Consider the following 144,179-nt stretch of genomic DNA (forward strand, 5'->3'; position numbering starts at 1 on the left):
GGGCCACCCCCTTTCTCCCTCTACACACACCCAAAACTGAAAACGAAAACAGAACTGCCCCATGCAGACGCACTTACCAGAACTCCCTCCTACTGTCTTTGTACGTTCTCCCTACCTACCAATTAGACTGTAAGCTCCTCGGAGCAGGGACTCCTCTTCCTTAATGTTACTTTTATGTCTGAAGCACATATTCCCATGATCTGTTATTTATATTATCTGTTATTTATTTGATTACCACGTGTATTACTACTGTGAAGCGCTATGTACATTAATGGCGCTATATAAATAAAGACATACAATACAATACATGGCAGAGGCATCAGCTACAGAAACCACTGCCGCATTCAGAGCACCAGACTATGATCCCACAGCGACAAACAAATGGGGCGACAAATCCTGTGTGGGCTTCCATGTTTGTCAACTCTGGCAGGTTTAGTGTCAGTGCCAATAACCTGTTGAGTTACAGTCTGTGAAAGTTGTGCATTAAAATTACTGTATGTGTCTTTTAATAATTTTTAGGCAGATTCCGGAAAACATTTTTATTTTACCAAATGTTTTGCAATATGAATTAAGTATAGAGTACTCACAGATACAGCACAATAATGTACCTACAGGTATAGAGAGTTTACTGAGTTACTGCTTCATATAGTAGTACATACAAAATGCTGGAGAGTGAGTATTTAATTACTTTTTTTTTAAACAGCAGCCTCTGACATGAGATAGTACTGGATAGTGCTAGACCCTAGTTTTACTGCCTTTTGGATACTTTGATGGACAATACTGGCATATTGAGCTTGCAGTAGGTGTGGTTTAGTTGAATGCTGGCCTAACACACCTGATTAGTGTGTCTGTCTTTAAAACAGAGGCTTTTAACAAATCCTGAGCTTGCGAGAGCTGATCTGTGTAACTGAAATTACAATTGTGTTTGAAGTATGGAATTAGAACAGGAATGAGTTGAATCAAAGAAGGAATGAAAGAAGGAATATTGAAGCACAGTAACTTTTTAGCACTTTATACTCCATAGTGCAACAATGAGCAGGATTAAGAATGCCACTCAATGCACATCTTGTCATATGTATGTGCACTTGGAGCTATGTTCCAGGGAGCATAGCACTTTGGGAAGTGTGAGCAGATAGTCACTTTAGAGTCTCAGATTGCAGGTCTGAAGAGGCATTTTGCAGGAACATGGATTTCTTAGAAGAAGTATAGTGCCCACTGAGCAGGCCCTGGCTGGGACAAGTGGTGCAGAGAATGGAACTGTGACTGAGGACCAGGATCTGATAGGTAACAGTTAGAAGGGGAAGGATGGGGAATAGGAAGAGGGAGGCCAGTTCTGGGCTAATCAATCACAAAAGATTTGCCAGATTGAGTGAACATATTGGGGGCATCGCGGCAGGAATGGCAAGACTGGGAGATACTGATTATTCTAGAAGCCAAGGGAATAGTTCCTCTAGCAGTCAGGTGACTCTGGATACTCAGACAACAAGAAAGATTTTGGTGGTAGGGGACTCCATTATTAGGAGGGTAGCAAGGGAAATCTGTTACCATGACCACATGAAACAAACAGTTTGCTGTCACACTGAGGCTCGTATTTGGCACATTGCGGGTTGGGTAGACAGGTTTTTGGGATGGGATGGGATAGGACTGACCCGGCAGTCTTGGTACATGTTTGAACCAAGGATAAAGTTAGAGAAAGATGAAGGGTCTTAAAAAATGAATTCAGGCCTCAACCTTAATGCAAGAATCTCCAAGGTAGTATTTTCTGAAATATTATTAGTGTCATGACCTATCCCAAGGAGACAGTTGGTGGTTAGGGAGGTTAATGCATTGCTATGAGAGTGGTATATGAAGGAGGATTTGTGGTTTTTATAGCACTGCAAGTCTTTTTATGCGAGGTGTTATCTTTATGGTAGGGATGGATTGCACCTCAATGAAGAGGAATCTTCTGTGGAAAGAGGGAGAATGTTAAAAAGGTTGGAGGAGATTTTAAACTAGGAAGGATGGGAGGGACAAAAACCTATTATAGACTAGACAGAATAGATAGAAATTGGGAAATGGCTAGGGGTCATAGAGAGGGAATGGAGGGAAGTGGGAGTTTGGCAGGCAGGGAGGCACCCATCTTTTATACAGATAATATGTATGTACAGTATGTATGTCTTTATTTATATAGCGCCATTAATATACATAGCAATTCACAGTAGTAATACATGTGACAATCATATACAGTAAATAACAAATAATACAAATAACAGATCATGGGAATAAGTGCTTGTAACAGGGACTTATCCCTGTTGAAGAAACTACAGTATCTCTAAAATTCAGAAAGGATCTTGTTAAGTGCAGCAGGCAATTAACCAGACTCCACCTGGCCAATTAAGTCTGTAAGAAAAGCCTCGTGTGAGATACAGGAGAGAGATTTTTTTAGCCCACAGTTGGGCTGACAGAGGGAGAGCAGAGAAGCCTGCACACAGACACTGTCTTGAGCACAAAGGTTGTGCTGAAATCAAGACATCCAGACATCCAGAAGCCTAGATTTCCTGGACACCTAGGACACAGGAACCTACCTGTGACTGATATGGAGGTCCACCAACTTATGGTACTTCCTGAGACTTTGGGGTGATAGGCTAGTAATGGGAAAATCCCTCCAGCCTTGCAGATAGGGTCTGGGGAAGAAAGATAGCCCTTACAAATGGATAGGGTTTTGTTATTTTGTTGTTTTAGTATGTTTTGTCTGGATAAAGGAACAGGCTTAATAAAGCCAAGATATAATTCCACCCAAATCAGTCTCCATTACATGTACCTCGGCACACATCTCTTACAGTGCTTCAGACATAAAAATTAACATTTAGGAAGAGGACCCCCTGCTCTGAAGAGCTTACAATCGAATTACTAGTAAACTTCTAAATACAAAATTCAATTGGAGTGGAAAGGCAGGAGCAGATAAGATAACACTTGTACAGATGGGAAAAAAACGTAAATGCATGCTTGCCAATGCAAGAAGGCTAAGAGATAAAATTGGAGAGCATTAATTAATAGCTATTTGTGAGCAATATGATATTACAGACACTACTGATAAATGGTGGAATGAAACTCATGACTAGGCAGTCAATTTATATTATTGTTATTCCCTTTTTCGGAAGGATAGAACAAATAGAAGAGGTGGTGAAGTTTGTTTATATTTTAGACCGGATCTAAAACCTATTATAAGAGAAGATGTTTAGGAAGGGAATTATGAAAAATGTAGAGACCTTGTGGATAGAAATTAGCAGTGGAGGTAAAAGTTCAAACAAAATGTCTGTAGGGATAAGCTATAAACCACTAAATATCTGTAAGATTAAGGAAGCCAACATATATTTGCATATGGACATGCGTATTTTCCAGGCAGGGATTGAAGCATTTTATTCCCGCTGGCTGCAATACTGCACAGTATATATATATATACTGCATTACAATTCATGAATTTATGCCATCTGGTAGACACGCGAAGCATTGCAGCCTATTAAATCCTAATCATTATCATTTAACAGATCAGCCGCCCGTCAGCCAGGCATGAACCCAGGCTGGGAAGGCAAACACAACGGGGCTTGTCAGAGGTGAGGAGCGGCGCATTCCAGGTATCTGCCAGGTACATACTGGGTATTTACTTGAATAAAGTGTGTCGGTGCAGTAAATATCAAATAATATGTAAAGTAGACCTGGTGCACGGGGAAATAACATATGAAACCAACAGAAAAAAGTGACAGAGGTCACAACAGTCCCCTATTAGTTGCACTCAAGGAAATAATCAAAGTTAATAACATAAGGATATTAATATCCACAGTATGAACTTAAGAGTCCTAATAGATGTATAAACAGATAACCTAAGGATACAATGTCCACTAGAAGACTGATATGTCTGAAATAATAATGTATAGTCCAAGTACAAAGACCATATATGTCCACAGTTAAATGTCTGATAGCCCAAAATATGGCAATAACATCCACTGGTAAAATACAAAAAATAAAAAACTTTAATAAACTATGATTACACCGAGAAAAAAGTGACAAAATTATAACAAATGTGTAAAATGATAAAATGCCTAATGATGGTAGGGAAATGATCAGATGGTATCAGGTAAGTGGAATGTTGGTATAAGGATCCACCATTCAATTGCATAAATGGCCACAAACCCCAATTAGCATCCCGTGATGTGCCCAGATGAATTGGCACCATCAATAGCAAACAACCAAGTATGTATATATAAAGGTAGACATTGCATATATGACCATGCTCCTATGCTCCTATGCTCAAACTGGACTGTAGATACTCCCGACACAGCTGCTCGACTCCACGAGGATACCCGCTCACGGACGCCCACACATTTGTTATAATTTTGTCCCTTGTTTCTTGGCGTAATCATTGTTTATTAAAGTTTTTTATTTTTTGTATTTTACCAATGGAAGTTATTGCCATATTTTGGGCTATCAGACATTTAACTGTGGACATTTATGCTTTGTACTTGGACTATACGTTATTATTCCAGACATATCAGTCTTCTAGTGGATATTGTATCCTTAGGTTATCTGTTTATACATTTATTGGGACTCTTAAGTTCATACTGTGGATATTAATATCTTTATGTTATTAACTTTGATTATTTCCTTGAGTGCAACTAATAGGGGACTGTTGTGACCTCTGTCACTTTTTTTCTGTTGGTTTCACATGTTTGCATAATGGCTGATTTTAATTATCCAGACAAAGGCTTGGGCAATGAGATTACAATTACAACAAAAGGAAACATGTTTTTGTGTGAGTTCTTAAAGACAATTATAGATGCAGCAACCAATATCCGATCATTTCGGATGTATTCCTTTGCACACCCCATGTTGGTTTGAGATTTCTTGAAATGTTCCCGCGTTAAGACACGAGTTTACTAGTGTTTTGATCGAGTGCAGAAAATTGCATTTTAGTGTTGTCTGCAATACTGCCGTGAAACTGAACTAGACGATCGCGTGTTGTGTAATTGTAATTTGAAGATTAAAAATATGAGTTCATACTGTATACAGTATAGTACATGGGAAAGAAGTTTTTTCTGAGGCTCCTTAGCTTTTAGCCATACAAAAATTCTCGAACTATAGAATTTTTAAAATATGAACACACACAACAAAAATATTTTTAACGAATTACATGTTCTATTTGTACAGGATAATAAAGTTAAAATGAATAATACAAAAATACAACCTTCAGAATGTAAAATATTTAATCCACACACGCGTTTATGTTAAATTGGAACCTTGTTGAAACGCATATGCGTGTCATCACATTTCTGCGCATGTGTGTATGTCAAATTGAAACTTGTTGAAACGCACGAGTTTCAGAACTTGCCGATAAGTGGCTTATCGCCGCTCACTCTGCATTTTTTTTTTTAATGCTGACATTTTTGGCAATTCATTATTTTATCGCCTACTTATCGACGCATACAGAATCATAGTTGACATTTTGGGCGATAAGTGGCTTATGAACTCTTAGTGCATATCTCTTACAGATAGGTGCAGCCCGGTAGGATTCACACAGCGTGAGACCCATTCAAACACATGGAGCCCCACTTTGTTAATCCGATGTGCCATTTCATCCTGCTAAGCACTGTGCAGCGGAAGGTCTCCAATTTGCTCTAAAATTTCACATGGGCGCTGAGCCATAAGGAAAGATTCCATCTGTTCTTTCTTTCACCCCAGAGTAAGTTATTTGTTGCTTTTATTGTCTATGTATTTTTTATGTACTAGTATGTATTTTGTGTAATTAATGACAATAATTTGTCTTAATACTTATTGATCCTCTTATTTGAACCCCATCAAAGTGTTCTTCAATGCTTTAAATCACCACTTGTGAAAACATTTGAAGCTGGCTAAGAAAAATGAACAAGTGAAGGTCATAAATACATACTGGGAAGAATGTCTAAGTATTGAAAACATGCAACAATCTAAGAAATGTGTTCCTGGTAGTTATAGAAAGACATGTGATGGAAATAGGGATGGTAAAGAAGCAATGCATGTTAAGTCTTGATACTGTTTTATGTTTTAGTGTCCAGAAAAAAAGTACAGTACTGTATTCAATTCTGGTGTACCGCATCTATATTAAGTAAAGGGAAGGTGGTGTGTTGAATATTGAGCTCCCAGTTTGTTTGCTTATGGAACTCGCTGTGGTCTGTTTTGTTTGCTTGACACCTACAGTATGCCTTCGGGAATTGTTGACTCATGTCTATAACTGATAAGGTATATGTGGTCTATTAAGATTTTATATTTTCCTATCAAAAGACATGAAAAAGGAATATGGTGTAAATGAGTAGTCTAAAGTTTATACACACGTGATACTAAGCATAAAATCCACAAGCAGAGAGCTCACAGACTCTTAAGATATTGACTTAAAGTCCATTTTCCATTAAGAAATTGAGGTTTTCACAAGTGACAGTATTACAGATGCTTTACAGTGTCGGATTGGAGCAATAAGATTTTTGGGATGGTTTTCTGGCAAAAAATTAAAAATGGCATGTACAGTACTGCTTTTTTTTCAACGAAGAACAGTTTTAATGAAATTTGCAATGAATCACAAAAAAGAAAGACCTGATTTACATCAGTGAAATTGTTACATATGATTAGTATTGCTGTTTTTTTGCACTTGGCCATAAAGCCCCATGCCTATGTACAAACAGGTAATAATAAATTGTGCATAGTAGCACATATGGTATATGTAGCAGATGTACAGATACACTATTTAAAAAGTGTCTTTAACCCCCTCACTAAACACATTTGGCTTGTGAAGCAAAACTGATAAAAACCTCGAGTTTCGAGCCTACCAGACTGAAGAGCTGAGAAAAAACCTCACAATTGGAAAATGTCAAGGATAATTATTTCCACAAGAAAAGGAACAGGAAAAGACAATTCAAGATGCAGTACCCATTCCAGTGAATCTGAAATAAAGCTTGCTAGAAAATGCTTGAATTGAATATAGATTCAAAACATCAAGAAAATGCACCTGCACAAAGATAGATGTACTGTATATGGTAATGCCCTTTTACACTGAATAGAGTATATTAAAGTATCTATCTATCTATCTATCTATCTATCTATCTATCTATCTATCTATCTATCTATCTATCTATCTATCTATCTATCTATCTATCTATCTATCTATCTATCTATCTATCTATCTATCTATCTATCTATCTATCTATCTATCATCACATTATTTAAGTTATGGTGAAAAAGACAACAAAAAACCTCCATGTTAGCATGTTGCTAATACAGAATATCACTTGTGAGCACATTCATATGTCTTAGGCCTGGGACATGGAGGAGCAAACAGCACTGAGTCGCGCTCCTGCTCTGCCTCGCCTGGTCCAAAATAGAGCTTTTTCCTGTCCTTGCAGGCGAGGCAGTGAGTGCGCTCAGGGGGCGAAGGCGGGGCGGAGGGGAGGCGGAGCGGGAGACAAGGCTAGTCCCTCGCTCCCATTGGATGTGAGCAGTCACGTCCCCGCTCACATCGCTTCCCCGAGCGGCAAATTTGAAACCTGCCTGCCTCGGCAAAGTTTCTCAGCCTCCGCACGCATCAGCGCGCATGCGGAGGGAGAAACTATAGACGCGCTGATGACAGATGCAGGGGCTTTGTGCATCTGCTCAGCGGGCTCAGCCCGCCTCAGCGAGCTTAAAACTCACTATGTCCCAGGACTTAGACAGGTCTGCAACCCTACCATTCACCATTATCACCTACTGTAGCATACAGTGCCCAAAAGGTCAATACATCTGTCTGTGAGTGGTTTCACTGGCTTTGCATCTAATCACATGCCGTGCTTAAACGCCGTGTGAACAGCGAAACATTTGCTTATAAGGATTCCATGTAAAAATGGATTTCAGGAAAAGGTGACACATTGTGTGCCCATTTGCATGTCATTTTCCAGAATCCCTTGCTAAAGTGGAAGCATTGTATGCTGGGTGATAATGGTGAAAGGCAGGGCTGCAGGCCTGTCTAAGACATGAATGTGCTCACAAGTGGTATTCTTTATTGGCTATATATTTATCAAAGATCTTTGATAAAGCACCAGCTACGGCGGGAAACGCATCAGAGTGTTGCTTTAGTTTCTTCACGGGCACTATGTGCTAATAAATGTTTATTTTTTTGACATGTGATCCTGCCTCTAGTTCTCTTTGTTTTTGCTGTGCTCCATGTTATACTCTTTTTACTGTTCCTGGTTTGTTTTTACTTATTAGATATAGATATTTTTTATTTCCACATATGTGGTTCTTCATTATTATTATTTTTAGTTTTTTTCTTATGTCAGTTAGAATACTTTTTTGTTATATTACATGGTACTGTATATGCTTTTAGTGTTACAGATGCAGCAGCCATTATTCAAACAAATCACAGAGCTGTTTTCGTGTGCTCTGCTGTATTCCACGCGGCATTAATGTGGCTAATCACCCCAGGCACTCGTGTTTATCGTAGTTGCTTTCTTTGAATTTCATGTGGCAGAAATGAATGAATTGTAATGTGTACAGTACTGTGCAACTGTGTCAATTTCAGTGTTTAACAACACTAAAATGCCATTTTCTGCACTCGCGTCTTAAGGTGGGAAGGGGAGGGAAGGTTGGAAGAAATCACACGCCATGACATGGGTATTCTGAGGTATACAACGCGTGGTGTTCAAATAACGGTCACTGCACCTGTATATGTATTATTTTCTTTTTTTCAGTGTATAACATTCATATTTGTTACAGGAGCGCACCAACGTAAGAACAATTGTAATGGTAAGTACAAATAGCAAACAAATAGTAACTTACATATAAGTAAAAATCAGTCCATATGTAGGTCACTCGAGCTCCTCAATGCATTGGCATACAGTGGAATAGATGGGGGAAATGCTGGTGTGATGGGTATCAGTCCCGCGCGCTGGGGCTGAGATTGTCGCACTCTGTACTAATTCACTTCCGGGTTCGTGCAAGTTCATGCGCCGTTGGAATACCCATATGAGAAAGGACCCCTTATCCTCATCACTGTTAGCCGTCTTGTATAGGGAGCGAAGACGAATAATTGGAATAGTACACTAGAGGATAGGGTAACCGAGTGGTATATAACCTGGTTCCTCACTCTTAATCCTCTTTCTGCACCCTGCACCGCCATGGGAGGCTCACCCAACAACCTCGGGATAGTCGACTCACCCTCCCGGTCGTCGGACACAGTTGATACCGGTTCTAGTCCTGGAACCATCAGCAATGGGAACATTGGGGTCATCTCTGGCACCAGACCACGGCTGCATCCGGACACATTGGTTAGGGCCCAAGGGCCTACGACATCCTCTGTGGCGTAAAGATCAGGGTACACCGGAGTAGATGAAGCAGCAGTCCCAATGACAGGGACTGCAGTTGGACGTACCGTAGGGGCCACACCGGCCAGTGTCGAGACCCAATCATTTGGCACAAGCAGGGCAGGAGCCTCAGGGCTGGCAGGCAGCATGAAGAAGGTACCACAGTGTTGGCACCATGCATCAAGGCTTACATGGCCCCCGGGTAGACGGCAGTGCAGACAAATGCACTGCAGGTGGGTCTGGCCATTCACCCGGACAACAAGGTAACCTCCAGGGAGATTGTAATTGGAAATCTCCAAATCATCCATAGTTGAGCTGTTAGCCATTCAGGTAGCATACAGATAGTTGTGCATGGGCTCCTTTTGGCTTTTGTAGATTTTCAATGTTCACTCAGGGTGTCAGCGCCTCCAGCTCCAGTGGGCTCCAGGATTTCCAGAGTCAGTCCCCTACTAGAGCAGAGTCCATCCATAGCCCTACCCAATAGACTGAGAGCTATAAAAAGGGATGATTTATTGGTAGCAGCCACCGCTAGCAGTACAGCGTATGCATGAGGATTGATCTAGGTCCCCAGACCTCTGGATGGTGCCTTGGCTCTCTAGTAGACTTGAGGCATATAATCTCTCTTGCTTAGTCAGCCCATGAGGGACTGACTGCATGTCTCACTCCCAGCTTGGAGGAGCTGAGCTTCTTGCTTCCTCACCCAAGGAGGGTGGGAGATGAACTCCTTATAATTTTACACTTCCTCTCTGAGGGGTCTATGCAGTAAGTGGCGAAAAAGCACTTTCAGCAGGGGTTTGAACTCGCAATGTTTTTGGCGAGTTGCTCTCACGGTATGCATGAAGGCCCGAATTCCTGTGAGAGTGTAATGCGTAGCTCACCACAAACGAAGCGCGACCGCGATGCTGAGGTAGGGAATTGAGTAACGCCAACCCCCAGCAACGCAGGCGCGACTAGAATGTAGATTGGTGCAAGCCAGGTCAGGAGTATAGATGTGAGAGTAGTACAGCGTACTTGCCAGATCAGGATTGGAGAGTAGCGGATCGTCGTGTACGTAGCCAATTTCAGGATTAGAGAGTAGCGGATTGTCATGGTGCGTAGTCAGGTTCAGGAGTAGAGAGGTGCGGAGTCCAAGGAATGTAGCAGGATCAACAGACAATGCAGGAGATACAGAAACCAAATGCAGCAAGGCACGGCATCACACAAGACTATGCTCAGCAATCATTGTCTGGAGAAGAGGGTATATAAGGAGAGATCCTCCAATGGGGAGCAAGGGCGGAACCAGGAAACCGAATCCTATAGGCTGCTGGTGCACATAGGTGTGCCCTATGATGCAGCCGAATCAGGAATAGAAGCGGTACCGAGCGCACGCCGACCCGCGCGCGTCACAGAGGCCAGGGGGCGGAGACTGGAGCACACGTCCCTCCCACACCGGTCCTGTCCACCACCAGGGCGGGGGTGGAGACTGGGGCGTGAATCAGAGGGGAGACTGGATGAGCGCATCCTTCACGCGCTGATACAGGGGACGGAGATTGAGTCCGCGAGCGGGCAGACTGGCAAGATCCACGCATGCGTAACAGGGCCATGAAACTGTGCCTGCTGGATATCCTTTGCAGTAGGAGCTTTGGGGTGATGAGATGGTCTCCAGCCGCCAGGATGGCGAATCCTCACAGAGAGCAACATTTCCAAACATGGCGAGAAGCCGGTGGCGAGAAGGTCTGCCTGCCGAGAAGAGCGCAACTGGCGAGATCTGTCTGCAGCAGAGAGAGATTCGCCTCGGATGATAGTGCATTTGCCCATTTAAAATACAAGAAGCAGCAGAAATAAAATAAATACATCTTGAACTCACCCTTGCCAGGCTGCCACGATGAAGGCCGTCCTCATCCTCCACCTTAGCAGTTATTAACCGCTAAAGTAATTAAGAGGCTAACCCACCCTCCCCCACAACTCACCCGGGAGGCCTAACCACCCTACCCCACTACCCACCTGTCAGGTCTAACCACCCTGACACACTACCCACCAGGGAGGCCTACCCACCACCCTTGGGGACAATACCCCTCCCCCCCCTCTACCCACAATAAAAAAAAACTACACAGAACAACCCCACTCCCATCTCCTAGGCCCCACAATAAACAATACCATATTTAATAAACAATACATAACCCACACACCCCCTATGCCCCTCCCCCATAAAAAACATGATTTATTTTTTTAAATACAGGCTTAATACCCAAGGCCTATGGTAGTCCCTGGTGGTCCCGACGGGTGTTCGCAGGCCCCACAGTGCACCCTGGGGGATGCCAACGGGTATCTGGGGGTCTCCGGGTGGTCCCCGCTAGGTGCTGTGGGCCTCCAGGTGGTCCCTGCAGGTTACTGTGGGCCCCAAGGGGGTCCATGGGTGGGCCTGCGGGTTTCTGGGGGTCCCTGGGTCATCCCCATAGGTTTCTGGGGGCCCACTGGTGGTTCCCTCAGGGATCTGGGGCCCCCGGTTCTTGCAGGTCCACGGGCCCCCACAGCTTTAGGGCCCCCAGTTCTTCCCCGCAAGTGTCCCCTGTGGGTCTGCAGGTGGTACCCGTTGTCGTCCGGGGGGTCCTCACGTGATCTCCATAGGTACCCGCAGACCTAAGGTACCAATCCTGTATGTAAAAAAATAAAACATGGCCTACATTTAAATAAATCAATACCCCCAGGCCCCTCACCACCAAATACATACAGTACAGTAATTGGCAAAATAACTATTATCCAGTTATGGATAATAGATTATTTGCCCATTATTAAACACATAAACCAGCATAATTAAAGTAAATAAATACAGTTCTATTTACCACAGCAATATGATGGGTGTCCTCATCAGGATAAAGCAAGCTCCCTGTCCTCTGTTGCCAGAAAAATACATTGCAAATACATTCTAATGTCCCCTAATCCCTTAATCACCTTAGCGGTTAATAACCGTGACAGTAATTAAGGGTTTAACCCACACTGCCCCGATACCCACCCAGGAGGCCTAACATCCTCCCTAGGCAACTCCACCCATTCACCATATTATATATACTCAGCTGAGTGTTAGGCAGAGAGTAGATGCTAGGAATATGCTAGAGCAGTATAGGGTTCTGTTCACGGACAAACTGGGCAGAACCCATATCACAGATCATCCTGTACTCACAGGTGATCTGCGTCCTCTGCATAAGCATGCCTATCGCGTATCAGCAGAGGTTAAGGGCAGTATAGAGAGGGAAGTGTAAGAAATGCTGGCTCTAGGGGTAATTGTACCATACCAGAGCCCTTGGGCTTGTCTGGTAGTCCTGGTACCTAAGAAGGATGGAACCACCCGGTTCTGTGTGGACTACCGGCAGCTCAATGCAGGGACGATGCCAGATGCTTATCCCATGCCCTGTATGGACGAGTCATTAGATGAACTCGCGGGGCAAAGTATCTGACCACGATTGATCTCAGTAAGGTGTACGGGCAGATCCCGTTGACCCCAAAGGCGAGAGAGAAGTCAGCCTTCATCACCCCAAGTGGCCTCTATGAGTTCTTAGTGATGCCATTCGGGATGAGGAATGCCCCGGCTACCTTTCAGCACCTGGTCAACCGATTACTGGAAGGGATGCAGGGGTTTGCAAGGGCATACCTGGACGACATTGCGGTCTTCAGTAACTCCTTGGACACTCAGTGCATGTAGCTAGCTAGGATTAGGGAAGCAGGGCTCACTTTAAAACCCACCAAGTGTCTCGTGGGGATGGCAGAAGTCTTTTACCTGGGGCACAGAGTGGGGGGCGGGCACCTTAAACCGGAGCCGGACAAAGTGGAAGCCATAGGGCAGTGGCCCATTCCCAAAACTAAAAAGCAAGTCATGGCATTTCTAGGCACCGCAGGCTACTATCGCAAGTTCATCCCCCAGTAGAGCGCCATGGCCAAACCCTCGACAGACTTAACTCTGAAGCTACTGTCTGCACTGGTTGTCTGGTCTCCCGCCTGTGAGGTTGCGTTCCAGGTTCTAAAGACTGCACTTGCCCGTGGCCCAATACTGGCTGCCCCAGACTATGCCAAGATGTTCTTGTTGCAGACCGATGCCTCTGACTATGGCATCGGTGCAGTAATCTGCCAGGTCGGGGAGGATGGCAGTGAACACCCTGTGGTATTTCGGAGTCGCAAACTATTACCCAGAGAAGTGGCTTATGCCACCATTGAAAAAAAATGTCTGGCGATGGTGTGGGCCCTATGCAAGCTACAGCCCTACCTATACGGTCGCCCATTCACCGTGGTCAAGAACCACAACCCCTTCAGTTGACTGCAGAGGGTGGCGGGTGAGAATGCCAAACTGCTACGTTGGAGTCTAACTTTGCAAGAGTTTGATTTCACTATACAGATTAAAAATGGCAGTGAACACGGCAATGCCGATGGCCTAACCCGGCAGGACAGTCCATGTGTACTTTTTACCTCAAGAGCTGACAGGTTAGCCCAACCACCGGATGAGGTGGCCAGGGCACAATCTGCACTCTGAGGTGTGAGAAGAGAAAGGGTTAATGTATAATGTCTACCGTGACACCCACCAAGGGCCAAATACCCCCTTCACCCACAGTAAGCCTGGCACAGGTGGTTCCCCCCTTCCTTGCCTTAGCGGTTAGCCGCTAAGGTAATGAAGTGCCTGTAAATGCCTTTTTCCTGCATCGGATGCATGCCGGGGTCTCCGGTGCTGGTATTAATGGGTATCAGCTCAGGAGACCCCCGGCATCAATCCAAGGCAGGAAAAGGGCCTGATTTTTTATGTGCCCTGTCTCGCCGCTCACCCACCGCTTCTCCCCACCTTCTTGCCAACTTTTTGTGGCGGGGCGTTTTTGAGAGAAATTCTCAATTCTATAGCAGCGAGAAGCTGTGAAAAGCTGATCGGGGCTACTAGAAATCAGCGAGTTTGAAAAAGTGGCGAACAGTGCCTAAAAGTGGCTTTTCGCCACGCGTCTGCCGTAAAAAAAAATTCAGCAAAAAAAAGGCTAGTTTTGCTCTTCTCGTCAGCTTCTCGGGCTTACTGAATTGCAGCAGGCATTTTTTGCGAGAAACTGTTGAAAAGTGCCTTTTCACCGCTTACTGCATAGACCCCTGAGACTCCAGAAGGGAGGGCACAAGGTCTGTACCATAGTTGGCTGTACACACACCACTTGTTACTCAGAGAGTCAGCATGGGGGGGGGAGGGGGATCAATGCCCCTAGGATAGCCTGCCAAAGACTGTTGCTTTCAGCACTTACATGACACAAGACAGAAAGGCAGTCTGGACCAACCATGGCTACACATACTTTCAATATTTATCTTACCTTTAGCTGTCTTCACCCGGCAAATCCTGGCATATCAGGAAGCTCTCGACCCACAACCACCGCAATCCACTTCCATCCTCCGCGAAGATCAGAATCAGGTAAAAAAATCTTCATTCTTCACTTTTCATTCATCTATTGTAATTATTTTCTTCTTTTCTTCCATCTTCTTTCTTTGTAATCAAAACCCCATGTGAAATCCAAAACGGATGTTGACTCGTCAGCATTATCAACTAAAATGAGATGGAAAAGGCCTGTTATGTCACATTTTAGGGTCAGATTGTCCATGTCCAATCCAATTGGGATCTGTACCATTTGACTGGCTTTAAAAAAAAATTTTTAAGGATGTGACGTCATCTCCAAGGGACGGATGTCACATCCTTAAAACCACATGTTGATTGTGACAGTAGGGGGTAACCAGGCTCTCAAATAAATGTTAAGCCCGTTTTGGTTACCCCTGATCCGTGTATAAGGGTCCAATAGAGTTGGCTCTTGGGCCCAGTAACATTGTACCATTTCAATGTGTTGCCTGTAATAAAAGTATTTTTTGTGTTTTTCCCTTTCCGGGCATACCAGCAAGCAAGGATTGCTAGGGTATGAATTTCACATTTTTTTTTTCAGAGGAACTGTTGACAGAATGTGCCTAAGAGGTTGGGGTCGGGAGTTGTCAGTTCCCCATAAATGTACCAGGGAATCATGCTTGATTCTTGGATACTGTACATGTAAGCACATTGTCCTGCAATACTGCCACTTGAAAATGCAAGCGTGACTCACCACTAGGGTACCCTTCTTCAGCACAGCCCAGAAAGGAGAATGGGGCACAGGGATAAAACATCTATTCCTGTAGCTGAGGGAATCCCTAGGTTAAGGGGGTACCCCAGCTAGTGCCCAGGTGACCCAAAACCAGTATAGAGTTTGTGGGTGCCCTAACTGTATCTAAGGTTGAGGGGGTACTCTGAGAGTCCACACTGAGTCTTGGAGAAAGAGAGTATGAGGATTAAGGGAGATAGAAATAAAACTACACATTTTTTCCTGTTCTGTTCCCCATACCCAGAGACTCAGGGAAGTGTATTAAAATATACTTTATTTAATGTAGTGTTTTTACATTCGGAACTGATGTCCAAACAGGCTGCCCGAGCAAACCCATGGCACTGGTAAGTCTGCTTGACATCGGAGTTCAAAGCAGTCAGAGGATGCCAGAGGTGAGAATAGCATTTGGTCAGCGGGGAAAGGTGGAGTACTGGGTCCGGAGTTTAATGGCATCCAGGCTGCCACTTGCTCTGCCAGACCTGGTGGATCATGTTCGCTTGGCTATTTCGAATTTCCTTCTGACCAGGCTTTTTTAGCCAGCTTGGTGAAAGTAGCGGACGTGGTTGGGATTTTATGCTGATTTGAGTTCCTGAAGATTTGAGGTAACTCGCGGTCAGGAGTGACCAAGTTCTCAGAAGAGAACGTACCTGTGGTGTGTGGAACTTCATGACAATTTGAGTTCCAGGGATTCCGGGCTAAGTCCCAGTCAGGGTAAAACTCTCCCAAAGAGTTCCCTGCAACTAGGAAAGTCTACTTTTTGGCCCCAGTCCCAAAGTAAGTGTGTATTTTTGTATATATTTTGTGTATCATTGTGGGTAAGCGAATTTATGCTGAATAAATTACAATTTATTTCATTAACTTGTTTTGCTCAATGAACGATCCTGGTAAAAAGGTGTAAATAACCTTGTCTCCCGTGACAGGCTTATTTACTGGTTTCAGAGGTGGGATCATAGGATTTATGCTATAAGTCCTGCAGGGATTTATAGCATAACGAGCAACTCGTAGATTGTGAGCTCTCAAAGCAAGTAGTGACTTACACACGTTACACAAAGCAGGAAAAGCGCAGGTTCCCTCTGTCACTTTAAGTGTAATGCCACCAGATGAAGATGGACAGACGGTTCGTTTGTTATCGGACCTGGGACTGTCCCATAATCATAACCCGGTGTGAGGGATATGGACTACCGACAGCCGGTCGGGCAAAGACTCTGCTGGAGGAGGATCTCAGGCGACATAAAGTGGGCATAGCTTCAACTGCTGAAGGTGCAGGGGGCACCATTTGGACCAGAGTCCAGGAGGACATTCCAGCCCTGGAGAAAGTGGAGGCAGAGGAAGAGGAGGAGACAAATGGGGAACAAGAGGATCCCGAGGGTGAGCTTGAACCATGGAGTGCAGCTTTGTAACCCCAATTGCTACCGGTCTCCCTACCACAGGACTTACCTCTCTCCTCTCCTCTTGGAGAGAGGAGTTCACCTACGAACAGAGGTTGCAGATGATTGCAACTCAAGGTGTGCAGCCCCCAAACCCCTGATGGGACCCTGACCATTCTCCACTGTCAAAGGTGTCACACTACAGCTTCAGCAAATTTGTAGATGGCACGGATGACATTGATAGATTTCTCAAAGTGTTTGAGGATCAGTGTCACCTGTTCTGTGTGCTAGGTTTTGCGTTTATCACCGCTATTGACTGTGATAGCCCTGAGGACTTTCCAGGGGATCCCATTAATGGACTGTGGTGAGGAAGGGGTTAACCAGGCTTATAATAAAGGTCAAGCCCACTTGGTTACCCCTGACCTGTGTTTTGGGGTCCTAGAGTGTCCACACTTGGGCCCGGGCTTTGTGTATGCATTACTGTGACTGTGTGCAAAATATGAGAAAACTGCCATTTTTGTGTTTTACCCTTTTCCAGAGGTGCTGGGACCGGGGGATTTTCAGGAGGTAAGTTTCAGGGTGGGTTTGCCAGTGAAAGTCATTACAGATTGTGGCTATGTAACAGGGTTCTCAAGTTATGAGTCACCCCAGAAATGTATCTGGGAATCAAGAGAGATTCTCGGATACATACTGTCGAAGCCCAGGGATCCGGGCAGACCCCATCCTAAAAATGTTCTTGTGACTCACCACTAGGACGTCCTGCTTCAGCACAAAGCAGGAAAAGGTAAAAATGAGGCACAGAGTTTCCAGGTATAGAGGAAGTTTGTTTTATTAACATGGGGACACAAGATGTTAATGAATCCCCACACTCTGAATCCAGGATAGGAGTTCAGGGGGAAATCATATCATGTGTTAAAGGTAGGCATTATGGTAGCTCCCGCTCAAGATAAAGCGGAGAGTCTATTGGTGGTAAGTAAAATGTTTAATTCATGTTAGAATAAAACTGTGTTAGGTAGTTTTTAAAGTATAGGTTATTTAAACCAGTATCGTTTTAAGCAACAGTGTTTTAAGATATGGTTAATCTTTAAGCATTAAATTAGGCAGAATCTTTAGTCTGCAAAGTCTTTTCGGAGGCTTATGACTAATAGTTCAAAGAGACATTTGTCCTAGAAGTGCGATCTGTTTATCAGCAGGAAAGGATAAGTGGGCCCCAGTATTCACAGCTTCAAAAGGTCCCTTCAAACGCTAGGAACTAGAGATGTTAAACCATTTGTTCACAGGCAGGAGTGTGGTAGACTGAATGGCATTCATTAAGGAAGCAGGATGCTATGTAGATATGGCCAGGGGCATGGCTACAGAAGGGATCAATCTGAGTGACCTTATTAAATGAGAATATCATGAGACCTCCTCTGCGGAACATTTAGATATGAAAAGCCATTTAAAACGTCCTTTGGGGGAGGAGTTTTACTCTGAGGTAAGACTGTCAATCTCACCACTGATTTACGACAGGGAGGCATTATATCTCCAGGGAAGTAGGCTTGGCTAGATATGCTAATCGGCTGAAATGCAAAGTTGGCACATGCTCTGTCACTTTTCTGAAGCCAGTAAGCTAGGGGTTATCCACCTGGCAAAGCGTGTGAGTGGCCAGGGATAAAATTCCCAAGCAGTGATTCGCTGCAGACTGACAAGATAGACTTTTGGGAGTTTTTAAAAGGTCATGCAGTCTGTTCGAAAGTTAGTTCCATCTAAGATTTATCTCAGATTATACCAAGAAGCGCCCAAGTACAGCGTCAGCGGTTCCGGAGTGTGAGGGGTTAACTACACCGTAACGAAAATTGCACCCCTCATCCAGAATTCGTTTGAGCTAAGGATTCCCGAACGAATCCTGTAAGGACATTACGAAAGACTTCCTTTTGGCGGAGATATAGGGCTGACAAGTTGCGCCCCTAGCCAAGGACTGTCGCACGGCTTACATCGCGCACCCACTTGCATGCGGGCAGGGGTGCCCAGAGACTTTGTTTAATTCCGTGGACATTTTATTTCATTTCCCCATCCCAGTAATTGTATATTGACTGTAATTGTGAAGTATTGTGTGTTTGTCTTAAAAGGAAATAAATTACAATTTATTTTACCCATCTTGTATGCTCAGTCCAGCATCCCGGTATTAATTTGTTGGTAAGCCCTGGTCTACCGTGACATGGACATTGATGACTACCAACATGTGAAGATTTTGTTGGTCTGCCAGTATGCCCTCACTCGAGAGGCATACCGGGGCATGTTCAGGTCTGGGGACAAGACCAGTCGGGAAACTCAAATGCTATTTGCTGCCCGTCTCATTCATTGTGGCACTCAGTGGGTGGAAGGATGTAAAGCCATCAAGTACCAGTGCTTACTGGACTTAATGTTCAAGGAGCAGTTTTTACAGCAGTGCCAGCCTGAGGTGAGGAATTGGGTGTTTGACCAAAAGCCATCCACTTGCCAGGATGAAGCCAGCCTGGCTGATGAGTATGTCACCAGCTGTGCACTGTCGGGCAGGAAAGTGTCTGCCCCAAATGGAGCCACTCCGGCTCGGGCACCCAAGGGAGCCAAGTTCAATTCCAGTACTCTCCAGGGGAAGCCCAACACATCTGCAGAGGAGAGTACATCCAAGTCTGCAGAATTCAGGCATGAGAGGCAGTGTCATCAGTGAAATCGGACTGGGCACATCAGAGCAGATTGTCCTGAGAGGTCCCACTACAGAAATCCTCCTCAGGGGCAATGCCCTCTAGCTGCCAACCCAGTCACCTTTGTAGGACTGGTACTCACAGTGGAGCAGCATGTAGCCATCCAGACAATACAGCAATGGACTCAGGCGGCAATCTTTACCCCTTCCACAAGTGGCACTGCAAAAGTGGCATACGGGCATCAGATTGCCACTGTCGGGTTACAGTCAAATGATGTCAAGAGAAAGCATTTGAGGCCAGTGAACATTGGAGCTCATCAGGCAGCTGGCCTTATTGACTCTGGTGCCACTGTCACTTTGGTGAGAACAGATATGGTCAATCCAGAGGATCTGCTCTCGGGCTCAGGGATGTGGGTAACTATGCCAGATGGGGGACCTAGGTCAATCCAGGTTGCCCGGGTGTTCCTTGACTGGGGTGCCGATCGAGGTATGAGAGATGTGGGTGTTTTGCCTATGTTAGATGCTGAGGTGATACTTGTTATCGACCTGGGGCACCTCATCTGCTCGTTTGCAGAGGATGCTGCTCCAATAGCAGCCATAACCATTAGTGAAAGCAGGGCACTTGCCAATGCAGGGGAACCGTCCCCCTGCATTTGGGACCAACAGATCAAGCGGCACCTGCGGAGTCCAGTAACTCCAGTCTGGGGCAACGCTTCCCAGCTCCAGGATGGACATCTTTCATGAGGCTGTATCCAAAGGTGAAGCAGACTGCAGCCGTGCAGCAGTTTCTGGCAAAGAGACAGCTAGTGGCCCCAAAGATTTATGTTTGCACCCAGGGTCCCACACAATCGTCAGGCAGTTGGCCTGGGGGTCCCCTGAAACAAGGTACTCCTGAGGCAGCCTGATAGAATCTGCCCCGGGCACCAATACCAATGGACGGGGATGCCGGTGAAGGTACATGGAGAGGATGCTCTTGTGACACCAGTCACAGAGAGCCACAGTTGAGCAGTTGCCCTGGCAGAGGTGCAGTCAGCACCAATGCCCACCAAGGTAGTTTATGCTCCCCAGCTTTTGAAGCCAAACCCACAAATCATCACTCCTTAACCTTTGGAGCCCCCACATGCAGAGGACCTCGAAGGGATCAGGCAGTGTCCCCATGTATGTGATGTTCCCCATTATGACTACTGTTCAGACTATGTGACAGACAGGAGACTACCGAAGCTCTGTGAAGGGTACCAGGAGATGGTGCAGGCAGATTCCGATCTACCTGTGGACAATAATAGGCATTTTGCCTGGGTACCAGCCACAGGAGCTCAGGTTAGTGTAGAGGCAGCAAGAGACCAGGTAGTGGTTCCTTGGAAGTATAGGAAAGGCTCTGTGGAGCAAGGGGAGACAGCTCCCCAGCTTGCAACTCCTCTGTGGGAGTGGAAACAAGAAACGTTATGGAGACAGAGGGTCCCTGCTATGGGTGAGCAAAGCAGAACCCAGTTGACTGATCGCCCGGAGTTAAGTAGCTCCTCCATCAGACTGAGTACAGTGTCTTGATGGAGAGGTAAAGGTTAGACAGGGAGATCCAAGAGAGGAAGCAGTACTATGGGGATTTTGTGACTCGCTACAATGTCCTGACAGACCCCCTGACTAAGATGACTGACAAGAGGGCATTGGTGCGGGCAGCCTTGTGCACAGAAGATGGACTGACAACTCAAGATTTAAAGTCCTGCATTGCTGCAGTCAGAAGCCCCAAGCCCCTGCAGCCTTTTGTGACCCCAGTGGTCAGTGTCCCCAGCCCCAGGGAGGGATAACTTGGATGGTGGGGGGAACAAGTGTGTTGTCACACTGAATCAGTGCCCTGATGGACATGGACTATGGAGGGGGCAAGGACTATCCCCAGGCTGGAGGACTGTACAAGCCAGAAAGACTCTGTTTGACCCCAAGAACCTCAACGTTTTCCAGGCTCAGAAAGCCACCTGATATGTTTACTGTCCTGAAGCCTTCATCTTGAGGGGGAGGTGTGATGATAGGTGGTTAGCCAGGCTCTCAAATAAAGGTTAAGCCCATTTGGTTACCCCTAATCCGTGTTTAAGGGTCCAAAAGAGATAGCTCTTGGGCCCAGTTACATTGTACCATTTCAATATGTTGCCTGTAATATAAAATCATTTTTTGTGTTTTTTCCTTTCCAGGCATGCCAGCAAGCAGGGATTGCTATTGCATGAGTTTCAAGGTTTTTTTGCGGAGGAATCATTGATAGAATGCGCTAGGAGGTTGGGGGTCCAGAGTTATTGGCTCCCTCATAAATGTACCCGGGAATCCTGCCTGATTCTTGGATACATGTAGGCACAGTGTCCTGGCAATACTGCCCCTTGAAAACGCAAGTGCAACTTACCACTAGGGTACTTTACTTCAGCACAGACCAAAAAGGAGAATGGGTCACAGGACCAACACATCTATTCCTGTAGCTGAGGAAATCTCTAGGTAAGGGGGGTACCCCAGCTAGTGCCCAGGTGACCCTAAACCAGTATAGAGTTTGTGGGTGCCCCAACTGTATCTAAGGTTGAGGGGGTACTCTGAGAATCCAGACTGACTCTAAGAGTCCACACTGAGTCTAGGAGAAAGAGTATGAGGGATAAGGGAGATAGAAATAAAACAACACTATTTTTCCTGTTCTGTTCCCCATACCCAGAGATTCAGGGAAGATTATTAAAATATACTTTATTAAAAGCAGGTAGGTAGCTGGGTGACAGTTAGAAGGGGAAGCAGGGGCAATAGGGAGAGACAGGTCGTTTCTTAGCTGACACATCCCAATAGATTTGCCATGTTGAGTGAAGATATTGGGAATGTCGGGGCAGAAATGACAAGGCTGGGGGAGACTAATTCCTCTAGCAGCCAGGTGAATAGTTCCTCCAGCACAGTGGGGACTCAGGATGCTCAGATACAAAGAAAGATTGTGGTGGTAAGGGACTCCATTATTAGGAAGGTAGATAGGGTAATCTGTTGCCGTGACTGCATGAACCGAACAGTTTGTTGTCTCCCGGGTCCTCGAGTTCGGCACATTGCGGATCGTTGGGGGGGGGCTGGGATTGACCCGGCGGTCTTGGTACACGTTGGCACCAATGACAAAGTTAGAGAAAGATGGAGGGTCCTAAAAAATGATTACAGGGATCAAGGCCAAAAGCTTAAGGCAAGGACCTCCAAGGTAGTATTTTCTGAAATACTACCAGTGCCATGCGCTACCGCAGGGAGACAGTCAGAGATCAGGGAGGTTAATGCATGGCTAAGAAAGTGGTGCAGGAAGGAGGGGTTTGGGTTTTTAGAGCACTGAGACTCCTTTTCTGAGAGGTGCCTTCTATATTCTAGGGACGGATTGCACCTCAATGAAGAGGGATCTTCTGTGCTAGGGGGAGAATGCTAAAAATGTTGGAGGAGATTTTAAACTAGGATGGAGGGGGGAGGGGAATGAAACAGATAATAAACTAAATGGAATAGAGGAGGATACAAGGTGGTATGGAGGTAGAATGGGGGCAAGTGCGAGTTTGACAAGCAGTGAGACACCCATAGTAAATACAGATAATACTAGAAAACTTCTAAAGACTAAACCAAGTGGGCGCAGAAAGGAAGGAGCAGATAAGATAATAGTACAGGCTGAAAAAAAATAATTAAATGAATGCTTGCTAATGCAAGAAGCCTGACAGATAAAATGGGAGAGCTTGAATTAATAGCTGCAAGGGTGCAGTATGATATCATAGGCATTACTGAAATATGGTGGGATGAAACTCATGACTGGACAGTTAATTTAGAGGGTTATTCCCTTTTTCGGAAGGATCGAAAAAATAGAAGGGGAGGTGGAGTATGTTTATATGTTAAACCGGATCTAAAACCTATTATAAGGGATGATGTCTATGAAGGGAATGTTGAAAATGTAGAGACTTTGTGGATAGAAATTGTGGAGGTAAAAGTATAAAGAAAATGTTTGTGGGAATATGCTTTAAACCACCAAATATTTGTGAGATTGAGGAAGCTAAAATACTTTTGCAAACGGAGAAGGCATCAAAACTGGGTCATGTTTGCATAATGGGGGATTTTAATTATCCAGACATTGACTGGGGCAATGAGATAAGCATTACAACAAAAGGAAGCAGGTTTTTGGGAGTGCTTAAAGATAATTATATGACCCAAATTATTGAGGAACCAACCAGGAGAGGGGCAGTTCTGAATTTGGTCATATCAAACAATGTAGAAGTAATAACAAATATTCAAATCCTGGAACATTTGTGTAACAGTGATCACAACATGGTCTCATTTGAAATACATTATCAAAAAAACGATTACATGGGTTCAACAAAGACCTTAAACTTTAGAAAGGCAGATTTGAATAAACTGAGGTCTAATCTACAAGTAATACACTGGGATGATGTTTTTGCAGGGAAAAAATGTAGAAAATTAATGGGCAGTCTTTAAACCATTGTTGTCTCCACTTTTTATCTCTTACCCAAGATACACAAAAAATCTCTCCCACCCCTGGAAGACCTATTGTCTTAGGGGGCTGTGTGAGCCCATTTGCAGGTTCCTCATTTCTTTTTTACGTCTTTCAGTGGAAATGTTACCTTTGTATCTTAGGGAGACTATGGCTGTGCTCTTCGAAGAGTAGATCACATCACAGTTGATGGCAATACTGTACCATTATTGCCACCTGTGATTTACAGGCACTCTATACAAGAAAACATCATTGTGATGGCCTATGTGCCACCAGGTGTTTTAAATTTATGCAAAATCTCACTTCCAATTTTATTGATGTCCTTATGGAGCTACTATCATTTTTACTCACTCACAATTATTTTCTTTTCAAAAACTAATTTTTTTCACAGAAATTAGGAAATGGCTATGGGTGGCTATGTGTGCACCCTCCTACAGGTGCGCCAATGAGAATTCTAAAACTTGCCTTAAACTTGCCTTCGAAAATCTGGGGCTATCACCAACAAGATCCAGGTACATGCTGGGTACATGTTGCAAGCATTTCAGTGACATTTCTGCAGAGATTTATGGCCCATCGGATTAACACAGCAGGGGTCCCTGGAAGTTTGAATGGGACTGCCAGGGACCCCCACTGTTAATCAGATGTGCCATTAGTCTGTCTGCAGAAATGTCAGGGAAATGTTGCAGCATGTACGATCAGTGTTTATTCGCATTGCCCCTCATGCAGGAGATACAAGCGGGTATTGGGGTGTGACCCCAGAATTTCACAGTATGTGTGTAGAAGGCTATGTAATTTGTGTCACCTTTTAAACAGTGTCTTTGTTTGAAATTTTCCGCGGGCATGGACACGAACTGCAGGTTCTAAAAGTGGGCGTACTGTGTACTAAACCTGTTGAGCGAGGTGGAGGCCCATTAAAGTATAAATTCACCATCCATTTTGTTGATTGAATGCACATTGAATACACATTGAATACACAATCGAATATATATTCCTCTGTGCTTGATTTTTTTTCTAAAAGCAGCAATGCCGAAGAAAAGGATTTCAAAGGATCTCAGCATGAGAATACAGGATATGTACCAAAAAGGACACCACATTTTACAGATACAACTCTGGTTAGATGCTTCGGGCCTCGTTTTAGCAATAAGCACTGTCGGTTATCATGCCCATGGTAAGGCCAAAAGAATAAAGCGGACACCCACAGTCACTACTGAGTAAGTATTTTTGTTTTCTTTGCTGTACAGTATGTGCTATAAATACACTATGACTGGTAAAACGCATTAGTGTTTTTTACACCCTCTCTCTCTCTTTCGTCCAGTAGCTGCAGTGACTACCGCACACGCTGGTGCCAAGCCACCATTATTCAGGTGGTCACTTGCTCCCTCCCCATGTCCTTGCAGCACTGGATTCACCTCCTGCACTCTGGGCTGATTGGTGTCCGCTGCCACAGCAGCCAAGAGGCCAGGCTCGGTCCCAGAATCGGAACCTTTCTGAGCGATTACTCATGTTGGGATGTGTAGTACGGGGGTATGGGCAAAGGGCAAGGTGAATTATCTCATGCTCTTGAGAAGTGTGTGTAAGTTACCACTTGGCTGGAGAGCTCGCAATCTATGAGTTTCTCCCACTATGTTATAGAATCCCGCAGGAGACTATACCATAGGCTCAGTCAGCATCCAACCACTGCCAGCAGTAAATAAGCTTGTCACATACTCAGGGTACTGGGTTGCAAAATCAACCACCGTGAGGATGTAGCACATCCCTGGTCAACTAGGGATCAGAAGCTGACCCACAATGTCTACCGCTACTCTCTCTAAGGGCTCACTGATCACCGTTAGTGATTTCAGGGGACCTTCACACAGTCACCTGACTTGCGTACTCATTGGCAAGCATCATAGGCACAGCAGAACACCGATCCCTCCTGTGATGCCCCAGCCAGTAGAAGTTCTGCAATAGCCATGTCTGGACTTTGGGTGATACCCTGATGCCCTGCTAGCTGAATGGAATGGGCTATCTGCAGTAACCACTGCCTTTACTCCCTAGGTACCACCAACTGTCCTCTACCAGTCAGATTCTGACCAGAGCTTCAGGGGCTTGCTCTCTATACAAGTGTCAGTGGTGCTGGAAAATTGATCCGACCCACTCTCGGAGGCAGACTTAGATGCCGCAGTGTCATGCCCTCCAAGTTGGGATCAGAGCGTACGCATCCTGAACTGCTCACTGAGCTCCGGCCACCTGCCCTCCGTCACTAGGTCAGGGAATTGTTTGGATTGGGTTCAGAAGTTACATAAGGACACAGTATAGACTCAGTCTGGCTTACCTGCATGTCTCCGCGGTCACCCCCTTGCATGTTGGCTGCAAAAGCTGAGGAGCAATGATCTTAGCATTGGACAGAGTCACCAAAGGCAACTGCCCTGCTTTGGCTCCATGTGATGGCTGCCACAGGAGCATCTTCTTCTACATAAGAGCAAATAAAGTGCCTCAGGTCGTTGCTGAGCAAGATATCAGTGTCTAAGCCAAGCAATACACTGACATCCCCTCTACTGGCTCCCCAGTCAAGGAACACTCTGGCAACATGATGAGACCTTGGTGCACCATCCAACATTGTCACCTTCATTCCCATCCCTTGGAGCAGATTCTCTGGACTGACCATATCAGGTTGCACTAGAGTTACCATAGCCCTGGTGTCCATCAGGCCAGCTGCCTGCTGATCTCCTATGGTCATGGGGTGCAAGTGCCTCCGCCGCACAGTGTTGACTTGTAGCGTGACTGCTGTAACATGATGACCATCTGCATCCATCTCTGCTCCACTTTTAGCTGCTGTAGGGACCGTTACCTGGGTCCACTGCTGTAGAAGATTGGGTCAGTTGACCTTGATTGGGTGTGCTGGAACAGGGAAGGTTGGGGCAGGCTAGCCACAGATGTCCCTTCCAGTTGCACTGGTAGCACCGGCGCTCGTAAGCAAACTCTGCAGGCTTGGTTGCACTCCCCCTGGAATGCGACTTTGTCCTTCACGTCGGTGTAGTGGGCGGAGGATCAACCACTTTGGTTGCCCGGGCTGCGGGCACAGCAGAGGGGCATAGGACTTGCTTCCTACACTGTGGCCGGGTGGTTACATACTCATCCACCATCAAGGCAGCCACGTGGTTGTTAGCTGGCCTGTGGTCCATTACGCACTCATGGATGTCCGGCATGCACTTTTGGAGGAACTGCTCCCTAACAAATGGGTCCAACAGCTCCTGGTGCATGTTGGCTTTGCACTCCTATACCCACCGGCGGCTCCAGTGGGCTAGCTGTGAGACAAACTCCACATGAGTGTCCAGGGCTACCTGTCTGTTGTTCGGAACTGTTCCCGGTATGCCTCGAGGTTAACCGCATATCGGTTCAGCAGAGTTGCCTTGACATGCTCATAGTCCTGGCCATCGTTCAATCTCCTGGAATGCCATCAATGCCATCAGTGCCACCCTGTCATGCCTATATGCCCGCAGACCTGGCAGAACCCCAGTACTGAGGTGGGAACGGTATGACACCACTCACCCACAGCAGTGGGAGTAAGCCCGGAGTGTGGTATAGCGTTGCTGGGCCTGTTGGAGGAGTGTTAGTAGTATACTTGCAATGCTTGGGGGTGTCCGTGAGAATAGTCGTGTCAGTGTGCCAATGTCCAGAAGTCCAGAGGGTAGAGTCGTCAGAGTACAAGCCAGGTCATAGGAAGCCAGAGGTCAGTGTGGTAGAGTTCGTAGCAAGGTTCAAAGGGGTACCAGAGAGCAGAGTAGTCCAGGACAAGCAGGGGTCGAAAGCCAGGGAAATCCAAGGTAAACACAGGAGCAGGAAACAGCAGGGACGAAGAGGGAGCACAGCATAGATCAGGTACACACAGGGAAACAGGAACTATGCAGAGCGAGGAAGAAGTGGACAGACAGGGGTAATAAAGGAGGGAACACCAATAGGAAAGAGGGGAGGAGTAGAGAGCGAAGTGGGAGACAATAGGGATAGGTCAGGGAGAGAAGAGGAGGAGACAGAAGGGGCAGTCAGGGGAATGGCCTGCAGGGTTTGGGAGGCGGAGACATGACAGCCAGGATAAGAGGAGCGTGTGCTCGCACCCTCTGTAAGGTGGGGGTGCGCGCACACAGGCTGCAGCACAGAGACGGACCGCAAGGAGTGAGGGGAAGAAGCAGCAGGGGCACATAGCCCAGAGGAGGGACGTGCGTGCGCGCCCTCCGTGGGCAGAAGAAATGCATGCACCGGCTGCACCAAGGAGACGGCCTGCAGGGACCGAGAGGAGGGGGCAGACGGTTCACGGCGCCCAGAGGAGGAGTGTGTACGCGCGCCCTCCGTGAGTTGAGAGGGCGCACGCACCGGCCGCGTCACCAGGCGCGCGGAGCACCGTGCCACAGGTACCACGCTGGAAGAAGGTAAGGGAGTGGAGGAAACAGCTGGGGTAGGTAACGCGGGCACCACGGGAGAGAGGGAGCGGGGAGCATCATAGCAGGGACTCAGGGACCACGTGGGTATGCGAGACCTGCGGGGTACGCGCTGCGGCAATGGGAGAGAGGTAGAAGGAAAGGGAGAGGAGTGGGAAGGAGCAGAGGGAGTGACAGGAGATGGGAGAGAGGGACAAGGAGGGGAAGGAATCCCCTGAGTCATCACACACCCCACTCAGCTGGATGGACAGGTAATTTACCCACTCTGCCTCCGGTAGAGAGTGCCTCATGCACTGGTTCTCAAAGCACTGTAAGAACCAGTCGATTATATCCCCAAATGTGAAAAAGCTGTGGTAGGACACCCGGGCTGGGCGGGCTTGGGAACCACAACATCGAGGGGGCATGAGTGGGTAGAGGCACGTAGGCTAGCTGGGCAAACATGATACACTCCTCTGCTGTGGAGTCTAGACCCAAGGTAACAAACAAGGCTGCAAACTCACCAGGAGAGGTAGCTGCAGAATCCAGGGCAGCCCTGGGTAGATCACTGGGCTCCCCTTTCTCCTCCTCGATATCGGGATCTGTTTCCTCCTGGACAACTCCTTCCACTACTGCCTTGATAGTGTGGGACAGGTTATCCTCGTACTTCTCCAGGTCCTCTGTGAGGAGTACCTTTGCTTTACCGACCGTCGGCAGCCCATAGCTCTCACAGCGGGCTACAACTGCGGCTCGGTCCCAGGTCCTGTACCACCCCACTCGGAGGGACATCTTCCAATTCACTGCAACTAGCTAACATGACAATGAATAGCGAGATGCCCTGATTTGTGTACCGTATGTCTGATACCACTTGTCCAGAGATCATGAAACTTCAAGACCGACTTGGTGCCCGGTGATCCCACCAGAAAAAATCCTGTCATGGGAGACCAGTACTTTTTACACCTTATCAATTCCGTTATCAAATCACTTTGCAGGACAAGGTAGCATATTAAAATGGGATTTATTCTGGTAAAACCAGCAGACATACACTGAAACACAAAATACAAGTAATGCACAATTAAGTGGGGGTCTGGAGGGAGTCTCTATCCTCACTAGGTGCGAGGCTACTGTTTCAGTAAGGCTTACCCTGTCCGCTCCACATCCAGGAACACAACGGTACTATCTCCGGGAGAGATACCTCGCTTTCCCTGCTGGCCGAGTCTTCGTTGATTATTAGAACTTGGCCACAAATGTAGAATGTGTCCTCAGCTTGGCTAGTCTTCTCTGGCAACACAGTGTAGAGTGCTTTGCTATTCAGAGCAAAGCACTTTTGAAAAGCCTGCCCGCGCTTCACCGGACCAAGTCTCATGTTTGTCTGGTTCTCTGATAGGGCAGTCCCCTTATATATACCTCAGTGTCTTATGTTTAACATGGAAGAGGGACTGGTGACCAATCAGAGAATGGATCATAACTGCAACAGCCAATCACAAGCTGGAGGCTCGTCTTGCTGCACGCGTCAGAGGAGGGTGTGTATCGAGTGGCTCATAGAAGCCGACAAGCAGGAAATTCGAACTGACCATTTGGATCCGTGCCTACGAGCAACATCTTCCCATAGCCAGCCCCATACCTCCCGCTAAGTAGGCTTCACCTAGTCTTGGAGAACAAGGAGTCTCCCCCATGGGGAGTCTTTGTCTCTGGACCTGGTAGTCTGCCCTTCTCCACTCACCAAACGGCCCAACACCTGTCAACATCCATCCTCCCTGTCTTCATAGAGATGAATACACATTTTAAAAACATATTTCTTCCTATAACTTGGGCTCAGGGATTTTGGATGATACACTTAGATTGGTGGGCGGGGAACACAATATTTCATAGGGAAAATACAATGGTAATAACATGCAGACCAGATGCAATCTAAGGGTAAAATGGTGGGACAACTGGTGCCTTTGTCTCACAACCTTTTATACACATTTTATTCCATTTCCCCCCCAAATATCAACTATAAAACTCCTGCTCACGAAGTGCCAGTTTTATAGAAGCACATATAGGGTTCAAGCAAACATAAAGTCCCAGGCTTATAGGGCTGATCAGCCGCTGGGGAACCATAATCTTTAGTTGTAACCAGCCAGGCTTGACCTTTATTATGAAGGCTGGCTATCCCAACCGTCACACCCATTATCTGTTTATTGTTCCTCCGCCCTCAATCCTTATTTAAAATCTTCTCTAACATTTTGAACACCACCCCCCCCCCTAGCTTCATTGAGGTGGATGGATTCATCCCTAACATAAAGAAAGCATCTCTCATAAAAGGACTCCCAGTTCTCTACAAACTCCATACCTTCCTTCGTACACCACTTTCTTAGCCATGCATTGGCACCTGTAATATATCAGAAAATACTACCTTGATAGTACTTGCCTTAAGCTTGTGGACAGATCCTTGAAATCATGAAATTGAACTCTCTATCTTTCTCTAACTTGGTCATTGGTGCCAACATTTACCAAGAGTGCCGGGTAAGTCCCAGCCCCACACAATAATACTGTATGTCTACCCGATCTACAATGTGCCAAAGCTGAGCCCCCAGTAGACAGTAAACTATTCTGTTCAAGTTGCCTTTTCAGACCAACAATCTGACACTCCAAAGAGACCACCTGCTCACACTTTCCACAGTGGTGTGTTGCCTGGAACAGCTTCTCCAAGTGCACATACATATGACAAGATGTGCATTGGGTGCCATTCTTAACCTGCTCATTGTTGCACTATTGAGTATAAAGTGCTAACAAGTTACTGTGCTTCAATATTACTTGTTTTACTCCTTATTTGTTTCAACTCCTTCTTGTTCTTATTCCATACTTGAAACACAACTGTAATTTGGCAAGATGTGCATTGAGTGGCATTCTCAATCATGCTCAATGTTTTACTATGGAGTATCAAGTGCTAACAACTTACTGTACTTCAATATACTGTACTTTGTTTAACACCTACCTTGTTTCAACTCCTTCTTGTTCGTACTCCACACAATACAAACTACACTTGAAATGCAACAGAAATTCAGTCACACAGCTCAGCACACACAAGCTCAGAATAAATTATAATCCTCTGCTAACATTGTTTCAACAACACATACAGTATGCATGTAACTGTCATTGGATGGTAATTTATCAATAAGGCTCCCAGATGCAAAACTAAAACAAAACCTGCACCTACATAAATGACAAGCTATCAAGATTTTTTCCCATTGTCACATTTCTCTTAGGTAAATATAATGCAGTACTTTTGCTCCAGTTTTCCTCAGATTAGCGCCCGGGAGAATTTGATAAATAGCCCCTTTTGTCTCCCTAGATGTCTGTGAAATAGAATGATACTCTTTTCGAAAATAATGTTACAAAAAGGTAGACATATTTTGAAAGAATTTCATAACAATTAAAATCAGAAGGCATTTTCCAATATCAGTCATGACGATAGGCAAAATATAAATACAAAATTGACAAATAGTGTTTTACTGAGCTGCCATAGTTATTACTTGATTAACATAGAATTGCAGCACTGATTAACTTCATTTATTTTCAGATTGAAATGGTGAGATATGGAGAAATAGACAGATTAATTAATTTGTACTAGAAAATCTTGATTTAATCTATAGAATATTGTCACTTTGATTGATGGTTCTGTAAGAAAAAGGGTTACATACCAAAACAGTAGTCTATTTAGCTTTAGTTTGAATTGTTTTGTTCATGTTACTGAATTAAATATGGTTATTACACTTAGCAATATACTGTGCAGCATCGACTTCTAAACAGAAGAAAACTTGCATTTATGTACACTGTTCTTGGGTGAGATATGCATTATTAATTTAAAAACATACAGGTGCAGGGGTTAGGGAGCATGCAGCCAGTGGGGTGGAGACCCGCCGGACTGTAATTGAAAATTATTTCACATGAAAGATTTTCATTTACATATAAGATCATCTATTCTCATCTTGTGATGTGTGTCACAATTCATTGTGTGTATCTAATCATAGGATCCTACTCTCTGTCAATTCGAATGCACATTTTGTACTGAATAATCACAAGTTCATCTGACAGCGGTATGTGAGAGATTAACAAATTTTCTATTCACTAAATCATGTTTCCCCCCCCCCCCTACAATGTGTGCATCATACAATGCTGAATGTTGTGCATTAAGATAAGAGATATTGCTTAGTGATGAATATGCAGAGAATATTCTATTTAGACTTAACAACTACTGTACATTTAAATATATCTAATGTTTGTATCACCTTTATACTCCATTATAACCACTATAAAGTTCACTATAATTAGTTATGAGGAGTTTTGATAGCAAATATTGCGTAAATTGATATTGTTCACATTCCTTACTTAATTGTATAATTGACACGTACTGAACAATTACAACATATATTATTTTACTATGCCTAAAGGAGTATGGGCTGCTGACATGGGGATATCTTCTATCAGTAACCTGGTATGTGTGCCTAACAACAGTGACATGTGTTTGATGGCAACTTGACCCACTGCAATTGTCATATTTCATATGAATGCTTCATATAATTACTCATGTTGAAGTTTGATGAATCCATGAAAGCTCTACTATAACACAATGTGTATTTTTTCACACAACGTAGTAAAACATTATTCGTAATATTTATATGACTCATGTAAAGGGTCATGCATATGAGCTATCAGAAAATGGTGCACCAAGACAATGTATATAATTACAAAGTTTATTGTGATGTTCCCAAACTAATTTGTATCTATTCTAATAATTTATAAAATTACGTTAATAGTTTGAATATTTTTAAAAATTAACCCATTTGAAAATGTAAGATTTGCTTTTACATATAACAAAGTTATCATGTACAGTTTACTGTGTCTCATAGCATGAGTGACAATGTTATGTAGCAAAGTGTCACATTCAGGTTTTCAGCATGTGTGCAGTATGTAAAATGTGCAACTTGTTCTGTATTTGGATACTTTCATTCATATGATCTTCTGTATGTGGAATAGAGATGTCAACACCTGTGAAAGAAGTAGATATGTAATATTACTTATAAATGTACACTATGATATTTGTTAGGCATGAATATGTTATCTTAAAACTATACTGTAGTGCCGACGGTTATTCTTACACAAACCAGTGGCAATCGCCAAAAAGACCAATGTACATGCCGGGTACATGCTGGGTCGTGTTTAAGGCAAGTTTAAGGCATTTCTGCATTGACTAATGGCCCATCAGATTAACAGCGGGGGTCTCTGGCAGTCCCATTCAAACTGAATGGGACTGCTAGGGACCCCTGCTGTGTTAATCCGATGGGTCATTAGTCAATGCAGAAATGCCTTAAACTTGCCTTAAACTTGCCTTAAACTAGCCAGGTGACACCCAGCATGTACCCAGCATGTAACCGGGCTAGTTAAAGGAAAGCCTTAGTATACTCGTTGTCTCGTCTGTATATGAATTGTCAACGAGTGAAAATGCACAAAGTGCCTGTACTACAGGCATTTGCTGTGTCCCACATGCTATCACTGCAACAATGTTATATACACAATGTTACACTATATGAAATATCTGTCCTAATGTGACATATTAGCTGTAAATCTGCAGCTTTTCCAGACATTTATATAACTGACTAACACATCCTAATGTATCCATAGTCAAAGTACTCAAATAATCATGAATAAATGTACTGCATTTCTGCACATCTTACATATTTGTAACACTCAGAAAATACTAACTGGATGTTTTTTTTTCTAACCGAGGGGCGTAAACATTGTGCAATGACATTTAAGGGGTGCACAGGAAGAGCTTGTATTTCCGGTGGAATTGCACAGCACTTTTAACCATCTTGCCACTGATCTCATTAACTGGATCGTACCGTCTTTCAGAAGTCTGTTCCGGCATATGGTGCTCTTCACGCTGCGATCTCTGTAATATTAACAGATGACATAGAAAAGGTAAAAGGTGCACAAAAATGTTGATAAACGAAACTTTTTTTTCCTTATGGTATGCGCATACGTAATGAATGGAACACATATACGTATCATTCGCAAAGAAGCGATTCACAGATTGTATAAAGTACATTTGTTAAAGTTACCTGCATTATATTGCATTCATATTCGGTGCAGTCATGCCAGGGGTGTTTTGGATGTAGATGCTGTAGTCAATCAAATAGTTGTTCCATGTGTTCATCTCGTTCGGGTTGTAGCTTGCTCCATAATAGTTTGGATATTGTGTCATGTACTGAGGCGGATACAGATAGTTACTTTGTGACATTTCATCTGCTGGAGCCAGATCATTATTATGCATGTTAGCGTAATAGCTAGCTCCATCATGGTTCTGGTATTGGTTGTACACCTCCGGTTAAAAAGAATAAGAATTCTGCTGAACATTTGAGGCACCGCTGTGGGCACCTATATCATGGTAGTTGTGTCCAAAATTTCTCTCTTTTCTTCTTAAATTTCCATTTGCAAACATACGCATATATGATTCATGCAGTCACCAACAGCCACCCTTCTTTCTGAGAGACAGTGGGTTTCGAATAAAACAAGCATTGGTTGATAAAGTCCGTCGGATTGAATTTGCCATACAGTACATCAGGTTTAAGATTATTTTTATAAAATTGGTATTTGGCTGTGATATATTAATACTGTATATCTCTGATACAGTTGCTCTTTTCTCTCTTCGGTATTGAATTGCGCTAGATATAAGATATGAGTAACACAACAGAGGTTTCTTGTTTAAAGACATTTCTAACAGCATGTGTTCTCATGGAATATAGGAAAGTAACACAAACTATTTCTTTAAATCAGCTTGTGTCAAAAAGTATCCAACGGTTCAGATTGTGTACAAGACTGTACAAGATAATTATACAAAGGAAGAAGTGTCCATGTTATCTTCTCCCAGATACAGTTGACAGTGTATTGCATAATTTTTTCTGCTATACTCAACATAACTCAGTAGCCAAACTATGAAACATACAAATTAGAAAGAATATTGTGTCTAATGAACATATGAAAATGTTCACAAGAATTCATTAGTATGTTTATCTGTGTGTACTAAATAACTAGATCTTTCTCATGTCAGCATTATGGAAAATAGTTGAAGCGCTCAAATGCAGGTATATCTCAAAATAATAATAAGCCAGACCACTGTACCAGGGTACTAACAATTGATATAGTACCTATTGTGTCATATAATGGGTACTATCCTCCTGAAGACAGGTTGTGTGTGGTGCAACCCACTCACCATCTGTCTCATCGGCAGGTTCCCCTGAAAAATATGCAAATACTCACATCCTGGTAGGGCAGGCAGGCAGGCTGTGCAGCTACTCAATGCAATACAGGGAAAAGGGAGACCAAAAAGCGCACCAGCACAAACGGAGCAGGAAGAAACCAGAACAAAAAAATGATTAAAAGGGCACTTTAATGTGGCAAAAGACCCATCCAATGCATTTCGAACGTCGCAGCGTTCTTTTTCAAGGATAAAACACAATGTGATAACATCCATTATATACCCTCTTACCTGTGGGCCATTTCGCGCCAAAAATCAGAACCTGATGACGTCATAACAGAGCGACTCAGTGCTGATCTAAGGGCAAAAGGAAAAAATTTTTTTTTTTTTTTTTTTGTTCTGGTTTCTTCCTGCTCCGTTTGTGCTGGTGCGCTTTTTGGTCTCCCTTTTCCCTGCCATGTCAGCATTATAATGATCCTTCAACAGACATGAGTATCGCCGGGCTGTTTATTTCACATACAGTAGCGGCAACTTTTATTTGAACAAATGCCGGCGGCATGCCGGGATCTACTCCAGCTGGCGCCAGTCAAGACCGCGCGCCGCCGCGTTTCCTCCACGCACCCCCCCTCCACTTCGGGTGCATTTTAGCTCCCCTTCCCGACCCCGAACCCGGCTCCTGCTCTGCCCCTCTGCTTCCCCGAACCCCCGCTTACCTCACTTTAAACTCCAGGGGTGTCGGGGAAGCCGGGAAAGCCGGGCGCGCACGTGACTGTGACGTCACAGTGCGCCACAACAAGCCGCGTCACCACGCTTCCCGCACGCATCCTGCCGTGCGGGAAGTGTTCAAATAAAAGCTGCCGGTACTGTATGTATGCATATGAAATATGTTCTGATACACAGTGCATAATTACACATTGTTTCAATATGAGTCTTTAGCATTACTGAAGTAAAGTAAGTAATTCAGAAATGGCTTCTCCATTTTGGCTTTATTTTTGTTAAATAAATCATGACACTGTGTAATATGTCATGTGTTATTGTTCATCTGAGGTTGTATTTACCTAATTTTAAGACCTGCTAAGGAACAGGTGATTGTTATTACTGATGCAGCTACCAGTATCAGAACACTTACCTGAGAAATTCCTGGGAGATTCTGGGGCAGTCTCACAGTAAATGCCTCAACATTGCCTCAACATTTCTGTGAGATTCTTAATGGCCCATCGGATTAACACAGCAGGGGTCCCTGCAAACTGAATGGGACTGCAGGGACCCCTGCTGTGTTAATCCTATGGGCCATTAACAATCTCACAGAAATGTTGAGGCAATGTTGCAGCAACGTTGAGGCACTTACTGTGAGACTGCCCCAGAATCTACCTAGGCAGAGTTCTAATACTCGTTGCTGCATCTGGATGTCCTGATATGTAAAACCAGAGAATTCAAAGAAGGTGTACTTTCTTTTTTACACCACTGTATATAAATCAAAAATGAATAGACAATACCGTTCTGTTCCTAACGAAATGCTTGTATTTGCGCGAGCTTTCGAGATACACTGATCTCTTCTTCCTGCGATATTACAATGAATGAAGTAAAAAAAGGAGTTTTTACTTTAAAACAGTGCATATTGGAATGTGATCTGTGATTGAAGCTTATCCCTTCCCCCTGTGCAATATGCCTTTTATGACTTGAGGTGTTAAATGGTCCCTAAATGTAAGTGATGTAAGAGTGTTTATGTGTGGATGTGTGTATGTAAATATAAATTTGTAAAGCGCCCACAGAGTAAACAGCGCTTTTCAAAAGGTGTGTGTGGAGTGGACGTGTATATAGCTTGTGGGTAGGTGTAGAAATGTAAGATGGTGTTGCATTACTATAAGTGTATGTAGATACTATGTGGTCCCTATTGGTTTATAGGGATGGAATTACATTGTGTATTTGTATGTACAGGAGACAGCAGTGTGTGTGCATTCATATAGCGCAGTATGTATAGACATGGCCTTTAGCACTCATGGGAAGAGAGTTCGCTGGTGTCAGTAATGATTCATGAAACTTTGATCTCTGTTTAGGCCACTGCTAAGTGTCCTGAACAGTTGCATAAACTTGTATTCATGAAACCGTCTCTCTTTCGGTGTCCTAAGATTACCTTTGAGTATGGCCACCTTCAGATCGTTCATTTTGTGACCAGAGTCAGAGAAATGTTCGCCGACAGGACTGTCTCTTGTTCTGTGTTTGATGCTGTGGTGATGCAGATTCATTCTCTTGTTTAGCCACTGCCCCATCTCACCTATGTTGTAGCAGCCCCCTGGGCATTTTATGCATATGATGAGGTACACAACATTGCTGGAGGAACAGGTGAACCTTCCTCTGATTTTGTACTCCAGATTCCAGTGTGGTATGTATATTGTGTCCGCTGAGTGGAGCATTGTGCAGGTTTTGCATCTTGCGTCCTGGCATGGTCTTGTCCCGCATTCAGTTGTATTGTTGGTTACCTTACTTCTCACCACCAGTGCTCTCTGACGAAGCACCGCGTGCGGTGTGAAACACGTAAGAGGAATCTTTTACTTGTCTGCATCATGTTGTCTCATCAATAAAGATGATTTTCATCGGATCTTTTTGGCCCTGAATTCACTCCTTGCTTGCATGGCTGTGCTCCATCCTCCTTCCCTGCTGGGATGATCCCTCTGACTCTCTCATCTGGATGCACGCTACTGGAGGAAGTACAGGTGACCTGATGTGAGATAAGTAACCAATTTTTGAATATCTTTGGTTTGCTGGGACACTGTATATGGTATTTCATACTCTGGAGAAGCAGTCCTAATAGGAGGTGACGTAGTGAGTAATATTCATCTCTTACATGTATCACCTACCAGGACATTATTTCCTATGCATCTCACGCATGAGTATATACTTATAGACCCCGGCACTCACTGTGATTTAGGTCACCTGTTTCATTTGCCCTCTTAAATCAAGCTATATACTGATTATTCTACATATTTATGTGAATTGTGTCCTAACCCATTTGAGCACTGTAACTATGGAACTTTGTTCTATATACAGTACTTTGTTAAAATAATGGCCGCTGCATCTGTATAAATGATTACCTTTTCATCACTATTTCTGCATTAATTAGTCATTGATTTAATATCATACAGTAGTACTCACCTTTTGACGGCTGTGAAAGAATCGGCCCGATATCCCTGTCACCTCCAATCCCAAAAACCAGTTGGTGATCCATGATGGGGTACATCTTCTGTTCATAATAATACAAATGGAGAGATGCTGCAGGCGTAGTTTGATGTCTCCAAAACGTTTTTTGCACGCCTCAGCTGTTCATGTTTGTTGGCCAGATGCACAGAATGCTTTTTCAGCTGCTTCTCGTTTTTGCTGTCTATACAGATGCAGCGGCCATTATTCAAACACTTCATGTGGTGTATACCTCGGAATACCCATGTGATGGCGCGCTATTTCTTCCAACCATACCGCCTTACGAAGCGTGTTAAAATATTGCATTTTAGCGCGGTCTGCAATATCGTCAATAATCTCAAGTGGGCAATCGCGAGATTTGTCTTAAAAATCGAATAGCAATTCAATTTGTCTTTTATTGCCTTACAGTTCTGCGTGTGTGTGTGTGTTTAATAGTAATTTGAAGATTAACGTTGCGAGTTCATACTGTATGGTGTACATGGGAAAGAAGTCCTTTCTGAGGCTTCTTAGCCATACACAGATTAAAAATATCAGTACACATAACAAAAGTATTTTGTACGAATAAAGTGTTGTATTTGTACAGGATAATAAAGGAAAAAGAGTAATACAAAAATACAACATCGCTTCTTCTTCCGAATGTTAAATATTTTTAAGATAAATATATACATTTATATCTTTTATTCTATATGTATTATTTATTATTAAATACTTTCAAATTTTGCTACTTTAGGCTTGCTCTTCTTTTCATACTATTTTTATTTTATGCGCATGAGTGTATGTCTCATTGGAACCTTGTTGAAACGCATATGTGTGTTATCCTATTTAGGCGCATGCGGGTATGTCTCATTGGAATCTTGGATCAGTCTGATACTGTACATCCTTCTTGGGGATTTGGTGAGAATGACTGACTCCACATTCAATGTGAATTTCAAGTCTGAAAAAAAAAGAGACATCCCTTTATTTTATTTTCCTCGACATGGGCTTAACAATTTTTGCCATTCTTACAATCAAACACTAGCTTTTTAATACTACAGTAATGTATACTGTACTTTATGAGGTGGGTGGCATTCTGTAATTTTTATTTGGGCGTGTGGGGTTCAAAACATTCTGATTACCTGATCAAAACATTTCTTTGAACTAATAATCCTGCATACACACTGTAACGCGTAACTCACCACAAACAAAGTGTGACCGCGGTGCCAATGTAGGGAATTGAGAAACACCAACTCACAGCCACGCGGGCGCACCTAGGATGTAGATTAGTTTTGCAAGCTGGGTCAGGGGTACGGAAATTAGAGTAAACTTTATATTTGCCAGGTCTGGATTGCAGAGTAGCAGATCGTTGAAGTACTTTGCCAAGGTCAGGATTGGAGAGTAGCGGATCGTTGGGGTATTTTGCCAATGTCTGGGTTGTAGAGAACAGGATGGTCGTACGTAGCCAGGACAGAATTGGAGAGATGAGGAGTACACTGTACGAAGCAGGGTCAGCAGGGAGATCAGGATCAAGGCAGGCAAGGAACAGGGACACAATGCAGCAAGGCACGGCGTCACACAAAATTATGCTCAGCAATGATAGTCTGGGCTGAGCAGGTATTTAAGGAACCTCCCTCCAATGGGAAGTGGGGCGGAAGCAGAGAGGACAAGCTGATAGGCTACTGGGTCGCGCAGGTGCGCCCTATTGTGCAGCCTGATTATGTCTAGGGGCGGAGCTACGTCCCACGCGCGTACCCGACGTCAGGGGGTGGCGATCCGATCGCGCGCCACTCACTCACCGCGCATGCCCGTCGTCCGAATGGGAACGAAGCCTGGAGGCGGGTCTAGGGGAAGCCTGTCTTCCGCACGTGATTGACATCAAGGGATGGCAATTCGATCGCGCGCCATTCGCGCACCACGCATGTCTATCTTTGGGGCGGAGACTGGGAGTGGATCTGGGAGGGCACACTGATCGCGCGTCGCCCATGCGCGCTTGCTGTGGAACCGCGGTGGGAATGCAATACTTGAGTGCCAGATGTAGAAGGCTGAATAGGTGCGTTCCAACCAACACGATGGCGAATCCTCAAATTATCCCCTCCCCCCTCTATTTGCGACCTCCGAGCGACTCCAGGATGGTTTGAACGGAAAATTGCGATGGAAAAAACGAACCGACCTATTGGTGTGAACCCGATGGCTCTGGATCCATGACCTTTCTCCTGGGCCAAACCCTTTCCAGTGGACTAGATAAAGTAGGATCCTATAGAGAACTTGGAGTCCAGAATGGATTGTATCTCGTACTCAGGTTGACCTTGCACCATATGAGAAGGAGAGGGAGAGACTGGAACCGAATGTGCATTTTGAACAACAGGTTTAAGCAGGGACACATGAAAGATGGTCGGGATCCTCATAGAAGAAGGCAAGGAGAGCCAATATGCGACCAGATTGATCTTTTCTGCGACAGGGAAGGGACCGAGAAATCTGGGTGCGAATTTAATGGAAGGGACCTTGAAAGAAATTTCATGGAAGGGGCCCGATGTTCTAGATGACTGCAAGAACCTCTCACCGACTTTGAAATCCTGCTCTGGCCTGCGATGACAATCTGCCTTGGTCTTCTGCCTATTGGTGGCTGTCCTGATGTTCACCTGAACCCTTATCCAGAGATGTTGCCCTTCTTTAATCCTGTCATCTGCCACTGAGACCCCAGATGAGGAAGAGGAGAGAGGAAGAGTAGATGGGTGGAACCCATAGTTCACAAAATGGGGATTCCAGAGTAGATCCGCTTTGTGCGTTGTTATGCGCAAACTCTGCCCAGGGCAAGTTCAGACCAAACATCCTGTGGATCGGACACAAAACATCATATGTATTCTTCCAGGGACTAAAAAAAAAAAAAGATTGGTGATGTAAGCGCTAAAAGCTGAACAATAATTATTAGTGCAAAACAATATAAAGCACTTACATTCCTTAAAATAATAAGGCAAGGCTGCCACGAATTACTGACCCAAAAACAAAGTCAGTTGTAACACAAAGAATAAAATACAAACCGGCGCCCAAAAATGTCCAAAGACAGTCTATATGGAGTCCAATTGAAACAGAGTGCACAGATCCACTTCCAATCTTGTACTTACAAAGTTGTAACCACGACCAGATGTCACGTGATATGTGGAATCAAGCAGAAAAATATATCATAGTGCAAACTGCTACTAAGGAGGACATACAACACAAAACACTAAACAAACAACAACAGACAAATATAAGCAAGGCTGACTATATAAAAGAGCTAATGTAATACAACAAATGACTATAAAATAACAATTAAGAACAAATAGCACGCAGCTGGTCCAGTTGTTGTAAAACCAAAATCCTACTCACAAAAACTTGCGAGTGAATGCGCGGTGGATTGTAGAAATTGGAAGGTGACAGCTTGACCTCCAGTGGCGTCTGGCTGATCTGAGAACCGCTCCGACGCTGTCTCACTTCCTGGTTCGATCGTCCGTCGTTGGGGGTGTGCTTTAGGGTACAGAGTCTTTTCCTGCTGCTACAATGCGGTGCGCGTACCACGTGTTCGTGATGAAAGCTCAGGGGATAAAATCCAATGCGTTTCGTGCGCATGCGCACTTCATCAGGGTGTGTATGAGTACATGACATTGGACACTTATATTCAGTTAGAGTGGCTGTGATTGCATGAAACACTCAGCCACTCACAACTGCCAGCCATACACTGATTGGTCAAAGTCTTGCCAATTGAACTACATACTAAAAGACAGCCTTACACAACAAATAACAAATACTTACATAAAAACATATAAAAACATATATACAAAGCAATATATTAATAACAGAAAACTTTAGTATCAGAGTTATTCAGCATAGTATTATTATTACTCATTCAACAATCATATACTGGGCTTGTGCTTAATCCTATTTAGAAAATGTTCCCAAGTGGAAATAATGGAGAACAAACAGAATAATAACATTATTTTAAAAATACACCCAATTCAAAGTCAATATTCAGGCCACTTGGAGAGAGGGTTTTCAACTCATAGATCCAATAGGCTTCACGCCTACTGATCTGATTGAGTCGGTCCCCCCCCTCTCCAACTGGCTGATACCACCTCTATTGCCTGACATATTAATCCCTCTGGGTTCTGGTTATGATGTGTATGAAAATGATGAGATACACTATGTGTTATTAATCCTTTTTCAATATTATATATGTGGTCATAAATTCTCCTTTGAAAGCACCTCCCTGTCCGGCCAACATATTGAAGGTCACAGGGGCACTGGAGTAGATATAATATATTTGGAATGACAATTTATAAAAGACTTATGGTTCTATGCTCTAAGCTCCGTGTTTTCGCGCTGGCCTGAAAAAAATAGCACGTCCGATAAAAAATGAAGCCGGCGGCGCGATTCACTAAGGCCCTCAGCCCATTTTCTATCGGACGTGCCCAAAACTGGCTTATCGAGCGTGCAAGGTTTTTTCCCTCTGCTAGCGCACTGAAACTTCCCGTACGCTAGCTGCTTGAAAAAAAAGCCGCATGTAACATTTGCATGGAGATTTGCCATCTCCATGCAAGGCTGTTACAGGCGATCGTACAGTAAATAAATACATTTTAATAATAGTGTACATGAGCAGGGGGTCTCCGGAGCTGAACTGCATTGGTTTCAGGTCCGAGGACACCCTACTTCAGGAGATATAGGCCCCGTTATGGGGTGCCGGTATCCCCTGCACTTTAAAGCTTCCGCGTCACATGACCGGGATATTTACATTCTGCAGGGGATACCGGCACCCCATAAAGGGGTCTGTATCTCCTGAAGTAGGTGCTCCCCGAGGGAGTTCCCACGCTCTGATTGGCTACCGTTCAATGTGTCGCCGGCCATCTTTGCTTTGATGACGTCATCTTAAAGGCAATTGAAACTCAGCCATTCTGATTGGCTGGCGTCATTGCCTTTAAATCATTTTTTTTTGCAATTCACATGATTTTTACGGCCCATTCAGGACCGTGGGAAACATTTGACCAAAATCTGACGTCATAGGCCTATAAAAGCCTATGTCGCCTCATTTTGAAGCCAGACGCCGAGTAGAGAACACCTCCCCTCCTAAGAAGAGAAGAAGGGTGTGGCAGAAGAAGATGGAAGAAGATGGAAGAAGACAGAGAAGACCCCAAAGAAGAAAAGAAGACCCCAAGACTGACGGGAAAGGTTACAAATAGAAGAAAGAAGACACCATTATGGATTGGAAGGGTTTATTTTTTTATGGTTACTTTTGGATTGGTTCCAGTGATTCCGGGTCGCCTGGATTTCGGTGAGTGGGCATCTAATGGTGAGTAAACAAAAGAAAAGTGTATTATTTTTACTTTTACAGGTTTTTTGGATTTTTGATTCATGTCTTTTATTTTTTCAGTCCCATTTAATCCCAGTGAATATATCTATTATGTACCTATGGTTATACATACATTCACTGACACTGAATGGGTGTATTCTATGTGATTTTTAAAATGTAAATGCATTGTTTTTTATGCTCTATTATTGCCCCTGTATGTTATGTCTATCTATATGTAAAGACATACAGGGATAATAATTGATTGTTTTGCTAATGTTTATGTTCTTTTCATGTATGGCTAATATATTTATCAGCTTTATTTTGACATTGGTGTGAATAATGTAATTTGACTTTAGTTACAGGTTATTTTTAATGGCTTCTTTCTGGTAGTTAGATTAGATTGATGGTGGTTACTTTCAATTAGAATTCTTTTGGCAATGGTTTGGCTTTAGGAATTGAATAGGGAATTGTATAATTGATTTGTATTGTATTGTAATTGGTTTCGGAAATGGATTGATTAATTGATTGATGGTAATTGTATTGATGTTGCTAAGTTTCTATTTGATTTTCATGATGGCATTGGTGGTTAGGGGACATTGTTCATAGTGTATTTTATTGTTACATATATTTTGCATAGTGTTACATGATGCACAGATTAATTGCATCATGTACACACTCAATGCAATTGTGTGACTTTTCATATACATTTGTGGAGCTGCTGGTTTGTTGGTTTATATTTACAATTGCTGCTGGATTTATTTTAACATGCAATGAGGTGATTTTAAGATTAAGAATTCATGTTTTGATTTATGCATGTTTTATGTGCTTCATAATGGGCAAATAATCTATTATCCATATCTGGATAATAGTTATTTTGCACATTATTGTACTGTATGTGTTGGGGGGGGGGGGGGATTGATGTATTTAATAAATAGGTCCGGTTTATTTTTTTTACATACAGGGTTGGTTCCTTTTGGTTTGCGGGGGACCTCAGGAGACCACCTGCGGTATCCTCGGGCTTCTCATGGGTACCAGGCTGGCGGGTCCACGGGGGACACCTGCGGGGAAGAACCATTGGCACCACATCTGTGGGGGCATCGTGGACGCGTAGGGACCACCCGTGGGTCCCCAGAACCCCGTGGGAACCACCCGAGGCCCCTCAGACACCTGTGGGTCTGACCCAGGGCCCCCTAGACATCCGTGGGCCTACCGTGGAGACCCCATTGTGGCCCACGGTGACCCGCGGAGACCACCTGGTGGGCCATGGTGCCTGGCGGGACCCACCAACAGGCCTCCAGACCCTGTGTGAAACATGATGCTGGCCACCTGTAGATCTGTGAGGTGACCCATCAGGCCCACCGGGGACTCCCCTGGACCTGGTGTATGAACCCTGTATGTAAAATAATAAATCATGTATTTATGGGGGGACACAGGGGGTGGGTTATGTATTTAATAAATAGATTGATGTTTATTGTGGGGCTGTGTATTGTTTTTATTGTGGGTACTGGGGGAGGGGGAAGGGGGTATTGGCCCCAAGGGTATGTGTGTAAGCCTCCCGGCTGGGTAGTAGGTGAGAGTGGCTAGGCCTCACGGGGTGGGGGGGTAGTGGGGGAGTGTATGTAGGCCTCCCGAGTGGTGGGTGAGGGTTGGTTAACCCCTTAATGACTGTAGCGGTTAATAACCGCTAAGGTGATTAAGGGGTTAGGGGACATTACATTGGATGTTTTTATTCTTGTGTATGTTTTGCAGCATTGGAGGGGGCATGGGCAGGATGAAGATGAGGATGAAGACGACCTTCATCGTGGGTGCCTGTAAAAGGTAAGTGTAATATGTATTGACTGTATTTATTGTAATTTATATGTATTTAAAATGGGCAAATGCATTATTATCCATATGTGAATAATAGTAATTTTGCCCATTACTGTATTGTATGTGTTAGGGGGATGTATTTAGTTATAAATATTGTTTATTATTTTTGGAGGCGCAACATTGGTACCTCAGACCCGCAGGTACCCCGGGACTGCCTCGGGGACCCCCGCTTGGTGAGCCGGGGACACCCGGACCCCCGCGGGGTCAGCCCGGGACACCCGCCGGCCTGTTGTATTGGTGTTGCGCATGCAAAAAGGTAAACAATTTATTTTTTCTAAGTCCAGCTTTTTTTTATCACCAGTCTTTAGCTGGTGAGCTTTATTCGGCGCTATTTTCACGTACTATCAGTTAGCATAGCTTTGTGAATCCCGCAGAAGGGCAGGATTCAGCACATACAGCTGATCGAACGAGCAAAGTTGGACTTTAAGAAAATTTCAGGAAAAAGTCAGTTTTGGAGCGCAAAGTGCCTGTTTGCGCGGCTTAGTGAATTGCGCTCAGTGGAACTTCACGTTCTAAGAGCACTTTGCGCTCTTAAAACGACTTATCACTGCTTAGTGCATAGCCCCCTTTATGTGATAAATTTTAGAAGTGACATTGAATCTAAATGATTTTATATTTTTGCTAAATGAACAGGCAGTGCAAGTTGTACATGTCAAAAAAGAGCTTTTGTGGGATTAATTAGTTTTGATCCAGAATGATCTAGTGGGCAACTAGGGGCCAATCTTGACTTAATATTAGAAGCCTTAGTAAAAATTATATTTGGTTTGACAGGGAGGTGTTGTTTAAGTGTATTATCACATAAAAGTATTGGCTAATGTTTATTTATAATTCTACAGTACGTATTTTCGGTGCCATTTCATTATATTGTGTTAGTTGGGCTTTCTCTGTAGCTGTTGATCGACCCTTTTTATACTCTAAAAGGGTATTTCTCTCCAATTTTTCCACTTGTAGAAAAGCGTCTTCTAAGAGGCTTACTGGATATTTCCTATCAATAAACTTTTATTTTAGCTCATCCGCCTGGGCCTCAAATCCCTCATAACTGGAGCAGTTGCGCTTCAGGCGGATCAGATCCCCCTTAGGTATGTTACATATCCAGCTAGGATTATGCTGACTATCAGCCCTCAAATAATTGTTCGCCTGAACTGGCTTAAAGAAAGTTCTTGTTTGTATGGCATTATCTACCACAAAAATACTCAAATCAAGGAACTCTATGTGCTGTGTATTGTAATTAAATGTAAACGAAAGGTTCCTATCATTTTGATTGAGATACGTAAATAATGTGTTGAGTTGTTCTTGGCTGCCAGACCAAACAAATATGATATCGTCAATAAAGCGGCGCAGAGCACCAGGCTTGCCCCGAGCAGACAGTTCTTCCAAATGTAATCCTCCTCCCAACTGTCCATAAACAAGTTGGCATAACTCGGGGCAAACCTGGTGCCCATAGCAGTACCGCATGTCTGTAAAAAAAATTGGGAATTGAAAGAAAAATAATTGTGAGTTAAAATATACCGAATACTATCTAATAAAAAAATCTTAAGTGCTGGGGTGATGGTGTTGTCTGACTTCAGTTTCCGGGATATGGCCTGCAGCCCATATCATGGTCTATCACGATATATAATGATTTTACGTCTGCCGTGACCCATATGTAATTGGGCTGCCATTCCAGATCCCTTAGAATCTGTAGAACATGTGTAGTGTCCCTCACATATGATTGAACCTTGGTAACCAAGGGTTGAAGATGATAGTCTATGAATTGTGATAAATTTGCTGATATTGATCCTATACCCGAAATGATGGGTCTCCCTGGTGGATGTGTTGTGTTTGTGAATTTTGGGGATAAAATAAAATAACAGTGTGCCTGGAAAAGATAAATGTAAAAAATCTGCTTCATCCTGTGTAATAGCTCCCCTATCAAGGCCACCTTTGAGTAGAGTTTAAAACTCCATCTCAAACTGACCAAGTGGATTGGTGCTCAGGGGGAGGTATGTGGTGGTGTCTCCAAGTAGTCTCATGGACTCATCTAGATAGTATTGGGTATCCATCACCACTATACCCCCCCTTATCTGCAGACTTAATAACTATTGATTTGTTATTCTCTAATTGTTGTAGGGCTGCCTTCTCCTATATGTCAAGATTGTCTCTTTTGATCTTATAGGATCGACTTGATTCCTCTAAGTCCTTTGTTACTAATTCAACAAATGAACTAACAAAGTGTGCCTGTGAGAATCTGGGGTAAAATGTAGAACTTTTTAAAAAAACTATGTGTTGGATATTACTAGACTCTGTACCGTTTGCACTCAGTTCCTTTAATAGCATCCTTTGTAAAGTATTTCTTAAGGGCCAACTTTCTTGCAAACTTATGTTTTATCAATATAAAGATTAAAACTATTCAGCCCACAAATAGGGGCAAAAGTTAAACCTTTACCGGGCACTCTTTTCTCGACACTAGTTAACTGATTTTTACTAATATTAAAAATGTTCCGATATTGACTATTCTCTTTTATGTGATTTCTATTAACACCTCCTCTCCTTCCTCTGGTGCGTTTTTTCTTTTTTTATTGCAATTTGAAGGAGGCAAAAGATCTATATTTGGGTTGATCACTTGTGGGAATATATGCTCCCTCTCTCAGTCAGACTAGTTGGTCCTCTCAGTCTGACCATTAGTTTGTGGATGATATCCAGAAGAAAAGTGAAGGGTGATGCCAAATTGCGAACAAAAAGAACGCCAGAAGCGAGACACAAATTGAGAACCTCTTTCCGATACAATGACCATTGGCACTCCGTGAAGGCGAAAAATCTCCCTGATAAATATATCAGCCAGTTTGGAGGAATTGGGAAGATCTTTGAGAGGTATAAAGTAAGTTTGTTTTGAGAATCGATCCACCACCAGGAGGATCTTGTTCATGCCCCTGGATATGGGTAGATCTACAATGAAATCCATGGATAAATGTGTCCATGGCCGATCGGGGACAGGTAAGGGCTGAAGAAGGCCCGAAGGACGATTCCTAGGAGTTTTAGTCATGGCACAAGTTGGGCACGCAACTACAAAGTTCTTTACATCCTTATGAATCTCAGGCCACCAGAATGTTCGAGAGATAAGATCCAAAGTTCTCCTGCTCCCAGGGTGACCTACTGATCTGGAGGAGTGACTCCATTGGAGAACTTTTTTGTGGTGCAGAGGAGAAGTGTAGAGGCGACCCTCAGCAACTGCAAGACCGGCAGTACGATATTTTTGAGAGTGTTGAAGGTCGTAGCAGAAAGAATATATTTGGGAGGAGAATTGTTTATTGTTGGTCCTCAGTTTTGTCATCAAGAGAGAATTGGCGAGAAAGAGCGTCTGCTTTGATATTCTTGGTTCCTGGCAGATAAGAGATTATAAAATTTAATCTTGAAAAGTATACTGACCATCTGGCTTGACAGGCACCCAGACGACGAGATCCTTCGATGTATAATAAATTTTTGTGGTCAGTCAGTGTCGTTATGGAATCCTCTGTACCTTCCAGGAGGTGTCACCATTCTTCGAGTGCTAATTTTATGGCCTGGAGCTCCCGATTCCCGATATCATAATAGCACTCAGCGGAAGAATTTTTTTGGGAAAAAAATGCGCAGGTGTGAAGTCTGGACTGAGGAGACTTCCGTTGTGAAAGAACAGCGCCCACACCGACATCAGATGCGTCAACTTCTAGAGTAAATGGAAGCTTGGGATCAGGATGAATAAGAATTGGTGCAGACACAAACGTTTTTTAAGGCAAGAGAAGGACTGAATAGCCGCGGGAGGCAAATATGTGAGATCTGCTCCTTTCTTAGTCAATGCTATAAGAGGAGCCACCAGGGAAGAAAAGTTCTGAATGAATCTGCGATAGTAATTGGAGAATCCTAGAAAACGTTGAATGACTTTGAGAGTGGTTGGTTAATTGTAGCAGGCCAGTGTTGGATATTATATATCCTAGAAAGATAGTGGATGCTTGATGAAATCGGCATTTTGTCAAGTTTGGCAAAGAGTCGATTTTCCCGTAGACGAAGGAGAACTTGTTTGACGTGGGTCACATGTTCCTGCTTGGATTTAGAAAAAATCAGAATGTCATCCAAATAGATAATCACGAAAAAGTTGAGAAGGTCCCGGAAGATTTCATTGACAAAATCTTGAAACACGACTGGGGGATTGCACAGACCAAATGGCATGACCGAGTACTCATAATGTCAACCTTGACGGATATGGATGAGATTGTAGGCCCCACGTAAGTTTAATTTGGATAAAATGTTAGCGCCTTGTAGGCGATCAAAGAGCTCTGATATGAGGGGAAGAGGGTAATGATTTTTAATGGTGATTTTATTGAGACCCCGGTAGTCAATACAAGGTAGTAGCGACCCGTCCTTCTTCTTTACGAAGAAGAATCCGGCACCAGCTGGAGAGGTGGAGATACGGATGAATCCTCTCTAAAGATTTTCAGAAATATATTCCCTCATGGCCTTGTTCTCAGGCATGGATAATGGGTAAGAGGCCCATCTGGGCAGAGACCTACCAGGAAGTAACTCAATAGGGCAGTCGAAAGGGCGATGTGGAGGTAACACTTCAGATTTGACATTATCAAATACTTCACTGAACTCGGCATACTCCTCAGGCAACAGTACACTTCCTTTCTCCTCAGAAGTGGTGGTGGCACAGATACTCCAGTATTCCACGATGCAGTGTTTGGTATAGAAGGGTCTCCAAAGGATAGGATCCTTGTTCAGCCAATCCACACGAGGGTTATGAATCTGTAGCCACTGCAGACCAAGAATGATTCCTACAGAAGGTGTGTTTATCACATTGAATTGGATTTTCTCCAGGTGATCGTCTTAAGGTGAAGAACTTCGGTCTCCAATGAGATGAGGGCTGGTTGGAGTGGTCTTCCATCGATCGCCTCAAGGTCTATGGGATTCTTCTTACGTATGAGGGGAATGTGATGATGTTCAGCGAAACCTTGGTCTATAAAATTGCCTCTGGATCCTGAATCAAGAAAGGCAAGAGTAGGCACAAAGAAGCCGCTACCAGAAAGAGTGATGGGAAGTAGGATTCTAGAAGGGTTATCGGAAGAGATAGGGGAAAGAGAAAGAGTTCCCAATGAGATTCCCCTGGTTCTCATGGGAACTTCGCTTTTCCCGACTTATTGGGACTAGAATAAGCTAGATGTCCGGGCGTACCACAATAGAGACATAAGCCCGAATTTTTGCGACGTTGTTTCTCAGATTTAGAAAGACTAGTACCTCCTAGTTGCATGGGTTCAGAAGTGTCCATTAGAGGTAGTTCCATTGGGCTCACCTGAGCGGGGTTGATCCTTGAAGTGAGGTTCCTGTGATGCGCTCTCTCTGACCTCCTCTCCTGGATACGGTGATCCACCTTGATGCAAATGGCGATAAGTTCTTCCAGATCGGTGTGGCGATCGTGAGTTGCCAATTCGTCTTTCAGGGTTTCAGAGAGGCCCCGCCAGAAAGCAGCTGATAAGGATTCCTTATTCCAAACTATCTCTGCGGCAATGGTCCTAAATTCGAGTGCATATTTTGCAACTTGACAGTTACCTTGAGAAATATACTGTAGAACAAAGTAGAGGGAGATGGTGTGGTGAGAGACGGCGTGGGTTTCCATCCAGGCCGCGTCACTTAGCTTTTAAGCTAGAAATGCTGATTTAATTTTGAGACACTGTAAGTGTGCATTATTAATCGTTTTTGATAAAAGGTTATTGCCGCCAGATCTGTGCTATGTGTGTTCTTCTCCCTCTCTCGCTGAGGTACATCCCCTGAGTTACGGCGACCAGTGATATCTTCTCATCTGCCTATTTGATCTCTATTGCCCGAAAACTTCTAACTCCTTGTGAGTAGGAATAACACAAGTTGAATAGGATTTTTTCCTAGCACTGTATATACCACTGCACTTAGAGAGTATTTTTTTTTTTCCCTATGCTCCCCCTGGATCGTGTGATACAATTTCTACAATTTGGGGAAGAGTGAAAACAACCCCACCGAAGGGTTGTAACAGGGGGGTATTACATTTGATTAATTGTTTTTTTTATCACTTGTGAATCATTATATTGCACTTTTAAATCACAGTTTGTCACTTGATATATTTAGGACATAGCGTCTTGTTTACACCCTTCGTTGAACAAAGTAGAAGCAGCAGATACCTTGCAGCCGGGCATATCGAACACCCTACGAAACTCCCTGGTAAAGGCTCTGAGTCTTGTGTGAGATCAGACCTCCATTCCCAGATGGGATAAGCCCAGGCAAGTGTGTTGTCTGTAAGAAGATAAATGATGTACGCCACCTTGACGCGTGAAGAAGTGAAGCGGGAAGAATTTATTTCAAACTGGATAAAGCATTGATTTAGGAATCCTCGGCACTCATGAGGATCCCCTCCATAGCGGTTGGGTGTAGGTAGATGGGTTTCGTGAGATGGAGGGAAGGTCGTCATGACAGCAGACACTACTCCAGGAGTGACAGAAGTAGGGACAGGCTGAGACTTATGTAGAGAGTGAGTTAGGGATCTGAAGCTCTTCTGGAGAGTTCGCATATGATGATCATTAGCCTTTAATTTCTCATCAATATTGGACAGGATGTTGGCGTGCATGCTCAGGACTCTTCCTACCTCAGCGAGGTCGAATTTTGTGTGACTGAGCATACTGTAACGCGTACACTGGCGACACACTTTATTCGAGCTCGGCTAGTCCCACGAATTCGGGTATACCCGGGTGTATTGAGGTTTGTGACTGTTTTCTGCCCGAGTGCATTGAGTTATTTTCCAAGCCGGGATTGAAGCATTTTATTCCCGCTGGCTGCAACACTGCACAGTATATATATATATACTGCATTACAATTCATGAATTTATGCCATCTTGTAGACACGCGAAGCATTGCAGCCTATTAAATCCTAATCATTATCATTTAACAGATCAGCCACCCATCAGCCAGGCATGAACCCAGGCTGGGAAGGCAAATGCAACGGGGCTTGTCAGAGGTGAGGAGCGGCGCATTCCAGGTATCTGCCAGGTACATACCGGGTATTTGCTCGGATAAAGTGTGTCGGTGCAGTAGCTCACCACAAACAAAGCGCGAAAGCGGTGCTAAGGTAGGGAATTGAGAAAAGCCAACCCACAGCCACGCAAGCGCGCCTAGGATGTAGATTAGTCTTGCAAGCTGTGTCAGGAGTACGGAAGGTAGAGTAAACGTTATATTTGCCAGGTCTGGATTGGAGAGTAGCGGATCATCGGAGTACTTTGCCAAGGTCAGGATTGGAGAGTAGCGGATCATTGGGGTACTTTGCCAAGGTCTGGGTTGTAGAGAACAGGATGGTCGTAAGTAGCCAGGTCAGAATTGGAGAGATGAGGAGTCCAGTGTACGAAGCAGGGTCAGGCAGCAGGGAGATCAGGATCAAGGCAGGCAAGGCAAAAGGCACGAACAGGAACAGAATGCAGCAAGGCACGGCATCACATAAGGTTATGCTCAGCAATGATAGTCTGGGCTAAGCAGGTATTTAAGGAACCTCCCTCCAATGGAAAGTGGGGCGTAACCAGAGAGATGACGTGCTGATAGGTTGCTGGGTCGCACAGGTGCGCCCTATTGTGCAGCCTGATTATGTCTAGGGGCGGAGCTATGTCCCACGCACGTCTCTGAAGCCAGGGGTTGGTGATAAGATCACGCGCCACTCACGCACCACACATGCCCGTCATCCGAACGGGAACAAAGCCTGGAGGCCGGTCTATGGGAAGCCGCATGTCACTGACATCAAGGGATGGCGATTCGATCGCGGGCCACACGCGCAACCCATGTGTTTGTCTTCAGAGTGGGGGCGGAGACTGGGAATGGATCTGGGAGGGAAAACTGATCGCATGTCGCCCGCACGTGCGCGTTGCCCGTGCGCGCATGCAGTGGAACCGTGGTGGGAATGCAATACTTGAGTGCCAGATGTAGAAGGCTGAATAGGTGCGTTCCGGCCATCAGAATGCTGAATCCTCACACACACGCCCGGGTTGGCAAAGCTGCTGTAAACTTGAGTAGTAGCATATCTTCACACAAACACACACACACACGCACACACACAAACGCCTAAAGTATTTCAATTGCTTTTCGACACCTCCCCCAAAGCCATTCATTAAATTGGACACTTTGTGGAGAGTCTTCTTGAGGCCAGTTTAATACACGCATGCACACGTGTGAAAAGCCCTTCTTGGGGATTTGGCGAGAATGACTGACAGCACATTCAATGTGAAATTCAAGTCTGGAAAAAAAAGAGACATACTTTTTTTTCTCGACATGGGTTTAACAATTTTTTACAATTAAAGCATACTGTAATTTTTATGTGGGGGGTGGGAGGGGAGGGGTGTCACGAGAGACCAGGTCTTATCTACACTTTAATACCGGAATTCTGCACTGAGCACATAAGTTGAGTAAAATCAATTGTAATTTATTTCTTTTCAGACAGACACAAAAATCTTCACAATATACACTCAAAAAAACACTTACTGGGATGGAGAAACGAAAACAAATGTCCTTGGAATGAAACAAAGTCTCTGGGCCCCCCTGCATGCATGTAAGTGAGTGCGCACAATGATCCGTGTAGCAGTTCCTGGCTAGGGGCGCAACTTGCCAGCCCTCTATTTCCGCCAACAGGTAAAAAATTGTTCAGTCCTTACAGGGTTCGTTCGGGAACCATTAGCTCTAAAGAATTCCAGAAGAGGGGGATGATCCTTGGTTACGATATTGGTTACGATTCTTTGTTACGAACCCCTCACACTCCGGAACCGCAGACACTGGAACTTGGTTAAAATCAAGTGAATCTGACTGGGACTGGGCTGTAGGCACTTTTATAGGGTTCAGGGTCCTATACTTAACATATGCACCCAATCCCACCCGTGGGAATATTTTCCCCACCTATCCCCGACTGGCCAGTACTTCGCAGAAAGGGTAGGATCTGCCTCCAGGTTTGCACGGAGCATGTGTCAACTTCACACTGAGCTCCTTAGCATACCAGGGTCAGCCCCTTACCTAGCGACACTGAGCCTGGGGTTTGGCCACCAAGTGTGAAGTACCCATACTTTAAACCGGTATCTGGCACTCACAATAACCCGGCCATCAAAACACCTAGTATTGCTGAGGCTTTTCAACTCCGGACTTCTCATAGAAATAGCCTACTCTGCAGGTGCCCTTTGAAGAACGGAATTGAAAAAACCTCAGTTCATTCACCCTTAGCATATTTGCATGCTAAAGGATTTTTCCCGGGCTTACAGAAAAACGTTTTCCTGCCTGTACATTTAAAACCAACAGTACAACACAGTTTATTAAAACAATATGTTCTGCTTGTGCCACTACTATAAATTTTATATGTGATATATGGTTTCTTTATTCCTTCCTGCACTCCAAAAATTAGAGTGCTAGCTTATTCCGTTCGCAAGTTAGCTTATTTAATTGAACGGTCTATGATGTGGTTTGCAGTTTAACCCATTCCCACGTCAATTGACTTTTCCTCTTTCAAGTTATGAAGCTAACAAGGTAGCGGTTTCATTTTGACAGGAACCACTTCAGCTAGCCAGCAAACCACTTACTTAATTAACCTTGCGGTTGCGAGGTCGAGAGCTCAGAAATGGATACCTATACTTTCAACGCTGTCACCCATACATAGCCACGCATCTTCAATGAGCACTTGGTTTAGCACTCACATCTCCCTCTTGTGTCTCAAAATCAATTGGCACAGTTTGTTCACATACTATTACAGCAGATAAGGAATGAGCTGCAAAATGGGGACAAGAAAGATGGTGTAGGGGCAAACATATTAGTGTGGTGCACATACAGTTAAGCCCTTCAGTCCCAATTAACCCTTCTATCACCACAGGGGGTTCAAAACATTCTGATGACCTATTCAAAAGATTTATTTTAACTTATAGTCCTGCATACACACGCTTGGGCTGGCAAAGCTGCTGTAAACTTGAGTAGTAGAACATCCCCCCCCCAGACACACACACAAAGAATTTAAAGAAGGAGTAATTTTATTTGTACAGGATAATCATAGAAAAATTAATTCTTCTTCCAAATTTACAATCTGTCTTTATCTTCTTCGTAATGGCTGCATTGCATTCTGTAGTTCTTTTGTCATTGAGAGAGGGGGGGGGGATTAGTGTAAATTACTGACAGACTACAGTATACACACAGTACAATACTTTTGCACATGTCCCACCCCCCTTCCTGTAGTGCTACAGCTCTGAAAATAAAAGAAAACATTTGTGCATTAAAGGCATTGAGTATTTCACAATATTGGACTATAACTAAAGTCAAACTACATACAGTATAACTGTATAACCACAGTATGTATACAGTATAACTATAACTATATATACTATGGATTGGAGCACTGTGTCTTACCTGCCAGTATTGGGGGGAGGGGGGTTGTTTCCTGCACTTTATCTATATTGCACTAACTATACTGTACCATAAGGCATTAGTGGGGGTATTACTACGGTATACTGTAGTTTAGTTAGTACTATATGCAATATCCAGTACAGTACTGTAATTTTTTACAGTAGTACACCCACTTTTAACACCTGCAGCTCGTGTCCACGTCCGCAAAAAAATTCAAATAGGGACACAGTGTTTAAAAGGTGACAAAAATTGCATAGCCTCCCACACGCTGATCTCTATCTGAACTTGCTCTTGTCCAGATACTGCATTGTGCATTCTTCCATCTGCTTCCATGAATCAACCCCGATTCTACGGATGCAGGAACCTGCTTTCTTATGCCATGCCCAAATCCCACCTCTCTCAATGACAAAAGAACCACTTAATGCAATGCAGCCATTACGACGAAGATAAAGACAAGTTATACATTTTCAAGAAGATACGACCAACTGTATTTTTGTTTTATTCATTTTTCATTGATTATCTTGTGCAAATAAAATTGTTCCTTCTTTAAAGTCATAAGAATCATTTAAACACCCCCACCCTCAAATAAAAATAACAGTATGCCACCCACCTCATAAAGTGTGCAAGATTATACCTCTACCTGTAGTTCAAAGACATACACGCATGTGCCTAAATGTGATGACACTCATATGCGTTTCAACAAGGTTCCAATGAGACATACACGCATGCATCTAAATGTGATGACAAGCATATGCGTTTCAACAAGATTCCAATGAGACATACACGCATGTGCATAAAATTAAAACAGTTTGAAAAGAAGAGCATGCCCAGCAAATGTTGAAAGTACTGAATAATAAATAATACATATAGAATAAAAGATATACATTTTTATTTTCATGGTTTCTTAGCAGAGTTAATTACACATGCAAGTACACTGTATACTGTAATTATACTGCAAAATGCAAACAAATGCAATGTCAATAAAAATGTATTGAATATGAATCAATAAACATTCACAATGTGCAAGCAACGTTTTAAAAAAGCGATATTAGCGGTAAATCAAAATTCCTCCTTTTGCCTTTTGCTGCTTGATGTCAAAGTTTCTTTTCTGGGAAAAAAAAAAGATGCTATGATTTCCGGTATTGCGCATGTGGGAGATTTAAACATTCAGGAGATACCAGCACCCCATACCAGGGCCTATACCTAAGGAAGCAGGGGGTTCCTGGGGGTGAAATTAATGTGGTTCAGCTCTAGAAACCTCCTGCTTCAATTAATATGTTAATAAGATAAAACAAAAGAATCTTCATTACCTTAGCTAGCCGCTAAGGTAATGAAGGGGTTAAACCAGACTACCTAGTTTGTTACATATTTTGTTAGGTGTAGAGGGGCTGGGTGAAGCGGGTTGTGACATATCAGGGATGGTTGAGGGAGGGTTATCCCTTTCATTACCTTATTGGTTACTATCGCTAAGGTAATAAAGGGGGTAACCCTCCCACTACCCTCCCGAGAGACCTTACCATCCACCTTGGGACAACTACCCCCAACAACCCCACCAAAGGAATGGGAAAATATGGCTGCTAGCAACTTTTCCCATTCAAAACAGTAAACTACATACAGTAAAACACATAACAAATGAAATTAATAAATGTTTTACTTACCCCTGCCTGGATGAAGAAAATACTCCTCTTCTGCCCGAACATGTACTGTAAGGGCTGATGACCAACCATTAAAACATCAGTAACCCCTTCATTACCTTAGCAGTTACTACCGCTTAGGTAATTAAGGGGTTACTGGAGTTTAAATAGGATGGGTGAAGGGTGTACTTTAGTTTCCCCGGGGAGCGAGTTAGGCCTCCCTGGAGTGCTGCAGGAGGTTTCGGGAGTGTTGCGGTTGTAACACTTAAGTAATTAAGGGATTACTGGTGTTTTAATGGTTGGGCATAGACCATTACATGTTTAGGAAAAAGAGGAGGATGGCCTTCATCCTGGCAGGGTTAAGTAAAATATGTATTAATTTATTAACCCATCCCGCAACCCTCCCAGTAGGACTAAAAACCAACCCCAGGGCCACTACCTCCATCCCCCACATATTCTACCCCCATCACTAACCCCCTCTATCCCATCACCACAAACACAAATGGGTAAAGCACTAGCTTTTGCCTATTTGTGATGAAAAATAATAATACACAATTAAATTAAATAAACATTAAAATACAATACAACAAAAAATACTAGCCAATATAACCATTGATTGCCACTGTGGTTACCTATGCCCTCAATGGGAGCACAGATAACCCCAATGGCAATGAATGGGCACCCTACTACCCACCCCCTCTATCCACAACAATAACCTCCCACTACTTCTACACATACAGTACAGTAATGGGCAAAATCCCTATTTTCCAGATCTGGATAATAGCATATTTCCCCATAAAAAAATAAAACAGTACCCAGCCAGTATATAGTAAATAAAAGTTATACTTACCCTTGCCATTATGAAGACTATCCTCATCATTCTGGTCCTCTGTCTCTTCAGTGGGCACCAACAGTAAAATACATAGTAATTATTAACCTTTATGGTAATTAAGGGGTTAACCCCCCTCCTGCCACTACCCACCCGGGAGACCTAACCATCCCCAGGGCAACTACCCCATCCTCTACCCCCTCCATGTGTTGATTGTCATTGTGGTAAGCTATGCCCACAATATGGGAGAGGATTGCCACAATGGCAATAAATGGGCAACCTAGACAAAACATACACAAAATAAAATACATTACAATTAAATAAAAACAAACAATAACCAATAAACCAATTTATTGTCACTTGGGGCAAGGATTTCCACAATGACAATAAATGAAAAACCTATTAAAAAAAACACCCAAAAAATAAAATACAATTAAATAAAAACAAACATTTGCCAAAAATACATTGATTTTCATTGCAGTTATCTGTTCCCTCAAAGTGGCATAGATAAACACATAGTCAATCAATTGACATCCTAAAAAAACAAAACACAATGAAATAAAATACAATCAATGTGTTATTTTCATCATCCAACTGCGGCATCAGCTCTTGACCCACAATATAATGATCCACATCAGCAATGATGTGCAGAAGTCCGCAGTCCTCATTTGCTTGTAGAGAAGTCTCTGTGAGTAGATATTCTTTCCTTTCTTTTCTTCTTATCTTCATACTTTTTCTTCTGTCTTCACCAACAGGTGCAGGAGATGTTGATCTGCCAGCTTCTTGGGATCAAATGAGACGTGAAAAGCATTATATAAGGCCTTTGACATCACATTTGACTGACTTACTGAATCTGCGGATTGGATTCTATATATCCATCAATTGGTAATAATAATTAAAAATATGCAAAATGTGAATCACCCTTTTTGAGATTGATCTGCTGAAATTCTCGGAATAAGGAACCAACAGATCCACTGTGGATCCAAATTTGGCAACAAAAATTGTCAATTTCTACTCAGAACCCCTAGATGCATGGATTGGTGATATGTCAATTTTTTTTTACTTTTAATAAGTATAATAAAATAACGGGAGGACTTAACAGTGAGAAAACAAGCCACTTTAATAAAGTGCCCAGGTGAATATATGTACTCTTGGACATCTCTGTCAAGTACACACACAGTTACTCTGCAATAAAAATTCAGTAAGAGAACAATAGGTAATACATGGATATATGGAGAACTGAATGAGATTGAATTGAGACTCCAAATAAAATATATGAAAAAAATGGGTAGATAGTAAATGGTATCTTGTATGCTAGTGTGCAATGTATCTAGTTTAATGTAATATATGCTCCATTGTTAAAATAAGCATATATGGAAACATTGCAACACAAATTTAATTTTTAAGACACCATGGGCACACCAATTACCCAAAAGAATATAATGACTCAAGATAATAGAAATACTGTGTCAGCATACAATTCTTCTCCTGATTTGTTATATGAGTGTATTACTAATTAGATTTATATGAACCCCATTGGAGTGTAGTGAATATAGATGGAGATGCTACTAATAATTGACTCCAGTACTACACCGCTCTCCAACTACCACATGAATATGTGGCACTATAGTTGATACATATTGTAACAATGGCCAATCAGAGCTTGATCCATAGGTAAACACTAAGAGTACCCATGAAAAGCCAATGTCAGCTGCTGGGCTGCCACTCTTATCCAAAGAAGGTAAGTACAATAAACTGTACACATCCAAAGACAGAGAATTGACACATTATAGTGTAGTGTGTAGCATAATAGCATAAGTATTTAGCATAAGGACGCAATTAATGCCTGCAAGTAGCATCTTTAACAAAGCTTAACATAGGGATACACTCAATTGCCTATAGCTTGTAATGGCCATGTGTAATCCGTGTGTAAACAGTTTTAGTCTTCAGGCTGCTTCTGGTAGTAGTAAGATAGGAATGCAGAAGTGCTCCACACCCGCATCAACTATGAATCAGCAACAGACCTTAAGCAGCACTACAAAGCCAACATAAAAGTGCAGTGGTATACGTGTAAATATTGATAGCCACGGAGAACCAGTAGAGGAAATATAATGCCCATATACAAGCCATTTCTTTAGTCGGTATCCTACGGAAATCAACACTTCACAGACATCACATGTGACGTCTTGCTGCCGAAATATGTTTCGCACGTGACCCATGCTTCATCAGGGGGAGGAGTCTAAAATGTTAGTCATTCAGCTATAATATATACAAAAGAGTTAGATGGGTGTGTTGTCTCACTAGCCAATAATAGCGTGACTTGAACACAGTGACCAATCACAAAGGATTGGTCATATCATATGAGAGATATCACAGGTTGTTCTATTAGGAGATAATTACAACAAGTCTAACGACTCAGAGATACTAAATCTGTAAGATTGATAGAGAATACAGTTACTGCATAGATTCCCATTGTCATAATCAATATACATTGGTGTAAGGCATTAACCTACTCCTGAATGTACCAATAGTACCATATCAATTATCATTTAACTTATTACATATTGGTGACTGGTATATTGTCAAATTCAGAGGTATAAAGGTGTCCCAAAGTACACAGCCATTTTATTGAATAAATATAGAGTGTAGGAGTGAGAGCCCCTAGGGTGATCTGCCCAAATGCTCAAAACAGATCATGGCGCTTCATTTAAGCTATATACCTGGATCCCCAAAATAAAATAGGGGGGGAGCTGAAAATACCAGTAATTGCATGGGAAAATAGCCGATTTATTACAAAAAGTAAGAATAAATGAAGCCCTCATTGATTTTTTTTACTTTGACTTTGATTTTAGTTTGGAGATTAATTTGGGTGTTGCTGGCAATTATTTGCTCTGCATTAGCACTGAGGACTTGTTAATTTGAGCATTAGTATGCAGTGGCTGTGTCCGTTTGTTTATGAGCAGCCTCATTGGCTGCGAGTGGTATTTCTATGTGCATGGGCAGCCTCTACGTCATGACTCCTGACGAAGCACGTGGTGCAAAACGTGTAGAGGTCTTGGCAGGTTGCTCTGCACATGTGCACATTTGCTGGAAGGGAACTACCGGGAGGTGCGAGAGAAGGAGAGATCTGCTGTGTGTTCCCTTTGTCCAGACTTCTCCATGATCACACTTGCCGTCTGCCATCACTTGTGGTCAGTATCCATTCCCCTCATTGTGCTTTCTTACCAGGGTGCTTTTACAACTCTCACTGTGTCTGTTTTATCTGCATTCTCTGGCATTTGTCTGCCCTGTTACTTTGTATGTAGCAATGGAGTAATAAAAATACACCTTATGAGGGTTTTGATTATAGGGATTATGCAAATCTTAATATCCTTCGTGATCTCTGGAAGTCAAATGAGAGGCCACTAGAGGAGGGTCCCTTCAACGATTTGAGAAATAGTTCCTCGTTTGTACCCCGTATAGAGACTAGCACCAACGTTGACGTGTTCACGAACCTGGAGACTAGAGACCTTATGAATTTGACTCCTAGTAAAGGTCACCAAAACCTCAATTATAAAGAAAGAACTGCACTATCGGACATGGAAAAAGACAACAAAATAGTTATAAAACCCTCTGATAAGGGCGGAAATGTAGTTATTCTTAATAGAATTGAATATGTGCATGAATGCAGATAACTGGTATCTGACAAGAAATGCTATAGCTTTCTGAAAGCAAATCCCACGACAAAGTTTATAAAAGAGCTATCAAGTATTCTGAAAGTAGGACTGGATACAAAATTGATATCTAAAAGTTATCATGATTTTATGTCTATCAAATCACCTAGGATAGTGACCTTTTACCATCTACCATAGGTCCATAAGGAGCTGTTCCCACCACCAGGTAGACCAATAGTGTTCGGTGTGGGGAACCTGACCTCCAATGTTAGTGTTGACTTGGATCGTGTCCTACGTCCTTTTGTGAGTGTACATCCTTCCTACCTACGGGATACAAAGGATACCTTACTGAAGCTGGAAGTAGTTACACTGAATCAGAATACTTACATGGTAGGTCTGGATGTGGAGGGACTGTATTCTAGCATGCTGCACACGGTAGGAAAGAGTGCAGTACTACATTTCCTAAAAGCCAGGGGTATGCACTACAGACCACACAATGATTTCATCATGCAACTGTTGGAATTTACCTTGACGTGTATTTTTTTTCTATTTGACAATCAGTTGTTCCACCAAGTACAAGGCACAGCTACAGTATGGGGACCACCTGTGCTCCCATCTATGCCAATTTATACCTGGCCTGGTGGGAGGAAACAGTGGTCTTCTGTGAGTCCCAGGAAAAGTATACGGAACATTTCATTTTATGGGTCAGGTTTATTGATGACTTTTTATTGTTTTTTGGTGGGGGGGGGGGAGGTCCAGAGGTATTACTTAAAGAATTTATTGGTATTCTAAATACTAACGAGAACAATCTTCAACTGACGTATCAGGTCCAGAAAAATATAATCGATTTCCTAGATATTACAATCTTCAAAACAGAAGATGGTAAGTTAGAAACAAGCACCTTTAGGAAACTGACTTCTACAAATAGTTTGCTTAGAGCAGATAGCCATCATCTGAGACATACCATTGCCAATATCCCCACGGGACAGTTTTTAAGGTTATGTCGCAACTGTTCCACGTGGATGGAATATAAGGATCAGGCTGATGACGTGAGTGAGAGATTTTATGAAAGGGGCTATAGTAAAAAATCAGTTCAAAATGGATTATCATAGGGCCCTTAACATCTCAAGATCTGATCTACTCATGAAAAATATAAACAAATGAACTAATGACACAATAAGGTTCATTAGCACTTATAACAGCCAATGGTGTGATGTAAAAGAATTATTAAATAAACACTGGCACATTTTGCTAGAATATGCAGATTTAAAACAGGTACAGTGGCGGCCAGCTTTATTCTAAACCGGGTGCCACCGTGGGAATTTTTAACACGCGGACGGCGTGTGGCTCTTTTCGGATGGTTTCCTGCGCCTCGGGCGCTTTCAATGATAAGCGCCATTAGCGCTTATCTTTTGAAGTGGCCGCCACGTGGTAAACTGCGGGGAAACTCCGTTCAAATTGGAGAAAAGCCCCGCATTTATCCCGGCAACCCTTAGAATAAAGCTGGCCGGGACAGTACATCTCAACCCTGTTATAGAGCAATACGCTACAATGCAGATCCGCATATAACACGGTGTTAGTGTGACTCCCGTTTTTTAATTTTTTTTATTACATTTTTTTGGAGGGCAGGGGGGGGAGGGCAAACGTCCAGGATTTGCCATGCCTGGCCACACACAAACACACACCACACACACTAATAATTACAGTATGTGCTAAACAGAAAACACACATACAGTATTTATCTGCCAGCCCTAACCCCCATACCCAATTAGGGTTGAACACACTTACTCTGGATCCAGACAAAGGAACAAATGTACCTAATTTTTAGGTCTACAATACTCCATATGCCTAAAAAGTGAACTTGGGGCAAAACATTAATAAAGGTTTTGCTGCAATGGTAATAGTGTCAGTATACCTGCATAAGATTAAGAGGTACACTATACATGGACTCAGTAGTAGTAGCCACTAGAGGAGACAAGACTTTTTTGGTTTGTATCAGGCAACAGACTGACATTGTAGCAAAACCTAGTCAATTACCATGCCCCCACACAGGAGATGTATTCTTTCTGTACTCTAGTTCATGCACTCACTGTAGCCCTATAGTTATAGTTGTGCCACAAATCAATAAAAATAAAAAAAATAAAATCAAATAAAACAAAGTTGAATTCAGAGCAAAGGTCTTAACAGCAAAAAGAGAGGAAACTTCTATCTGGAGTTTGGGAAGTATGACATGTGACTTCAGACAAAACACAAACCCACTGAGATTTGGCAGCAAAATAGAACAGAAGAATATAATTGAATAGGATAGAAGCAGAAGATCTCCTACCTCTCTTCTTTATGGCTGCGTGCTGTGTGTTGAGTTCTGCGTGCTGCATGCTGTCGGCTGTCTGTTCTGCCTGTTCCCCCTGCTCCTCCCCGTTTACGGTATCAACTGATCCCACAGGGTCATGTGACATCACGTGACCCCCCAGGGTCATTTGACGCTGGTTACAATGGAGACGCAATAAATGTGGAAAGAAGTTAAATCAGTGTAAGAGAAATATCCCTCAGAATACAGCTTTCATTTATTCTGTAGCTTCATGTACTAATATTATATCAGTAAAAAAAATAATAATAATAATAGGATGGATAGAATTTGTGGTTGTATAAGTTTGTAATTGTGTAAGTGTGCTGATATTGCATATTTTAGGCTTTTGAATTGGTATGCTCAGTTAAAAACAAAAATAATAAAATGTTATTACATCCAAAATAATAATCAGTGACTCTGTGAAATATTTACAGTGAATAATGTTTAAAAGAATCCTCTATAGGTGTGGAGTGGATTTGAGACTCTATATTTATATTTTACAGACTATAAATCACATTAATATGTGTGTCTGTATTTCTTTTAATCCACTCCGACATCTCAGTATAATTTCCAGTAGTACATATATATGGAAGGTAAGTATATTTTGGCTCAGTTCACTATAAGGAGAATACCTTTTGTTGCAAAAAACTGTAATCTATATGTATGCACATCTACTTTCATCCTATATTGTAACCATGTAGTATAGTGATAAAAAATTACATATATTGGTCACATGAATGCATCTTGATCCATCCTCTATTGATGTATATGTAACTTATTCCGCATATAAATGACTGTTACCAGATGTAAATATTCATATTAATAGATGTCCTACTAAAGCAGGGTTGAATCGCAATATGTTGACACAATTTGATATATGTACACAATATACCTATGATTGGGTATATCTACATGTATCAGATTATCATAGGAGAGATGTACTCAAATTATAACCAGAGACCAATAATAGTAATTAACACAATAAAGTGAGCTGGAAGTGTGTATGTCTGGCCAAAAGTAGACCCCCTAAGTACATTTATGGGGTAATATACATATATCCAAACAAAACACACTTGGTCTCGGCAGACCTAAATGTATACATATTAAGCACAGTATATTTGCAACATCCACTTTTGAAGGTCACGTCGGACCAAACCAAGATTTTAGCTGTTGTATGGTGTCTGTCTCGTGTGCACGGTATACAGATCACCAGGTAGCCATTAGATTTAAGTGGAGGGTGAAGTAATGTAACACCGGTATACTGGCCGTGTTCCACAAAACTGAGGTGTCGCCCCCTATGACGTCGGACTCGACGTATGACGCGTTTCGCGTGTCGCCACGCTTCTTCAGATGGGAGGAGTCTTTTAAACATTATTCACTGTAAATATTTCACTGAGTCACTGATTATTATTTTGGATGTAATAAAATTTAAATTTTTTAATTATTTTTGTTTTTAACTGAGCATACCGATTCAAAAGCCTAAAATAGGCAATATCAGCACACTTGTTTTGCTAGGACAGCCTTGTCTTATACTTGTCAAAATATTATATAATATAGAGTGCAATAAGAGGAATCTTTCCTATCCCCTTGGATATTTTCTGCGCTCCTAGTTTATCCTCATGCACCTTATTATTACATATATACTGTACAGTATTCTCACAAAAGTTTTTATAAAAGGATGAGCGGTTTAATAATCTATGGTACCTCTGTATTTGACAATATACCTGTCACCAAAATGTAATAAGTTAAATGATGATAATTGATATGGTACTATTGGTACATTTAGGGGTAGGTTAACACCTTACACCAGGGGTGGGGAAAGTCCGTCCCTCGGGCCGTGTAAGGCCACAAAATCATTTGGTCTGGCCCCTGGGAAAAAAGCCTGCAAGAATGGTTTAAAAAAAAAAAAAATCTTTTTTTTAAAACTCCCCCTGTCCAGATTGGCTGCCCGTGCTGTCACTCTGCCAAGATTTTTTTTTTTGGCCCGCCTCTTCCTACAGCACTGCTCCCCTCCCTTCTCTCCTCCAGTAATGCCAGGCTCCTTAGGCTCTGCCCCTCTGTCCCTCCCTTTAGGCTCCGCGGACCTGCCAGTCTCTCAGCTGCACTGGCTACCTATGCAGCTCCAGCAGCCCATCCACGGGCCCCAGGTAACCCACATGCCCCCTTATATCCCCTCCCAGACACCTTACCCACCCCAGGGGGGAGAGGCCTTATTTGTGTGTGTGTTTGCAGAGGTGGGCTTATTGTGTGAGTATGTGTGTGTGTGTGTGTGTCTGTCTCTGTCACTGTGTGTGTGTGTGTCTCTGTCACTGTGTGTGTGTGTGTGTGTGTGTGTGTGTGTGTGTGTGTGTGTGTGTGTGTGTGTCAATGTGTGTGTGTGTGTGTGTGTGTGTGTGTGTGTGTGTGTGTGTGTGTGTGTGTGTGTGTGTGTGTGTGTGTGTGTGTGTGTGTGTGTGTGTGTGTGTGTGTGTGTGTGTGTGTGTGTGTGTGTGTGTGTGTGTTACTGTCTCTGTGTGTGTGTCACTGTCTCTGTGTGTGTGTCACTGTCTCTGTGTGTGTGTCACTGTCTCTGTGTGTGTGGCACTGTCTCTGTGTGTGTGTCACTGTCTCTGTGTGTGTGTGTCACTGTCTCTGTGTGTGTCTCACTGTCTCTGTGTGTGTCTCACTGTCTTTGTGTGTGTGTGTGTGTTTTACTGTCATTGTGTGTGTGTGTGTGTGTGTGTCACTGTCATTGTGTGTGTGTGTCTCACTGTCACTGTCTGTGTGTGTGTGTGTGTCACTGTGTCACGGTCACTGTGTTTGTGTGTCACTGTCTGTGTGTGGCAGCAGCCGCCTGAGGTGATTAAGGACCTGAGTATCACCAGGGCGGCGCGGGTAAGCAGCGCTCCGGGGGAGAGAGGGTATAAGAGGAGTGGGGGATGGGGGGGTATGGGGTATAAGAGGCTTGGGGGATAGAAGAACGAGTCTGTGGTGGGAGAAACACCTCACTACCGCCTCTCCTCCTCCTCCCCACACCGGGCAGCAGTTGTGGAGGGTACCTGCTCTGATCCCCCCCCCCTCGTGCACTTACACGGCCCTCCTCCCCACACCGGGTAGCAGTTGCGGAGGAGGGCACCTGCTCCGATCCCCCCTGCTCAGATTCCCCACCCCCTTGCGCACTTACACGGTCCTCCTTCTCCCCACACCGAGCAGCAGTTGCGGAGGGCACCTGCTCCGATCCCCCCCGATTAGATTTCCCTCCCCCTGTGTGTGTCTCAGAGAGAAAGTGAGTGTGTGTGTGTGTGTCTGTCTGTCTGAGAGAGAGTGTGTGTGTCTGAGAGTGGGCCTGAGAGTCTTGAGAGTGGGTCTGAGAGTCTTGAGTGGGTCTGAGAGTCTTGAGTGGGTCTGAGAGTCTGAGAGTGGGCCTGAGAGTTTGAGTGAGAGTTGGCCTGACAGTCTGAGTGAGAGTGAGTCTGACAGTCTGAGTGAGTGTGGGTCTGACAGTCTGAGCGAGAGTGGGTCTGAGAGTCTGTGAGTGGGTCTGAGAGTCTGTGAGTGGGTCTGAGTCTGTGAGTGGGTCTGAGTCTGTGAGTGGGTCTGAGAGTCTGTGAGTGGGTCTGAGAGTCTGTGAGTGGGTCTGAGAGTCTGTGAGTGGGTCTGAGAGTCTGTGAGTGGGTCTGAGAGTTTGTGAGTGGGTCTGAGAGTCTGGAAGTGGGTCTGAGAGTCTGTGAGTGGGTCTGAGAGTCTGTGAGTGGGTCTGAGAGTCTGTGAGTGGGTCTGAGAGTCTGTGAGTGGGTCTGAGTCTGTGAGTGGGTATGAGTCTGTGAGTGGGTATGAGTCTGTGAGTGGGTCTGAGAGTCTGTGAGTGGGTCAGAGAGTCTGTGAGTGGGTCTGAGAGCCTGAGAGAGAGTGGGTCCTCGAGACTGAGAGAGAGAGAGAGGTTCTGAGAGTCTGAGAGAGAGAGTGGGTCTGAGAGTCTGATTTCCCTACCCCCTGCCCGATTTAGTGTGTGTGTGTGTGTGTGCGCGTTCGCGTGTGCATTTGCGTGTGCACAGACACCAACCCACAGTCAGTCATAGTCACCCACCAACCAAGAGTCAGTCAGTCACCCAAAGAGAAGCAGTTCCAGCCATCACATTAGTGGTGAGTTCATTAAATGTTTGACCAAATATAGCAGGCTAATTTTTAAGTTGATAATTTTGGATGGCCCTCGAATGATTTTATAAATATCAAAATGGCCCTTGGCAGAAAAAAGGTTCCCCACCCCTGCCTTACACCAATGTATATTGACTATGACAATGGGAATCTATGCAGTAAATGTAGTCTCTATCAATCTTACAGATTTAGTATATCTGAGTCATTATACTTGCTGTAATTATCTCCTAATAGAACTACCTGTGATATCTCTAATAGGATATGACCAATCCTCTGTGATTGGTCACTGTATTCAAGTCTTGCTACAATTTGCTAGTTAGACAACACACCCATCTAACTCTTTTGTATATATTATAGCTGAATGTCCAGCATTTTAGACTCCTCCCCCTGATGAAGCATGGGTCACGTGCGAAACATGTGTCGGCAGCAAGACATCACATCATGTGACATCTGTGAAGTGGTGATTTCCATAGGAGACCGGCTCAAGAAATGCCTTGTATATGGGCATTATATTTCCTCTACTGGTCCCCCGTGGTCATCGCTCTTTATATGTACAGCTGCGACAGCCTTTATTCTAAATCAGCCAAAGCCGCGCCGCTCTGATAACCGTGGCCAGACGTGCTCTGTTTTCTTCTTTTTCCGAGCGGTTTTCGTTATTTTAGCGCTCGCTTTTTTAGCGTTGTCTGCAAAACTGCAATACCGTCAAGAAACTCAGGTGGGCGATCGTGAGCTGTTGTTTTAAAAGTCTAATAGCAATTCAACCTGCCGTACATTTCTGCAAGTCTGTGTGTGTGCGCGCGCAGTAATTGTTCTGTAAATTGGAAGATTTATATTTGAAGCAGAGATTAATTAACGTTCCGAGTTCATATTGTATACAGAACTTGTACTGTATGAGGCTCCTTAGGGAAAAGAAGTACAGTATTACAAAATATAACATCGCGTCTTCTTCCGAAAAGGATATTATCACATTTCTATATGTATTATTTATTAATCAAAACTTTTACTAGGCTTGCTCTTCTTTTCATACTGTTTTTATTTTATGCGCATGCGCGTATGTCTCATTTGAACATTGTTGAAACGCATAGGCATGTTACAGTATCACATTTCTGCGTGTTAAACATTATGATGACCTTTTGAAAATATTTATTTGAACTGATAATCCATCATACAGCGCTCTCCCCCTTGCCCCCGCGCACACACAAGGCTAAAGTATTTCAACTTCTTATCTACTGTACACCTCTCCCACACCATTCATTTGGAAAGCATGTCTTTCTGTCTTGAATCTTCCCGAGCGTGGCATCACATTCCTGCGCATGCATGTATGTCTTCCCATTCAATAAGAAGTTCAAGTTTTAAAAATATATATATTTTTTTGGTTATCGACATGGGCTTGCATAACAATTCTGGATATTCTGAGAATCAATCAGCACTGTTGCTTTTTAATTCTACACTAGTCATGTACGTTCTTTATGAGGTGGGTGGCATAGTACTGTGATTTTTATTTGGGGGTGTGGTCTAGCAGCAGTTTTCTGGAGTGATCTTACGGAGAATCTCAAGGATGACCTCGTCACACTGGAACGTCCAACCTATTTGGAGGATCTCATCACCCTGTGGATCCACATGGACGAGCGTCTTCAGGAGAGAAGAGTGGAAAGGTCCCAGCGCCGAGGAGGTACACTTTCTTTTCTTAATTTGCCAGTGGTTTCCGGTTACTGAGAATTCCCTGGATCCAGACGAAGCCATGCAGCCCGGGCGAATATCTATCAACAAACGAGAAGTAGTGCAGATGCAATTCCAGGCTCTGTATGTATTGTGGTACCGATGGCATCAGGCTCTCTGCTGTCCCAACAAAGCGGGAAACACCAAATCCCAGTGAGAGACGGGAGAATCACACTGGGAACATTAGGTACTTCTCCCTCTTCATTACCTACTAAGGTGAGGCAGCCTATCAAGTTGACCGGAAAATCTTTCACGACCAAAAAACTCGGGCCTTTCTGGGCTCTGGTTCAGGTGGTAACTTCATCGACCAGACCTTTGTGGAGAAACACGGCATTCCGTTGCTACAACGAAAATCTACGGTAAGATTGGAAGCGATCGAAGGCAGACTGCGCGCGCATTTCATTGGAGATGGCTCTGCTGCAGTTGGAGACAGGTATGGATGATACGGAAACTATTCGACTGGACTTAATTCACACATTCATTATTGATGTAATTCTGAAGTTACCATGGCTTCAACTCCTTAACCCTGTAGTAGATTGCTCGTCTTCTCAACTCAGATATTAGAGCACTCATTGTCTTTAGAACTGTTCTTTTCCATCACAAATGTTGGCTGGGGTCTCAGTACCAGTGGAAGCAAAATCCAACCTTCTTAATATCTACTCCACCTTTCAGGATGTTTTTGTTAATGTTCAGGCCAAGAAACTACAGCTGCACCGGTCCTTCGATTGTCCTATCGATCTTCTGCCCAGGTCAGTGCCTCTCAGGGGATATTCCTATCCACTTTCACCTCCGGAGACCCTCTCCATGAAAGAGTACATTCAGGAAAACCTCCAGAGGGGATTCATCTGGAAATCGACTTCTCCTGTGGGAGCAGGGTTTTTCTTCGTTAAAAATAAAGATGGAACGCTACGACCGTGTATCGACTACCGAGGACTCAATAAAATTCGGTATAAAAATCGATATTTGTTACCACACATCTTCGAACTGTTTGAAAGGTTGCAAGGAGCCTCTATTTTACCAAATTAGATTTGTGAGGGGCTTATAATCTGGTCAGAATTCGTCAGGGTGATGAATGGAAGACAGCCTTTAATACACGGTATGGGCACAACGAGTACCTGGTTATGCCTTTCGGACTCTGTACAGGACTTTGTGAATGAGATATTTAGGGACCTTCGACAATAATGTCATCGTATACTTGGATGACATTCTGATTATCTCAAAACCAGCACAAGAACATCTGGATCATGTGTAGCAGGTTCTAAACTGATTATGTGAGAATTGAGGGAGCCCATAGATTGGGGTCACGACAAGCGCAGTGGGCGTTATTCTTTTCTCAATTTAACTTCATCATCTCTTAATCTCTTACTTGTCAGGCTCCAAAAACGGGAAGGCGGATGCACTTTTCTGTCAATTCTTGGTTGATGACACTGCGGAGGATCACGACAAACCGATTCTTCCATCTACACGCATCATCTCAGCTGCTACCTTTGATTCCCTTGACGACATTGTTCAAGATCAAACCCAAATTCCAGAGGGACGTGTGGTTCCAGAAGGAAGCCTCTTCATCTTACCAGCCTTCCAAACAAACGTATTGGAATGGGAACATAGTTCCAACACTTCCGGTCATCCGGCTGAAAGGAGGACCATCGAACTATTGGAACAAAACTTCTGGTGGCCTGGGTTTTGGAAGGATGCTAAAGCCTTTGTAGCCGCTTGTCCGGTGTGCGTGCGGACTAAACCACCAAGGAATGGACCTACAGAGTTATTACAACCTCTCCCGATCCCGGATTGGCAATGGACTCATATTTCTATGACATTGTGGTGGAGCTTCACATATCTAAGGGTATGACGACGGTCCTTGTGGTCGAAGATCACATTTCCAAAAGGCTCACTTCATTCCTCTGACGGGACTACCTAATTCCACCAAACTTTCTAAGATCATGATCCGTGAAATCTTCTGACTTCCTGGATCTCCTCAAGTCATCGTGTCAGAACGGGGTTCACAGTTTATATAATAATAATAGCATGTTCTTGTATAGCGCTGCTAGTTGTACGCAGCACTTTACAGAGACATTTTGCAGGCTGAGGTCCCTGCCCCGTGGAGCTTACAATCTATTTTTTTGGCGCCTGAGGCACAGGGAGATAAAGTGACTTACCCAAGGTCACAAGGAGCCGACACCGGGAATTGAACGAGGCTCCCCTGCTTCAAACTCTCAGTGCCAGACAGTGTCTTTACTCACTGAGCCACTCCTTCTCCCCTATCTGGTGCTTTCTGCCAGCAGCTTTGGATATCATTGCACTTTTCTTCTGCTCTCCACCCGCAGTCTAATGGACAAACTGAGAGATCTATCCAGTCTCTTGAACAATTAATATGTTGTTTTGTGTCAGAGACCCAAAGATGACTGGGCGGAACTATTGCCATGGGCGGAATTCTCCCACAAAAACTTGTGGAGTGAGTCATCGCAGGAGTCAACCTTCTTTGTTAACTTTGGGTTTCATTACTCTGCTTTTCCCTCCCAAAGAGCTGCATCTGGAGTCCCAGCGATGGATTACCAGACCCAGCATCTACAGGAGCTATGGGGGAAGACTCAGAAAAATATTCAGAGGGAATTGACAACACAAAAAAGACAGGCAGATCGGCATCATCGGGCCAGGTCAGTATACCATCCTGGTGACTAGGTATGGCTGTCTACTAGAAACATATGCTTAAAGGCATCCTCAGCAAAGTTATCTCCAAAGTTCATCTGGCCTTTCGAGATCATTGAGAGGATTAATCCGGTATTTTACCGGTTACATCTGTCACCATCCATGAAGATCCCGTCAGCATTTCATGTCTCATTGCTTAAAACGTTTGTACAGGATCCAAAGTCTCATGTGCCCACGCCTCCTCCGGAAACTCTTCTAGTTGGACAACAGGAGTTCGAGGTGCATCTGCACCGAGGTAGATCCTGGACTCTAGAGTCTCCAGAGGTAACATGCAGTACCTCGTTCACTGGAAAGGCTTTTGTCTGGAAGAACATTCCTGAATCCCCAAGGATCGACTTCACGCTCCTCATTGGTTATGGGCTTCCCACCAAAGGTACCCCTCGAAGCCATGCCTAGAGCATGCCTAGAGCACTCCTCGAGACAGCAGCATCAGCAGCAGACTCTTCTTCAGGCTTTAAAAGTAAACAGATATTGCTGCTGCAAATTGGCTAAGCATAGTGACTGTTTCCTTTCATGCTAGTCGCAAGCACCTTATATTGTCCTGCTTTGCCTTGTCTTGTCTGCTGCACTATCCTTTATTTTGCAGTTCTACGGAAACCGCGGCTTACCTCTCAACAATCCTGTCTACCTCCAACTGTCGACCATGGCTAGTGACCCCAATGATCCATACCTCCTCTGACCAACGACCACAACAAGTAATACAACGATCCTCCCCTCTACAACACTGACCCAGCTACCCACGATCACGACTCTGCATTCCGGACGCGATCTTGCGGCCTTAGGTTGGTGTTTCTGTATCCCCACATCAGCCTCGCTGTTCAGTCCAGTTTGTGGCGGGCACCTGTTACACTTTATATCTAAACAAAACATGAATTACATTATAAAGAAAAATGAAAAATGAAAAAACATATACTGTAGTACAGTATGCTTCACTTTAAGAAGTACTAAAAATTATTGAAAGAGGCAGTTATATGTGTCATTGACATGCAGAGAAGCATAGCATTCTAAGCAATAGTGCTTATCTCATTGCACATCTAAAATATTCATAGATTCCAAGACTAGAATAAATTTTATGTCGACTATAAGAGATATAAGGTTTTGATAAACTGCTTTTCTGACCTTGGAGAACTTTGTTGGCGTATTATGGGACTTTGATACATAGCATAGTACAGACAGTCTCTGTGATTTGTTGTGAGCATTTGTTTGGGGACAGTGCTATACAATGTGCTGCAAGCAGAAACTATCTCTTGAGCAGTGTGTTTAAACAAAGTGTTTTCATATTTTTATCTCTTGCCATGTCTTATTATCAGTAATCCTTTTATTTTCTCTCTTTCTTATTTTTGTTAGTTATTATGCTCCTTTTCTGTTTCTAATGTTTTTCATTTTGCATTTCTCTTTATACTAACCTCAGTTCCCATAAAGTATCTAATTTTACTCTACTACCTAAAACAGTTCTTGTTTACCAAATCCTATTGTTAGTTTAACTTTGTAAAGTAGGTTAATTGATATATAGCTACTGTATTTATTTTTAAACCATAGTGTGAAAAATTACCTGTGCAACCACAGGAGTCCTTTAAATTAAATAAATTCACTTTGCTTCTTTGGGGAAATCAGGCCACAGCTTTATTAAATTATCACAACCAGACAACCTTGCCTGGCAGTGATCATGGGCTCAATATTATGACTGCAACTCATGATTCATGTTGCTGATTGAACTTCAGACCAGCAGGTGCATTATTGAGAATAGGAAACACTCCCCAAATGTATATGGCCCAAGGTACAGTATATCAACCATTACAATTTGACTAACCAAATAATTGAACCCACCCCAATTAATTGGGCCCACACTCTTCCTAACAATCAGACAACCTTGGTAGGCTGCCTGTCAGTGAACTTGGGCTAAAAGGCATTGCCCAGCTTGTGATGCCCTCTGCTGATGGAACGCTGGACCAACAAATACATTATTAATAATATGAAACACTGTCTAAATGGAATAGCCCCTCTGTCCCTCTTTCCAACATACAGATGATCTTGCCAAGCTGCCTGTTAGTGATCTTGAAAACATCTATACTTTGGTGATGCCCACTGCCGCAGGAACTTTGGAACAGCAAATGTATTCTTGATAATGGAGAAAGCTCTCCAAACCAAAATTCCACAAACGTGACCCACAATATACTAAGTGCTACAATCCACCACATTAAATAATTGTGCCCCAGCCTGGCAAGCCAACTTTTTCAAGCTGTCTTAAACTGAATTGCAGTTTGATTCAAGTGCAGTTTGCATTTTGTGAAGTTTGAACAAGAAGTAGTTGAAACAAGAAATATTTAAGTACTTTAATTGTTAGCACTTGATACTCCATAGTTCAACTACAGATGCAGCGGTCTTTATTTGAACAAATAACAGAGCCGTTTACGTGTGCACTGCTGTACTTCACGTGGCATTAACATGGCCAATCGCCCAATGCACACGTGTTTATCACAGTTGCTTTGTTTGAATTTCATGGATTGTGTGCAATTAAATGCAATGAAATTAATGAATTGTAATGCGTATAGTACTGTGCTACTGTGCTACTGTGTCAATTTCAGATGTTTAAAAACCAGAACACTAAAATGCCATTTCCTGCACTCGAGTCTAAAGGCGATACGGTTGAAGAAATCACACACCATGACGTGGGTATTCTGAGGTATACAATGCGTGAAGTGTTCGAATAACGTCCGCGGCATCTGTATGAGAAAAATTGAGTGCCACTCCATGTATATCTTTCCACATGTATGTGCACTTGGAAAAGCTGTTCCAGGAAGCATACCAATGTGGGAACTGTGAGCGAGTGGTCTCTTTTTGTAGTCTCAGATTACTGATCTGAACAGGCAATTTGCAATATTGAGGGACATTGACATTCTTGAAAGGAGTTTAGTGCTCCCTGATAAGGCTCTGGCTGGTACTAGTGGTGCAGTGGGTGGAGATGTGAGTGAGGACCAGGATTAGGTAGGTAACTGGATAACAGTTAGAAGTTGAAGTAGGGGGAAGAGGAAGAGGCAGACCAGCTCTGAGCTGACACATCCCAATACATTTTCCAGATTGAGTGAATTTTTGGGGGAAGTCAGGGCAGGAATGGCAACGTTGTGGGAGACTAATTCCTATTGCAGCTGGAGGAATAGCTCCTCCAGCACTGAAGGGATTCAGGATTCTCAGACAAGAAGAAAGATTGTTGTGGTATGGGACTCCATTGTTAGGAGGGTAGAGAGGGCAATCTGTTTCTGTGACTGCATGAACTGAACAGTTTACTTTTTCTTGGGGTCTCAGATTTTTTTAAATTGCGCATCAGGTTGAAAGATTGTTGAGAGGGGCTGGGACTGACCCAGTGGTCCTTGTACATATTGGCAACAATTATTAGTTATAGAGATGGAGGGTCCATGCGGCAGCATTGGGGGCACACAGCGCAGCACGGGGACCCCCTCATAGATGGGGACAGGGCCGATCATACAAGGCATGCCTAGTTGTGCCGGGGCAGTAGCACTGGAACACACCACAGCCCCGGGAGTCATTAGCTCCCCACCTGAAGTACCCATCCTCATCCCGGCAGACACCAGTCCGACCCCGGCGATTCTCAACCCAGCCACATTTAGTACGGTTGGGGTCGTTGGCGCGGTGGCTTCCCCATCCACGGCTTGGGTGAGCAGTCTCAGATGAGGCTTTTAAGGTTGCAAACGTATGTAATACCAGCACGTTAGGCACGCATTTGACTAAAGAGGAGAGGTAGAAAATGTGGGCAGGGGATTACATAGAGCTCTTATCCGTTCTCCCGGATTACAGGGAAGCGCTGGTGTGATCATCCAAATAAGAGGACACAAGGAAAGAGGACATTGAGATATGTCTCTTCCTGCACACATTTGCCAATTGGTCCCGCACGTTCAGAATCCTGGTCGGGGTTATTGGGGAGAAGGCTCCTCACTTATGTTCAGCCCTTTTTAAAGAAGGGAAGAAAATCAGGGCTCCACGGATTTGCTCAATAAACTAATTTATTGCCAATAGACTTAACGTTTCGGCCACACAGGCCTATCTCAAAAGAAGAAATGGCAAGTTGTCATTCTTCTATTCAGCCCTTTTTAAATACATGGATATGATTGGGCATGCCCACCATAGGCACAGTGGTATGGGCTGGTGGATTTATGACGTTAAGTTCAGGGAGAAGATGGCATTGAACAAAGGTAAGATTGTAAGATGTGGACCTATGGATAGATTGGGTTGGCGTGGCTGAAAAGCTGGTGCCCTTTCAAGGGGGATTTAGTGGGGGATGCCAGGCGGTCAGCTCGGACAGACAGGGGGAGAGTCAGGCAGGTGTTTGCTGGGCTTTCAACGATTCCTGGTGCTCATACAGTAACTGCTGCTTCAAGCACCAGTGTGCTACTTGCAAAGGGACGCATCCCCAATAAGAATGTCAAGAGCGCCATAGCAGGATTGATAAAGGGGACACCGCCTAACGACAGCAGGAGGCCAGTGACTCCAGACAAATTGGAAGGGCTAGTCCAAATGACGGAGCTAGTCTGATTTTCAGTCTTTGGGGTGAGGCTGTTTTGTGCGGCATGTACCATAGCATTCTTTGGGGCATTACGGGTGAGGGAACAAGTCTGCACCTCTAAAGACGAAGGTTCTGATGCTAGTTCAGGGGGTTTACTCAGGGCGGACGGGATCCACATGTCGGATATCAGCTAAGACTGTTCAACAGCAGTTGGCAGAAGGTCTTGGAGAGAGGTTCTGGCGTGGTTGGTGGTACGGCCTTGTTTAAGGGGGTTAAATAGGCACATCAGTGGTGGCTCTTGGGGGGGGTAGGTGCTTGTTCTTGCCAGACTGGGAGTTGGGCTATTTGAGCCCCGGGGGAACGAGTGGGCGTGGTCATTTATTCATGATTTCGAGAGTCCGCTCGCAAAGGGGACATGAGGTCAGTGGTTCAAGGGCTGGCTGACAGTCCCCTCCCCCTCCTGTCATAGGAGCACTCTGGCAGGAAGTGGCATTTACCCCCTGTTGGGTTTTTGTATAAATAAATAGCCACAACCTTTTATACCTCCACTTCCGGTTTCTTGTCCTTATTTGTACATTGCATGTGGGTACGGGGTGGGGGAAGAGGGGAACCTCCTGGTAGCCTACTTGGTCAAGTGGCCTCCCAGCCATTGGCAGGAGGGTTACCTGACCACAGGGCTAGCCTTCCCCTCTCTGACCCACCCCCCACACTTCCCTCCCCTACCCAGTAGAGGGGTTTACCGAGGGCCTACTTAAGGCCCTGCTGCGTGGCCTGTTCGCTGTCTGCGAGACAATTGCCCCCCCCCCCATCCTCTTGAGTGTAGTACAGGGAATCATTTTACCAATCGGCAGTGAAAATTTTTTCAGTGACATTGTATTCCCTGTCATGTGTACACATGTATTGTATATGTTATTAATATTTCTTTGTTCTGTTACATTGAGAAGTGTTGTTACTCTACTGAAAAAAGTTCCCAGCAGTAGGGGTCGTTGACTGATTTGCCTTTGTTGCGGCGGCTCTTGGGTTGTAGGTACTTGTTTTTGCCAGACTGGGAGCTAGGCTATTTGGGCCCAGGGGGGGAGGGGGGTACGAGTGGGAGTGGTCGTTTTTTCATGACTTCGAGAGCCCACTCGAAAAGGGGACACAAGGTCAGTGGTTCAAGGGCCAGCTGACAGTTCCCTCCCCCTGCTGTCATAGGAGCACTCTGGCAGTGAGAAACATTTACCCCCCGATAGGTTTTTGTATAAATAAGCAGCCGCTGCTTTTTATACCTCCAGTTCCGGTTTCCTGTCTTTATTTGTACATTAAAAAGGGGGGGGGAACCTCCTGGCAGCCTCCCTGGTTAAGTATAATATTGCCACTAATCAGGCTACATTGAATCCATAAGCATTGTAAACACTCAGTGTGAAACCGAAGTCACCATCAAGACGGGGGCTATTATGCGGTAATACGAGGTAGAGATGCCGGTGAACGCACCGTAAAGAACATCCCACAGCAACCTCAAAACTTGTCCACCACTGTCCTCACTAAATCCTGGTGTCCCACACAATGAAGAGATATTTTATCTGGCATGTACTCAGTCTTGACCCGATGTTGATGCCGGTTGAATGCTTTAGGGATAAGCTGTAATCAGTGCGCAGACTCAGAGTGCTCATGCCCAAAAATCCAAAATAGAAAAAAATGCTACAATGGCAGTTCATTGCCGTCCGGTGTGTATTTGGAAATAACCAATCACAAATCAATAGAAAAGTGAACAATTTAATGTGCAAAAATGGTCATGCACATGACAAAAGTAACTCTGATGCGTTTCATCCTAGGGATAGGACTTTGTCAAAGAGTATCTTATCTAGCAACCAGGTGATCCTTAAATAGGAGTATTTAGTACTTGATTGGTTAGAACATGAGAGGTGTATCAAAAAAATCTCACCTGATGGATATTGAATTTAGTTAACATACTAAGATGAATACTAGAAAAAAACTTTATAACACAGATAACTGAATAGACTAATAAGGAATGATGCCTGAATATACAACAAAAAAATGTGGAAAAACAAACATGATGTTCATTTAAAAACACACATGCTAATGTCTATAAACTAAGAAAGATATTCTAAAGTCAAAAACTTGTAACCAGTAAAAATGACAATGTGTATTATCAAAAGCAACAAAATATAGAAAAATAGTAAATCATCAAATTAAATAATAATAAGATACTAAAAAGAATAATAAAATCATTAATTTATAACATAAATATATGCATGTAAATAAAACTATATAACATGAACCATAAACCTAAATACCAAACAGAAACCATTAACTTATAATTGATAAATATTAAATATTAAACAATACTACAATATAAAGCAACTCTAAAGAAAGACTGCAAATGAACCAATATGTTATATAAAACATATACAGAGTATAATAAACAAACAAACAGTAATCTAAACTTGCATATTTGAACCTTATTCCCATGCTGTGCTTAAAAGCTGTGATAATATTGAGCATTAGCTTAAATGGGCTCCATGTAACAATGGTTTTCAGGCAAAAGGTGACAAGGTGTGCTCATTTGCATGTCATTTCCCAGAATCCCTTGCTGCAGTGTAAGCACTGTATGCTAGGTGATAATGGTGAAAGGCATGTTTGCAGACATGCCTAAGACAAGTGATTTTTTATTTGCTATATGCAAAACGGCGGAGGTTTCTTGTTGCCTTTTTCACCCACCATAACTTAAAAATAAAAAAATATAATTATATACAATTATATATATATATATATATATATATATATATATATATATATATATATATATATATATATATATATATAGTGGTTGACAAATCACCAAAAAATCTACTCACCACCTAGTACCACACTTGTGCTGCTTGGGCCAATAGGAGCTCCCCACGATGTTAAATCCACTCGCCCGGGGCGTGCAAATGTATAGGTTTGTCGAACACTGTGTATATATACATATATATATATATATATATATATATATATATATATATATATATATAAATATAGCTGTATGCTCATCTGCATGTCTTAGGCAGGTCTGCAACCCCACCTTTCCCCATTATCACCCAGCATACAGCACTTCCACTGCAGCAAGGGATTCTGGGAAATGACATGCAAATGAGCACACAGTGTCACTTTTTGCCTCAATAACCATTTTTAACATGGTTTCCTATAGGCTTAAGCTTGCTGCATGGTCACAGCTTTGAGCACAGCCAGGGTTAAGGTGCATACCCAGAAAAACACCCACAGACAGCTGTTTCGACCTTGATAGGTCTCATCAGTGTGGGGTTGATTTTACTGGGAATGCAAGAGAGGCTTATGGGATAGGCTAAACCATAATACTGAGTTAAGTTATGGTGAGTAAAAAAAGTGACAAAAAAGCTGTGACCATGCAGCAAGCTTAAGCCTATAGGGAACCATGTTAAAAATGGTTATTGAGGCAAAAAGTGACACTGTGTGCTCATTTGCATGTCATTTCCCAGAATCCCTTGCTGCAGTGGAAGTGCTGTATGCTGGGTGATAATGGGGAAAGGTGGGGTTGCAGACCTGCCTAAGACATGCAGATGAGCATACAGCTATATTTGCATATTTGCTTTCCTGTGGAGGGTTTTTGTCACTTTTTTTACTCACCATAACTTAACTCAGTATTATGGTTTATATATCTAGTGCATTTGCCGCAGTAAGAATAATAGTCCTATAGATAAAAATCTTATTAGGAGAGGGACTTGATAAATTATGTTGATTTTAAATCATATAGTGTCTTGAACTTGTTGCAAAATAGAAAATGTCAATGTAACAAGAACATAGACAGATATTGTGCAGCAAAAAAGCGTTGTAGAAAACAATGTTGCTTTTAATTCAAAGATACAAAATCGCAAGGAGTGTGTTTTGTTATTTTTCAGCTTCTGTGTCCCACCTGTCAGTGACTTCTGTTTAGAGTCCAACAATACATATGTAGAATAGGTGTTTGTGCCTTTTAGTTAGAGACAATGTAATCAATACCTCGGGCTGTAGACTTCTCAGGAACACAGTGGGTAGTAGGACATTCATGCAGCGTAGACTGTTCACCTTTCGTCTGCTCTGCCTATTGATTTTGGCACTTCAGCGCCTCAGCCTTCCACCAAGTCATCCTCCAACCACACACCCCGTCTCTGCATCTCCCCGTCGGATCCCCAAATGGACCGCCAAACAGAGTGCTCGTCCAGTCTGACCGGATATCAAACCACTCACCGCGGCTCCTGCTCCAACCAGCAGCACTTCAGTTTCCTCTGCTGAGTCATCCTCCGACTAGTGCACACAGGCAGGTGCTCAGACTTCACATACACAGTGCCTCTAATGCTGATATGCAGCCAGACATGCCGCCGCACCAAATTAGGAGCCTCAATCTCAGTGCACATGTGACTCAGGTGTTTGAAACAATAACTCACAACTCCGACTGCCTTTAAAAATGCATATTGAAATGTAAACCATACAGGTTTACAGGAATATTGACAGTACAGATGCAGTGGCCATTATTTTAACTAATCTCGAAATGGAATTTCGAGATATGCCCGAGATCCTTGCGAGTTGTGACACGACAGACTAATGGCCCGCCGGAGTAACACAGCAGGGGTCCCTGCTGTGCTAGTCCTACCGGCGTCTGCATTTATGTAACAGACACGCAGTAAGAGGCTGAATCAGTCACTCTAACTGCACACCTCTCACAGGCAATCGCAGGGTTTTTATTAAAATTCTAACTTTACAGAAATGTAGCAGGGGGTCTTCGGAGCTGAACCGCATTGATTTCATGTCTGGGGACCCCCTACTTCCCAAGATACAGGCCTCGTTATGGGGTGCCGGTATCCCCATGTTAAAATCCTGCGAGTCACGTGTCCGTGGGATCTAAACAATGCAGAGGGGATACCGACACCCCATACCGGGGCCTGTATCTTGGAAAGAAGGGGGTCCCCGAGGCTGAAATAAACTTTGTTCAGCTCAGGAGACCCCCAGCTCACAAACACAATAAATAAAAATAAAAATGTAAGCAGCTTCATTACCTTAGCGGCCATGCAATGCCAATGAAGGGGTTGAGGCACAGTACTGCAGCAGATTACATTACAATATGTACTGTACTTCCCACCCACTAATACACAACCCACCACCTGTGTCCCCCCCCCAAAAACATGATTTATTATTTTACACATTAATACCCCAGGCCGACAGGAGTCTCCGGTGGTCCCGACGGGTGTCCGCAGGACCCACAGTGCACCCCGGGGTGTAAACACTGGTGTCTGTGGGTCTCTGGTTGGTCTCTGCTAGGTGCCATGGGCCTCCAGGTGGTTTCCGTGGGTCACTTCGGGCCCCTATGGGGTCTACAGGTGGTCCCGCGGGTTTCTGTGATTCCCCGGGTCATCACCAAAGGTCTGTGTCCCTCGGGTGGTTCCCATAGGGTTCTGGGTCCCTCGGGTGGTCCGTGAGGGTCGACAGTCCCCCACGGATGTGGGGTCCCCGGTTCTTGCCCCCAGGTGTCCCCCATGGGTCCGTAGGTGGTAAAACCCCTGCGATTGCCTGTGAGAGGCGCGCAGTTAGAGTGACTGATTCCGCCTATATCTTACTGCCCATCTATTACATAAAAGAAGACGCCTGTAGGATTCACACAGCAGGGAATCCTGCTGTGTTACTCCCACGGGCCATTAGTCTGCAACTGACCATCTCGGGTCCACCATGCAACGCAACACAGGATGTACCTGTGTTCGAATAATGGCCGCTGCATCTGTAGGTACGCTCTATGAACATACACATACATATACAGTTGTGTGAAAAGAAAGTACACCCTCTTTAAATTCCATGGTTTTACATATCAGGACATAATAACAATCATCTGTTCCTTAGCAGGTCTAAAAATTAGGTAAATACAACCTCAGATGAACAACAACACATGACATATTACACCGTGTCATGATTTATTTAACAAAAATAAAGCCATAATCGAGAAGCTATGTGTGAAAAACTAAGTACACCTGTGACAGGGTGAATGAACGTCACCAGTCATATACCTGGCAAACCTATGTTTAGGCTTGCAGTGCAGCAGTGACAAGGTTAAGTTTCAGTTGAGAAGGGCTGCTTAATTAGTCTGACCCAAGCAGCATAATCAAGGTGTTTTAAAACCCCCAGGCTGTACACACATGCAAGCTAGCTGGTCAGGAGACAGGACTGAAATACTGAAGAGATTACTGCTATAAGGTCTGTTTTTCAAAGTACATGTGTGATGAACTGTCTGTGTCCTGCATGCTGAAGAGAACCTGCCTTGTTTTCTATGCTGAAAAGAAGCTATTTTGTTTTTGTCTGCTGAAGAGAAGCTATTTTGTTTTTGTGTGCTGTATATTTTTAAGGCTCAATAAAGAAGCCGTATCAAGAGAACCCACGTGTGTGGTTGCATGTACCCTGCAACAACACCCTTACTGCTTCTATAGGAATTAAGATGCTAAGTAGCAGACAGGTGCTGCTAATCATATGCCCTTGATTAATTGATTATCAGCCAGTGTGACCACCTCTATAAAAGCCAAAGTTTTAGCAGTTTGCTTGTCTGGAGCATTCAGGTGTGTGTTAACACAATGTCAAGGAGGAAAGACATCAGCAATGATGCAATTGTTGCTGTCAATCAATCTGGGAAGGGTTATAAGGCCATTTCCAAACAATTTAAAGATCATTTTTGTCAATCTTCCCAGGAGTGGACGTCCCAGCAAATTCACCCCATGCTCAGACCGCGCAATGCTCAGATAAATTGCAAAAAAAACAAGAGTTACATCTCAGACTCTACAGGCCTCAGTTAGCATGTTAAATGTTAAAATTCATGACAGTACAATTAGAAAAAGACTGAACAAATATGGTTTGTTTGTAAGGGTTGCCAGTAGAAAGCCTCTTATCTCTAAAAAGAACATAGCAGCACGGCTTAGGTTTGCAAAGTTGCGTCTGAACAAACCACAAGACTTCTGGAACAATGTCCTTTGGACAGATGAGATCAAAGTGGAGATGTTTGGCCATAATGCACAGCTCCACGTTTTGTGAAAACCAAACACAGCATATCAGCACAAACACCTCATACCAACTGTCAAGCATGGTGGTGGAGGTGTGATGATTTGGACTTGTTTTTGCAGCCACATGACGTAGGAACCTTGCAGTCATTGAGTCGACATGAACTCCTCTGACTACCATAGTATTCTAGAGTTAAATGTGTGGCCATCTGTCTGACAGCTAAAGCTTGGCCGAAATTGGGTTATGCAACAGGACAATGATCCCAAGCACATCAGCAAATCTACAACAGAATGGCTGAAAAAGAAAAGAAACAAGGTGTTGCAATGGCCCAGTCAAGTCCAGACCTCAACCCGATTGAAATGCTGTGGCTGGACCTTAAGAGAGCTGTGCATAAACGAATGCCCACAAACCTCAATTAACTGAAGCAACGTTGTAAAGAAGAGTGGGACAAAATTCCTCCACAACGATGTGAGAGACTGATAAAGTCATACAGAAAACGATTACTTCAAGTTATTGCTGCTAAAGGTGGTTCTACAAGTTATTAAATCATAAGGTATACTTAGTTTTTCACACATGGCTTCTCCATTTTGGCTTTATTTTTGTTAAATAAATCATGACACGGTGTAATATGTCATGTTGTTTTTCATCTGAGGTTGTATTTACCTAATTTTAAGACCTGCTAAGGAACAGATGATTATTATTATGTCCTGATTTGTAAAACCATAGAATTCAAAGAGGATGTACTTTCTTTTTCACACCACTGTGTATATATTTATATACACATGAAGGAGAGAGGAGAGAGCGCACGCCCCATAGTATAAAACCGTAAATTTATTGAGGGGAAGGGGGAAGAGGGGTAAAAAATGCACTCACAAGGGTACAAGTTTTAAAAGCATATCGTGATCATAATCACCACCATCCGGTAACTGCAGTTGATGCTGTTGCAGACTCTCGGTCCCGAAAATGGAAGGACCACACTCTAGCAAGATGTCCTGGGTAGGTAGATAGTTAGGAAACAAGTTCCAGAGATCCCAAAGGAATACAGCCTCACTGGCAGGTCTCTGTGGTGTCCGGCGCGCGAGTAGGTTTCCTCCTGCGTTCCGTGATGACGTAGTGTCTATGCGTCTACGTGATGAGGCTCCCTGACGCGTTTCGTCACACACGGGTGACTTTTTCAAAGGGTAGTGGGGAAGGATGATACGGCCACATATATATACCCTAATGGTTCCGTAATACACCCTGCAAACAGCTGAATATAATAATAAAAATAATTGGAGCCGAAATAGCTTCTAATGACACTATGGATTGTTGTAACATTGAGAGAAACACGTATTACTATTTGAACTGGTAGAGTCAATCAAAACACTAAGGGGCATGAAAGGCTATTTCTACATATAGATACTCTACTAAGTATATTGCACACAATATACTATATCAAACAGCAATATCTAAAATAAAATAAAATAAATTACATTCCAAAGCTGTAAACTAGACATAAATGATACTATATATAAAACCAATCAGGTCCAAAATAAATAATTAGTACTAATTAGTATTAGATATAGCACAATAAAGCACAAAATGGAATACTAATAATAAACTAATAATGCCATAAAACATGCCATAGAGAAGGACCTCAAATGAATAATGTTATCAAATTTGGCAATATGCCTGAACTATAATAGATATAATTTTAAACAGAAACTCCCTATAGTAGAAAATGATGAATATAGTATAAACATGAATGTTAGAATTCTGCATACACAGGAGAAACAACGATAACTAAATGGTGAAAGGAATAAATGATACAAATGTAATTTCAAATGTATGGTGTCCCAAATACAGACACAATGATTTAACCTGAATTTAATAAATGGATAATTGTATATTATCTTCATGTGCAATAGGACCCTAAAATATATGTGTCTAAGAGATGATACTATTAAATGTTGATAAATAGATAAATAGTGATGCGGGCCCTAATGTGAGAAAAATGTGTATATGTGTAATTATTTTTCCACTTATAATGTTATTTCATAGTAGATATACACATTTTTCTCACATTAGGGCCCATAAGAAACAGAAATAAATCATATAAACAAAATCCTATCCCATTCAGGGATCTAACTACACAGCAGAATCAGCCTCTCTAACTTCTGCTGGGCCAACTAACCTGGTTCCCCAGCTTAAAACAATTCCCTCTCATTTAGGGTCACTAAATACAGCATTACGTCTTTAGACACAGCAATAAACATTTGTTTGTCTTATCTGTTCGTGGTGGGAACTTGGTCCCAAGTGTCCATGCAAATATTCGGTTACTGCGATACTTGATGGGGTGTCCTCCCCAAACTGGTTGCAGGGGAACCGCAACACCCCCAGCCTTCAGGCTCTAAGAAGAGAGACTGAAATGCAACCCTCTCTGCTCTAAATACTTGTGCTAGTGATTAGGAAAGCAGGTGAGGGAGACCTAGACACATTGTAATCTGTGGTCTGGACTTTCCATCCACCAGCCCGAGTAAATGTGAAGCTGTGAAATGGATAATTTTGCACCATTCCTGCACTTTCTGACCTAAAACGGGGCAGAAAGCTGCCTAACATCTTTGGACTATGTCACAATATATATATATATATATATACAGTACCAACCAACTTTATTCTTACTTGGCTAGCTCCGCGAATTTCGGAATATCCTGGTGATGTGCGGTTTAGTGTCGTTTTCACCCGGAGTGTATTGCGTTATATCGCGCCCTTGATTTAAGCATTTTATTCCTGCTGGCTGCAATACTACAATGCTGTGTAAAAATGCATGGGGGCGTTTGCGAGCTGTTGTCTTTGAAACCGAGAAATTCATGAATTGTAATGCAGTATATACTGTATATATACAGTATATACTGTATAACAACAACCCCTATAACCCCTAACATACACATACAGTACTGTATATGCACATCAATGATACTATAGGCCATCCCCTGGCGAGATGTGTTTGCAGCAGAGAGAGAACCGCTGCTCTCTCTGCGCAAACATCGGCACATTAAAAATTATTTAAAATACATTTTTATTCATAGTGTAGATGTGCAGGGGGTCTCCGGAGCTGAACCACGTTTGTTTCAGGTCGGGGGACCCCCTGCTCCCCGAGATACAGCCCCCTTTATGAGGTGCCGGTATCCCCCTGCATTTAAAGGTCCCGATCACGTGACCGCGGCATGTAAACAAAGCAGAGGGATACCGGCACCCCATAAAGGGGCCTGTATCTCAGGAAGCAGGGGGTCCCTGGACCTAAAACCAAAACGTTTCTGCTCTGGAGACCCTCTGCACATGTATAGTATAAATAAAACACATATATAAATAAACACTCGTTCCTTACATTAGCGGCTATATACTATGGTAACGAAGCAGCATTTCTGTATTTTAATAATATTGTACAGTGAGCAGGGGGTTCCCTGAGCCATAAATTAAAGCTCAGGGGATCCCCTGCTCCTGCACAATATTATTAAAAATACAGAAATGCTGCTTCATTACCATAGCTGATAGCCGCTAAGGCAATGAAGGGGTTAACCCACCGTGCCCACTTTATTGTGGGTAGCGGGGGTGGGTGAAGGAGGTATTTGGCCCTTGGTGTGAGTTTAGGACTTGCGGGGGTGTTGCGGGGGCACTTAACCCCTTCACGACCGTAGCAGTTAATACCGCTACGGTCATGAAGGGCTTAACCCCTGCCGCTACTCCCCCGCAAGCCCTAAACAACCACCGTTGGGGCTAGTACCCCCTTCACCCACCCCCGCTACCCACAATAAAAAAAACTCACACACAGCAGCCGCCCAAAAAATAAATAAATAAATCTAAATAAATAAATAAATAAATGAATATAAATAAATACATTTAAAATACATTTTTATTCATAGTGTAGATGTGCAGGGGGTCTCCGGAGCTGAACCACGTTGGTTTCAGGTCCGGGGACCCACTGCTCCCCGAGATACAGCCCCCTTTATGAGGTGCCGGTATCCCTCTGTATTTAAAGGTCCCGATCACGTGACCGCGGCCTGTAAACCAAGCAGAGGGATACCGGCACCCCCTAAAAGGGCCTGTATCTCTGGGAGCAGGGGGTCCCCGGACCTAAAACCAAAACGTTTCTGCTCCGGAGACCCTCTGCACATCTACAGTATGAATAAAACACACACATCAATAAAGAATCGTTCTTTACCTTTGCGGCTATGTGCTATGGTAACGAAGCAGCATTTCTGTATTTTTAATAATATTGTACAGTGAGCAGGGGGTTCCCTGAACCAGAAATGAATGCTCAGGGGACCCCCTGCTCCTGCACAATATTATTAAAAATACAGAAATGCTGCTTCATTACCATAGCTGATAGCCGCTAAGGCAATGAAGGGTTAAGGCAGAATAAACAATAAATACATTAAATACATATTTTTAATGTGTGTGTTAAACCTCCCTGCCTTGACTGTAATCTGTGTAAAAAACCCTCCCCCTATTGTGTGTGTTAAACTTCCCTGCCTTGACTAATCTATGTAAAAAACCCTCCCCCTATTGTGTGTGTTAAACTTCCCTGCCTTGACTGTAATCTATGTAAAAACCCCTCCCCCTATTGTGTCTGCTAAGATTCCCTGCTTTGACTAATCTGTGTAAGCCCCCCTCCCCCTATTGTGTCGGTTAAATCTCCCTGCATGTGTTTCTGTGAGTGCAGTGTACTGTATGTAAATGTGGGGAGTGGGAGGGGGATCCCGTGTAAATAACCACACACACACATACTACCCACTACCCACAATAAAAAAAATTCACACACAGAAGCAGCACAATAAATAAATAAATCGAAATAAATAAATAAATACATGAATATAAATAAATACATTTAAAATACATTTTTATTCATAGTGTAGATATGCAGGGGGTCTCCGGAGCTGAACCGCATTGGTTTCAGGTCCGGGGACCCACTGCTTCCTGAGATACAGACCCCTTTATGAGGTGCCGGTATCCCTCTGCATTTAAATGTCCCGATCACTTGACCGTGGCATGTAAACCAAGCAGAGGGATACCTGCACCCCCTAAAGGGGCCTGTATCTCGGAAGCAGGGGGTCCCCAGACCTAAAACCACAGCGGTTCAGCTCCAGAGACCCCCTGCACATCTACACTATGAATAAAAATGTATTTTAAATGTATTTATTTATATGCATTTATTTATTAATTTATTTAAATTTATTTTTTAATTGTGCTGCTGCTGTGTGTGAATTTTTTTTATTGTGGGTAGCGGGGGTGGGTGAAGGGGGTATTAGCCCCAACGGTGGTTGTTTAGGGCTTGCGGGGGGTAGCGGGTGCACTTAACCCCTTCACGACCGTAGCGGTATTAACTGCTACGGTCGGGAAGGGGTTAAGTGCACCTGCAACCCCCCCCCGCAAGTCCTAAACTCACACCAAGGGCCAAATACCCCCTTCACCCACCCCCGCTACCCACAATAAAAAAAATTCACGCACAGCAGCCCCACAATTAATAAATAAATCTAAATAAATAAATAAATACATGAATATAAATAAATATATATGTATGTATATATATATATATATAAAGAGAACAAGATACAACAGCGCAAATACCAAACTTTGCGTAACCCACTTAGTTAGATGCAAAGTATATGAACTAAACACCTTGCCAATCAATCAACTGAGAGGTGATTAACCCTTAAAATCACTAACCCTACAGAATGCTGCCACTTAGGTCCACGGCTCCACACCTGCCGCAAATTGGTATACAGAGAAGAAATGACCTAGGCGCAAATTGCAGGGAAAGGAAGAGAAGAAGGGGGGGAGAAAAATATCATAGGGTAGTATGTCAGAACAATCAGGACTAAGGGGGTAAGATATGCAATTACCGTTTATCAGCAATTTAAAGCCTTTAATCCACAATGGGACTCAGGAACTCTGCTACTGATGAAATTCAATTTCGTGATAAATTTCTTAGACTGCACACGATTCTTCAAACAGTTCTCACAGCTTCATCATCATTCTGCTGCTGGAGGGTGTCTTTCCACGGGATGGATCTCACAAAGGGAGGGAGGGGGGGGTGGAGAGGGGGGGAAGTAATATAGGAAAAAAGGAATATAGTATAAAACCTTTAATAAAATTCCTATCTAAAAACAACAGTTGGTATCCCACTCACATGTGTTGAATCGAACAAGAGCAGTTGAGAGTTTAAACTGAGTCTCTCACACTCATATCACAGAGACGCCGGTCCACTGCACGGCTGGTGTACCAGAGTCCTTCCGCATCACGTGTGTCGGCTCCAATTCTCGCGAGAGTTCATCTTCCACAGTCCTCTGTCACGACTTCTGCTCCGGTGCCGAGAGTTTCTCTGCAGTGGGTCTCTGTCTGCTCCACCAATGCGCATGCCCTACGCGTTTCTCCACTTGGGCTTCGTCAGGGGATACTAACCTTAACCTCTCCCTACCTGGGTATTTATATCTACCTCTCATGATTGATTGGCTTATGTCAGAATTGGTTAAACGGCACCCTAATCAGTCAATTTTGTCATGGCACCTATTATTCAAAGACACATCGCATGTACATTACATATAAATTATACAACTTTAAACAATAACATATAAAGATTCCCAAAATTACATAGTTAATACATTTTACCATAATGGACTTATTCAATTAGATATATCTAACCAATCAATGATGATTTGTCCATTAATTCGCCCACTATTATAAAGTACTTATATTGGATACTTTATGGTATCTTCATGGCATAAAGAGGATAACGTAATTAAACTAGTTAAATTGATTAGATTGTTTAAGGAACATGAAATATCTAATCCGGATTATCATATTATATACTACAGATTTGATTTATTTATGTTAGAAAAGGGGGGGATGATAGATGTTCAAAGGAGAACATTATAATAATAAACTACCTGTTATTCTAAATTATAACAATCCAATTAATTGACAGATTGAACTTGATTCATTTGGTAAGAGGTTACTCACACCTGGAATCACTTATACTTAACATTATCCACAATTCTTATTATAAGAGAATTGGTAGGCTCTATATAAGAAACTTAATATCTTATATGGCTCAAGGAACAACAGAAACTGGATACATAATATCTGATTATATATTTGATGGTATACTACCACAAGAGAGGAATATATAGTTACCAGCCATTCTAGTAAATTTGCCAAAATTATCAAAATGATATGACAGTGTTAATTAATCATAAAGAATGAAGTGTATTGTTTTTTAAAATAAAAATTAATTAATTAAGATATATTATCTTAATACAAAGACTAAATAATTTGTGATAACATCCCAAATATAGAATATATTAAATAAATTATTTTAGAAGACAACTCGTGATTTAAATTTAAATTCAAATAAAATGATATATATCAATATACAAATAAAATGATATATACCAATATACAAATAAATGTAGAAGGGTTATCAAAACTATTAATAATCCTAACTGATCTTACAATCTAAATCATAAAATGCCAATGAAAAAACTCACATTCCAATAATCACATTGCATTTACATTGTATTTATGATGCATAAAATCTATGCACCATATACATTCTGCAAATGAATGTGAACAATATCATGGCAAGCTAAATACAAATACTGTACTCCAAACAAGTCAACTATTTTAACCAATCAAGTAAACAAAAATCAATATATAAGTACCAACCAGAAAACAAAATTTAAAACCATACATCTATCTAATTGTAAAAAACATTATACTGTACACACATTGAAGCATTGCAATAAACAACATACAGTACAGTACATCCCCTGTATCTCCCTGCCTTGAGTGTAATCTGTGTAAAGCTCCCTCCCCCCTAATGTTTCTGTTAAATCTCCCTAATTTGAGTGTAATCTGTTTAAAGCCCCCTCCCCCCTAATGTTTCTGTTAAATCTCCCTGCCTTGAGTGTAATCTGTATAAAGCCCCCTCCCCCTATTGTGTCTGTTAAATCTCCCTGCCTGTGTTGCTGTGAGTGCAGTTTATGTAAATGTGGGGAGGGGGACCCAATGTGCATACTGTGAGGTCTAACCACCCTCACCCGCTACTCACATACCGTTACCCCCCCCCCATCCTGGCCATGGCCCCTCCGCTTCTGCAAAACAGACACAAAAATTAAAACATCCAAAGTAATGTCCCCTAACCCCTTAATCACCATAGCGGTTATTAACCGCTACAGTCATTAAGAGTTTAACCCACCCTCACCCACCACTCGGGATGCCTACATACCCTCCCACACTAACTCCCCCCCTGTGAGGCCTAACCACCCTCACCCAGTACCCACAAGGGAGGCCTACCCACATACCGTTGGGGAAACACCCCCCCCCCACCCCCAGTACCCACAATAAAAACAACACAGTGACCCACAATAAACATCATTCTATTTATTAAATACATTACCCACCCCCTGTGCCCCCCCATAAATACATAATTTATTCTTTTATAAACAGGGTTCATAACGCAGCCCCACGCGAGTCCCCGGTGGGCTGGCGGGGCACCTGGACAGACCTACAGGGTACCAGCAGCCCTTTTTAAACAGGTTCTGGAGGCCTGCTGGTGGGTCCCGCCAGCACCATGGCCCCCAGGTGGTCTCCTTGGGTCACCGTGGGCCACAATTGGGTCCCCACGGTAGGCCCAAGGATGTCTGGGAGCCCCGGGTCAGACCCACAGGTGTCTGCTGGGGCCTCGGGTGGTTCCCACAGGGGTCTGGGGAACTCACAGGTGCTCACTACGGGTCCGCGGTGCCCCCACAGAAGTGGGACCACACATCATCATCCCCGCACCTACGGGTCGGCGGTGCCCCCAGAGAAGTGGGACCACACAGCTTCATCCCAACAGACTACGGGTCGGCGGTGCCCCCACAGATGTGAAGCCACCGCTTCATCCCTGCATGTGTCACCCGTGGAACCACCAGCCTGGTACCCGTGAGATACCACTCTGATTGGCTCTAGTATACCATGTGACAGAGGCTTGGGGGGGAAAAGGATGCGACGTACTACAGCCAATCAGAGTAGGGATGGAGTTCCCACGCTCTGATTGGCTACCATACCATGTGAGGGCAGCCATGTGTCTTTTCATTACGTCATCTTAAAGGCAATTGAAGCAAAGCCATTCTGATTGGCTGTGCTGTCATTGCCTTTAAGTGACGTCGTCATTTTTATTTTTATCGGCCAAAACACATGGTTTTCACGGACCAATCAGGGCCGTGGGAACCATATGACGAAAATGTGACGTCATAGGCCTTTAAAATCCTATGTCGTCTCATTTTGAAGCCAGACGCCGCAGAGGAAGGACCTCCGGACAAGAAAGAAGACCAGGGCGTGGCCGAAAATGGAAAGCAGACCCCGCCCCGCCCGGAAGAAGATAGAAGAAAGAAGAATACAGATGAAGATAAAGATGGATTACAAATAGAAGAAACGTGGATTGATTTGGATTTTTAGTTTAATGTTTATTTTTTTGTATGGTTTATTATTTTATGGGTTCCTGTTCGTGGATTCGTTCGTGAGTAAGCTGCGCAACGGGAGTCGGTGGGGGCAAGTAATGGTAAGTGAACTAAAGAAATGTATTTTATTTAACTTGTTAATTTTTTAAAAAGCTTTTTTAACATGTGTATTTTTTTTTGTGGTATATCATTTCTTGCCACTGTATGTATATATGTATATATGTCTAGAGAGATATATACATACAGGGTAAGAAATTATGTTGTTTTAAAAGCTTGATTTGATGTGTTTTAAATTAATTTGACTATGCAGCTATGCTTATTGTGAGTTTAAAGTATTTTAAAATTAGATAGATGTAATTGTTGATATTGTATTGTGTGTTTGAGGGAGGTCAGGGCTAGCCTTGGTTTTAAAGTTTGTATTCCGGTTGGTACTTTGTATATTTTTTCACATGCTGAATTGTTCTGCTCGAGGCGTGAATTAGTTAATTGTTTCATTGTTCCGGATGGACTGTCAATTGTTTAGGGATGTAAATAATGATTGCTAATTGATTTTTGTTTACTTGATTGGTTAAAATAGTTGACTTGTTTGGAGTACAGTATTTGTATTTAGCTTGCAATGATATTGTTCACATTCATTTGCAGAATGTATATGGTGCATAGATTTTATGCATCATTTATACAATGTAAATGCAATGTATTAATTGGAATGTGAGGTGTTTCATTGGCATTTGATGATTTAGATTGTAAGATCAGTTAGGATTATTAAAGGAAATTCATTGTAATGTAGAGTGTCTGTATGGAGAAGTGTTATTTGTAGGACAGTATGGTTTTGATAACCCTTCTACATTTACAGCAGCGGCAGCTTTTATTCTTACAAATCACCGGCTTTTACCTGGCATGTTCCTGGAATGCCAAGCTGTTCACCTGGAGCATGCCGCGCTCCTTTTGCCTTCCCAGCCAGGCGCATGCCCGACTGACGCGCGGTTGATGTGTTAATTGATAATGGTTCAGGATTTACTAGGCTGCAATGCTTCGCGTGTCCGCCAGATGGTATAAATTCATGAATTGTAATGCAGTATATATATGTATGTATATATATATATATATATATATATATATATGTATGTATATATATATATACTGTCATTTAGGTTATGGTGGGTAAAAAAAGTGACAAAAACCCTCCACAGTAAAGCATAAAGCAACTGTAAATATTACTGTATGTTCATTTGCATGTCTGACAGGGTTGCAGACCTGTCTAAGACATGCAAATGAACATACAGTAATGTTTACAGTTGCTTTATATATATATATATATATATATATATATATATATATATATATATATAGACCATACGATACCGGTTGCAACACGACATCAAGGGACAGCACGCAGGTAAGTAAATCAAAAATGTTCTATATTTGATAGAAGACACAAAAACCGACGTTTCGGTCCCCCAGTGGGACCTTTCTCAAGGTTTCTATATATATATATATATATATATATATATATATATATATATATATATATATATATATATATACTGTATAACAACAACCCCTATAACCCCTAACATACAGTACTGTACACATACAGTACTGTATATGCACATTTATGATACTATAGGCCGGCGGGGGCGAGATGTGTTTGCAGCAGAGAGAGATCCGCTGCTCTCTCTGCGCAAACATCGGCACATTAAAAATTATTTAAAATACATTTTTATTCATAGTGTAGATGTGCAGGGGGTCTCCGGAGCTGAACCGCGTTGGTTTCAGGTCCGGGGACCCCCTGCTCCCTGAGATACAGCCCCCTTAATGAAGTGCCGGTATCCCTCTGCATTTAAAGGTCCCGATCACGTGACCGCGGCATGTAAACAAAGCAGAGGGATACCGGCACCCCCTAAAGGGGCCTGTATCTAGGGAAGCAGGGGGTCACCGGATCTAAAACCACAGCGGTTCAGCTCTGGAGAACCTCTGCACATGTACAGTATAAATAAAACACATATATAAATAAACACTCGTTCCTTACCTTAGCGGCTATGTGCTATGGTAACGAAGCAGCATTTCTGTATTTTTAATAATATTGTACAGTGAGCAGGGGGTTCCCTGAGCCAGAAATTAATGCTCAGGGGACCCCCTGCTCCTGCACAATATTATTAAAATACAGAAATGCTGCTTCATTACCATAGCTGATACCTGCTAAGGCAATGAAGGGGTTAACCCACCGTGTCCGCTTTATTGTGGGTAGCGGGGTGGGTGAAGGGGGTATTTGGCCCTTGGTGTGAGTTTAGGACTTGCGGGGGGGTTGCGGGTGCACTTAACCCCTTCACGGCTGTAGCAGTTAATACCGCTATGCTCATGAAGGGGTTAACCCCTCCCGCTACCCCCCCGCAAGCCCTAAACAACCATCGTTGGGGCTAATACCCCCTTCACCCACCCCCGCTACCCACAATAAAAAAAATTCACACACAGCAGACGCCCAAAAAATAAATAAATAAATCTAAATAAATAAATAAATACATGAATATAAATAAATACATTTAAAAAACATTTTTATTCATAGTGTAGATGTGCAGGGGGTCTCCGGAGCTGAACCGCGTTGGTTTCAGGTCCGGGGACCCCCTGCTCCCCGAGATACAGCCTCCTTTATGAGGTGCCACTATCCCTCAGCATTTAAAGGTGCCGATCACGTGACCGCGGCATGTAAACCAAGCAGAGGAATACCGGCACGCCCTAAAGGGGCCTGTATCTCGGGAAGCAGTGGGTCCCCAGACCTAAAACCAAAGCGGTTCAGCTCCGGAGACCCCCTGCACATCTACACTATGAATAAAAATGTATTTTAAATGTATTTATTTATATTCATGTATTTATTTTTTTATTTAGATTTATTTATTAATTGTGCTGCTGCTGTGTGTGAATTTTTTTTTATTGTGGGTAGTGGGGGTGGGTGAAGGGGGTATTAGCCCCAACGGTGGTTGTTTAGGGCTTGCGGGGGGTAGCGGGTGCACTTAGCCCCTTCACGACTGTAGCAGTTAATACCGCAACCTCCCCTCAAGTCCTAAACTCACACCAAGGGCCAAAAACCCCCTTCACCCACCCCCGCTACCCACAAAAAAAAATTCACGCACTGCAGCCCCACAATTAATAAATACATCTAAATAAATAAATAAATACATGAATATAAATAAATATATATGTATATATATACAGTATATATATATATATATATATATATATATATATATATATATATAGCAGTTTGAATGAACCACAAGCACTCCGTCTGGATCAACAAAATACTGGGTGCAAATCCTATAAAATAATGTAGGCAATACGATACCGCATCAAGATGAAATATCAGAGGCAGCACTCCAAATGGTAGTCAAAATATTGTATTGAATCAACAAGACATCATTCCAACGTTTCGGTCCACAAACGGGACCTTTATCAAGGTGATGTGATTTACAGAGTGAGAACGAACACACATATATACCTAAAAACCCATTAAGTGTACAGGTGCAAGAAATCATGAACTTAATCACTCCTCCCATCCATGTTGTTTAACCCCTTGTGTACCTGCTTCATCCCCGCATGTGTCACCCGTGGAACCACCAGCCTGATACCCGTGGGATACCCGAGGAAACCACAGGTAGTCTCCAGAGGTCCCACGCAGAACCCTGTCTTTCCCCATTGTCACACAGCATACAGCGCTTCCACTGCAGCAAGGGATTCTGGGAAATGACATGCAAATGAGCACTCAGTGCCACCTTTTGTCTCAGCTCGTATTACACAAGCCAATCCTCAAGCCAATGCATGCTGTTTTAAACACAGCTTTTAAACAGAGGCTGGGATGAGATGCAAAGCCATTAGACCTACTCACATACATGTTTCAACCTTGATGGGTATCATCAGTGTGAGGCTGGTCTTAATGGCAAACAGGTTTGAGACTAGACTAGGTTTATCACCACTGTCATTAAGGTTATGGTGGGTAAAAAATGTGACAAAAACCCTCCACAGTAAAGCATAAAGCAACTGTAAATATTACTGTATATTCATTTGCATGTCTTAGACAGGTCTGCAACCCTGTCTTTCCCCATTGTCACACAGCATACAGCGCTTCCACTGCAGCAAGGGATTCTGGGAAATGACATGCAAATGAGCACTCAGTGCCACCTTTTGTCTCAAGCTCGTATTACACAAGCCAATCCTCAAGCCAATGCATGCTGTTTTAAACACAGCTTTTAAACAGAGGCTGGGATGAGATGCAAAGCCATTAGACCTACTCACATACATGTTTCAACCTTGATGGGTATCATCAGTGTGAGGCTGGTCTTAATGGCAAACAGGTTTGAGACTAGACTAGGTTTATCACCACTGTCATTAAGGTTATGGTGGGTAAAAAATGTTACAAAAACCCTCCACAGTAAAGCATAAAGCAACTGTAAATATTACTGTATATTCATTTGCATGTCTTAGACAGGTCTGCAACCCTGTCTTTCCCCATTGTCACACAGCATACAGCGCTTCCACTGCAGCAAGGGATTCTGGGAAATGACATGCAAATGAGCACTCAGTGCCACCTTTTGTCTCAAGCTCGTATTACACAAGCCAATCCTCAAGCCAATGCATGCTGTTTTAAACACAGCTTTTAAACAGAGGCTGGGATGAGATGCAAAGCCATTAGACCTACTCACATACAGATATATATATATATATATATATATATATATATATATATATATATATATATACACAGTATATACACACATGAACTAAAATACAAATAAATGTAGAAGGGTAGAAGGGTTATCAAAACCATACTGTCCTACAAATAACACTTCTCCATACAGACACACTACATTACAATGAATTTCCTTTAATAATCCTAACTGATCTTACAATCTAAATCATCAAATGACAAAGAAAAACCTCACATTCCAATCAATACATTGCATTTACATTGTATAAATGATGCATAAAATCTATGCACCATATACATTCTGCAAATGAATGTTAACAATATCATTGCAAGCAAAATACAAACACTTCCAAACAAGTCAACTATTTTAACCAATCAAGTAAACAAAAATCAATTAGCAATCATTATTTACATCCCTAAACAATTGACAGTCCATCCGGAACAATGAAACAATTAACTAATTCACGCCTCGAGCAGAACAATTCAGCATGTGAAAAAATATACAAAGTACCAACCGGAATACAAACTTAAGGCTAGCCCTGACCTCCCTCAAACACACAATACAATATCAACAATTACATCTATCTAATTTTAAAATACTTTAAACTCACAATAAACCATAGCTGCATAGTCAAATTAATTTAAAACACATCAAATTAAGCCTTTAAAACAACATAATTTCTTACCCTGTATGTTTATATCTCTCTAGACATATATACATACATACATACAGTGACAAGAAATGATATACCACAAAAAAAAAATACACATGTTAAAAAAGCTTTTAAAAAAATTAACAAGTTAAATAAAATACATTTCTTTAGTTCACTTACCATTACTTGCCCCCACCGACTCCCGTTGTGCAGCTTACTCACGAACCAATCCACGAACAGGAACCCATAAAATAATAAACCATACAAAAAAATAAACATTAATCTAAAAATCCAAATCAATCCACGGGTCTTCTATTTGTAATCCATCTTTATCTTCACCTGTATTCTTCTTTCTTCTATCTTCTTCCGGGCGGGGCGGATTCTGCTTTCCATCTTTGGCCACGCCCTGGTCTTCTTTCTTGTCCAGAGGTCCTTCCTCCGCGGCGTCTGCCTTTTAAAGGCCTATGACGTCACATTTTCATCATATGGTTCCCACGGCCCATGTGTTTTGGCCGATAAAAATAAAAATGATGACGTCACTTAAAGGCAATGACAGCACAGCCAATCAGAATGGCTTTGCTTCAATTGCCTTTAAGATGACGTCATGAAAAGACACATGGCCGCCCTCACATGGTATGGTAGCCAATCAGAGCGTGGGAACTCCATCCCTACTCTGATTGGCTGTAGTACGTCACATCCTTTTCCCCCCCAAGCCTCTGTCACATGGTATACTAGAGCCAATCAGAGTAGGGATGGAGTTCCCACGCTCTGGGTGAAGGGGGTGTTTGGCCCTTGGTGTGAGTTTAGGACTTGCGGTGGGGTTGCTGGTGCACTTAACCCCTTCATGACCGTAGCAGTTAATACCGCTACGGTCGTGAAGGGGTTAAGTGCATCCGCTACCCCCCCGCAAGCCCTAAACAACCACCGTTGGGGCTAATACCTCCTTCACCCACCCCCGCTACCCACAATAAAACAATTCACACACAGCAGCAGCACAATTAATAAATAAATCTAAATAAATAAATAAATACATGAATAGAAATAAATACATTTAAAATATATTTTTATTCATAGTGTAGATGTGCAGGGGGTCTCCGGAGCTGAACAGCTTTAGTTTTAGGTCTGGGGACCCCCTGCTCCCCGAGATACAGGCCCCTTTTGGGGGTGCCGGTATCCCTCTGCTTGGTTTACAGGTCGCGGTCATGTGATCGGGACATTTAAATGCAGAGGGATACCGGCACCTCATAAAGGGGTCTGTATTTCGGGAAGCAGGGGGTCCCCGGACCTGAAACCAACCCCCTGCACATCTACACTATGAATAAAAATGTATTTTAAATGTATTTATTTATATTCATGTATTTATTTATTTATTTAGATTTATTTATTTATTTTTTGGGCGGCTGCTGTGTGTGAGTTTTTTTTATTGTGGGTAGCGGGGGTGGGTGAAGGGGGTATTAGCCCCAACGGTGGTTTTTAGGTCTTGCGGGGGGTAGCGGGAGGGGTTAACCCCTTCATGACCGTAGCGGTATTAACTGCTAGGGTCGTGAAGGGGTTAAATGCACCCGCAACCGCCCCGCAAGTCCTAAACTCACACCAAGGGCCAAATACCCCCTTCACCCACCCCCGCTACCCACAATAAAGCGGACACGGTGGGTTAACCCCTTCATTGCCTTAGCGGCTATCAGCTATGGCAATGAAGCAGCATTTCTGTATTTTAATAATATTTTGCAGTAGCAGGGGGTCCCCTGAGCTTTAATTTCTGGCTCAGGGAACCCCCTGCTCACTGTACAATATTATTAAAATACAGAAATGCTGCTTCGTTACCATAGCACATAGCCGCTTAGGTAAGGAACGAGTGTTTATTTATATATGTGTTTTATTTATACTGTACATGTGCAGAGGGTCTCCGGAGCAGAAACGTTTTGGTTTTAGGTCCGGGGACCCCCTGCTCCCCGAGATACAGGCCCCTTTAGGGGGTGCCGGTATCCCTCTGCTTGGTTTACAGGCCGCGGTCACGTGATCAGGACCTTTAAATGCAGAGGGATACCGGCACCTCATAAAGGGGGCTGTATCTCGGGGAGCAGAGGGTCCCCGGACCTGAAACCAAAGCGGTTCAGCTCCGGAGACCCCCTGCACATCTACACTATGAAAAAATATATATTTTAAATAATTTTTAATGTGCCGATGTTTGCGCAGAGAGAGCAGCGGATCTCTCTCTGCTGCAAACACATCTCGCCAATGGACGGCCTATAGTATCATTGATGTGCATATACAGTACTGTATGTGTACAGTACTGTATGTTAGGGGTTATAGGGGCTGTTGTTATACAGTATATATATATATATATATATAAAATGTAGATTCCTTACCAGGCAGACCGGGAATCCAAGACCACGCAGCAAGAACCGAGACAGCACTCAGATTGATATCAAATATAAATGTATTAAAAAAAAAGGTACATACAATTTGAATTTTTTTTCAATACATTTATATTTGATATCAATCTGAGTGCTGTCTCGGTTCTTGCTGCGTGGTCTTGGACTCCTGGTCTGCCTGGTAAGGAATCTACATTTTATTCAATATTATATGGGACAAGCACCGGCTTTCTACCTTTATTGCGAGTGACATCTGCCTTTGTATATATATATATATATATATATATATATATATATATATATATATATATATATATATAGACAAGAATAATACAGCGCAAATCTTAACAGTATGTTTAAGTGGAAGAGATTATACACACCACTTATTGAGCCAATATATTTTGAATGAGGTACATACCCTGGTGTACACCTATCCCTACAAACTGCAGCCAAATTAGGTCTGCGGCTCCACAATCGCCGCCTTGAAGATTTGTAGAAGAGTGACCTAGGCGCAAATGAGACAGGGAAGAGAGAAAACACAAAAAGGAATCATAGGGCAGTATATCTGGTTATAAACAGACATTAGGATGGTAAGAGATGCGCTTACACAGGTAGGTTGGAATAAAGCCTGTAATCCTCTATGGGACTCACGAACACAGCTATTTCAACTTCTCTCCTTGGCTGCTGGATCTCAGGAGTGCTTCTCCACGGGAACTCAGCTGCAGCTACAGCAGTCACTGCTGGTCTCTGGAAATCACTCATCTCTATGGATGGATCTCACAAGGGGGGGGGGAGGAAATAAAGGAATGGACAATATATGTGTAAAACCTTTTAATCTAAAAATGACTCTATAAAAAATAAGTAATCAACTCACATTTTGTGAGTGAATTTCAAGCAGTAGAGAGGGATTAGCAAGTCTCTCACACTCGTGTACAGAAGCGCCGATTACCAGTACTCTCCGCGTTCACGATCACTTCCGTGTCATGTGGTCTGACGCGGTATGACATGGCTCGGCTCTCGCGAGATTTGGTGTCTGCCAGTGCAGGGAATCACCGCCGTAGCTCCTCGAGAATGTCTCTCAGCTTGGTACCTCGGCGTGTCTCTCTCTCTGCTGCAAACAAACGCTGGCCCTACGTGTTTCTCCACTTGGGCTTCGTCAGGGGCTGCTAATTGTTACCTAATCCCTACCAGGGTATTTATATGTACCTCCCCAAAATGATTGGCTAAAACATGATTGATTAATATCACTGCGTGAAACATGATTGGTTAATCATTGAAAATAACATGATTAATTAATATCACAGCGTGAAACAGCATACAGCGTATTCTGGACCATATGTATCTAATTATTGTGAAGGAGAAAGACTCTGCAAGTTAAGCATTCAATTGTGTAAACACTGTAGTATATTATTAATATGTGTACATATTCGTAACACTATTATTTATATAAACCACATACACTACCGACACACTTTATCACACTGCGGCCAGATCCGCAAGCTGGGAGATTTCCCGGCTTGCTAGTGGCCGCCCCTCGGCCGCCCCGTCACGCGTCTTTGGGAGCGTGCGCCCCCTGCACGCGCGTCCAGGGGCTCCCCGAGGGAGCCCTGGTGTCCCGCGATCGCGGGACAGCGGCAGGGGGTTCCGGGGGACCCGGCGGACCCCGCAGCGGTAGGGAGAGCGCCCCGATCGGAGGGCGCTCTTCCGCTGCTTCGGCGCGCGCCCGTCACTCTCGGGCGCGCGCCAGGCTACTGCTGCGGCCAAGAACGGGCAAATGCTCGAATAAACTTGGCCGCAGCAGTATACTAACCATTCTATTCAATTATTATATATTGGAATATTCTAAATCATGTATATTTATCATATATTTACAACATGTGTATTTGATAGCAATTAATAGAGCAAGGGATTTGAAAATTGGTGTATTATTTATAATTGTACTTAGTTACCTAACATCCATAGGATTAGTTAGGGGGACTATATGCAATTCCCGTATAACATAGGTGATATTTATATCCTTTAGACGAATAAAATTCACATATGATGTTCGCCTAAATGCAGATTTTAATTGCATTTTTACAGAGAATTATACATATCCATATATACAGGGTACTTAAATTTATAAATTAATTAATCATATATTTAGGTCACATGACATCATACATGATTTACCACAGGATTGGAGCATGATACTCATTGTATACAAATTGGGGAAATTTCCTAATATCTGTTGGACCCCATGTTATATTACAGAGTAGTCTGTATAGAAGGGATAGGGAGATTGAGAGATTTTTCCCAACTTTATGGGAGGAAGAATATATTATGTATACATATATAGACATCTGTCCTCATGAGCAAAATACGTGTGTATATACACACAAATTATGTAACAACCATAATTATTGTCAACATTATATATTCTATATAAACTTATATGGAACCAGAAATATTATAAAAATTATATATTCCATATAAACTTATATGGTGATAATTATTTTGTAAACCAATTGATGTGTAAAATAATAATTATAATTTTAATTATTGTAGCTTATAGAAAAAACTAAATTTCCCTTATAATCCTATAATATTTGGATCATAATATGTCAAACCCATGTGTAAAGTGTATATATTCATTGTATACAATACTATACCTAAATTAATAGTGTTAACAAAGAAGTGTACATTTGATAACTTAATCACATAACTAATATCAAATCAATATTTAAAAAATTATTTAAGCAAAAACACTTTTCTATATAATAGTGAACCAGATCATATTTGATTATACATCTACTGTGACATTAAAATATAATGCAAACTTCTATTCTAATCATGAGTCTACTTGTCCAGACATATATCATTAATATGAATAACGACACTGGCAGAAATTAATTATGGGCCATAGGATATATGCACCATGAGATGTATAGGTGTGGGTGTAAAGTACTTATGTCCTTATAAATTAATCTCAGGGGGAACCTGATATATATAATTTGATATAAAAACCTCCACCGTAAAATATACAGATTACACAGGTTATTAAGAATTTATATTAGCGTTAGGGCCCCCTGAATTGTGGTCTGCCGTGACGTTGGCTCAGGGGCTTACAACAATTTTGGCCAAAAATGTCAAACTAAAAGACCATTTTACTTAATAGATATTTATACATATATATTTAGGCACTGTACCGTGTATGATTTTCACTGGATGTGCTAAAACTGAGCTTTGTCTGTGTTTTATGTGCTGTCTCTGGTTTTAAATATATATTGCCATGCTCAGTAGCACTCTTCTGTGACACTCATATGCTTATATATATGTTGTGGTTATTTTGGGGGTTCAATGGGAGCTTGTTAGGTGTCAAGTATATTTTACAATTGTGTTTCAGCTAGTCCTGGCTGATTGGAGAGTGGCAACCTCCTACTTAATTTAAGCTCACCCCCTCCCACATTTAAATGGTTAAGGGCTCACTCCATAGCATCTTCCACACAGGGGAACTTGTTTGCTTGCAGGATGGTTGCGACAACTCTAATACAGAGTGCTTTTCCTGGTAATGTACAGGTTAATAAAGGCTTCAATCAGACTTAGAACTTTGCAACTAATATTGACAGATTTACTATAAATCATTCTTCCTGTTATCACACAGGTTATTAAGAATTTATATTAGCGTTAAGGCCCCCTGAATTGTGGTCTGCCGTGACGTTGGCTCAGGGGCTTACAACAATTTTGGCCAAAAATGTCAAACTAAAAGACCATTTTACTTAATAGATATTTATACATATATATTTAGGCACTGTACCGTGTATGATTTTCACTGGATGTGCTAAAACTGAGCTTTGTCTGTGTTTTATGTGCTGTCTCTGGTTTTAAACAGGTACATTTCAGTGACATTTCTGCAGAGGCTAATGGCCCATCAGATTAACACAGCAGGGGTTCAGTTTGAATGGGACTGCCAGGGACCCCCAATGTTAATCCGATGGGTCATTAGTCTGTCTGCAGAAATGTGTGAAATGTTGCAGCATGTACCCAGCATGTACACAGCATGTACTTGGGTCTTTTTGGAGATTGCCCCATGTTTGTTTTAGAATAATCGTCGGCACTACAGTAGCCAATAAAGAATATCACTTGTGAGCTCATTCACATGCCTAAGACAGGTCTGCAACCCTGCCTTTCAACCATTATCAGCTAGCATACAGTGCTTCCACTGCAGCAAGGGACTCTGGGAAATGACATGCAAATGAGCAGGAAAAAGTGTATTAGTAACAGGGCACACATTTCCAACGTTTCGGTTCCAAGAAACGGGACCTTCCTCAGGGTGATGCAATATGAGAAGACAATACATGTACATTATATACCCCTCAACCCTAAGTGACAATCAAACAATAATTCAATCAACTCTATTCTCTTATCATATACAGATTACATTATTGTAAATGTTACCTGGATACCCAACCTGAGGGCGACAAAACATGTGGTAAGGCAAGCAATTACCCATGCGAGTGCAGTGATCAATGTGATATGGCTGGTAATACACCCCTTTCCAAAATGGCGGCTGCAGCATACCAGTGAGAACACCTGGCACAGGTTTGGCAGGTTTTGACTTGCTCTAATTAATGTAGAGTTGATTGAATTATTGTTTGATTGTCACTTTGGGTGGAGGGGTATATAATGTACATGTATTGTCTTTCTCTCATTGCCAAACCCTGAGGAAGGTCCCGTTTCTTGTGCACTGTTACTAATACACTTTTTCCTGCTTCAAGACGGAGTGCTGTCTCCTGATTTCGTGGGAATTTTTTCTGGTCTAGCACCTACCAATATATATCTGCTAATGGAGTGCCGACTGACTTCATGTAATAAGTGAAGTAGCACCTAATAAAATATCACACCTATAAAGACCTATAAAGCTGTGAACTTGTATTGACCATATAAGATATGGAGTGTAAGTATACTCAATAAAAAATACCCTTATAGGTTATCAAGTAAACCAAAAGCATGTATATATATATATATATATATATATATATATATATATATATATATATATATATATATAAAAAACAATATATATATAAATAATATTAATACAAATATAAAATATAAAAAAACCATGAAAAAAAAAATATAGAAAATGATAATACAATAAAAATAAATGTCCAGTCCCAGTACACTGTCCTTCAGAGTCTATACAGCCTGATTATGGGGATCACCACTCCCTCAAGGATATCTGAGAAAAAACAAACAGAAACCAGGCACACTCATAGTGTAGTAAAGTTACAAAATTTATATAGACTGGAAAAAGATATAAAATGCATACTCACAAACGGATCCAGAACAAAAGCATGTATGAGATAAATCCCAAACGCCAACAATTTCAGCGGGATTCCAGCAAAGCTTCTGATGTAGATTTAGTGCATCTCTCACCGTGCTGACGGAATCGGGAGATGTATCAGAGCTTCCGTGCACCGGATGTATGGTCTCTGCGCCGTGTGTCTCTTCACTCCGATTCCTCAGCTCACAGATATTTCTCCTCCGGATACCCAGCTCACAGATTGCTTGTAGCGCCTCACAGAAATAAATCACTGCTTAGGTGTGCTGACGGGATCGGGAGATGTGTCAGACCTTCTGTGTACCGGAAGAAGTGTACGCACCCCGTGCGCCTCTCCACTCCGGCTCCTCCACCCACAGATGTTTCACCTCCGCTTACGCAGCTCACAGATTGCTTGTAACGCCTCACAGCAATGAATCACTGCTTAGGCTGCCTTCACAACAAAAATGTATGTGTTCTGGTCTGTACGAATGTGTGTGCAGTACAATAAAAATATCGCTATAATTGCGCTTATACTCCAAAACACACCCTATGCATTTCGTCTTTATGACTTCGTCAGAATTACTTTACAATGGTCAACATACCTTTTTTATAGATTGAGTAACCAATCACAGCTACACCCAAATTTAAATAGCTAATTACAAACAGGTAGGTAGTTAAATATAATCTAAATTAACTCCTTATACTGCTAAAGAACAATATATTCTAATAGAAAACCCCATACATAAGATACTTACTGTAATATGACATTAATAAAACCAATCTAATATAAACTATTGAAAACAAAATGTATATAAACATTAACCATTAGAGAATGACAATATTTGAAACAGACAATACATGAGAAATATATTATATATATACAGTGGCGGCCACCTTTATTCTGCTGCGGCCGCCACCGCAATGTGCGGGCTGACGCGGCTTGTTTTTTTTTTCTGACGCATGCCGTGCGTCACTGGTGCATTGGTCACGCCAGGGTTCTGCCGGCATCCCTGAAGGTTGAAGGGTAGGCAGGGTAAGGGGGGATGCGTTGTGTGCCCCCGGAACCCGGAGAAGCAGAGGCGGAGCAGCCAGGGGGTCGCGAGGGGAGTGGAAGATGAGGGGAAGATGCGGCTGGCGCGCGGCCAAGTTCGGCGCCAGCCGAAAAAAGCCACGGGTAGCCACGGGTAAATGCAAGAATAAAGCTGGCCGCAGCAGTAGTTTTCTGAGTTGATTGAAACAGCCATGTCACAAAGAGGATGAGAAGAAAAATTATGAAAACAGAATTTAGTAACTGAATCAGACATTGCAACTGTATGCATAAATTTGCAACAGTAATACAGTACATATATGCGATACATTTTGCCAAATGAATAACAAAATGATTAAATGGAATAACCACTAAAGATACACAATAGTGTGATAATCTATAATAGAATTAGAAGAAGAAGATGATATATTCCAAACTGGAAAATAATACAGGTTTATCTATGTATAAACTGGTTGCATTCAGTCTTACAGTACTGTTGTGAGAAAGAGTTTGTCAGAATAGAAATTGGGGTTGAGGTTTGGGGATGTCAGTTAATAGTGTATAGCGCATACCGAGGCTAAGCATCCATCCGGTACACACAGACTACAGTGTATATATATTTATTCTCTGCTACAGTATAGTTGTGAAAGGGGGATGACGACGGAACTCTAAACTGTGAACTGTAGTGTGGCGCATGGCCCCAGCTGTTCTGTATTTACAGTATCATGCATCCATGAAATTTAACACAAAGGGATCACTGCGTGAGACTGTGTGTGTGTGTGTGTGTGTGTGCGCATACGTGCGTGTGTGCGTGTGTGCATGTGCGTGTGTGCGTGTGTGTGTAAAGATACACACCCATCCACTCACAGTACAGTTATGTGAGGGAAAAAAGCATGAACCATTTCAGTGTGAATTTTTAATAAACGTGATAATATTATTGCACATTATCTATCAGATGCAGTGGACTAGTATGCACTGTGCCAAAACAAGCGTGAATTAGAAGATTTAGAAAAAGGTGTATAAAAGCATAGAAAACTAATAAAAGGTACAGTACTATATTGTTTTTTTACATCTCACACCATCTTCTGATGGCTGTGTGCTATGGATGTTGATTTTGCAAATTTTGATTCTGAAAAAAAAAGAAAATGCTTTAAGTACAACCATTTGCTTTAAGTATACAGGTCCTATACACAAAGTGTGCGCAAATTGGTGGATGCGGGATTTTAGGGGGCAGCATGTGCAGTGGCCCTACACTCTTCCCCGAGGCATTTATATTAAATGTCAGGGGATCGTGCAAGGCCTCTGTAACCTACTGACCAGCATCATATCAATCAATGATCCATGTCACGGCTATTCGTGTCACAGGGCACAAAAGTTAATAAAATATTTTATATTATATTTACCTTCGTTAGAATTATTGTCAACCTTGCCAACTATTCAAACCTTGCTGATGCGGGTGCTATTTGGCAGGATGATATTCAGATAGGTAGCCATACTGAGCAGGTAAAATCAAGGTTCGACAACTGTAGATAGTACTTAGGTAGGATCTGGTTACCAGATGGACCTGTCAAGGTATAATCAGTTTGGGGTTGCTGCTCAAGATGATATTCAGATGGTGTCCCATTGCGAGATTGGGAAGAAGGATTCAATCTGCTGGTCCCATTTCTTCGCCTTCTCCTTTTGATGTTGACATGATCAAACATATTCGCAAAGGATGGGGCCAATAACCAAAAACCTCCTCTGACCCCCGGATTGGGGGTGATACAAATGAAGCGATCATTAATTGACAAAGTGTAGTGCACAGACTTCATCCACCTACAGTAGTAGAGTCTGCTAAATATCTGAAGTACTCATAATTGGCAATGATATTTCTATATTTCTGATATAGTGGCTTTCTTATCTTCTGCATGATTAATTGCCGAACACATTAGATAAATGATGCTACAATCTGGTTTCTCTGAAGCAATTGACATTGCACTCTGTCTCAGCTCATGGAACAGTCAGGAGTGAGTGAACAGAAAGTATAAGTAGAACACATTGAACATTTACGTTTTGCAACAAAATATTAAAACAAACAAACTGTCACTGAATCTCAATATCATCGCAGAAGGTCCCACACACACCTAAATAATGAACCTCAAGTTATGAGATTTGAAATGTGAACCGTATGTTAAACTAAAAAAAAAAAAAAAACAGGCAGAATGGCGCACTGAGAAGCACAATATTTAATAACCCCGGGCGGTAGGTATGTATGTATGTATGTATGTATGTATGTCTTTATTTATATAGCGCCATTAATGTACATAGCGCTTCACAGTAGAAATACATGTGGTAATCGAATAAATAACAGATAATATAAATAACAGATCATGGGAATAAGTGCTTTAGACATAAACATAACATTAAGGAAGAGGAGTCCCTGCCCCGAGGAGCTTACAATCTAATTGGTAGGTAGGGAGAACGTACAGAGACAGTAGGAGGGAGTTATGGTAAGTGCGTCTGCAGGGGGCCAAGCTTTATGTATCATGTGTTCAGAATGTTCACAGTTCTATTCGTATGCTTCTTTAAGCAAGTGTGTCTTAAGGTGAGTGTTAAAGGTGGATAGAGAGGGTGCTAGTCGGGTACTGAGGGGAAGGGCATTCCAGAGGTGTGGGGCAGTCAGTGAAAAAGGTTTAAGGCGGGAGAGGGCTTTAGATAAAAAGGGGTAGAAAGAAGACATCCTTGAGCAGAACGCAAGAGTCGGGATGGTGCATAGCGAGAAATTAGGGCTGAAGAGTGTAAAGCTTTAAAAGTGAGGAGAAGAATGGAGTGTGAGATGCGTGATTTGATTGGAAGCCAGGAGAGGGATTTCAGGAGGGGAGATGCTGAGACAGATCTAGGAAAGAGTAGAGTGATTCTGGCAGCAGCATTTAGGATAGATTGTAGGGGAGACAGGTGAGAGGCAGGAAGGCCGGACAGCAGGAGGTTACAGTAATCAAGACGGGAGAGAATGAGGGCCTGAGTTAGAGTTTTAGCAGTCGAGCAACAGAGGAAAGGGCGTATCTTTGTTATATTGCTGAGGAAAAAGCGACAAGTTTTAGAAATGTTTTGAATGTGAGGGACGAATGTGAGAGAGGAGTCGAGTGTGACCCCTAGGCAGCGTGCTTGGGCTACTGGGTGAATGATCGTACTTCCAACAGTAATATGGAAGGAGGTAGTAGGGCCAGGTTTGGGAGGAAGTATGAGGAGCTCTGTTTTAGCCATGTTGAGTTTAAGGCGACGGAGGGCCATCCAGGATGATATAGCAGAGAGACATTCAGAAACTTTGGTCCGTATAGCAGGTGTAAGGTCGGGTGTTGAAAAGTATATTTGTGTGTCGTCAGCATAGAGGTGATATTTAAACCCAAAAGATGTTATTAGGTCACCTAGAGAGAGTGTGTACAGAGAAAAGAGAAGAGGTCCCAGGACAGAGCCCTGGGGTACCCCCACAGAGAGCTCAATAGAGGAGGAGGAGGTGTTAGCAGAAGAGACACTGAAAGTACGATGGGAGAGGTAGGATGAGATCCAGGATAGAGCTTTGTTGCGAATACCAAGAGTATGGAGAATGTGAAGGAGAAGTGGGTGATCCACAGTATCAAATGCTGCAGAGAGGTCGAGTAATATGAGCAGAGTGTAGTGACCTCTGTCTTTGGCAGCATGGAGGTCGTCAGTTATTTTAGTGAGGGCTGTTTCCGTGGAGTCAGCAGCGTGGAAGCCAGATTGTAGAGGGTCTAGGAGAGAATAGGTGTTGAGAAAATGGAGCAAGCGTGAGAATACAAGACGTTCAAGGAGTTTAGAGGCAAAAGGCAGGAGGAGACAGGTAGATAGTTAGAAAGACAGGTAGGGTCAAGCTTGCTGTTTTTGAGTAATGGTATGACTGTTGCATGTTTGAAGGAGGATGGAAAGGTTCCAGAGCAGAGGGAGGAGTTAAAAATGTGTGTGAGCGTAGGGATTATAGTAGGAGCAAGAGGTTTTAGGAGATGGGAGGGAATGGGGTCAAGAGGGCAAGTGGTAGAGGGAGAAGAGGCGATCAACAGCGACACATCCTCCTCTGAGACAGTGGAAAAAGAGTCAAGGAAGGCAGGAGGAGGGTTAGGAAGAGGTGTAGGATGAGAAGAAGAAACAGAGGGGATGTTCTGACGTATGGATTCCACCTTTTCCTTAAAATAGTCAGCAAAGTCCTGAGCGGAGATGGAGGAAGGAGAGGCAGCAGAGGGTGGTTTGAGTAGAGTATCAAAGACAGAGAACAGTCGGCGTGGGTTAGACTTGTGCATGTTGATTAGTGAAGAAAAGTAGGCTTGTTTAGCTTGCGAGAGGGCAGAGTTGAAACAGGATAGCATAAATTTGTAGTGAAGGAAGTCTGCGAGAGTGTGAGACTTCCTCCAGAGGCGTTCAGAGGAACGAGTGGAGGAACGCAGCATGCGTGTGTGGGAATTTAGCCAGGGTCTAGGGTTAGAAGGGCGAGTGCGGCAGAGAGAAAGTGGGGCATGTAGATCAAGAGAGGAGGACAAGACAGAGTTGTAGTTCCTGAACAGGTTGTCGGGGTCTGTAACAGAGCTGAGAGAGGAGAGGGAGGAGCGTAAAGTGGACTCAAAGTCAGGTAAGTGAATAGAGCGCAGGTTTCTGCAGAACCGTGGTATAGATGGAGGTGGAGAAGGGGAGAAGCGAGATAGAGAGAATGAGATGAGATGATGGTCAGAGAGAGGAAAAGGGGAAATGGAGAAATCGGAGAGAGAGAAGTTCTTAGTGAAAACCAGGTCTAAGTAGTGGCCATCCTTGTGGGTGCTGGCTGCAGTCCACTGTTGAAGGCCAAAAGAAGAGGTTAGAGAAAGAAAGCAGGAAGCCCAAGGGAGAGAGGGGTCATCAATGTGGCAAATGAAGTCCCCAAGGAGAAGAACAGGGGAGTCTGAGGAGAGGAAGAAAGAGAGCCAGGATTCAAAGTGAGAGAGAAAGGCAGAAGGGGGATGAGTAGAGGTAGGTGGGCGATAGATGACCGCCACATGAACAGGGAGAGGAGAGAAAATCTGGACAGTGTGAGCCTCAAAGGATGGAAAAGCAAGAGAGGGAGGAATAGGAAGGGTTCGGTAACGACAGAGAGAGGAGAGCAGGAGCCCCACGCCTCCACCCCTGCCATCAGTGCGCGGAGTGTGGGAGAAGGAAAAGCCACCATCGGAGAGGGCAGCTTCCAGAGCAGAGTCTGACTGAGTGAGCCAGGTCTCAGTTATAGCAAATAGGAGCAGAGAGTGAGAGAGAAAGAAGTCATGTACAGAGAGGAACTTGTTAGAAAGGGAGCGAGCATTCCAAAGAGCACAGGAGAAAGGGAGAGAGGAGGGAGGGTGTCAGGGGATGGGTATGAGGTTGGAGGGGTTGACACCAGAAGGAGTAGAAGTTGCATGTGGGAGGCGAGGACGAGAGCAAGTTGAAATAAGACAGGGACCAGGATTGGGAGAGATATCCCCAGAAGCAAGGAGGAGAAGCATGGATAGAAAGAGGATGTGTGAGGATGATTTGTAGGGGTGTTTTTTAGTGCAGGGGATATAGCTGTGTGGTGTCAGAGGGCGCAGGTAATGAAGGAGTTCATGTGAACTGAGAAGTGGTGAAGGAAGGAGAGATGGAGATATATGAATAGAGTTAGAGACATACTGAGGCTTGTAAAAAGATGTGCATAATTTGAGAAGAAGTGAAGTCACAGCAAATATAAATGGTAAAGGCAGCATCACAGCAGTAATGATGCAGTCTGGTATTGATGATATCCTCCTTCCCAGCATAGTTCAAATGCAGGAATCAGGGCCAGTTGGGGTGTCCACTTCTTCCTCACTTCTTTTGAACTTCCTTTTAAACTTCAGTTGTTCAGTAGTCAAGCCACTTATAATGGGCCACTTGGATATGGGCTGCAAGTAGACTAGCTGTTCTGACTGGGTTTATATAGGCCTAAAAAGTCACCTGACAGTGTGGTTCTGTCTGCTTAATTAGCACATCTGAGGCACATTCAAACAAATGGTTTTCTACACAGGGTGTTCCCTGCCTAGGTGGCAACACTTAATTTGATTAGGGGTAGACAGAAAACAGCATTCAAATATGTTTTTTTACCTAGCATTGGATCACTTGCATATACTATATAATACACACAGCAAAGGCTTCAATGAGGATTTAGAGATGTTTTTTACCTGAGGATAGAAGAAGGATAAGATTCATTAGGGTAAGAGTACCTTCCTTTTAAACTTCAGTTGTTCAGTAGTCAAACCACTTATAATGGGCCACTTGGATATGGGCTGCAAGGTACACTAACAATAGGCATACAAATTCTAAAAACGCTAAAATATGGAACAAGGAGGGGTGAGAGAACCTGGGGAGCTCACTGCTGATATACCAAGGGGGTCCGGACCCAGTCTACTTATATAGCAAAACTGCAATCAGCAGGGAGACCCTCGTTCTACCAAATTGCCTCCACCGGAACAGAATACACAGGGGCAGCTTCACGTGACACTCTACGCGTATCGCACGTACTGCACCAACACACTTTATTCGAGCAAATACCCAGTATGTACCTGGCAGATACCTGGAATGCGCCGCTCCTCACCTCTGACAAGCCCCGTTGCATTTGCCTTCCCAGCCTGGGTTCATGCCTGGCTGACGGGCGGCTGATCTGTTAAATGATAATGATTAGGATTTAATAGGCTGCAATGCTTCGCGTGTCTACCAGATGGCATAAATTCATGAATTGTAATGCAGTATATATATATATACTGTGCAGTATTGCAGCCAGCGGGAATAAAATGCTTCAATCCCTGTCTGGAAAATAACCCAATGCACTCGGGCAGAAAACAGTCACAAACCTCAATACACCCGGGTATACCCGAATTCGTGGGACTAGCCGAGCTCGAATAAAGTGTGTCGCCAGTGTAGTGCTTCGTCGTACCATCATAACTAAAATCATTGTTGTGGCTATTAATGTAATGTTTACCTAAGGCTAACACCGCCACCAGAACCAACACATCAATGACCACGGTTATATTCACAATGTCCAAAATCTCCAGTTACTGTACGTCACACATTGGTGTTTTTTCAATGCTAGAGCTATTGTGTGCCATTTATTGCAACTTTAAAAGGATAAGACTGGAGCTGCATGTAGCTTATGTCAAACAATTGTGAAAGTAATAAATCGGGTTCCCATCTTGGAACCTCTGCATTAAAAGGTCACATTACTCTCCACAACCATACAAAGTGGCATGGAGTCTTAGATAGTCAGGGGAAGACAAAGGGGTGTTGCACTAAGACAATCCAGTGTAATGGTACAGTTGTAAATTTAAATCATAGCACTGTCGGTACTGCAGAAACACACACACCACCAACATAGTCACTATTATCTCATGGTGGAGATTAATTTGATGACGATAGTTATTTAGATGATCATTGTGTAGTAGGAATGATGATCAATGGTGACGATGACAAAGACGATGACGACGATGATGGACTGGGTCTGGTGCTATTCTTCATAGCAGCAGTTTGCAAACCAGAAAGTGTGATGCCACTGCTACTGCTCCTATTAGTTTAAGCAGCCAAATATACACTATAGCACTCCACTTCTAAAGATGCAGCCCACAGTTTGGGAAGCATTTGAAAAGGTGAACAAATGTGCCCATGACTGTACGCATGACAGAGCTCTGGTGCTGAATGGCAATTTAGCTAAAATCCTTGCTATAGACTTCTTGTCATTCAAATGCATTGGATCTCAGGGGTTGAGAAAGCTTATGCAATGTGTGGAGCCATGCTGGACTATCCAAAGCAGATCATATTTCTCTAACAAGGCCCTTCCTGATCAGTAAAGCAAAGATGTTACATTAGTGTTTCAGGTCCTTGCACAGTCAAAGCGAAGTAGGGTGCACCTCATTCCTGATATGTGGAGTAGTGGTCATGGATAGAATCCAACTGTGTATTCAAAAGATTACATACAGTACAGACTTAGGAGTGCGCAATCCACCTACAGATTTCATTGCATACTGTACAGTATATCGGACTGCACTCAAAAAGACGGAAAAAATCCACAGAACACATTTGGACAGGTTTGCCCATATCTAATGGCACTAAATATTCAACCATTGCAGCGGAAAGGGACTTTGGGTTTATTATATCAGATGGCTTAAAATTAGGCAAGCAATGTAACAAAGCAATAGTGAAAGCCTGTAAGATTCTACAGTAGGTTGTATGGAAAATAAAATTAGCAGCGGCTAGAGAGAGTACTGTGTTCAGTTCCCCAAGACCATATCGCCAGAAAGACATTACAAAATAGATGTTGTATAAAAAAAGAACTACTAAGATGGTGCATGGTTTACATTAAAAAAACTTCCAATATATGGAAACATTAAAGGAAATCATCATACACAGATTGGAGGACCAAAAAAGAACAGTGGTAATATTATAGAATCTTGTCAATAAATTGTGTTTCAACAAGATACAGTACCTACAGAAAGGTATGCCTTAGAATGTGACAGAGTTTTAATTAAGTAATAATCCCAGAAGAACAGGGAATTACTGACCAATAATGCCCTGGTTGGAAGAGTTGAAGGCCTGTGGTGAAGCCAAGGGATTTTAACCCAGCCAGGGAATTATTGGCTAGTAATGCCCTGTTCTGAGGGGATTATTACTATTATAGGCTAAATGTAGGCTTTTGTCATAAAATAATAGACACTTTTGTATATAAAAAATATATAAATCGGAACTACGCGGATGCACCTGTTTCGCAAAAAGAAGTAAAGTTGCAAATGAGAGGGGAGAAAGGTGATGGGGTGGGAGAATAGAGAGAAGTGAGGGGGTGGGAGAAGAAATAGGGGAGGGGGGTTAAGCGAGGGGGAGAGAGAGTTGGAGGAGGGGATAAGAGAGAGAGAGGTGAGGGGGTGGGAGAGGTGAGAGAGAGGTGAGGTGTGGGAGGAGAGAGGAGAGGGTGAGGAGAGATAGAGGTGAGGGGGGATAGAGAGAGGTGAGAAGGGGAGAGAGGTGAGGGGGGAGGGAGAGGTGAGGGGGGAGAGAGAGGTGTGAAGGGGAGAGAGAGGTGAGGGGGAGAGAGGGGGGAGAAGCGAGAGAGGTGAAGGGGAGAAGAGAGAGGTGAGTTGGTGAAGAGAGAGGTGAGGGGGAAGTGAGTTGAGGGGGAGAGAGAGGTGAGGGGGGAGAGAGAGGGGAGATAGAGAGGTGATGGGGAGAAAAGAGATGAAGGGGAGAGAGAGGTGAAGGGGGGAAGAGATGGGTGAGGGTATGGGGAGGAGGTGAGGGATGAAAGGGATAACGGGGAGAAGTGGGGGTATGAGGGGAGTGGAGGGGGTGAAGAGGGGAGGGAGAAGTGGGTGAAGGGGAGATGGGGAAGAGAAGTGGATGGACAGTGAATTTAACTACAAACTAAATAAATACCCAAGAAAATTACCTTAGAAGAAGCTCTACAAGTTGTGGAAGAAGTATTACTTTGTTGCAAGTCACAAAGTTACTAGTTGGGACTCGCCAGCTTCTGACAGCACTTGCAGCTGTGAGAGAGAACCTGCATATGCAGCTGTGCTGTGTGTGAGAAGAGGAATAGAGATACAGCTGGAGCTTGTTCCAGGATTGGTATTTATTGCTATCAGTTTTAAATTTAGCAGTTTTTTTTTTCAAATTCTCAGCGCGCTCCCCCTGCATCTCTGAAAAGTGAATTGGCAAGTTGCCAAAGATTCTGGGCATTACTGAATGAATAATGCACGTAAATCTAACCAATCAGAGAGCAGGGAATTCAATAATGCCTGGAATTTTACAGCTTTAGCCTATAATAGAATGTAATAGTAATGCTGGTGCAGCATTCAGAATTTAAGATAAACTAAGATGTTAATCTGGTTTTTTTTTTAGGTGAAAATATTAAACAAAAAATTATATATAAAACACTTCACATTTTGTTTAATCTAAAAGCTGTGAAGCAGTTATTAAACTAGCTGTTTTCTAAAGTACACAAGAATGCTAAGATACAGTTCGGTAACTGTTAAATGTTAAAGCATCAAATGATCAGTGTGACAGATGGCATGGGAAAGGGTTAGAAAATGGCAATGTTAATATCAGCAGACTGAGAAGTTCATTTATGCTTTGGTATGTGTATACTGGGGGGATAATGAAGGTTCCATAATAATTGTGTAAATCCCAACATTATTAAATTGATTCATCAGGGTTTCTTAATATATGTGAAGATCTCCATGTACTTTAAGAAATACCCCCACCTTTGCAAAAGCTGTTCTCATTAACTCATACTACTTTATTTGCTGAGAACTCGGTGTTCCATTGCTCAGTGCTCCAGTCGGGAGTGGAATATAAATTAGAACTCATCCTTCAGTATAAATATTATCAGTCAGGAAACTGTTAAGAGAAGCATACTACTATGATTAAAAATATATAAAGATTGCACAGAAAGAGTTTATATAGGTAAATATGAAACAGGTTCAGTGTTATCTGATTTGCAAACTTTTTTTAGTACAAGCATTTCATTACACGAAAATGAAATTCACCTTTGATGGTTTCATTTTTAGTAGGGCTACTTGAAATTCAATAGTCATGCATAGAATATCAGTCAAAATAAGTGCCAGCTATATTATCGCCAGCAGTTGTGTATAACTTTCAAGCATCCAGTGTTTATCTGCAAATGTAACTTTATGTAATGTTTGTGGTTTAACATTACAATAAACAGCCTTCCACGCCATGTTTTAGGGGTGGGAATACGAAACAAATAAATTCTTTATGTACTTGAGGTAATATAATTAATCTATGGGCCCTATAATAACACTTTCTTCTAAGTACTCAGCTACCTTCTTATTTTTCTTTTTCATTATTTCCCAAACATGTCCATCCTCAAACTCTAGACATATGATTAAATACAAAATACATGTTCAAAATAGATTAAAACTGTCAAATTAGATATTATTTCAGAAGCATTAGCAAAAGAGTTATCTACAGTATATATAAAAAATTTTTAGAGGGAATCTAGTGATCCAAGTGGTCAAAGTAGGGCACAGCCATAAGGTAATTCAAATTAAATAATAACATATTTTTAATGGATTAATGGCTATGTTTTTTGAAGAGATGATTGAATTAAGTAATTTATTTTGTGGGAGTGAGACTAACCTCACATATTGACATAAAACACATATTACCGTATGTAACCTAGCAATTTCATTATTTGCTTAATCACAGGATCTCAGAATAAGTATTATGAGCAGCAAAACACCACTGTAGAAGGGGGTGCCTCATTGCATAATACTTTTGTCAACAGTGGAGGATGACTCTTTCTATTAAGAACTGGAGAAAAACAAAATTAAAAGGCAAAATAATCTACAGCTTACAAGTGATCGAGTATCCCATTTCTCCGTAAAAATTGAGGAGGGTTCATTGGTCAAACATGTACCGTAAGATGATTGAAGAGGGACTTTTTTGTGAGCCAAATTTTTTTTAATTCTTGTTTTGTCATTTGTTTTTAAAGAAGAATTAGCATACATATGTATTTAGACATTCAAAGTAACCGAAACACACAGTGTACAGCAGTAGCAAAACTATCACTATCATTTCAAGATAGTTGAAATTCTTAATAATTCATTGTTAGGATTAGAGATGTGACAATCTCTTGTCGTTTGGCTCAGAAAACAGTTCACATACTTTCTCAAATCTAGGGTTTTTGTGAAGGTTTTGCTAAATCTGTTGGTGCTCTGTCATTTGTGGAAAGTCACTATATACGCACGTCACTTTTCCTGGTCTGCAACTACCATTGAAATTATGCAAACAAAACTATTTTTCAAAAGCCATATGACTTGGTATCATTTACTTTGTTGTTGGGTTGTGTTACAAAAGCCACACCAGTGTGTACATGACTTGTGTATGTGAATGAGTTAAAACACCCAGCCATACCGCTGACTCAGTTAACTCCCTGCAGGGCACTAAACATTAGCAATAACTCACCAAACCCCTCAAAACCTCAATACGCTACCACTAACAAGAATAATTTAAGGTCTTATTCTCAGCAGTTCCTGGTCTCCTGTTTACTAGAAGAAAAAATGTGATTGACACAAAATTCCAATTTAGAAAAATGTGTCTGAAAATGCGGTTAAACTCTTCAAAAGATACATTCGTTCAATTATAGTCAAAAGACAATACTTATTACATTTTAGCTTTAAAATACAAATATTGTTACCGTGCATGTTTTACAGAAAAACAAATGTTACAAAGACATACAATATATAAATGAAGCAGTTTCATAAAATAATGGTATGAAAAGAAATAAACAATGCATTATCAATTAACAATATCAGTTCCCTCCAAAGACGTTATTGAGTTTAAAATCCGAAAATTCAGGTTTTATAGACAACACTACTCAATTTTCACTTCTAATTCTGATACACAAATGCATGTTTTTTATGCTCAAACTGTGCCTCAGTCAGAAGGACAGGCCAAACATTTTGAGGGTGTGTCTTAACTCCCACGCTTTATTTTTTGTCACATTTAGGGCTTGGAGAGAGAATGATTTTTGAACTCACATGACTCAGAGTATAAAATACTCTATACAGTAACTCCTTCCCTGTAACCCCCAGAGTAATGCTACCTTCACCATTTTATTTGTATGATTAATATATATGTCTAGACATCTCTCTTGATAGGGCTAATTGTAATCTTTGAGGAGGAAACAAATATCTGCCTCAAATCTAAATGTATTATCCTTGTAATGTACATCAGATTTTAATTATCACACATTTTTAAATCTGAATGTGTAAACGAGACCGCAATCACCTATATATATCTATTCAATGGAAATGATTGGTGCTTAGAGGGGGAAACCTTTCTGATCAAATTCTTTTTGATCAACACTGTCAACATTTTTAAATCTGTAAGGAAATGGAGAGCATTCCCATCTGCTAACCATATTAAAATCTAAGGAATTTACCTGATTCTCTTTAAGATATCCCACAGATTTCTGGTATCTCCGGACACAATCCGCAGTCGGTCATGATTTAAACATACAGATATAGGGGTTCATGCATTAAGCGGCGGAAAGGCAATTCTCGCCAGTTTCCCGCCAAAAATGCCTACCCCTATTCAGTAAGGGGCGAGAAAGTGGCGAGAATAAAAAAAAACGCCAGTTTTGTTGGCGGTTATTTTTTGTTTCCGCCGGTGGCGAGGCGAGAAGGCACCTTCCGCCTAAAATAGACCCATTTTCCACCACGCTTTATTCTAGTAGTGGCGAGTAGCTTAGCGGCGCTATTCGCCACTCTAGAATGGTGTTTTTATGACGAATCAGCCACGCAAGAAAAAGTTGACAAGTTGATGGTGAGAGGCTGCTGATGAGCGGCGGGTCGGCACATAGAAAAAATTCTGGCCTTTTTCCTGGCTGGGATTGATGCCGGTGGTCTCCTGAGCTGATACCATTAATACCAGCACCGGAGCCCCCCGGCATGCATCCGAGGAAAAATGCATTTAAAGGCCACTTCATTACCTTAGCGGCTAACTGCTAAGGCAATGAAGGGGTTAAACAGCCGTGCCAGGTTTATTGTGGGTAGCGGGGGTGGGTGAAGGGGGTAATTGGGCCTTGTTGTTTGTTTAGGGCTTGTGGGGGGTTGCGGGTGCGCTTAACCCCTTCACGACCGTAGCAGTTAATACCGCTACAGTCATTAAGGGGTTAAACTCTCCCGCTACCCTGCAGATGGGGCATTAGCAGGATAAAGATGAGGAAGGCCTTCATCGTGGCAGCCAGACATGGGTGAGTGCTATATGTATTTAATGTATTTATTGTTGTTTATATATTTTAAATGGACAACTGCACTATTATCCATTTGTGGATAATAGTAATGTTGCCCATTACTGTATTGTATGTTGTGTATTGCAATGTTTATTGGGGGCAATTGTCCCCAATAAACATACTATTATGCATTAACCCCTTCATTGCCTTAGCGGCTATCCGCTATGGTAATGAAGCAGCATTAATGTATTTTAATAATATTGTGCGGGAGCAGGGGGTCCCCTGAACTGAACCGCATTGATTTGTGGCTCAAAGACCCCCTGCTTCCCGAGTTACAGGCCCCGGTTTGGGGCATCAGTTACAGTGTCGACGCCATATTTATTGCGGGCACGTAGCTTATGGGACGCTATAATCATGGCGGCGACACTGCCCACCAGATCACACATACCGGGGCCTGTAACTCGGGAAGCAGGGGGTCCCTGGTCCACAAAGCAATGCGGTTCAGCCCAGGGGACCCCCTGCTCACTATTATTAAAAAAATATTAATGCTGCTTCGCTACCATAGCAGATAGCCGCAAAGGTAAGGAACGAGTTTTTATTGATATGTGTGTTTTACTCATAGTGTAGATGTGAAGAGGGTCTCCGGAGCTGAATCGCTTTGGTTTTAGGACCGGGGACCCCCTGCTTCCCGAGATACAGGCCCCTATAGGGGGTGCCGGTATCAATCTGCTTTGTTTACATTCCGCGGTCACGTGATCGGGACCTTTAAATGCAGAGGGATACCGGCAACCCCTAAAGGGGCCTGTATCTCGGGAAGCAGGGGGTCCCCGGACCTGAAACCAATGCGGTTCAGCTCCGGAGACCCCCTGCACATGTACACTATGAATAAAAATGGTTTTAAAAATAATTTTTAATGTGCCGATGTTTGCGCAGAGAGAGTGGCGGATCTCTCTCTGCTGCAGACAGATCTCGGCAGGGGACGGCTTCTCGGCAGTTTCTCACCAGGCAGCCGTCTCGCCACCGGTTACTAGCCATTTTATCAAATGGTGGTGGCGCATTCATTAGTCAAGGGATTCGGCCCTTACAGCATACGGCAAGTTTAACTCGCCAAAAAACATGGCTAATTGCAAATCTGGCTAATGCTTTTTTTTGCTGCTTACTGCATGATGCCCATAGTCTGTTTATATCCTCGGCTTTCCTTAACTAAAGATCGGACATCAATTGTTTTGTTTTGGAGATGTAATCAATATACATCCAATTTAGCTGTACACATCTGTAGACAGCTCGTCCTGTTGTTATTTACACCTGAATTAAACAGGGATATGCTAGACAGATTTCAGATTTGTTTGTTTGCAGTTAAGCGCCTGTCCGCCAGTTGGCAGAGTGAATGTATTAAGTTAGTTAGTCTATGTTGAGTACTCAAGTCTCAAGCAGGTAGCAGACTGATCCAGCAATATACTGCAATGTATTACAATGCATTACAATTCATCATTGTTTTATGGCCTTAACCATTCAAGATGATATCAAAATGTGGTTGTTTTAATAGTTTGTTGCAAAAATTAAATGTTCAATGTGTTCTTCTTATACTTTGTGTTTACTCACTCCTGACTATTTCGGGAGATGAGACAGAGTGCAATGTCAATTGCTTCAGAGAAACCCAACTGTAGCCTCAAATATATGATATTTTCTGCAATTAATGATGCACCAGTTAAGAAAGCCACTGTATCACAATTATATGGCTATCTCATTGCCAATTATGAATATTTCGGGAATTTAGTACACTCTACTAGGTGGAAGAAGTCTGTGCCCTACACTTTGTTAATTAATGATTGCTTTATTAACCCCCCCCCCTTCCAATCCGGGGGTCAGAGGAGTTTTTTTGGTATTGGCCCCATTCTTTGCGAATATGTTTGATCATGGTAACTTCAAAAGGAGAAGGAGAAGAAACAGGACCAACAGATTGAATCATACTTCCCAATCTCGCAATAAGACACCATCTGAATATCATCGTGAGCAGCAGCTTCAACCTGATTATACCATGACAGGTCCATCTGGTAACCTGCTTCTACCTGACTACTATCTACAGCAGTCGAACCTTGATTTTACGTCTAAGGCTCAGTATGGCTACCTATCCGAATATCATCCAGCCGAATTTCGTCCACCTCAGCAAGGTTGACAAGAATTCTAACGAAGGTAAATATAATATAACATAAAATATTTTATTATTTTGTGCCCTATGACACGAATAGCCCATAATACTGTATATTGATTTATATGATAAAGTACTGTATGTGATATGATACAGTACATGTGCACTCGAGAATGTGAACGTGTGAACATGTGAACACGTTACGCATGCACAGTTGTACTGTACAGTATATAGTACTTTAAGCATACTTGAAGCATTTTCTGTTTTTTATTTCAGAATCGAAAGCATTTAAAATCAACATTCACAATACACAGCCATCAGATGATGATGATGGTGTGATGTTGAAAAACAAATATATTTCAATCTTACTGTAGCTTTTATTACTTTTCTATGCTTTATACACTTTTTCTAAATCTTCTAATTCACGCTTGTTTTGGCACAGTACATACTAGTTCACTGTATCTGATAGATACTGTGCAATAATATTATCACGTTTATTAAAAATTCACACTGAAATGTTTAATGCTTTTCCCCTTCACTGTTACGCTGGTGCTGCCCGCAGACCAGACCCGTCCAGTCCCTTATACTGAGGTGGGGCCTTTTATGTGCACGCACCCGCAGCAGAAGGATTGTGTCCGGAGTGAGGTGTTTTGGTGCTGCCTGGCCAGGTGAAAATAGCTGTAGCAATACTTGCTGGTATCAGTAAAAGAAGAGACGTAGTAGTTGCCGTTAGCCAAGGTCAGGGAGAGGAGAGATCCGGAAGGTCGGGGTCCAAGCTGAGATCGAGGGACGTGAGAAGCCGCATAGTCAAGAGGGAGCCGGGGTCGGGAGCCAGAGAGTGGAGTCCACCAAGCCGAGTCGTAACCTGAATAAGCGAAGACAAGAGAGAGCCAGAATAGACATCAACAAGGAGAGACTATGTTGAGCAATGTGAAAGTGGTACAAAAGGCATTATATAGTGTGGCTGACCAATAGGAAGCGGAGGCAGGCCTGGAGGAGCACGAGGAGCTGTCCTGGATTGGTTACCTTGATAGGCAGACAGGTGAGCAGCTTTGGCACTAAGTAACAGCCGATGTGTGTATTGGGGGCGTGGTCTCACTGCCAGAGCAGTGAATAAATTATCTTCGCCTGACACGCGCTCTGTAATGTCGGAGAGCGTGCGCCCAGGACAAATGGCAGCTGCCTGAGTGCGGGCTGCCTGCGGGACAGTGGTGGCCCGTCGGGGACGACGGGCAAGCCCCAGATCCATGGGAACAGGGCGGGACCGGCGTCGAGGACATCCCACGGCAGCTGGAGTCGTAGGAGGTAAGGGGGTGTCACGCTGCAACTGCCATGACCCCTGAATCCTCACACTCACATAACTGTACTGTGAGTGGGTGTTTGTATCTTTACCCCCCCCCCATACACACACAAACACACACACACACAGTCTCACACAGTGATCCCTTTGTGTACATTTCATGGATGCATGATACTGTAAATACAGAACAGCTGGGTGCATGCGCCACACTTCAGTTTAGAGTTCCGTTGTACTCGCCCCCATTCCCAACCACCCCACCTTATAAATGGCACTGAAATAAACATATCACTGATTTTTCTTTTACAACTATAGCAGAGAAAAAATACATATACTGTACTGCAGTTTGTGTTTTTACATACATATAAAGTGGCACTGTGTGCTCATTTGCATGTCATTTCCCAGAATCCCTTGCTGCAGTGGAAGTGCTGTGTGCTGGGTGATAATGGTGAAAGGCGGGGTTGCAGACCTGTCTAAGACATGCAAATGAGCATACAGTAATATTTCCATTTGCTACAGTATATATGCTTTGCTGTGGAGGGTTTTTGTCACTTTTTTTACCCACCATTATTTAACTAAGTATATATATATATATATATATAAAAACAAATGAAAGAAGTAGCGCCAATAGGTGTAATGTGAATATGCTAAAAATTAAAGTGAAAAGGAAATGTGATAATGGTGAATGTGTGATAAAAAATGAAAATATTATTATATATACAGCAGCGGCAGCTCTTATTCGAGCAAATGCCGCTGGCTGAATGAGGCTGGGAAGCGGGTAGCCGCGGCGCGTGGCGGCGCACTGTGACGTCACGGTCACAAGCGCGCCCGGCTTCCCCGTCTTCCCCGGCTTCCCCAGGCTTCCCCGACACCCCTGGAGTTCAAATCTAGGTAAGCGGGGGTGCGGGGAAGCAGAGGGGCAGAGTAGAAGCCGGGTTCGGGGTGTCTTTGGGGGGGTAATTGCGCGCGATGTGGAGGGGGGGTGCGTGGGGGAAACGCGGCGGCGCGCGTTTCTGACTGGCGGCAGCTGGGGTAGATCCCGGCATGCCGCCGGCATTTACTAGAATAAAAGATGTCGCTACTGTACACACAATCAATAAATACAGTATGTGCAAATGGTGACACATAAATGCAATGAATACACAATAAACTATTACAATGCTAAATAAAGAGAAATATATACTGTATAGAACCCATCCAAGTGATAAAGTCCAGAAAGGTGTTGAATAGTTGTATACAGTTGGAGGGGATATTCAGCCTGCTCTCAATAGGATGAACCACATCCAGTAGAACCTAAAAAAAGAGTACGCCCCATAGCATAAAAAGATAACATTTATTGGATGGTGGGGGAGGGAGGGAAAGGGGGGGGAGGAATCACACTCACAAGATTCAATAAAATATTAGGCAGTTGTGAAATTCAATATCACCGCCAATCCGGTATGTCCACAGCAGTCCAATTGCGTAGTCCACAGGGGAGATCTTGATCTGCAAATGCAGTGAATGATAGACTGCTGGATAACAGGAAGCGAACCCTATACGAACTCACAACAGCTCCGTTATGTGCCTCCAAGAGATCCTGGATATCACAAGGTCTGCATATACTTTGTGCGCGAACCATCCTGACCGCGCACTTGCGTGATGACGTAGTGTCATAGCATAATGACGTCCCTGATGCGTTTCGTCGCACACAGGGGCCACTTTCTCAAAGGGGGATGGACTAGACTTCACAATTTGGAGTATATAACCCCTATTGTTGCCTAGCAAACAATAATCACTATATTCATAGGTAGGCCTAGAGGAATCTCTTAGGCCAATGGTATTGCAGCTAAAATGTTGATATACTTGTACACGCACCTTCTATAATATAATATAGTAAGTAAAATAGCAATACAAACACCAATGATGTTTAAAGAACTTTAAAAGATAAATAATATACACTAAAAACATATAGTAAACTAATAAAATAGTATAAACTAACATATTTGGATATTGAAGGCAATACATAAATAGCACAACATATATGCTCATAGCAATTGAATAAACACTGATTATAGGTGATACTCAATAAGAAAATAACCTAACATCCATCCATTTATGACACATATCTTGACAACAAATAATTGAATACCATACAATAAAAATAAAGAAAATGTATCTATTATCTATAACACCGTTCTGGCATTCAAGATAAATTGTGTTCAAATATGTAGGACAAGGAAGGACCCAAGGAAGATGGTCCGTAGGGGTTATGTATAATATATCCCTAAATGGATAAGAGGGACAAAATTATATAAATGTATAAATACATACATATATATAATATTTAATGGGCACATAGAGTCAGGGGTAGAAGAAATGGGAAGGAAAAGACAATTGTTGTCATGTGCAGATCGGAACTAGGAGAGAACTCAAAGGAAGAAGGAGCTATACCAGAGTGCTTGTGTCCAAACACTCATTGAGTCCACCAGGTGATAATGTGCCCAGCTGGTGGATCCAAAATGTCTCTGGCGACACAGAATTTTGAAACGATCACCTCCTAGAGCAAGAGAAGAAATGTGTTCAAGGCCCATGATGGTCAAAGTTTTAGGATCTTGATTGTGTATCAATTTGAAGTGTCGAGATACACTATGGGAATTAATGCCATTGACCACATTTCTCCTATGCTCCAGGAAGCGAGTGCTAAGAAGGCGTGTCGTGCGACCAACATAATGTTGGCCGCAGCCACATTGTAACACATACACTACATAGGTACTTAGACAGTTAATAGTGCCCCTCACTTTGTGATTGATACTTTTCTGAGTTGAGACAAAATTGGATTTGGTCACTAAATGCTTACAAGTGATGCATCGGCCTCTACCGCACCTGTGATTTCCCAAGGGGCCCACAGAGGCGGGTGCACCAGTTGACCTAAGTTTACTGTGAGCTATTATGCTCTTAATATTTCTGGTCTTTCTGTAAGTGATAGGAGCCTTTTCTGGAAGGATAGATGCCAAACGAGGGTCACATTTGAGAATATTCCAATGGTCATTCAAGATGTTACGAATAGACCAATGTGATTGATTATTAGTGGTTATAAATCTTAAAGACATAGGATTATTTTCCCCCACAGGTCTCGGTGTGACATAACTCAAACGTAACTTATTTTTAGATTTAGATTTGGTAAGTAATTGAAATCTACTGTAGCTAAGGCCTGAACCTTGTTGAATGAGTCGGTGACAAGTTTTGCATCATAACCTTTTGTGATAAACTTATCACTTAAAATATCTGATTGCTTCAAAAACTCACACTCTCTACTACAGTTTATTTTGAGGCGATGAAACTGCCCTAAAGGAATATTTCTAAGCCATTGTTCATGGTGGTTGCTGGATGCATGTCCATAGTTGTTGACAGAAACCGATTTGAAGTGAGTGGAAGTGATAATATTAAATTCGGAATCTGAAGTCAGAAGGAGATCCAAGAAGACAATTGATACAGGACTGATCTCAAAAGTAAATTTCAGTCCCAGTGAATTTTCATCAAAGGAACCCAAAATATCAGATAGAACAGCCTCCTCACCTTCCCAAATGATAATGATGTCATCTAAGAAACGACCATACTATAGTACACGAGGCCCGCCCCAGTCCTAAATGCTGCCACACGGATAACTCCTCCCAATATTCCATGTGGAGATTAGCATAGCTGGGGGCGAACCGCGTGCCCATGGCCGTTCCATAGATCTGTAAATAAAATAATTCCTCAAACAAAAATTAATTATGTGTAAGAATGAAATGTATACTGTCTAAAATGAATTGTTTGTGTAAAGTGGGAATGGATAAGTCTGTGTCTAGCCAGTACTTGCTGGCTTCGATCCACCTGGAATGATCAATACATGTGTATAAGGATGAAACATCACATGATGCCCACAAATATGTGGGCTTCCATTTAAGCTTCGAGATGGAGTCAATGACGTGTAGCGTATCCCTAATATGTGACCTGAGCCTAGCTACAAAGGGCTGAAGATAGTAATCTACATATTAGGATAGGCCAGATGTCATTGACCCCAACTCCGAGATAATGGGTCTTCCAGGGGGATCGGACACATACTTATGCACCTTCAGCAAATGATAAAAAATAAAGGTCCGAGGAAAATCATAATATAAAAATTTAAATTCCACCTTGGATATAATCCCATCCTGTAGTGCCTGTGTGAGGTGTTCCTTTAATAGATCCTGAAAGACTTCAGTAGGATCAGTCAACAGGACAGAGTAGGAGGCCAAATCGCCCAGGAGTCTGTGCGCCTCCAATACATAGGTGCATCTGTCCTGGACGACTGTTGAGGGCGGAATACAGGAAGCAGGACAGCGTCTCCAGTGTTGCCCGGATCAGCATCACGTGGTCACCGTATAGCGTGTTTTTGCCGGTGCAGCTGACGAAGGGACGCAGGGACACCCTGGGGTTCATCGTGGATACACTATCTGGTGAGACCGTTCCTTTATCCCCTTTCTGCCATTATCTGTTGTCATTCAGTTATCCCTCAATATGGAAGACACCTATCAGCCTGCTAATGCAACTGTATTATACCAATAACTACCCACTTTAAACGGATATCTAATACTCCTCATCTGTTGCTACAGTATATATATATTGACAACAAATTCAAGAGACATCATCTGCAGCATCTGTCACTCCTCTACAATAGATCTATTGGTTATTTTTTTGGATTACACACCATTTTTTACCTCTCCTTATTTTATATCTCCTTTTATTGAGTGTTCTGAGTGACTCTTTACTTGTGCTGCTGTAATTAGCTGTTTTAGAGCTATTGATTTAACACAAAGGCTGGCGGAAAGCTGAGCACATTTGTGTACATTTTCTGGAGCTGTGTGGAAGTTGGAGCCAGTGTCATTTGACACAAACAAACACTGACTTTCCCTAAAAATAGAGGACACTACAATTTGGCATGCAAAGTGTATGAATTTGAGGAGTTTAAGGCTGCATTGCCTCACCTGCAGCCTTCATTGATACTGAGGATGTTTGATGAAATGTTAGAGACAGAAGGGTTTGTAAGCAAGACATTTTATGTAGATTTCTTTGACAAAAGGAAGTTAACCTGGTAATGTTAGGATACAGTATGTTAGTTTAGTTTTTTGCTGTGATAAAGTGAATAGTAATTTACTGGTTAGAGAAATTGTTTGTTTTTTAGTTTAGTAATTTAATGTAGTATACTGTAATAATGTTTGGTTATGTCTTTAAATAACGGAAGAAAGAATAGTTGAATTAGTATGACATACTATAAGCTTGTGTTCTAATGATTAGAAAAGGAATGTTTTTTTTTGTATTTTATTTTTGATGAAATAAGCTGTAATGTTACATTAGGAAAATAAACAAATCAGCGCTAGGACTAGCACAAAAGGTGAATTAAAAAGGTGAATAAATAAAATATTGTGATATATATAAATATCAGGTAGTGATCAAGGAAAAGGGCCTATAGGATGCAGCTCTAATGAGGATATGCCTATCCTGTTGCTTCAATGGTGTCTTGAAGAAGTCGGCGCAACAGCTGACGAAGCGCGTTGGTTTAACAGTGCTCTTCGGCCTGTGCTGTACCACCTCAAAAGATCTGCAGTATGAAGATGCCGAGGAGGCACAGAGCACATTACCGGACTGCTATGCTGACTTCAGGGATGATTTGATAAAACCAAATCTGAGGTACTTCCTACCCATCAGTCTTTCGATGTCCCATAGATCTTCTGCCTTGTTTCGTCCTTCCCAGGGGTCATTCTGATCTGCGGTCCCTTCCAGAGACTAAAGCCATGTCAGATTACATTCAGGAGAACCTTAAGAAAGGATTCATCAGAAAATCTTCTTCACCGGCTGGGACAGGATTTTTCTTTGTCAAAAAGAAGGATGATACCCTACGTCTGTGCATCGACTATCGGGGTTTAAACAAAATTACCATAAAAAAACGATATCCACTACCAATAATATCCGAGTTATTCGACCGTCTCCAAGGATCTTCCATCTTCACCAAATTGAACCTTCGGGTGCATATAATCTGGTAAGGTTCTGTCAGGGCGACGAATGGAATACTGCCTTCAACTCACGGGATGGCCATTATGAATATCTAGTTATGCCGTTCGGCTTGTGCAATGCCCCTGCAGTCTTTCAAGATTTCGTTCATGAAATATTCAGAGATCTCCTCAATAACTTTCTTATTGTTTTTTGTCAATGACATTTTGATTTTCTCTAAATCTCTTCCAGAACATATTGAACAAGTCAAGCAGGTCATACTACATCTCTGTCAGAACCACCTCTATGCCACATTGGAAAAATGTAACTTTCATCAAACTTCTACCTCATTCCAAGGATACATAATTTCTGATTCTGGGTTCTCCATGGACCCCTCCAGACTAAAAGCTATCACGGATTGGCCACTCCCCACTTCTCTCAACGGTATTCTAGATCAGACCAACATTCCGGAAGGTTTGGAGGTTCCGGACGGCCATCTTAATGCTGCACCACCATTCCGTCAGAAGATCCTGGAGTGGGTCATGCTTCCAAGAATGCCAGACATCCTAGATCCAAGAGGACTTCCGATCTGATCGAACAGACATTCTGGTGGCCCAACGTGCAAGGAGACGTTAAGGAGTTTGTCAAGGCATGCATCACATGTGCTCGAAACAAATTTCCCCGCAGTAAACCTCAGGAACTCTTACGTCCGTTTCCCATCCCAGATCGCCCCTGGAACCATTTATCGATGGACTTCATTGTAGAGTTGGTGGTTTCTATGGGTATGAACACAGTCTTGGTGGTCATTGATCGCTTCTCGAAGCTGGCACATTTCGTCCCACTTAAGGGGCTACCGGATTCTTCCACATTAGCAGATGTTTTCACTAAGGAAATCTTCCGTCTCCACGGGATCCCCTTGACCATCGTCTCCGATAGGGGTTCTCAATTTGTATCCAAGTTCTGGTGGGCGTTTTCTAAAAAGTTAGGTATATCACTGCACTTCTTCTCCGGGTATCCTCCCCAGACAAACGGCCAGATGGAGAGGACCAACCAGTCATTAGAGCAGTATCTGCGCTGCTTCATCACCAACACCCAAGATGATTGGATGGATCTGCTCCCCTGGGCAGAGTTTGCCCATAATTCCTTACGGAATGAGTCTACTCACAACTCACCCTTCTTCAAAAAATATGGATTCCACCCCGCATGGCTACCCATCTCTTCCTCCTCCTCTGGGTTTCCAACAGCAGACAACCGGTTACAAGTCCACAGTCTTCATGGACCAAGATTCAAGGAAACCTTAGGAAGGCTTCTTCAGGACAGAAGATTCAAGCGGACCGCCACAGTCGCGAAACTCCAGATTTGAGACCAGGAGACAAGGTATGGCTTTCCTCTAGGAACATACACCCGAAATTCCCCTTGCTCAAGATGGCCCCAAGATTCTTGGGCTCCTTTCCAATTCTAGAGATGATTAATCCTGTGGCTTACCGTTTACAACTTCCACCATCCATGAAAATACCATCTGTGTTCCATGTGCCCTTACTGAAATCTGCATACTGCAGTTCACGTTTTCCGGATCCATCCCCTGCACCACCATCCCTTCAACTCATAAAGAGGCAGCAGGAGTATGAAATCCAGTGTATCATAGATTCCAGGATGTCTAGGAGGACCATTCAGTACCTGTCCATTGGAAAGGATACGGACCCGAGGAACGCTCTTGGATTCTGCATCATCAGGTCCATGCATCCAAGCTGGTCAGGAAATTCCACCTGAAATACCCCTTAAAGCCTCGCAAGGATTGCCTGGAGGTCTCTCTTGAAGGGGGGGAGGTACTGTGAGGATTACAGACGCACATCTACCCCGCGCTTCCTCTCGCACAGCTCAATGCATGCGTGGGCCACCTTCAGCCATACTCCTCTCCCGACACGCACAGCACACATGCGCGCAGCGGTGATGTCATCTGACGCTGCGAACTTGGGCTCCACCTCTGGATCGCGCCACACGCTCCCAGTGCGCCACGCCCTCAAGCCCCGTGTAAGGACTGAACAAACTTTTCCCTTTTGGCGGAAATATAGGGGTGGCAACTTGTGCCCCTAGCCAGGTACTGAATTGTTCTATCACTTTTTCTGCTTGGTGAAGCTTCTTCTTTCCTTCACTAGCCTGGTCAGACAAATCTGAATTTTCTTCTTGCAGACTTACATTCTCTCTCTTTACAGTCTCTAAATTACTCAGGTAATTCTCATAGGATTCATTCAATGTACACAGCTCTGTGCTGCGAGCGTGAACATCTGTCTGAGAGACTTTCAGCTCTCTACGGCAATTCCAAATTTCTTGCAGAGCCTCCCCATATTTCTGCTTCAGGATAGCAATTAGTCCGTCAGACTTGTTCTGCTTTTCATTCATGGTAGCAATTGAGGTGTTGGCCTTTTTAAGACTTGTCGTCACCTCTTCCAACTCACTCCGTAAGACTCTCTGTTTTCTTCAATACCTCATGGTCACGTATAGCTGGGAGTATACACCTCTGTAACTTGGTGTTCACTTCTCGCTCCTTATTCAATTGCTCCCACAGGACTTCATAATCATGGCTGGCAGTTTGGAATGCAGCAACTAAGGCCTCTTTATCCTGGATCAAGGATTCAGCTTCCCTTTGCTCCTTCTTTTCCTTTGCCGCCATTCCCATGACAATTTTGCCTGTCACTCCGGTCTGCAGCACATCTCGGCACCTTTCTTACGCATGTTGTCCTGATATCGCAGGCTCAAAGGGTTCGGTCACTTCCTTTGTGACTTGAGAAATACTTTTCTTTTTCTTCTTCTTTCTCTTTGCTTTATTAGCTCCAGAGACATCAGTGGTACTGGGCAAACACTCACTGGTATCAGCTTCCACATCTTCCTTGGCTCACAACGCGTTGCTTGCTTTTTCAGCTGTGGGAGACAATATTCATCATGCTGCTCCTGTTGCTAGTGTTTATATTTGAGAATTTGGGGACACACTTCTCCCGTGTGACCTGGTTCATGACAGGACAAGCATACAGAATCCTTTAGAAAGTCACCTGGTTTCCTTCTAGCCGGCACGGCTCCAAATTCCTGGTCACTGACGCCAAGGTTATGGGGTCCTGAGCTCTGGACGCTGGTCCCTTTTGCAGCTTTTATTTGCAGGTATGGCTCTCTTCCTGGGGCCACATATGAGTCGTCGTCATCATCATCAGCATCAGCATCATCAGCATCATCAGCATCGTATGGCCTGAATGGACACTGTTTTGTATGATTACGTAAATTGCAAAACAGACATTTGACGGCGGCCATTTTAAAACTCCGTTTTTTTTTCCCTCTTTCACACCCGACAGGGCAGACTTTATACAACACACGTGAGTTGTACAATTTGAACTTTTTTGGTTCTTCCTCCTCAAGGATGGTGGTTTCTCTCACAAGCAGCACTATCAGTCCATCTCAGTACATCTCATCATAGTGCTGCTTGTGAGAGAAGCCACCATCCGTGAGGAGCCGAGGCGACTTCCAGATACCATCCAGGACTACTCACCTGAGGGATTTGTTCCTGCTCGAAGTTCCAGTTTTGCCAATTGGTAACATTTGTGTTGATCACATACAATGCCCATGTTCTACTGATTTTATGTACGCAGAATACTTACCCTTATTTTAATTTAATTATATTTGATATACTTAACCATTTACGTTTTGCGCTGTTATCTTTTGTTTTCAATTCTCTTGTGCTTTGGGGTGTTAAGCCACTCTTTTTGATACAGCTGCTGACGCTTTCCGAGACCCATCACGGTTCTGTATGTTTTATAAACCTCTAAATTGAATGAGTCATAGGGTATGTGCATTTTGCACCTTATTTACTTTGTCACTACTGTATTTGCACACATTTATCACTTTGTAGTTGAGTTTAGCTGCGCACTTTATTCTTTTACTATACTATTGTACAAGCTAAATTTATAAGAAAGTAAAATGTATGAGTTAAAAAGCAAAATGTTTCTTTTTGAGGCCTATATTTTTCTTATTTTACTGTTTATGCCTAACTAATAGAGTATATTATGATATACTGTATATGGAACTGCCTCTACAGATAACCAAACTGCTTCTAGTTCTACAACATCTTACTTATCTCAGCAAGTGCATTATAATTAATATCTAGTATTGCAATCTGCGGTTATTTAAAGATTCCCAAGAGAAAATAAATGAAATTAAAAGATTTTTCATCCATTACCAGGGGGTTGCTGTGGACTAAGATGGAGCCTGATAGTGTAAGAATGATGGATAAAAATATTTATGGAAAAAATGATGTATCTTCTTTCTTACACTTTACTTTCTCACTAGTTATCTGAAAAGCAATTTAATTGAAAGTCTGCCTTCCTAATGTTCTCATTTCAATTTAGTGTTTGCAGATTAAATAATAAATCTATCTTATGGAAAGTTCCTTGATTTATCACCTTGATTTACTTTAGATTTATTAAATTCTTATCTTCACAAGCCCACTGACCTAGTGGGAATTTAATTGAAGATATAATTGCCACTATTATGCTCTATGCACTAAGCATGTGCTGCCAGCTTTGATTTAACAGATGCTTTGACATTAAAATTGGTCATTGACTGTTCAACCAGATGCTTATGTTACAGATCACTAGTGTAACAGAATTCCCCTAATTTTAGTAAACCAACTTAAATGTGAATATATGAAATATGTAAGGGGATAGGATTTATAAGGAACATTCATTTTACCTGAAAATGATATTTATTACATTATTTTTGCAATTATTTGTAATTTGTTTATAACCGATTAAACATGACCTAGAATGTATTCTGCTTGCTGTTCCAATGAATTTGTTAATAAAAAAAATAACACTTCAGCAAAGAACATTAAAACTCATTATTTTTCACAATCAGATTTTTTAATACAGTAGTTCAATCTTTATAAAATCTGCTGATTTTAAAAGAAAATATATGTTTCACACAGGAGGAAAGATACAAACATATCTTATGCTTAAATTGTGCTTTTACATACTGTGGAAAAACAGTACAGTACTGTATACAGTATGTATACCAAATAAATTTAAATCAAGCACAGACTTGACCCAGGTACGAAGCAGGCTGGAGCAAGTACAAGAGGGGTTAAATCAGGAATCTAATGCGTGGGAAAGTACTGAGAAGTGTTGAAAGAGCAAAGATACTAAAAGGAGATACACACTATACAGTGGCAGCCGCCTTTAACGTTCTGCGGCCGTTTTCCCGCGATTTTTGAAATCGCGGGCAGATGCGGGCCGTTTTCGGGCGTTTTTGGCGCCATGGGCGCTTTCAATGTTAAGCGCCATTAGCGCTATCTAGACAATGCGGCTGACGCGCGGCCAAGTCCGCGACAAACGGAAAACATCCCCGAATTTTTACGGGGATGTTGGAGGTTTAAAGGGGCCGCGGCTGTATACTGTACAATGCTATCGTGTCCATGATCTCCCTCAAATGACTTAACTATTCATGGGCATAAATGAGCTAACTTGTATAAAATCCTAAAAGCAAGGACTGATGAGATCTTGAATATGTTCAAAGCTTGCATAAAAGGACAATAAAGATGTGTGGGATGAATTTAATGATGTCTGTTTGCTTGAAAGGAACATGGTATACAGTATATGTACACATGTGTGTCTCAGGGCATTGTCTTGTTGTTAAATGCATTTATCAAACACTGACCAAACTTGGATACTCCAAGCTGGACACATTTTACTAACTTGCTGTATCCACTTACATTCCCACAAAGTAAGGCAATTGATTGACTTATTCAGAAACAAACTACTAAGATTGTTTTCTTTCAACACATACCAAACATCAGAATGTACAGTACAGTATGTATTTGCACAAGCACATCAAGATAGCAGTACAGATGTGTAACATATATTGCCTTGGTTGCCCAGGACCGACAGGCTGAAATCTGCGGCAGGCTACAGCAACCAAAAGTAGTACATTTTGCGACACAGGAGTATAAAAGCAGTGTCATAGAGCCTGTGATAGCTGTGCAGCGGAGTCCCCATGAGAAGCTGGGACCCACTTATCAAGGCCTTTTTAGCTGTTATCGTCCCAAAATGCCTACTGTGATTCAGAAAGCCTCGATATGTGGGCTGAATTGCCAATTTTTGCTGCCGTCAAAAACACATAGCCAACTTATCGGCTGGTTTTGAAACTCATGCAATTCTAGCAGCTTCAATAAGGTTATCGAGGCTAAACGAGGCTCTAGAATGACGATTTACTCCCAAATTCATCTTGCCAGAAAAAGTTGGTGTGAAGCTGCCAAGAAGATGGTAGTGGCGAGAGAGGGACTTAGAAAAAAAAAAGCTGTGTGTGCTGTGCACGCGCATAGTAAGTGAAACTTCTTTGACTTTTGTTGCAGAAATTGACTTATAACGCGCGTGCTCGGCACACGTGTCAGTCAGTGTATGTGTCAGTCAGTGTGTGCATGTGTGTCAGTCAGTGTGTGCATGTGTGTCAGTCAGTGTGTGCATGTGTGTCAGTCAGTGTGTGCATGTGTGTGTGTGTGTGTCAGTCAGTGTGAGTGTGTGCGTGTCAGTCAGTGTGTGTGTGAGTGTGTCAGTCAGTGTATGTCTCTCTCTCTGTGTTGTGTGAATGTCTCTCTGTGTCGGTCAGCGTGCGTGTGTGTCAGTCAGCGTGTGTGCGTGTGTGTCAGTCAGCGTGTGTGTCAGTCAGTGTGTGTGCGTGTGTGCCAGTCAGTGTGTGTTCGTGTTTGTGTCAGTCAGTGTGTGTGCGTGTGTGTGTGTGTGTCAGTCAGCGTGTGTGCGTGTGTGTCAGTCAGCGTGTGTGCGCGTGTGTCAGTCAGCGTGTGTGCGCGTGTTTCAGTCAGCGTGTGTGTGCGTGTGTCAGTCAGCGTGTGTGCGCGTGTGTCAGTCAGTGTGTGTGTGCGCGTGTGTGAGTCAGTGTGTGAGTGTGTGAGTGAGTCAGTGTGTGTGTGCGCGTGTGTCAGTCAGTGTGTGTGTGCGCGTGTGTCAGTCAGTGTGTGTGTGCGCGTGTGTCAGTCAGTGTGTGTGTGTGCGCGTGTGTGAGTCAGTGTGTATGCGCGTGTGTGAGTCAGTGTGTGTGTGCGCGTGTGTGAGTCAGTGTGTGTGTGTGCGTGTGTGAGTCAGTGTGTGAGTGTGTGAGTGTGAGTCAGTGTGTGAGTGTGAGTCAGTGTGTGAGTGTGAGTCAGTGTGTGTGTGTGTCAGTGTGTGAGTGTGTGTCAGTGTGTGAGTGTGTGTGTCAGTCAGTGTGTGTGTCTCTCTCTCTGTGTTGTGTGAATGTCTGTCTGTGTTGTGCCCCCCACCCCTCCTCCTCCCCCCCTCCCACTACCCCAGGCGGAGCTGCGGATACGGCTGTGTGTCCTGCTGCAGCCAGCCCCCCCGTCGACACGGTGGTCCGTTACCCCCCTCCTCCCGACTCCCACTACCCCCGGCGGAACTGCGGACACGGAGCTGCGGTCTCCCAGCCCCCCCGGCGACACGGGGGTCCCGTTACCCCCTCCTCCCATTACCAAGCAGGAGCGACAGGGCAGGGGGTGGAGCCTCGGCCACAGATAGCTACCCCACCACGGAGCAGCGTACTCCATGGCGAGCAGCACCGCAGAGCCCGTGCCGGATGAGGGGAATTAAGGGACCCCTTAACTGACTGACAGCCCCTCAACCAATCGTCAGCGGCGGGACGCGACAGCCAATCACCGGTTGCCTCGCAGCAGCGCCCTCTGCCAACCACACCACACACACGAAACCTGCCATCCACAACATGGCTATGGACATTACCTCTGCGCATGCGTTGAGGAGGACGGCTGCCGGTGTGGAGGAGCGGGTGAGGGAGAGCGACGCCGCCGCATGTCAGAGGCTGTGTGGGGGATGCGGCGGCATTTAGATGTCAGCAGGCGCAGGCAGCGGGCGGGGTACGGTGTGGGGGGAATGGTTGGAATGGTGGCCGTTAGGAGCGGCGGCGGCGATATGTCATCAGCCGTGTGGGGGGAGCGGTGCCTATTAGGAGCGCTGTGACGTCAGCACTTTGACGTCACATCCGTTTCATTTTCTGCCCCTACAATCCATTTTTGTCCCAGTAGGGATGAGGTGCCACTAAAGAAGTTTCACTTCAAAAATGAATTTTTCCTGCATCGGATTGATGCCAGGAGTCTTCGGAGCTGATACACATTAATATTTGCATTTGAGTACAGTAATGGGAAAAGGTACTATTATCCAGATATGGATAATAGCGCATTTGCCCATTCAAAATCAAACATTAGCCAGCCAGCCAGCCAGCCAACCAGCAGAACTAAAGTAAATTAAACCTTCTACTTACCCCTGCTATCATGAAGAGCATCCTCATCAGTATACTCCAGGTCCATGTCTTCTGTTGGCAGCAAGAGTACAAGAAAAAATCAAATCTAATGGCCCCTAACCCCTTCATCACCTTAGCGGTTAATAAGGTAATGAAGGGGTTAACCCCTCCCACTATCCACCCAGTAGGTATAAACATCCACCAAGGGCCAAATACCCCCTTCACAAACCCCCGGTACCCACAATAAACATTCAAAAACACAACAACCCTACAACCCTACAGTAATTGGCAAAATTACTATTATCAGATATGGATAGTAGCTCATTTACCCATTCAAAATCAAACATTATCCAGACAGCATAAATAAAGTAAATCAAATTTCTACTTACCCCTGCCATGATGAAGGGTTTCCTCATCACCATATCCCAGGTCCAAGTCGTCCATTGGCATTATGAGTACAATAAAAAATACAATCTAATGACCCCTAACCCCTTAATCACTTTTGTGATTATTAAACGCTATATTAATTAAGGGGTTAACACTGTCCCCAGCTTCCCACCTGGGAGGCCTAACCACCCACCCAGCCCTACTATACCCACCATCTACCCATTGATTGTCACAGTGGAACATCATGCCAATATAATATGGGCATGATAAGCCACCATAGCAATCAATGGTCAAACTAAAACAAATCATTAAGACCAAAAATACACAATAATAAAAGAAATACACAAGCACCTGAACACCCCAACAAGTAAAGAACTACACATCACGAAAATTAATCTATCACCAAAACAGCAAAATAATTACAATTATGTTATTCCAAACATAAGAATACAATTAAATAAACCCCTATCAAACAAATAAATTCAAGAAATAAAATCACTAGCCAACAAATAAATTAAAGAAATTATACAGCTAACCAACAAAACAATTAAATACATAAAACTGCTAACCAATCCTAAAATGTAGTAAAAAGAAGCCATCCAAAGACCAAACAATTTAGTGAAAACAATAAACAGAAATAGAAAAAATAACAAACAATGGTAAACAAGCATTTGCCAGAAAAGCATTGTCTGTTACTGTATTTATCTGTACCACACAGATTAATACATTAGCAGTCAATGGGCAATCAAAAACATAAAAATAAAAAAAAATACAATAAAAAAACATTTACAGTACATACATTCAATATTTATTTTACCTTTAGAAGTCTTCACCCTCCGAATTCCGGCGTATCAGGAAGCTCTCCACCCGCAACGTCATCCACTGCAATCTGACTCCATCTTCCTTGAAGAACAGCATCAGGTACAAAAATCTTCTTTCTTCCATCTTATTTCTCCTTATATCGTCATCTGTCATTCTTTTCTTCTTTTCTTTAATCTTCTATCTTTTTTTTTGTAATCCAATAGAACCCCATGGTAAATCCAGCAACTGAAGTTGTCCCGACATCTTCTTAAGTTAAAATGAGACAGAACAGGGCTTATATAGGGCCTGTGATGTCACATTTTAGGGTCAGATGATACAGCTCCAATCTGATTGGACACTGTATCATGTGACTGGCTTTTTATTTTATTTTTTAAGGATATGACGTCATCCCCAAGGGAGGTACGTGGTATTACAGCCAATGGGATTGAAGATAACTTCATTGGCTCCTGTACCATGTGATATATTCCATTAGTTAAAAGGATGTGACATCATCCCCTAAAGTGATGTCACATCCTTTTTACTCATTTATTTAGATGCACAAACTGGAAGTAGAAAGGTAGAAGATTCTACAACCAAAAGAATCCCTTGGATTTTAGTGATGTCACCTTTAACGTCAGTGGTGGAGCCGCGGCACCGGGAGTAGATCAACACAACGTGGATGTCTGGTTGTATAGCGCTGTTAGGCTGTGTCCCCGCTGACGCTGAGCGTGTTGAGCGCCCGGTGCTTGCCGCTTTTACTTACATAAATCTATATGTGTCAGTCCCAGCTCACACGGTGTGTTTTTATGATACATTATACCTACTTATACCTACTTGACTCTTTATGAGAGATATTTTATTTTTCTCTTTGATTCATGACGATTTGTATATAGCGCAATATGTGGGGGATGAACATGGCCTAGGAATTTGTTTACTGAAAATTTACAGTGAGTCTGCTAGTGATTCGAGTAGGGTAACATACCCTTGTTTATATCCCTAAACATTATGTACACTGAATGACATATTTATCTACTGCAACTGGTTGCCACTCTATACCCCATACTAACTGTGTATTTTCTAGGGACTCTAATTAAGCTTCACTATATTTTGAGAAGTTTATTTATAACACACATGGTTTAGAGACCCTAAGAAAAGGTTTTTATCTAACTTTGAGAAACCTATCTAATGTATCAATACGATTACGAATGACATTGAAGTCTGCTAGTATTTAGCATTTGAAGCAAATATATTTCTACTGTCCGTGAATTGTTTCCTTCCTAAGGAACTTTACGAGGGATACATTTAATATATATATGGAGACATTCATATATATGCATTGTTTGTGAATCCACACTCCCTGTACTGTGATTAACTGTGGAAGGGATGTTTATACTCAGGGAGTATTAACCCCTTGTGGGGCTAACTTGCCCATCCCACATACTGAGTACTCCCTACCCCTTGTTTTGCACCAACACCACCACCACGTTTTTAAACACTTTATTATATATATACCTTCACACCCTGTCTCCCTTTATTCTATATTAATAAAAGGTTGTTATTTTATATTTGGTTCTACTATTCAATAGAATGGCTTGAAGGGATTATTTGTACCCTGGATAAATGTTATCGACCCATTTTCTACTGTCCATGAGTGCAATACCTAAGGGAATCTTTTGGTTGTAGAATCTTCACCTTTCTACTTCCAGTTTGTGCATCTAGTTATATTCCCTTTTGCACCTTGTACACATTGACCAATTATTACATAAATAGGTGAGTGGTAGGCAATGCAATATTTGTTAGTCATTTATTTACCATACTTTATTATTTTTATATACTGCATTGAAGCAGGTGATCTCCGGAGGTCAAACAACTTAATTTCAACTCGGGGCACCCCCGTATTCTAGAGTTATAGAGCTCCGTAGCCACTACAGCTAGGACCACTTGGCGTGGTGTGACTCTGTGGGCTTTAAACCCCAGCCAGTGTGGCTACTAGCACACCTTAAGGAGGTCTATATCGCCAGAAGCAGGGGCTCCCAATAGTTAAAACTAATGGGATTTACCTTCGAAAACCCTTTGCTCAATACAGTATATAAAAATAAACATAATAAAACACAATGAAACCTTAAAAATACATTACCCGAGGGGCGTGGCTTGGAGTGATGTATAATAAGTCTGGAGCTCCCTAATAAGTTTAAGTAAATCCACTTCATCTCTTTAAAATTGAAGTGCAACCTAATTATAAAAAGCTACCTTCCAGTATAATTTTTTATGAATTTGGGCCATGATTAATAAAGAAACAGAGCTTTGCACCTTGGAGGCCTGTCGGGCCTATCCGACGTGGGCGCAGGGCCCATCCATCTGCCATCAGGTCCGCGGCTGAATCCGGTGACCTGACGTAACATCCCCCAGGTCTAGAGATCCCAACTGAGGTGAGCAGGACTCGCGGAGATTTCATATTTTGGTGCTGGATGTGCAACCTTGGACCCCTAAGCAAAGTAACCCTCAGAGAAGCATCCCATCAGGGCATAGCAGCCCCTGGGGCTTCCATAGTAATCCCAGATTTGGGGCCAATAGTCCCCCTCAGATGTACCCCTCCCTCCCCTGAGCCCTCTAAAGCCAAAGGGGCAATAAATAAAATAAATTAAAAGAAACTATAGACCTCACTTGCCATACGAGGCCTACCTTGGGGGGCGTGGTGGCCATCTTCTCCTTGGGGACCTGCTGAGTCAGACTCGATGGAGCACCGGGTTAGAGGATTCCGCTCCTGCACATGGGGACCAGAGCCCATTGCAGGGCTGGAAGGTCCCAGCGGAGCTCCCCTGGATGGTCGGGATCACTGTTGGCACACAAGTTCTGAGGGGTGTGCTGTCGCAGCCTGCTCCCGATCCCGATCTAAGATGGCCATCGAGGGCCAATAAAGGGGAGAGGCATGAGGGGGGAACTGTGACAGCAATCCCGAGGTCTCGCCAGTTGGTCTGTCAGGGTGCACGACAGGGAGCCCAGTCTCCAGGTCCCTGTTGGCGGGTGGGTGTGTGTTTCTGATGTTGAGTCCGATGGCCTGTGAGGC

The sequence above is a fragment of the Ascaphus truei genome, chromosome 2 (assembly GCF_040206685.1).
Source record: "Ascaphus truei isolate aAscTru1 chromosome 2, aAscTru1.hap1, whole genome shotgun sequence".
NCBI classification, from domain to species: domain Eukaryota; kingdom Metazoa; phylum Chordata; class Amphibia; order Anura; family Ascaphidae; genus Ascaphus; species Ascaphus truei.